Genomic DNA, 122,937 nt, shown 5'->3' with positions numbered 1-122,937 from the left:
ACAGCAGGCACTCCGTGCGCTCTTGCACACGCTCAGGCCATGGCCATCTCACGACACAAACTTCACTTGTTCCAATCCTTTTTTGTTTTTTGTTTTTTTTTTGTTTTTCGAGACAGGGTTTCTCTGTGGTTTTGGAGCCTGTCCTGGAACTAGCTCTTGTAGACCAGGCTGGTCTCGAACTCCCAGAGATCCGCCTGCCTCTGCCTCCCGAGTGCTGGGATTAAAGGCGTGCACCACCACTGCCTGGCTCATTTGTTCTGATTTTGAAAAGTCTCCATTTAAGAAAAAAAGAAAAAAAGTCCCGCCGGGCGGTGGTGGCGCACGCCTTTAATCCCAGCACTCAGGAGGCAGAGGCAGGCGGATCTCTGTGAGTTCGAGACCAGCCTGGTCTACAAAAGCTAGTTCCAGGACAGGCTCCAAAAAACCACAGAGAAACCCTGTCTCGAAAAACCAAAAAAAAAAAAAAAAAACCAAAGAAAAAAGGTCCCCAACATTTTAAAAGCCAAAATTGTTTAAAAATTCCAAACATCATCTGAGACTTGAGACAATCTAGCCGTGATGCTATAATTTAAAAAAAACGGTGTGAGCCGGGCGATGGTGGCGCACGTCTTTAATCCCAGCACTCGGGAGGCAGAGGCAGGCGGATCTCTGTGAGTTCGAGGCCAGCCTGGTATACAAGAGCTAGTTCCAGGACAGGCTCCAAAGCCACAGAGAAACCCTGTCTCGAAAAACCAAAATAAATAAATAAATAATAAAAAAATAAAAAAAACGGTGTGAATGCTCGCAAGATGACTGACGAGGGCATCAGCGTGGAGAGTTTACTGGGGAAGGGGAATGGAAAGTGGGAGAGAGAAGCCAGTTTGCCTGCCTCTTCAGAGGAGCTGTGGAAAAGAGGGGGAAAATGGGTGGAGCTTGTCTCTCTCTTTTTTTCCAAGACAGGGTTTCTCTGTGTCGATTTAGAGCCTGTTCTGGAACTCGCTCTGTAGACCAGGCTGACCTCAAACTCACAGAGATCCACCTGCCTCTGCCTCTCAAGTGCTGGGATTAAAGGCGTGCGCCACCACTGCCTGACTTGGAGCAGTCTCTTAAATCAGAGCATTGTACATGTGCACAGAGACGGAGTAGTCAGGACCCTGAGCAGGCCAGAATACTGCCTGGATACTGGCAAGTGCATGGGCACATCCTGCCAGGTCCCCAAGGACAGGCAGTGCAGATGCTTGAATGCTAACAGTCCTCCATTTTGTTTATTATAAAAAGCATGAGGAGGCCGGGCGGTGGTGGCGCACGCCTTTAATCCCAGCACTCGGGAGGCAGAGGCAGGCGGATCTCTGGGAGTTCGAGGCCAGCCTGGTCTACAAGAGCTAGTTCCGGGACGGGCACCAAAGCTACAGAGAAACCCTGTCTCGAAAAACAAAAAAAACAACAACAACAAAAAAAACATGAGGAGTTAGAAAGGGGTAGCAGGTGAGGCGGGATGAGGGTGCTGAGTTCTCGAGACTGCTTCCTGCTGACTTGGGGTGTTGCATGTTGGGGACCTGAGAAAGCTGGGGTGCTGACCACATCCTGAGGTGGCTGGTTGTTTCACTGCTGTCCAGGCTCTGTGGAACTGTCCGGTACCTCTTGGACCTGGTAAGATACTGGCAGAGCAGAGGAGAAAGTTAAGTTTAGGTGTTACAGGGTCCCACAGGCCTCCCTTGGGGAAGGGGACAAGGAGGCACAGTCAACGACGATGCAGACACTAGGAGCAGGTAACAGCAACAAGCCAGATTTATCAAGGAAGGGGTAAACCTTATATCCCCACCACCACCCCGCCAGGGGAAGGATCTGTTGTCCTGACATCTGCAGATGTGACTGGGCTGCTTTTCCTTGGCCCACGTCATCTCTCGCCACGGCTCAGTTGTCGTCAGGGCCCTCAGGCAGACAGAGGCTGGCTTTCAGGAAGTATTTCCTGCACATGCTCCTAATATCGGTCAGGACCAATCTAGGCTGGCTGGCCCTCAGGCCCATTAGAGCTTAGTCATCCCACATGTCCACCCCTTTTATTATTTTTACAGGACGCGCTCAGAGGGAGCTAGGATGCCTTGCCCCGGCTTTGTTGACCCCACCTCAGGAGCGCTCAGCATGAACGGTGCTGGACTGGCCTGCTGAACAGACTCTTCCGCATACTTGACTACCGTCCTTCAAAGAGCATCAGTTCTGGCAAGCAGGCAGGGTGGTGGGTCAGGCAGTAGCCATTGTATCTCAGTAAGCCATGCATGCCTTACCTTTCCAGGAGGGCTTCGTTCTGGATAAAGAGCTGTTGGTACCTGGATGGTCGCCTTGATAGCCGCTTTTTGTTGATGAGTATGCTGTAGGAGCCACTTTAACAAGAGAAGAGTTAGCAGTACTACCCTGCAGAGCAGAGCATATGTAAGGGTCCAGGAGGGATCAAAAGTCCTTTTAAATTGTTCCAAACCTTATTCAAACAATTAGATTCCAAGGACGTGGCTAGGACTCTAGTTATATTTAAACGATGAATTTGCTCCCAAAGTAATATGGAATAGCTAAGGAACTTATCCGACCGGGTACCTTAGTGTATTGCATCAGTTGAAGTCTTTCTAAGGAGGTATAGGAACCTTGTAGTGGTTGAGGCAAAACACCTGATATTTAGGGTCACACGCTAGCAGTGACATGTCCCTCACCAATGTCAGTTCCTCAGCGGAGAGGTCAGTTTGTTGTTGTAATATATATATAGCTGATAAAGGTGTTGACTGGCCATGTTTGTTAGTGATACCACTCCAGCCACAGCCCCTCCTACTCGCAGCACAATGGCCATGATGGTGTAGTGGCCATAATCCCTAAGTCTCTGTCCTACCTACCTCCTTTAATTGAGTTTGGGCCATAATGGTAATGACGTGGAAGTGGATAACATTGACGGCAGGGACCCAAATGACTGCTGGTTCTCTCATTAGAATGGCTGTGTGTAAATACATCAGCCAGCAGGCTGTCAGGAAGCACGTTTCATGGGAACAGCTGAGAGTATCTATGTGTCATAAGCATTAGTTACCAAAAAGAAGATGGGGGACTGGTGTGGAAGGTCCTTCTGTCTATGTGTTGCTTTTATTGGTTAATGAGTAAAGAAACTGCTTTGGCCTATAGCAGGGGAGAACAGAGGTAGACGGGGACACACACACACACACACACACACACACACACTAAACTGAATGCTGGGAGAAAGAAGGCGGAGTCAGAAGCCATGTAGCCCGCAGGAGACAGACACAGGAACTATACCCTGAAAGTCACAGCCTCGTGGTGAAACACAGATTAATGAAGATGGGTTAATTTAAGATATGAGTTAGCCAGAAATATGCTTAAGGTATTGGCCAAACAGTATTGTAAATAATATAGTTTTTGTGTGATTATTTCAGGAGTCTGGGCAGCCGGGAACAAACAAGCAGCCTCCTACAACAGGGGGCTGAACACAGGCCAGGGTGGCCTTCCAGTCAACTTTGTGGGCTTGTGACACATTTACTGTACATTGTTCTGCCTGTTGCTTAGTGTAACTTTTATAGAAGTCAGTTCCACTAAAGAGGCTACCTCCCTTTATGAGTGTCAAAGGGTACACTCATATCAAGACAGAGGGGCCACACAAATCCCAGTTGCCTGTAGTGGGTCACATCTACATTTTATGGGGTCTCTACTGACAAATGGGGTAATGTTGGATTTTTGTCTAGGGTCATTATTAGCTTCAGTGAGGCCAGGTCCCAGAGGGGCAGAAGGGGAAATGAGTGTGGACCTGGGGACTGCTGTTTTCTCCTTTTCTCTCTCCTTTTCCCGCTCTATATCCTTTTCCTTCCCTTCCTCCTTTTCTTTTCTCTCTTCAGCCTCCTCTTCATCATCGAATTTTGAGGAAATATTGGACATGGATGGAACGAAGGTGAAAGGTAAGTTGGTATTACATTGTGGCTGGCAGTGTTGATTGTGGGCCTTGATCACCTCTGCCAAGGAGGATTCCAAACTGATGATTATTGCCAATGAGATATTAATGAAGAATAATTGCGGGGTCACTCCCGAGGCTACCTCTTTTCCTAGCCAGAAATAAAACCCACATCCAGAGCTTAGTCTTCCACATATTTGCTGGGGAAATCCATGGTGCTAACACCACGGTCTCTGTCCAAAACCTTCTAGGTCTGTAGTTGTGGCCCGAAGTCCCCAGCTGGTTAAAAGCGATTTGAGGGCCCCCATATGAGCCTCTTGACAGTGAGAGGGGAAATTACCCATAGTAAATATGCAACAAATGACAGACAAGCGACAGGCAGAGTGGAAGGATATGTCAGACTGGAGTGTCTTGTGCTTTGTGGGGAGTTCTGGGTTTTTTTCGGCTATGGCCATATGTTGGTACCGGGACTTTGGCAGGGCCAAAGGTGAGTGTCTACACCAGGGGAATGGTAGCCCCGCCAGAGACCCAACTGCCAGTATTGAATGGAAGGCAAAGCAGCCAGTGAACTAGAAAGCAGATTTGCTGCAGGTGGGGGAGAGGGGTCTGTTGCAGGTGGAGCATGTGGGGAAGGTCCCTGCATGAAGTCAGTACCTTTGGCAGGCCCTGCCAAGGTATGCCACTAAACAAACATGCCACACACAACAGAGTTAGTGCAAGAGGAAATGAGATTCAAAGAAAGTAGTAAGAGGCAAGAGAGGAGGCAAAGAGAATGAGTTCTTCCTTTTGAAGGGCGCACATATCACATAGCTGATGGCAAAAAAGGACCTGGCGACACGTAACTGCCTTGGCAGCAGAGGCAGGCTGTTGCTGAGGAAGCTGACATTGGAACTCTTTAATGAAAGAAACAGAGTTAAAAAGAACAGAGAGAGGGCTTGGAGTGAAGCTAAAATAAAGGTTGAAAACAGGACACCACCTTCCAATTATTGGACCACTGGCAGGATGTTGCAAAGGTCCCGAAAATTATCATAAATTATGCCAGGAAGCAGCCATATGGATTGACATTCAAGGGGTGTTGAGGTCAGGTCTGACTGCAAAGGTGGACACAGTTCCTCCCATGAGGGAGTCAGAGAAATAAGATCCAAAGGTCTGCGATTCCTAGCGTCCCAGGAATTCAGAGAGGATCGAGTTAAGTAAGCATGGGCTGTCCTGTGCATTGTACCTTCGTGCAAAGAACAGGGGCAAAGGACTCCGAGCCCAAGAGAGCTGTGGTTGCCTGGTACCAGGACTTATGGGCAGGGCCCAAAGGTGAGAAATCACATTTGAGAGAGTAGGCCTCACTCATGGGAAGAGTGGGAAGTGACCAGAGGTGAGAATCAATGACGAGGGTCAACTGTGGTTGGGGGTTCCTCCATTTCCAAGGACACCAGAGGGGTGTCAGATGCCCAGCAGTCACTCCCACGGATCCAGGGGAGCATTTGGTAAAATCAAAATATAGATTACATATTTCCAAAACCCAACAACATGGAGGGAAGCTCTGCACTCCAAAGGGAAGAATGGAGGCATAGCGAGGAATTCTTTTTTTTTAATATTTATTTATTTATTATGTATACAATATTCTGTCTGTGCAGGCCAGAAGAGGGCACCAGACTTCATTACAGATGGTTGTGAGCCACCATGTGGTTGCTGGGAATTGAACTCAGGACCTTTGGAAGGGCAGGCAATGCTCTTAACCACTGAGCCATCTCTCCAGCCCCAAGCGAGGAATTCTTGAAGAAGACTGAAACCTGGCAGAACAAAGACTGGATGTTGAGGCTCAAGTCAGGCATCTGGAGCTCAGGATGGCCCCTCGGCCTTTGGGCCCTAGGTACCCTGCCCCCTCTGCTCTGCTGCCCGGAATACACAACTCCCGCTGAAGTTGGCAAAATTCTGTCTAGGCACATTGCTATAATCCAGTACTCCATGAATCCAATACTAGTCTGGTCTACATGGTGAATTGCAGGTCAGCCGGGGCTACTCTGTCTCAACAAACAAACAAACAAACAAACAGGCAAGCAAACGAGGACGTTGGACTGGATTCTTCTTTGACTTGCCCGTGTCTGCACTCTCAACTGTGCCTTTCCCTTTCTTGAATAATTTTCTATTTTCAATGAACTTCATTCTGCTCTGCCTCATACTGGCTTGTCATGAAATTATTTCCTGAGTCAAAACCAAAGATCTAGTTTTACCTAAGCTGAATTAGCTAACAGATCAATGGAACTTTTTAAACAACTACAGGGTGACAACACAGGGTTGTGGGAAAATATTGAGTTGACCCTATGAAATTGTGAATATTCAACTATTTCGGTCTACAAAAATTGGTAGCTTCACACAAGTAATTGAACGAAAACATAAAACCATGAAGTAAGACATGGCAGAAAGCAAACATGAAGCGAATGGAGGTAGAGAGTGGTCCCAGGAGCGACTCTCAGCGTCTTTTCTGGGCAGTCTTCACCTTACAGAGCGTTCAGCATCCTGAAGAGGTTGCTGCAATCCTAACCTAGTCCTAATCCCAATGTCATAAATAAGATGTTTAAAAGTTCCATCTTAAAATTTGATATGTGTGGAATCATACAATATGCTTCTTTGAAATTATTTTGATATTCTTTTGAATTTTCATACATACATGTAACATATCTTGGTCATATCCATCTCCCCTCTCCCCAGCCCACCCCTCCCAACTTTGTGTCTTTAAAAAAAATATTTACTTTATTAAAAGAGAGAAATAGGGAGAGGTATAGGTGCTTGTGGAAGCCAGATGCATAAGATCCCTAGAAATGGAGTTATAGAGGCAGTTGACAGAATGGGAAAAGATCTTTACCAACCCCAAATCAGACAGAGGACTGATCTCCAAAATACACAAAGAACTCAAGAAATTGATCATCAAAAGAACAAATAATCAAATAAAAAATGGGGGGCACTGGAGAGATGGCTCAGCGGTTAAGAGCACTGGCTGCTCTTCCAGAGGTCCTGGGTTCAGTTCCCAGCAACCACATGGTGGTGGCTCACAACCATCTGTAATGAGATCTGGAGCCCTCTTCTGGTGTGCAGGCATACATATATTCAGGCAGAACACCGTATACATGATAGATAAATAAATCTTTAAAAAAGAAAAGAAAGATACTCTTGGTCTTTCCTCACTGTCTTCATTTAAAAAAAAAAAAAAGAAAGAAAAAAATGGGTTACAGACCTAAACAGAGAACTATCAACAGACGAATCTAAAATGGCTGAAAGACACTTAAGGAAATGCTCAACATCCTTAGACATCAGAGAAATGCACATCAAAACAATTCTGAGATTCCATCTTACACCTGTAAGAATGGCCAAGATCAAAAATACCAATGATAACTTATGGTGGAGAGGATGTGGAGTAAAGGGAACACTTCTGCATTGCTGGTGGGAGTGCAAACTGGTACAGCCCCTTTGGATATCAGTATGGCAATTTCTCAGAAAATTAGAAAACAACCTTCTTCAAGACCCAATAATACCACTTTTGGGTATACAAAGGATGCTCAATCGTGCCACAAGGACATGTGCTCAACTATGTTCATAGCAGCTTTGTTTGTCATAGCCAGAACCTGAAAACAACCTAAATGCCCCTTGACCGAAGAATGGATAAGAAAAATGTGGTACATTTATACAATGGAGTACTACTCAGCAGAAAAAAAAAGTGACTTCTTAAAAATTGCAGGCAAATGGATGGATCTAGAAAACATCATATTGAGTAAGGTAACCCAGACCCAGAAAGACAAATATCATATGTACTTGTTGGGACCATTTGGAGTCCTGGCCTCCAGCTGCTCTTTCCTGCTAGAGATCTTTACTTTCCTTCCTTCATTCATTCATTCATTCATTTATTTATTTTTTATTTATTTAAGATTTCTGCCTCCTCCCCGTCACCGCCTCCCATTTCCCTCCCCCTCCCCCGATCAAGTCCCCCTCCCTTGTCAGTCCTAAGAGCAGTCAGGGTTCCCTGTCCTGTGGGAAGTCCAAGGACTACCCACCTCCATCCAGGTCTAGTAAGGTGAGCATCCAAACTGCCTAGGCTCCCACAAAGCCAGTACGTGCAGTAGGATCAAAAACCCATTGCCATTGTTCTTGAGTTCTCAGTAGTCCTCATTGTCCACTATGTTCGGCGAGTCCGGTTTTATCCCATGCTTTTTCAGACCCAGGCCAGCTGGCCTTGGTGAGCTCCTGATAGAACATCCCCATTGTCTCACTTTACTTTCCTTCTGATTTGAGTTACTGAAAGCTGGGTCAAAGTTGTTTACCAGCTCTGCTTCATGAGTGCACGTGTTGCCTTGGCCTTGAGGATCAGAGGATAAGGTTTTCACCTGTTGGCCAACCTGACTGGTATATAAGCCTCCGTGGTGCTATTGAATAAAGGGCTTCTTACCAGTGATTAGAGGTCTGTGTCTCTCTGTGTGTCTTTGTGTTTCAATCTCCAGCCCCTTGCCCGAAGCTCGCAAACTGTATGGTAGCGCACAGAGTGCGGACAGGCGTTGTGCACTGCATGTACTCATAAGTGGCTTTTAGACATAAAGCAAAGAAAACCAGCCTATAAATCACAATCCCAGAGAACCTAGACAACAATGAGGACCCTAAGAGAGACATACATGGATCTAATCCATATGGGAAGTAGAAAAAGACAAGATCTCCTGAGTAAATTGGGAGCATGGGGACCTTGGGAGAGGGTTGAAGGGGAGGGGACAGGCAGGGAGGGGAGCAGAGAAAAATGTAGAGCTCAGTAAAAACAATAAAAAAATTTAAAAAGAAAAAAGTGGAGTTCTAGGCAGTTGTAAACACAGGACCTTGTGCTGAGAACCGCACTAGACTCCTTGCCAAGAGCAGAATGTGCTCTCAGCTGCTGAGCCGTCTCCAGCCCTCAGTCAGCAGTGCTGCAGAGGTGTGTGAGGACTCCCAGGGTGACATGGGCAGCCCATCGGTGGCCATGTCCACAAAGAAATGCGGCTTTCCCTCCTTCACTTTTTTTCTTTTACAAAGAGATGGGAAGTTGCATTGTCAGGCTGATCCCAAACTCCTGAACTCAAGGGATCCTTCTTTCCTGTCTCCCACGTACCTGGGACCATGGGTGTGTGCTACGAGGCCCAGCACATTCAGCTTAAAATTTACTTACTGTGTGTACATGCATGAACACACAAGTAGATCAGTGGACAGCTCTCTCCTTCCACCACGCGGGCTTCGGAGATCAAACTCAGGTCATCAGGTGGGGGTGGGGGCGGGGGGGCAAGCAATTTCACCTACAGAGCCATCTTCCCAGCCCCACATCTAGCTTTTTCAGTTCAGCATTGTATCTGTCAAATCTATTCATGTTTTTGTCTTTTGTTCGTATATACCGATAGACTTCTTTTAGTCGCAATGTATTACAATATTCCATCATATGACTAACATAAATTGTTCAGTTGTTTGTCCAGGCATCCGTTAGTGGGCATCTAGGTTGATTTCTGATTCTGGCTGTTGTGAATATGGCTGCAATGGACGCTCTCTTACAAGTCTTTGGTGGACACACCACTTGTTTTCACTGAATAGGATCCAGTCTCTGCCTTTCCTCCAGCCTCAATATTATTGGCTTCTGTCCTCATGTTCAGGAGTCAGTACTGCAGGCGTCTGCGTCCTTGCCACGTTTACATCAGTGTCCAAATCACAGCACAGCCTGACCCTAGCCAGGCCTCGCCTTTTACCGGGTAAGCAAACATCCCAGAACCTCCTAGAGATCCACGTGTTCTCACGGAATAAACGTGAGTTACCTATGGCTGCCCTGCAATGCAAGAAGGCTGAGAAGACAGGACTGGCTTCAGGAGGCGTCTGTGACTTGATATAGGATGTTTCCTATTCGGGACAAAATCTGGGTTTGCTAATTGGGGGGGGGGGGCGGGAAGGGAAGAGAAAAAAGTAGGTGAGAAGGCATAAGAATAGATAAGACTGAGGAGTGTGGGCAGTGAAACTGTCCCGCACAATGCCGTTGTGACCACACCCACCAGGGCATGTCTGCAGGACTCATAGGTTCTATATACGCTGTGTCATGACCACACCTGCCATTACACGTCTGCAGGGCTCATAGGTTATATATAAGTTGTGTCATGACCACACCTGTCAGTACACGTCTGCAGGACTCAGATTATATATACACTGTGTCATGACCACACCTACCATTACATGTCTACAGAACTCATACGCTGTGGTTGAAAGTTTATTTCTCCATACAAATTCCTATGTTGAAACCTAACTACCTATGTGATAGTATTTTGAGGTAGGAACCTCAAGGGTAATCACATGAGAACTCTTCCTCATGCCCAGGATTAGTGCCCTTAAACAAAAGGCCTGGTGAGCTGCTGCGACCTTCAGCCATGTGGAGGTGAAGTGTAAAAGTGCCATCTGTGACCAGGAAATGGGCCCTTCTCAGGCGCCAAATCTTCCAATACCTTGGTCTTGGATTCCTCGGCCCTCTGAATTGTGAGGAGTCCTATTTTTGGTTTGCTTTCAAAGCTACCACGGCCATGATATTTAGCGGCCTGAAGAGACACACTGGAGAACCCAGAGAACCATATGCAAACTTTGGAGCTCTATACTTTCTGCTTTGCTTTTTTGTTGTTGAAACAGAGTCTCACGTAGACTAGGCCTCCAATTCACTTCCTCTTTGAGGCTGGCCTTGGATTCAAGATCCTCCCACCTACATTTCCCAAGCTAACTTCAGTCACCACTGCTGGCTGAGAACTCTGCTTTCCAGTCCATTTTGCTGTAGGCCTAAAGTTTCTCGGGGCTGGGGACGCGGTTCAGCAGCCACAACAGCCTGCTGTGCAAGCCTGAGACTAGAGTTCTGAGGCTCGTGCCCAGGAAAGAGCTCAGCATGAGTCAGCACGTGCCTGCGCCCAAGTGTGAGGGCAGAGACGGGAGGGTCGCTGGGGCTTGATGGCTGCCATTCTAGCTAATCGGTGAGCTACAGCAGCCCAAGACAAGACAATACTCATTTCACTTACAAAGCTGCCATTTGGGTTGGGTGTGGTGGCACAGCCTGAAATATCAACTAAAACTGTGAGCTCTAGGTTCATGGAGAGACACTGCCTCAAAGGAAGAAGGCTGAGAGTAATGAAAGGGCGTGCGCTCCACTGGCTTCCTGAGAGCACAGGCACCTGCACCTGCTCACACCACACACACGCTTTACTAGAATTCTCTGTCAGTAGAAGTTATTCAAACCAACAGAAAATAACAGTAGCCAAAGGTGGTGTTGCCTTCTTTAATTCCAGCACTCAGAAGGTAGAGGCAGGAGGATCTCTGTGAGTTTGAGGCCAGCCTGGTCTACAGAGTGAGTTCCAGGACAGCCGCAGCTACACAGAGAAACCCTGTCTCGAAAAACTAAAATGAAAGTGTATAGAGGGGTCAGGCCATAGTGGCACACGCCTTTAATCCCAGCACTTGGGAGGCAGAGGTAGAAAGGTCTCTGTGAGTTTGAGGCCAGCCTGGTCTACAAAGCAAGAGCCAGGACAGGCTCCAAAGATACACAGAGAAACCTTGTCTTGAAAAACAAAACCAAACAACAAAACAACAACAAAAAGTGTGTAGCAGGAAGCTGCAGAGATGGCTCAGTGCCTAGGGCCACCCAAGGACCTGGATTTGATGCCAGCACCCATGTGGCAGCTCTCAATCACCTGTGACTTCAGCCCCAGGATATCTATGCCTTCTTCTGGCCTCTGGGGCAAGTGGTTGGTGCTGGAAAAACCACATACATAGTTAAAATAAAAGGAATAAAAACACTAAGATGGGTAGCTAAGAGTGCTTGCTGTTCTTGCAGAGGGACTGACTGGTTCTTACCGTCTATATCTGGAAGCTCACAGCTGCCAGTAACTCCAGGTCAAGGGGATCTCACACCCTCTTTTGACCTCTGTGGGCACTGATGCACACACGGCCTGTATTCATACAGATCTAGACACAAAGATAAAAATAATCTGAGAAGAAATGGGTAATAATGGCAACTCAGCAGCCAACAAGCAAACATAGTCACTGGGCCAGGTGTGGTGGCGCACGCCTTTAATCTCAGTACTTGGGAGCCAGAAGCAGGCGGACCTCTGTGAGTCTGGGGCCACGCTGCTCTACATATTGAGTTCCAGAACAGCCAGGACTACATAAAAAAAATCCTGTCTTAAAAATTAAAAAAAAAAAAAAAGATTCACACCAGCTCTTACATTCAGGGATGTGAGGAAATGCATGCTGAACAGAGGTGAAAGAATTTGGCATACTCAGGTTAAAACTCATAAAGCCCCTGGGGCTGGAGGGGTCTCAGAGGCTAAGAGCACACACTGCTCTTGCGGTTCCATTCCCAGCACCTGTGCCAGGTGGTTCACACCTGTCTGAAACTCCAGCACTAGGAGGATCTGACACCTCCAACCTTCAAAGGCAACTATACACATGTGCACGTGTGCAAACACATGCACCACACACATGCACATACTTGGAAAGCAGAGGCAGGTATATCTCTGTGAATTCAAGGCCAGCCTGGTCTACATAGTGAGTTTCAGACTACATAAGGCTGGAAAGGCGTCTCCGAGGCTGAGGCTACACAAAGAAATGCTGCCTTGAAAAAACAAAAACAAACCAAAAAATTGTTTTAAATTAGAATTATTTTGTATATGTATGTTGGCATGGCATGTATGTGCCGGAGTACACCCACCGGAGCTGGTACTCCACCACTCAGGTCTGGAAACCGCACTCAGATCACTAGAGCTGATGGCAAACACCCCAACAGCTGAGCCATCTATCTGGTCCTGGGCTTTAATTTTTTTAATTTTTTATTTTTTGAGAAAAAGTTTCATTTATATTTGTCAGCCTTCCACTCCACATGCAGCAAAGAGTGGCCTCAACCTCCTGATCCTCTTGCCTCTACCTCTTGGGTGCTGGTATTAAAAGCATGTCCCAGCAATGTATTTTATGGGGTGCTGGCAGTCAAACCGAAGCATTTGCGTGTGCTAAACTGAGCCCAAGACAGTATTTGTTCTTCTTACAAAACTGCAATTTGAGTTGGGGTGGCTACAAATCTCAGCACTCGGGATGCAGAAGTAGGAGAAACAAGGTGTTTGAAGACAATATCAGTAATAGAGGGAATTTGAGGCTAGTAAGATACTTGGGACCACCTGTCCAAGAAAAGGTGGCCTTGGGGGCTGGAGAGATGACTCAGTGGTTAAGATCACTTACTGCCTTTCCAGGTGACCAGAGTTAATTCTCAACACCCACACGATGGCTCCCAACCATCTGTAATGCCGGTTTCAAGGGGTATGGCGCCCTCTTCTGCTCTCCACAGACACTGCACACATGTTAGCCATAGACTTTTGGACAACACTCACACAGACATACAATAAAAATAAATCGTAGTGTCTCCTCATGCCAAAATAAGTAAATGTAATTTTAAAAAGAATAACCAAACCAACCAAACAAAACAACAATAAAACAGACAAACAAAAACCAACCAACCCAAACCTGTCATTCCAGATCTCTCTGCATCACAGACTGGTGAAAGGCTGGGACTAGACTCATCTGAGTGCTCTCACTTCAGCCCAGTATTTGAGGCTCTCTATCATCTTGATATCTAGAAAGGCCTTCTTCCCTAAAATGCCTGGCAAACCATGGGATCAACTCAGATACCAGTCAGTCCGCCAGGACAAAATCATAGCTCTTTTCTCCTAGCTGATTTCAAAACCACTTTTAAAAAAACTTTATGTATACTTTATATATATGAGTGCTCTGTATATATATGTGCACACTAGGTTGTGAGCCACAATGTGGTTGCTGGGAATTGAACTCAGGACCTCTGGAAGAACAGTCAGTGCTCTTAACCTCTGAGCCATCTCTCCAGCCCCAAAATCATTTGTTTTGCAGGTTCATGGTCGCACAGTTCTTTAATCAGTACTCAGAAGGCAGATGGAGGTGGTTCTCTAAGTCCAGACCAGCCTGGTCTACAGAGTGAGTTCCAGGACAGCCAGAGCTGCACAGCCAAGACCATGTCTCAATAGAAAGGGTGGGAAGGACAGAACGAAAGGGAGGAAGAAGAAAAGGAGAAGGGGAAGGAGAGGGAGGGCAAACTAAATGGGAACAACAGATTCAGGAGGCTGTGGTTGGATGATTGTGAGTTCAAGGTCATCCTGGACAACATGACATTCCATTCAATAGACACAGATGATAGTTATAGCTATATAGATACAGATGATAGTTATAGATATATAGATACAGATGATAGTTATAGCTATATAGATACAGATGATAGTTATAGATATAGCTGTATAGACCGAATGATTCACCCTAGCTATTGACCTGAAGAGTAATTAAAGCTTGGACCAGGTCCTAATGTGAAAGTCAAACAAGAGAGAGCAACAGCGTTGATGGGACCCACTGTGGACTACTGGAGGCTCATGGCAGATGGGGAGGAGGACAGAAAGTTCCCAGGACAGAAAGCATGATACGACTGAGGAGCATTTATTATGCCCAAGCCGGCCTCTGCAGCACGGTGACGTCAAGCCAGCCTCTGCAGCCTGGTGACGTCAAGCAGGCAGTGGCACACCCAGGTGCAGAGATTTGGTGAGAAAAAGCCTTCACTGTTCTCAGGGAGGGAGGCAGGAGAGCCCAAGGGCACAGCCCTGGGCGATCGCAGCATCTATCTGTAACAACCGCTTGAGATGTGAAGGATCTTGAGGTGGTAGAAAGCCAGGAGAGACGGGCATCATTAAAGAGGAAGCCTTTATCCAGTACCAAGTTGTCAGCCATGGAAACATAGACGTATGAGCAACAGTAAACAGACTCAGCAGGTTGTATTTATAGATTTATATGTATGTACATATATATGTGCATATATATATGAACTTAAAGAAAAAGCAGCTATGAATTTGAGAGGGAGTGGGAAGAGGTTTGGGAATGATGGTCATATAGTACATATATATGAAATTAAAATGATAAATTTAATAAAACATAATAAAAGCTTTAGACATCAGAAAAAGCAGGTAGCCTTTGAAGCAGGGGCTGGGAGTCAATGCTGGTGGTCTCTGCTGAGCTGGCACAGGCACTGGTTGTCACCAGCAGTCTCTGGGAAGGGAGGGATGAGATGCAGCAAGCGTGAGAGGCAGTGGTGGGCTAATACCAAGCCATCCTCCAGGCTGTGCAGAGGAGGGGGCAGATCATTGGGCAGCTGAGGATGGTTGAGGGTAAGAAGGATTCTGGCACTGGTACCCTGTGGCTTGTTTTTCTCTCTGCAAACATGATAAGGTCATTGGTGGGGTCACCGTAAGGGTACACATTACTCATGGCCTCTGGGCAAGGCCGCAAATAAGGACCTTGGAGAAGGATGGATGGCGTATACTGAGACAGACCCTCCAGAGCCTTGTGGGGTCAGATCTGGTTTCTGTACTAGAGTGTGTTAGGCCAATGCTTCCTGCCTCCTTCTCTGGCTATAGCTGCGGATGTAGGAAGTCCTCTTTGCTAGTATCTGGGACTGGAAGCAGGTGAAGTTGATTTGGGACCAGGCACACCAGAATCCGCTTCCCTTTATGCTTCTAAAGTTGCTAGCTGTTCCCCTCACTCCCAATTCCCAGAGCTTCAAGTCCGCCCTGGGACCCTGGTGTCTGAGATTAAGACACACAACGCTGAAACATGACGTTCTCATCAGGACTGAAAGCGGGATTCATGTCTCCTGTGACCCCATCCCTATCCACAGCCACAGATCATGGGTCATCCAGGAAGGGAGCTGGTTGCTACAAATCATTGCTAGGATATTCTCCCAGAACAAAACACAGGAAAATTACCAAGAAAAGGATTCCACAGGGCCAGGGTGGAGGCGGTTCCCAGCACATCCAGGACATGTACACTTTGTCCCCAGTGCCGGCAGCAAAGAGCCCCGAGAGGCCCGCTGAAAGACTCCCATTGTGCTGGACAGCTGCCCAGCTGGTGAGCCTCCCTCCCACCCACACTCTCAGTGCGCCCTTAACTCCACATTGGGAGTTCGGCCTCTGTGGCTTTTTAAATAAATGTTTAAAATTTCTAATTTTGTATAGGGGGTGGGGAGGTTCATGAGCTGGTGACAGCACACATACACGCGTGCGCACGCACACACACACACACACACACACACACACACACAAAACCCGGGATGAAGGAGTAAAGGTCAGATGACAATCCCTAGGAAAAGGTTCTTTTCCTCTGCCATGTGTTTTCTGAGGATCGAATTTAGTTCATCAGGTCTGATGGCAAGTGCCTTTACCCCTGAACCACCTTGCTGGGCCTGAGCCTGGCCCTCCCTGTAAGGTTTAGTGAGACTAGCTTTATTTGGTTTCCAGTTCTAAGGCCCACTCTATGCCAGGGAGTGGGGGCAAAACATTCCAGTCTTAAACTGAGCACTAGAAAAAACATATCAGCCCCTGGACCCTAACCTTACTAGAGTTGGGCTTTAGCCCCTAGCTGGTAGGGGAGGGTCTTCAGGCAAAGTCAGGAGCAGAATGGATGCAGGCTCTCTCATAATCTGTTGCTTCCACAGAGGGACAACCTGAGCCCCAGCACAAGAATTTCAATCTGCTCTCTGGGTACTCTCCAACCAGGACCTCTCAGCGTAACGGAACCATCTTGAGTCCCAAGGTCTGTGGACACTCAGATCTGTCCCCACTCAGCTGTGCCCTGCCAAGGCTGCGGTTGCCTGGGGAACTGTCCTTCATTTGGGATTTGGGCGGAGATGTGGATTGGAGCTTGGGACTAGCTGTAGTTCTAAGGTCGGGCCAGGAGCCCGAGGCAGCCCAGGGATAGGCTGGCCCCTGCTGACCGAAGTGGCAAACTGCAGCACTGTTGCTGACTTCCCTAATGGGATCAAGGTCACAAAAACAGATACCAGCAGGAAAAATGATTCTTGCCACCGGCTTAACAGAAGGCACCTAGGCCAAAAATACATCTCTGGCCAAACTTTCTCATTTTTTATGTGACATGAAATGAGTATTGGTTTGTTTGTTTTTTGAGACAGGGTTTTACTGTAGCTTTGGAGCCTGTCCTGGAACTCCTTCCGTAGACCAGGTTGGCCTCGGATTCAGAGAGATCCACCTGCCTCTGCCTCCTGAGTGCTGGAATTGCATTTCTAAGGAGTCCCAGCCTCTCACCAAAATAAACTTTTCTTTTTCCTCCCCCAGGAGGCATCTGTAGCCAGAGTCATGTGACATGAGGGAGAAAAGGCGCTGTGTGCTTTGTTTAAAAAGAGGCAAGAGGAGACAGTCAAAGAGAAAGCACACGCTAGCTTCATGGCCCAAGGCAGTAGACACTAAAAGCAGCGTCCTTAAAGTGGAAGGCCACAGTTGCTGTCCTCAGGAGCCCAAAAATACAGGCAGTGAGCTCCATCAGCACCAGTAGAAAGGGCTACAATCCCCTGGTGCAGGCAGTACCTGTGCTGGAATCCCAAGGGCTGAAAGGGTTAAAGACACAACTGGTCATCAGGATTTGTCCCATCAACCAATGAATGGTGTCACACATACATGACATTTCAACCCAGATTTTGGCAATTCAGACCTGAATATTCATTATGTCCCTAATGGTCCTATTTTATCTTCATATTAAAAAATGCTATAACTATAAAACTAAGTAACTCATTAATGATTACTGAGAAGATGGTGAAATTTGATGGGATAAATTTTTAGCCTCTTGGTTCAACATCCTAACACAGAAATCTGTCTTCACATGACCTGTCCCCTTCAGGGCTGAGATTGATGATACACCGACATCACCACCAAACCACAATGATAAAACATTTATTTTTCATAAGATTTTTGTTTTTGGGAATTTCATATCATGAACTTCGATCACACCTCCCTGTCCTCCCAGGTCTGCCCCCTACCTTTGTGACCACCCAAAATTTAAAAAAAAGTTTTAAGACAGTTTTTTTTGTGTAGCCCTGGCTATTCTGGAACTAGCTCTATAGACCAGGCTGGCCTCAAACTACACCTGCCTCTGCCTCCCAAACATTGGGATTAGGGGCAATGCGCTACCATTTAACTTTTTTTTTTTTTTTTTTTCTTATTGGTTTTTTGAGACAAGAGTTTCTCTGTGTAACAGCCCTGGCTGTCCAGGAACTAGCTCTTGTAGACCAGGCTGGCCTCAAACTCACAAAGATCTACCTATCTCTGCCTCCCAAGTGCTGGGATTAAAGGTGTGTGCCACCACCACCTGCCTTACCGTTTACCCTTTAAAGCCTTGAAACATGACATTTTGGCTTGTAGAGGGTCAGCATCGGTTTCTCGGGACCTACATAGGTCATTCGAGTGATAGGTGCCCAATCACTCGGCCTTTTGGTCAGGCATCTCTGTCCAATGAAGATATCGTTAGCTTCCTTTGTTCTCTGGGAAAGACCCTGGAAATACAGTAGGCTGTCACCCTTACTAGTCTAGCTATAGTAATATAAAGAAGTGAGATCCTGACAGACAGGAAAGGATTTCTATTATCACTGCTCTCTTTCTGGCAAGGGTACAACGGGTCCCCTTGCTCTTGTCTACAGCAATATACCATGCTGTGATGGTTTACTGTGTCTATTTGACTGGGTTATGGGATAGTCGGTCAACTATTATTACGGGTGTTCTCATGAGTATTTTACATGAGATTGACATTTTACTTGGCTAACCTAATGTGGTTAGGCCCTTTCTGACCAGTTCACTTAGAAGGCCTGAGTAAAAAGGAGCTGGGCAAGGGAAGCAGCTCAGTGGTAGAGCATTTTCCCAACAGGACAAGCTCTGGCTTTGCATCAGGACACAACTTTCCTTCGGGCCTTTACAGGGCACCTGCCTTTCGTCCTGTCAGCCTCCCACTGAGACGTCAGCTTCTCACAGCTTGAGCCTGCTGACTTTTAGCAGGGAGCCATAGCGAGGCTGTCCTCATTCTCAGGCTTGACTTCAGACCAGAGCTAAGCCTCATACTCCCCTGGGACTCCGGATTGCTGACTCAGCCTGCAGGTCTGCAGATTTGCCTCAATAATCACATGACCAAGCCTTCAGAATACACTTCAGAATCCTTCTCTCCTTACCCACCCCCTTCCATAGCGACTGTTTCTGGGTAGAACCTAAGTACTGCAAATCCAGGTCTTCTCCCTAATCCATCCCAGCAATGTATCTGCGAGATAAATGCTGAGATGGCTTGGGACCCTTAAAAGAGAAGACAAATATATAACACAAGACTACATGATTTGTCAGCCTTTATTAATCAAGAGTGAAGCCGAGCCCTAGAGTTTCCTTTAAAAACAAAACAAAAAAACCCTCAACCTTGTTTATAGCAAACAATGATTAATTCTCAGTAACTTAATTTTATATTCAACACCATAGATCAAAAATTGTTTGCTTTCCAATCATATATATTATTTTGAGATTAAAACACAAGTGTAAACAGGTTGAAATAAGATTCACCCCAACAATTTAAAAAATAATTCCAATCGAAAGACATTTTAAACACCATGTATAGAACTCAGGACCAAAAGATGACCTTAGAATGTATTTACCTCTGAGGTAGCACAATAATGCTTAGTTGGATTTTTTTATTACAATGAATTAAAAACAAAACAACAACAAAACCCAAGGAATCTAACCTTTGCTCAAGGTGGGCTAAATGGTTTTCTGCAAATCCCCCATGAGGTGAGCGACAGTTTTCATTCTTTTTTTTAAGTATAAAGATAGCCCTGCAGTGTGTAATAGGAAACCTCTGGGAAGGCTGCTTCCCATAAAATAGACATTAGAATCACGGAGGAACGTCAGCAGTCAAGACAGGAGGAATAAGAGGTAATCGTAGTGAAAATCAAAACTCAGAACTTGGCGAGATTGGCTTACAAATGTGTATCAAAAACAAAAATTTCAGTATCAACTGACCAAGAAAGATAAAAGATGACATTCATGGGTCCTTTTCTTTCTCCGTGCAAAATGCTTTCATCTTTTAAAAACAAAGGCTGTGACATGCCACAAAACGCTGTGTGCCCAGGCACCAGGGTGCCAGCAGCACCTAACGGCTCCACCATCACGAGCAGAGAATCTGGACAACCTCTCCAGCTGGAGAACTCTTTTCTTTTTGCCACTTTGCTGCTGAATTTGCTCACTACACTGCTCAGTGCTGATTTCTGAGACTGTATCAGGGACACAGAATTCCTTATGAAAACGATGAAGTCAGAGAACAAGAACACAAAAGTCCGTCCTGCAAAGAATTTAATCAAGAGTAGAGTGAGTGGGCAGAGCTGGGGACAGAAAGAAGAAAATCCTGCAGTTGGACCTCAAGGCTCTGAGGACTATTCTCTATCAGCCTAAGTCAACAGCAAAGCCAGAGAAGAGGGGGGAGCTCTAATCCTCAGAAGTGGGCACTAACAGAGGGGACACCCCGCCCTATGGGGTTCAACTGTTGGCAGTAGGGGTTGCTGGCATGAGAACACTGCGACCTTGAGTCTCTGAGCGGCAGAGAACTGGAACACTGTCGGTCCTGGCACTGTGGTAGCAGCTACGTCTCTCGTGGCTCCCACTAGTTCCTTGACTAGAGGAATCTCTCCCAGGCCCCCAACACAGGGGTCACACTGCAGAGAGGGTTCCATCAGTAATTACAGCAGAACTTACACCTGATGGCGTCTAATCTGTAAGGGAGCAGGAGGGTGACAAGGGGGACTCTGAAGATTAGACAGGGATGTGAGGGCAGCCTGTAGGAATAACTTCGGCATGGGATTCACAGCCAGCCCTAACCCACGCTGGCATGGAGGCTGAGGTGGGGTTTCAGAGTCCTTCTAAGGTCTGGGGGCTGGGCTTTTGGGCTGCTCCTGGAGCCCAGTGCACCTCTTACCTTGGCAAGAATCAGGTATTATTCAGTCAAAGTACAAGGACTGATTTATTTAAGAAAGCAATACCGTAGAAAAGGACCTTAGGAAAATTTGGGATCACCACAAGAGTTTTCCAGTGCTAGCTGCCTGCTTTGGAGTAGCAGTTACAACCGAACAATTCCCAGAGCTGCAGCAGCTCTTAGGGCAGTCTGCAGAGCCTGCTTTACTCCATGGGACACAGAAAATGTGAGTAATTACCAAAATGGTGGTGACTCATCTATTCTGGACATTTCTTGGCTCCAGTGACCACGGCAGAAGCTGAGAGAGACAGAAAGGCCTTCACAGTAAGTCAATGTTTATAAATGGTACCCTTTCTTCCTGTGGTTGTTATGGTGTTGGAGAGCAAACCCAGGGCCTTGCACATGCTACATAAGTGTTCTGCCACTGAGCCATGCCCACCCCTGTCCCGAGACCAAGTTTTGAAAAGAGAGATTTAGGACAAATGTCTGAGTCAGTTAGTTGACAAACTCCATGTATAGGAATATGTCCAAGGTGAATCCCCTAAATAGAGAAATAATTTTCTTAAAAAAAAGTTAGCTTCTTTCTTAAGAGTTTAAAAGTTGATGATCACTAGCCAAGCTATGCAGCAATGCTGGAAGGAGCTGGAAAAGGTTCTCTGTGCAGCACAACCTGCTGTCAGTGCAGCAATGCCATCAAGACATGGCAAGGGTTGCTCAGGGAACACTCAGGTCAGGTAACCTGATGACACCTCCAGACCCTGTCCTTGTAGGAGCACCACGCTCTAAGCAGCTGAGCTAACCAACTCCCATTTGCCCCACAGAAATGGACAATTTGTTAATGCAAATTGCACAGAGGTTAGAAAAAGACAAAACAAAACTTACTAAAAATAAACAGCAAATCCCTAACCCAGCTAACCTTTCCTGGCTCTTTATGACTGGAAACAGTGCTGAGCCCGTTTCCTGCTAATGTGAATCTAAGCCATCAGTCTGCTCTGCGTGGACCTGCTGGGCCTTCAACAGGCCTTTTTCTGGGCATCACTATGGTCTTGGACACAGCTCTATAGTGTGCAGCTGCTGGCAGAGAGTACAGGGCCACTGGGGCACAAGGCTCCATTATAACTGCCACCATTTTCCACGGGGAAAGCAAAAGCAGCAATTGTGAACACACTGTGGACTTTCTCAGACAAATGAGGAGATAGAAGGCTGTACCAATCCCTCCCTTGAGAAGGACTATGGCGGTGTCTACAGTTATTCAACAGGTTTCTGCAGACCTTTCAGAAGCAAACATTAGCAGCAAGGAGGAAAGGAGGATGTTTACACTTTGGACTTTGTATCAGGCACTTAAATTGCTGGAGAGACATGCCATTCTGAACCAAAGATGTGAAAACTGGGTTGAAGGAATCGTTACATAAGTGGTCTAATGATGGGCTTTCAGAAGCAAAGTGGAGGTGTGGGTGGAGCCTCTGTCCATCTTTCAGTGCTGACTTTCAAGATTTCTAAATGCCTTTAACCACAGCAACGGCGGCAGCGGCGGTGACAGCAGCAGGAACGGTTCTGTCGCGTCTGTTTTTTCTGTGTGTTCTGTGGCTGACTGAAGGTTTTGGTGTCACACTGAGAAGGCTCTGACATTCACCGCATCTACTGCCCAGGATCCATCAGATCTAAATTGGAGCCAAACATCCTCACCAGCTGCTCCTCATAGTGTGAGATGTTCCTCTTCATGATGTCCATGCACGGTCCCAGAAGCCTCTCAAATGCTTGAACATCCATAACTGCATTGTTTAAAAAAAAAGAGGAGGAGTGGGAGAGAATGATTTGCTTGCATTACTACTTACTCATGTTACAGGAGAGTAAATGTTAGGGTACGGGGAATGTTTCTGTAGGAACACAGCAGCACCCGCCTGTCCTGTTCCTCCACAGACCTGTATGCCTGTCTTCCTCAGGACTGCTCATTGTTCAGAACTGATTGCTAGGGTGCTGGGGTAAAACTTACGGCACAGCATGTGCTGAGAATGCACAATGTTCTAAGTTCAATGTCCAACACCTCCCCCACCAAAAAAACCTTTGCTCTAAGAATTCATTTAAACCAACTACCCAGACCTAGATCTAAATGAGTCAGCAGAGTAAGTCAAGGCTTGCTAATAGGAAAAAACCTAAAAGACCCTGTATATTAGAAAAAGTTAGTAATGCACAAAGAATTTTCTTTTCATTTTAAAGTTTTTATTAGCACATGAATCACACATAATGGTTTTTATTATGGCACTTCATACATGCATATAATTTTGATCATAGTCACCCATCCCATCTCTTGCCCCACTCCCGCCCATTCCTCCTATTCCCACCCATCTTTCCTCTTGCTCTTCTAATTTCATGTCTTTTGTTGGGGGTAGGAAGAAGGCAAAGTTTAATTAGCATTACGTTGTGGGTGACTTATCAGTGGCTATCCTATAAGAAACTATTACCCGTCTAAGGTTGGGGAGGGGCTTGTGAGGTCTCAGAAAGAAATTTTCTTACCTAAGCATTTGACATCTCCAACCGCATAGGCAGAAGCAGCTCTGGGTTTATTGGTGACCAGTGCGAGCTCTCCAAAGTACTGCCCCTTATGGCAGTGGGCAATCTCAACTTCCTGGTTCCCACCATTCTTGTTCGATTTAGTCTACAACAGGTAAAGAATAGGATCCAGGCTGATTCTAGGATCACAGCTGTGTCCAGCCGCACACACTCAAATTCCTTTCTCAAAGTTCAACAAAATTACTGAGAAATTCTCTCTGTAGAAACTCTGAACTGTATCCTGTAAACTCAACAGACAAATCTCCGCAGTCTGACACAACTAAAGACTTGTCTTCCTTGGCACTCCACCTAAGCCCTAATACACTTTCGATAATGGTTAAACAGGAGCCGCTCAAGTCTAGCATTTTCTGTGGAGATGACAAATTCTTCTGGGAGATGTGACTGAAGCCCAGGTGATTCTTCCCAAGAATGAACTCTTCTATTAGGTGACGAGCCAGAGCACAAGACTGAGTTAGTTAGCGACTGTCTTGTATTGTTCATTACAGTGATATTTCTTTTCTTTTTTCTTTTTGGTATTGTACCTTTACATATTAATGTGTTTTTTTAATTTTATCTTTAAAAATACTGTCTTTTTTTTCATTTAACATACCAATCCTAGTTCCCATTCCTTCCCGTCCTCCCATCCCCTTCACCCTCCCCCACATCCCCATCCACTCCTCAAAGAGGGTAAAGCACATTCCTTTGAGGAAGGACCAAGGCCCTCCTCCCTACTTTATCTAGAAAAATATGGAACACTTCACGAATTTGCGAGCCATCCTCTTGCAGGGCCCATGCTAATACTCTCTGTATTGTTCCAGTTTTAGTGTATGTGCTGCCGAAGCAAGCACGTGGTGTTTCTTTTTTTAAAAAAATATTTCTTTTTCTTTCTTTCTTTTAGATTTATTAATTATATATACAGTGTTCTGCCTGCATGTATACAGGCCAGAAGAGGGCACCAGATTTCATTATGGATGGTTGTGAGCCACCATGTGGTTGCTGGGAATTGAACTCGGGACCTTTGGAAGAGCAGTCAGTACTCTTAACCACTGAGCCATCTCTCCAGCCCCATTTCTTTTAAAGCACTATTTGCACTTACGCCGGTTTTGCACCTCCATTCTTAAGAACTATGTTCTTTAAACGTATGTGCTATATTGCATTTACTTACTACCCTGGGTTTTTTATTTCTTACAATCCATCTGCTAAGTAAGTCAGTAACAACAAATTATGAGAATCAGTCTCATTCTCTAAGAACCACTAATGTTTTAGGGAGAAAGATAGTGCCCCTACTTTTGTTTTTGTGATAAGAGTCTCATTTCGTAGCTTCTGACTAGCCCAGAACTATTCTGTAGACCAGGCTGAGCCTGCCTCTGCCTCCTGAGTGCTAGGATTACATGTGTCTGCTAACATGACTGACTAATCCTTTTTTTTCTTAGTTTTTAAAATTTTTATTTATTTATTTATATTTTATATATAAGGGCTCTGCATGCACACCTGCAGGCCAGAAGAGTGCATCAGATCCTATTTACAGATGGTTGTGAGTCACCATGTGGGTGCTGGGAACTGAACTCAGGACCTCTAGAAGAGCAGCAGAGCCATCTCTCCAGCTCCCTTTGTTATTTTTTTAAAGATATCTTCCCCCCAGCACTCAAGAGACAGAGACACGTGAATCTCAATGAGTTCAAGGCCAGCCTGGTCTACAGAGCAATTTTACTATGTTAAAAGTTAAAGCCTTCCTTTTTGTTTAAATAGAAAAGGGGTAATGGTGTAGGAGGTCCTTCTGTTTGTGTGTTGCTTTCATTGGTTAATGAATAAAGAAACTGCCTTGGCCTAGTTGATAGGGCAAAACTTAGGTAGGCAGAGAAAACAACTGAATGCTGGGAGGAAGAAGGGCAGAATCAGAGAAGCCATGGATCCTCTGCCTGAGATGGACACCGGTTAGAATCTCCAGTAAGCCACTGCCACGTGGTGATACACAGATTAATGGAGCTGGGTTAAACTAATATGTAAGAGTTAGCCAATAAGAAGTTAGAGCTAATGGCCAAGCAGTGTATTAATTAATACAGTTTCTGTGTGGTTATTTCGGGTGAAGCTGGAGGCGGGGGGGAGACAAACAAGGGGCCCTCTCCTTACAGCAATTGGTGCCCAGAGTTTCAGGATAGCCAAGACTGTTACACAGAGAAACCCTATCCTGAAAAACCAAACAAAGATTTCCCCCCCCAGTTTTTGAAAGCATTTTATTTTCATGTGTGTGTATATGTATGCATGTGTGTGTTTATGCCATGTAGGTTCAGGTGTCCATGAGATCCAGTGAGGGTGCCAGATATCTTGGAGCTGGAGTTACAGAAGTTATGAGCCATCCCAATGTGGGTTCTGGGAGCTAAACTTGGGTTCTTGGGAAAAGCAGTATATGCTCTTTAACTGCTGGGCCACCTCTCTGGCCCCTTAACTGGTGTGTGTCGTGTTGTGTGTTTACTTCCTAATTTTCTGTGTGAACCTGCTGGCCTCTATGTGTGCTTGTGCAGGTGCCTATAGTCCAGATGGGAGTGTCAGATCCCCTGGAACTGTTGTTTCAGGTTACATTGAACTTAGGACCTTTGGAAGAGCAGGCAATGCTCTTAACCACTGAGCCATCTCTCCAGCCCAGTATTATTGTTTTTTAAAAGACTGTATCTTTAATTATGTGTACGTGGGCTTGTACAAACGAATGTAGGTGCCAAGAGAGTTCAGAAAGTGGTCAGATTCCCTGGAGTTGTTGTGAGCCATCCTATGTGGTGCTGGGAATCAAACTCAGATCCTGTGCAAAAGTAGCAAGCTTAACTGCAGAGCCCATCTCTCTAGGCCTATCTTCTTTATTATCTGCAAATGGAAATTAAAAACTGGCACTCTAAGTTTAGCCTTCTCACCCTCCACACCTGCCTTGACCTATCAGCTCTGTTGCTCCAGGTGAACCAATGCAATCTTTTACTTTTTTTTCTTTCAAGACAGGGTTTCTCTGTGTAACAGCCCTAGCAATCCTGGAACTAGCTCTTGTAGACCAGGCTGGCCTCAAACTCACAGAGATCCACCTGCCTCTGCCTCCTGAGTGCTGGGATTAAAGGTGTGCACCAGTACCACCCAGCTTTTCTTTCTTTTTGAGACAGAGTCTCTGTCATGTAGCCAAAGCTGGCTTCAAACTCTTTATGTAGTTGAGGAAGACCCTGAACCTCTGATTGTCCTGCTCCCACCTCATAAGCACTGGGATTAAAGGAATGCTCCACACCCAGCTTCTGTTTCTAACTTTTGAAGCATCCTTTGGTACTGTAGACATATTTGTGCCTCCTCAGTCCATTCTCCTGAACAGCACTTACTGCACCATCACACACAAAAGCTCCCTTACAACGCAGGTCTAAGGCAGAGCCCAAGACTTTGCATTTCTGATAAACTCTCTGACTCCCCTGGTACTACTCATCAAACACTATACTATGATGACAGACAGCGCCAGTGAACATTTGAGAAATGTACAAATATGTACAAATAGCAGTTTAAAAGCTGCAACTCAAAGAACCCAAACACTTCAAACTACTGGTTTTTTTTTTTTGTTTTTTATTTTTTGGTTTTTCGAGACAGGGTTTCTCTGTGGTTTTGGAGTCTGTCCTGGAACTAGCTCTTGTAGACCAGGCTGGTCTCGAACTCACAGAGATCCGCCTGCCTCTGCCTCCCGAGTGCTGGGATTAAAGGCGTGTGCCACCACCGCCCGGCCTCAAACTACTGTTTTATGTGAAACAACAGCTCTATTTAAAAACCTTACTGTGTTGCAGTATTATTATTGCATGTGTACATGTTCCATAGTGCACAAGTGAGGATCAGAGTTGGTACTCTCTTTCCAACAAAAAAGTGGATCAAACTCAGAATACTAAGTCATCTCAACATCCTGACAGCTCTAATTTTAAGATTTATTATATATATAGTGTTTTGTCTACATGCATGCCTGAACACCAGAAGAGGGCACCAGATCTCATTACAGATGGTTGTGAGCCACCATGTGGTTGCTGCGAAGTGAACTCAGGACCTCTGGAAGAGCAGTCAGTGTTCTTAACCTCTGAGCCATCTCTCCAGCTTCTGACACCTCTATTTTAAATTAAGAATCAAGCTACCATTTAGACAGTAATAAATGTAAGTGGTTTGTTTTTCATATGTTTTTAATTGGAAATTTTGTACATTGCACAATTTCAAGCTGGGCAGTAATAAGAGTTCTGCCTTCAGTTCTTTTTGCTGTCTTGACGTAGGATTTTACTTACAGTCTAGACTATTCTCGAATTTATGATCTTCCTATCTCCATATCTTCCCTAACAATAGTTTAAACCTTTACTTAATATATTTTTAATAGATTTCATACTAGATTTAGTGTATACATACATAAGTACTAAATATATATACTATATACATATATACACACTAAATATACATGTAACTTACTATTTCAACAATATTTTCAACTTTATATTCTTAAAAAAAATGAATGTTTGAGTATGATAGATTGAATGTTAAGAATTTTTCCTCCCAGGTTGGGGATGTAGCTCAGCTGCTGGAATGCTTGCCTACAATTCATGGAGTCTTTGGTTTTATCCTCAACATCAGATACAATTGAGCATGGTGGCACATGCCTACAATCATAGGCTTATGCCTATTTATGTCTATAATCATAACGGAGGTAGAGTCAAGTTTTCACAAGTTCAAAGTCACCCTCAGTTATATACATAGTCAAATTTGAAGCCAGCCAGCCTGGACTACATAAAATGATCTCAAAAAAAAAAAAAAAAAAAAAAAAAAAAAAAAAAAAAAAAAAAAAAAAAGAAGGAGAAGAAGGAGGAGGAGAAGGAGGAGGAGAAGAAGAAGAAGATGATTAAGATTTTCCCACATGGGCTGGAGAGATGGCTCAGTGGTTAAGAGCATTGCCCACTCTTCCAAAGGTCCTGAGTTCAATTCCCAGCAACCACATGGTGGCTCACAACCATCTGTAAAGAGGTCTGGCGCCCTCTTCTGGCCTTCAGGCATACACACAGACAGAATATTCTATAATAAATAAATTAAAAAAAAAATTTCCCACATATAGGTCATCAATTATCAACATCTTTCTATCCTCAAGTACCATAATAGGAATATGATGAAGACTTCCTCTAGCAACATCCTAAAAACAAGGATGCTTTCTTCACATCCCACCTCCTATATACCTGTTATATAATGTTCCTATACTCATTAGGGTTTTTCTATTTTTCTTATTTATTCCTGGTAGTCACCCCAGGTAGCACAATGATGGCTTTAGACTCTAAGGCCCAGGCCATATTGTATAAAATGAACACTTACTGTGGGGACACCTGGCATAGCACCACCCAAACTCACCTTGCTTTTAATCAAGATGCTCACTTCCCCGGACTCTATAATATAAAAGCTGTCAGCCTTCTCACCCTGAAAAAGAGGAACTTAGGTCAGAGTCATAAACAGCAGTGATGACTGTGAGCACTGTCTGACCTCAGGTTTTTATCTCCAACTCAACAAGCAGATCGATGGCTAATAAACTCATAGTAAATTAGAGGATCCTGATTAACCCAATTATGACTGACACATGTCCCACCTCTTAGTCTTTATATTTACCTCCAGGAATGTGACCAGGTTACCAACTACACATCATTGCTGTTCTGACTGGCTATGTTGCTGTGCTGAAACCCTTTTCAGGGACCAGTAAACAATACTGCAAATGTATCAAGTAACTCCTGGAGTGTGAGGTTGTGGTAGTCTGAATGTAACTGGCCCTCATAAGCTCATAGGGAGTGACACTATTGGGACTACTGACACTATTGGTGAAGGAGTGTGTCACTGTAGAGGCCAGCTTTGAGGTCTCTTTTGCTTAAGCTTTGCTCAGTGTTATAGACCACTTCTTGTTGCCTACAAGATGTAGGACTCTCAGCTACTTCACCAGCACCATGTCTGCCTGTATATCACCATGCTCCCTGCCTTGAAGATAATTGATTGAACCTCTGAATCATAAGCGAGCCACCCCAATTAAATGTTTTCCTTTATAAGAGTTGCCATGGTCATGCTGTCTCTTCACAACAATAGAGCATAGACTAAAACAGCGGTCTAGGAATAATCTTGATCAATACATACAATCCTCAAGAAGAGACTGAGGAGGAAGCTCAAGCATTGAGCATTACAAGTCAGGCACAAGGACCTGAGTTCAATCCTCAGAACCTATGTCGGAGGTAGGAGGAGCCAGAAGTGGTGGTGCACACACGAAAGCCAGTGCTGGTGAAGCAGACACAGGCAGATCCCTGGGGCTGGCTTGCCAGCCAGCCAGCCAGCCAGCCAGCCAGCCAGCCAGCCAGCCAGCCAGCCAGCCAGCCAGCAAGCCAGCCAGCCTATTCAGCAAGTTACAGGCCAGTCAGAGGCCTTGTTTTGTTTTGTTTTTGAGACAGCTTTCCCTGTGTAGCCCTGGATGTCCTGAAACTTGCTTTGTAGAGTCCAAGCTGGCCTCGAATTCAGAGATCTGCCTGCCTCTGCCTTCTGAGTGTTGGGATTAAAGACATGTGTCACCACATTCAGGGAGACCTTGGTGCTATTTGTTGTTGTTATTTTTTTCTTTAAAGTAGATTGTGCATTAGGAATGAGACTTGAAGTTGTCCATCCTCTTCCCCCATAAACACAGAGAATAGCATGGATCTATGTGGACAGCTTTGCCTTGATTCAGTAGGTGCTTTGACACCATCTTTGTAAGCTTTAGGCTTTCCCTTTGCTTGGCTTACTATTAACCTACCTGGCTAAATAAGCCAGGTAATTCAACAAATAATGTACTATGTTCTCACTCTGTGCAGACATTGTTCCAGGAGCATGGCTAAAACAAACAAACCAAGAAATATGATAACCAGCAAATTATACAGCTGTGTTGGAGGATGGCCGTGCTACAGGAAAAAAACATAGCAGGACCACAGGCTCTCAAATGCTGGTAGAGGGACCGGCTACTGCATACAACACAGCTTCAGCATGAATGGTGGAATCTGAGCGAAAGCTGGAAGAAGCAAGACTCGGGCAAGCAGATAAGGGAGAAGAGCTTCAGGCTTCTTTCACTTTCTCCTTCCTCACAATTAAGGTCTGGAACAAATCACAGATGACCCAGTAGCAATCATGTGCTACGTAGGTTGGTTGTTTGGAGACCAGTCTGGTTATACAGATCATTAGCTAGTCTCAAACTTTCAACTCTCCTTCCTCTTTCTCCCCGGTGCACTGCCACACACTCAGCTTGGTGTGGATTAGACAAGACTTCAAACCTCAACTGGGACCACACAGTTGAGGATGACTTGCCTGAGTTAATCTAGTCCCAGGCTGGGCATGATGGCTCATGCCTATAATCACAGCACTCAGACAGCTGAGGCAGAAGAATTGTTCTGAGTTTGAGGACAACTTAGGTTACAGAGAAAGGCCCTTGTCAAAAATTATGGTTTGGATGTAAATGTCTCCCGAAGGCTCACATGTTTGAACACTTGGCTCCCAACTGGTGACACTTTTTTGGGAAGTTACCCATCCTTTGGAATGTGGGGCTTACCCTCATCACTAGGAGTGGGCCTGTGAGAGCTACAGCCTAGCCCTTCTCCCCATTTGTTCCTTGATTACTGTCATTACTGTGAGGGACCAGCTACCACACACCGACTAGTTCCTTCCACTGTGATGAACTGAGATCTCCTGAAACCGCGAGCTAGAATCAACTTTCCTTCCCTCTCTTCAGAAAGTTGTTTCTGTCAGCAATCTGATCAGAGATAAGCAAGAGAACTGACAGAATTTTGTCAATTCTACGGGAATTTCAGATACTATATGACCAATAATATGAGATGAGAGAGATAAGCTCTTAGGGATGGGCCACCATACCCACTCTCACTGGCTAGCATTTTTTCTTGTTTTTTTTTTTTTTTTTTTTCTTTTTGAGGCAGGGTTTCCTCTGTGCAGCCCTGGCTGTCCTGGAACTCACTTTGTAGACCAGGCTGGCCTCGAATTCAGACACCCACCTGCCTCTGGCTCTGGGATTAAAGGTGTGCACTGCCGCCTGGCTCTGGCGAGTATTTTTATGCAGACAGCATGTCATATACTGTGGTGCAGATGTGCGATAATGTGGAGAAAAGTTTATGCTATGCTTCAAGCACAACAAATGCTTTTTTAATATATATAGTTCCTTGCCTTAATAAGTATGTAATATAAATGTAAGCAAAGTTTTACTTTACAAACAAAATAAACGAACATTTCATGTAGTTTGCATTTTGTATATTCAAAGCAAAAATTGAGTTTTAAATAAACTTGTAAAAACGAAGTTGCAGGCTAGGCGGTGGCGGCGCACGCCTTTAATCCTAGCACTCGGGAGGCAGAGGCAGGCGGATCTCTGTGAGTTTGAGGCCAGCCTGGTCTACAAGACAGGCTCCAAAGCCACAGAGAAACCCTGTCTCGAAAAAACAAAACAAAACAAAAACCCAAACAAACAAAAGAAAAAAAATGAAGTTGCACTTATTCTTCAGGCCCGGCTCAAATGAAACTTCTTTATGAAATGACATGGTTTAATTCCTTCCTTTTCTATACCCTCCCTTTTCTTTTTTTCTTTTTTCTTTTTTTTTTTTGACACAGGGTTTCTCTGTAGCTTTGGTGCCTGTCCTGGAACTAGCTCTTGTAGACCAGGCTGACCTCGAACTCCCAGAGATCCGCCTGCCTCTGCCTCCCGAGTGCTGGGATGAAAGGCGTGCGCCACCACCACCCGGCTCTCCCTTTTCTCATATGTATTATCACAGTGCTTATTATTTCGGTCTCATTTATCCTAACCTTAAATTATATAAGGGAACCTGGAAAGCAAAGCCATTCAGAGATGTAACCTAAAACAAACATCAGACTTTTGTCAGTGCTGTCTCCTCTAGTGGGGCTTTCTCCTCCTCTTTCATCTTCAGTCTGACCACTTCTCAAAGTTCTGGTGGGGCCAGTTCTATAGACCTGGAGTCACAGTGATCTGAAACCATCCTCCTCCACCCAGCTGTGTTCAAAGGCAAACAAAGTGCCCAACTCAACTCAACCAGATGCCTTCCCAGTGTTCTTGTCAGAGGCACTGGCAGGGAAGTTTGCATCTGGAAAAGGCCCTAAACTATTTATATGTAATTAAAATACAAACACGGGAGATAGAGAAAATTATCACATAATATAAAGACATTTTGGTAAAGTGGTGGTATACACCTTTAATCCCAGCACTTGGGAGGCAGAGGTAGGCAGGTGTCTGGGAGTTCAAGGTCAGCCTTGTCTACACAACAAGTTCCAGGACAGCCAGGGATGTTAGTTATACAGGGAAACCCTATCTCAAAAAACAAAAACAAAAACAAAAAAAGAGATTGCTATATAGCTGAGAGCGGCCCTGAACTCCTAACCCACCTGCCTCCACTTCCCAAGTGTTCGGATTCTAGGCATACACTACTACCCCCACTTTGCAGTCTTTAAATTATAATGGTTCAGTTCACTGTATATTATCTTGCATTATCCAAAAACAACTTATGAAAAAGATACAAAGGATATCAAGACATCTCATAGATCTGATTATCACTGAATGCTAAGGATTCTGGTGTCATATCATCAACAGGTTGCTTTTGTGCCAGCAGAGACAACAGAGAGCATAAGCCTCCAGTTTTCTCTGGATTCTAATAGAGATAATAAAGCTTACTTAGGGTCAATAGCAAATAACATCCAATAGAAGACAACCCCAAAATGAATGGAGATCTGAGCCTGGTGGCATGTGACTGCAATCAGTGACTCAGGAGGCTTCCGAGGTTAGGACAACGTGATAATACTCTGTCTCGAAACACAAACATAAAAAGGGCTGAGGGTGCAGTGGCAGAAGATTTGCTTAGCAGTGAATTTAGTCCTTCAAAGGAAAAGAGGCAGCAGGAGACAGACACAAAGAACTTTAGAGGGGGCTGGAGAGATGGCTCAGTGGTTAAGAGCATTGCCTGCTCTTCCAGAGGTCCTCAGTTCAATTCCCGGCAACCACATGGTGGCTCACAACCATCTGTAATGAATCTGGTGCCCTCTTCTGGCCTGCAGACATACACACAGACACAATATTGTATCCATAATAAATAAATAAATAAATATTTTTTTTTTTGAAAAAAAAAAGGAACTTTAGAGGTCTTTGTAGGAGGGGCGACACAGCTTCCAACAGTGGAGGACATTAAATTTTGGTTTGTTTTCTTCCTTTTTCTTTCTTTCCCTTTTTAACCTGGAACTTTGGAACTTTCTATATAGACCAGACTGGCCTCAAACTCACAGAGCTCTGCCTGTCTGTCTTTCCTGAGTGCTGGGATTAAAGGTATACCATCACCCCTATTGGAGTCAGAATAATATATTGTGGCCCAGGCTGGCCTGAACTTGTGAACCTCCTGCCCTGGCCTCTTAAGTGCTGGCATTGCAGGTGTGCACTACTATACTCTGTGATACACTGTTCCCTTTGGGAGTCCAGACCCCAACTCACCTGAGTGATTATTCGCTCTCCATCCTTATAGATCTTTTCTCCGATTACATCCACAATCTTCATTCGTTCTGACATCTACAAAACATATAGTTTAGGGAAAAACCCCGATTGAATGTCATTGCTACAGAACTAGGTTAAAACAGTATTACTTGAAAACCTAGGAACAGTTTTAACAGCTCTTCCTAAACCATATAAACAGACTCTTATTCAAACTTTACCTCTAGTGATTTAAAGAGTGGCACAGAGTCAATAAATGATTCAAACATCTTCCTCTTTTTTGCATTGTTTTTCACTATGATTCTTCTAAAAGTCACCCGGTCCTGCAAGGAAAAAAAAATAGGAAAATTCTAGTACATGCCCATGTAAGAAGATATCTATGGTTTAGATAACTGAACCACTGTGGCCACCAAAGCCCTATGAAGTCAGTGTACCAACAGAATTTAATGATGCTGGAAGAGAGAAACTCTAACCCGTGCTAGGACAGAAACCTCCTAAATGGTAGTTTGCCGTGTTCAATGAGTGCCATCTATGGGCCATAATAGAACATGAACAAAACTCCCACTAAATACCTGGTGCTCAGACACCTTCAGAAAAGGCAGAAGTAAGGGCAAACAATCAGGCTGTTCTTGCCCTCCAGGGGTTTGCAACTGTAATGAGGAAACAACACAAAATATACAGGGCCATGCTATAATCAATACTTAGGAGGTTGAGGCAGGAAAACCATAAACTCAAGACCACTCTAGAGTACATGGGCCAGCCTGGATGATAGTGAGACCCTATTTCAAACAAAAACAAAGCATAAAACATATAAGAATTTTTGCAATTGATATATGAACTGAAATGTACTAAGTCAAAGTACAGAAGGCAAAGCTACAGTCATTTCCAGGATCGATTCCTGGGCATGGCAGTACAAGTCTATGATCTCAGCCACTCAGAAAGGCAAGACAGAAGATTCAAAAGCACTAGGTCCATTTGATTAACTTAGTTCTGTCTCACAACAAAATGGTCTTGAAATGTGGCTCAGTGATAGCACACTTGTCTAGAATTCAGGATGTTCTCTGATCAGTCTCTAGTGCTGTCCAAAAAATATTTTAAGCCTTTTTTCCCCGAGACAGTGTGTATCCCTGACTATTCGGGAACTCATTCTGTAGATCGGGCTGTCCTCAAACTCAGAGATCTGCCTGCCTCGCCTCCTGAGTGCTGGGAATAAAGGTGTGCGCCACTACTGCCTGACTAAATTTTAAGTCTTTCCAAGCAGGAATTTCCAAGAATTTCTAGGTGGGAAAAGAGCAATTACAGCAGGAAAAAGCAATAGAAGATAATATTGTAGGTAAAAAATAAACTTGCTGGGGACATGAGGGAGGGATAAGAGTTAAATTAATGAAAAGTATTCAAGATAGAAACTGGGTAAGTGAAAAAATGATGAAGCTAGATGGTAGTGGCACACTCCCTTAGACCTCTGTGAGCTGAGACTCATTTACCTAACCAGAGAAGTCACTTGCACTCCCAGTAGGGGGTGATGGTGAGCTCCGTATCCTTCACTGCTCTAAACTACAGTATACTATTTTACAGCTCTCCTGCTGGCATTTAGTTAAGTTGGTCTCCATTTTCTTCACTATCTGCTTGCTTGACAGGAGTATTCAGTCTTACTGCTTTCATGGGTTGCATCATCTGCCACTCATTTCTGAATTCTAAGGTAAGGAATTTCTCATGTAAAAGGTTACTTTCACACTTTGGATTATTATGCCATTACACTAGAATTCAATTTCTATATATTTTCTGGTCTAATCTAGGCCAAGAATATTGTAGAAAGAGGGTAATTAAGACTGAGAAACTGCTGCCAGGTATGGTGGTACATGCCTTTAATCCCAGCACTTGAAAGTCAGAAGCAGACAGACCTCTATGAGTTTGAGATCAGCCAAGAGCACATGATGAAATCCTATCTCAAAGAAAAAAAAAAAAAAAGGGCTGAGAAAAATGATAACTATGAAGTTCCCTTCTATATGTTTGGATGTTGTTAAAAACATGTTATAATATATAATGTGACCAAATAATTACAAATATAAAAGAAAACAATATTTCTAGGTAATAAGAATACAGATTTTCTTCAGTGATTTGTCTTGAGGTTTCAGTACCACTAAAATTAATTTGTTTATTTGTAAGCCAGGCTGCTCTTGAACTCCATGTAACCATGAGAACACGCTACAATTGCCTATTATTTTGTTTGTTGGTTTGATTTTTAAAAAATAATTATTTCTTATTTTATGTGCATTGGTGTTTTGCCTGCATGTCTATTTATGTGAAGGTGTCAAAACTCTTGGAGTTGGAGTTACAGACAGTTGTGAGCTGTCATGTGGGTACTGGGAATTGAACGTGGGTGCTTAACCACTGAGCCCCTCTCCCCAGATGCACCATGCCTGGTATTATGCAGTGCTAGGGACTGAACCCAAGGCTTCCTTTATTCCACTAACTGGGCTACATCCCAGCCCAATCTGATCCTCGATCCTCGGTATGCTTTTATACTTCCCAGAGCTCTCATTTTAGGCTGTGCAAGGCCTGTTCTTGTGGTTATGAACAACATAAAAACCCCTAAGAAAATTTTCAGCCCTTGAAAGTAATTATTACCAACTATTTAGGATAATAAGGAAATGCAGGTCAGTAGTTAATCACCTGTTACAATCAAACTTGCAGTCATGTTAGGTATGTTTTCAAGATCAAACATTTTAAGTAGACAGGTGGTCTTCAAAAACCAGATATCTGCAGAATATGGCATTAAGATGTTTTATTACCATAGGTTCTTTTTTTATGATAATGAGACATCTGCTCCTGGCAGCACTAATTTACTTGAAGAAGATAATGGCACTGAAGAAACTCCACATGGTGTTTAGTTTCTTTGTGGCAAAACTAAGCCACTGGGCAAGAAAGTGCTCTTGCCTTGACTGCTGACACTGTGCTGTCCAAATTGGACAAGCAGGGCACAAAAGAGAGTGATTGTCAAAGCCTGCCAAGACAAGGTGAGTCAGTCCTTCAAAAAAATCCTGCTTCTTAGAAAAGTCTGTCAGATATGCTAGGTCTGAAGATCGAAGAAGAATGCCCCAACATTACAGAGGAACTCTGGGTGACTGTCTAGGCAGCCAGCTGTTTCTGTCATTTCTCACATTTTTTGAAAGTTTCTTGCTTGCACTTCCTGCTTACTCAGGTAATATTTTCCTTCTCAGGTCTCTGAGGGAGTTAAAGACTTTATAGTTATATTTTTCCTTGTTACCAGATTCAGAAAAGAAATTCATAAAAGAGGCTTAAAGTATACAAGGTTGAGAGATATAAAAGATAGTTTTGGTAACACAAGTTAGGACAGAAAGTGAATTAGGTGGCAGGCAGTAGTGGCACACGCCTTTAATCCCAGCACTTGGGAGGCAGAGGCAGGCAGATCTCTGTAAATTTGAGGCCAGCCTGGTCTACAGAGTGAATTCCAAGACAGCCAGAGCTACACAGAAAAACCCTACCTTGAAAAAAAAAAGTAAAAAAGTGAGTAAGTGAATTAGGTACAAGACTTTGGAAACACCAAGACAGGACAGATAATGGAGTATTTTCTCTGAGTTTGTCAAATGCAAATGGACTAGACATTGTTGATATACTTATTGCTTGTATATATTATATTATACTTATTGTATATAGTTTTTCTTACATTAGTTATCATTATTAATTTTAGACAAAAAGGAGGAAATGTGCTATTTTGTTTGTGCCTTAACAAATAAAGCTTGCCTGAAGATCAGAGTGTGGTTAACCATAGAGGCCAGGCAGTGGTGGCACACACCTCTAATTCCGGCACTCGGAAGACAGAGGCAGATGGATCTCTGTGAATTCAAGGCCACCCTGGCTATACCAGATTGAATCAGTGTAAAAGAGAAACAGAGCCAAGTGGTGGTGGCTCACATCTTTAATCTCAGCACTAGGGAGGTGAAGATGGGAAATTATATCGCTGGGCAAAGAGAGGAATGTTAGGTGTGAGGAGACAGGAGCTCAGGATTCAGTCTGAGGACTTGTAGAGACAGGATACCCCATTCGGTCCGAGGATTTCATAGAGGTAAGAATTAGTGACCGGCGGCAATGCTTCTCTGATCTTCCAGCTTTCACCCCCTAATCTGACACTGGGTTCTTATTATTAAGACCAATTAGATGTGTGCAACAGCGTTTCTTTGTGTAGCCCTGGCTGTCCTGTGATGTGGGCCTCTTCTCTGTATGCTGTGAAAACCATTGGTTAATAAAGAAACTGTCTTAGGCCTATGCAGGGCAGAATAGAGGTAGGTGGAGAAAACTAAACTGATGCTAGGAAGAGGAAGGCCACCAGAGGGGAAAGTAGTGAGTTGTCAGTGGGAACCTTGCCGGTAGGCCACGAGCATCATAGTAAAATATAAAATAATGGAGATGGGTTAATTCTAAATGTAAGAGCTAGCTAGTAATATGCTTAAACTATTGGTCAAACAGTATTGCAAATAATATAGTTTCTGTGTGATTATTTTGGGAGTCTGGGTAGCTGGGAAACGAACAAGCAACCTCCTACAACAGTCCTGGAACTCAGAGATCCACCTGCCTCCGCCTCCCAAATGCTGGGATTAAAGGTGTGTGCTACCACGCCTAGCTGTATCATTTCTTAAATCCAGTTGATAGCCTTTTTTAAATTGGCTTATTTGCTAACTTTTTGTTCTTTTTATTTTATTTTCTATAAATAAAAATACTAGGAATTAAATCTGGGTCCTTTTGAAGAGCAGCCAAGGCTCTTAATCAACAAGTCATTTCTTCAGCCCATTCTTGATCTTTAAAAATAATCAAAGGTTGTGTTTACTATTATTATTTTTGTTTTTTTTTGTTTTGTTTATGTTTTTTCAAGAAAGGGTTTCTCTGTGTTGCTTTGGAGCCTGTCCAGGAACTAGTTCTTGTAGTCCAGGCTGGCCTCAAACTCACAGAGATTCACCCACCACTGCCTCTCAAGTGCTGGGATTAAAGGTGTGCACTACCACCGCCTGGCTCTGATTTATAAAATTTGAGATTTGAGTACATCACTACAGATTTTTTTTCTTTTTTTGAGAGGGAGTCTCATTATGTCACCTAGTTTGAAACTGAAATCCTGGGCTTCAGTAATTCTCATGCTTTAGCTTCCTGAGTAGCTGGGACTAAGGAACATAACCCATCCATTCAACTACAGATCTTAGCAGAGGTTGTTGCTCTAGGCTTACATTATACATATGTAATTCACACCAGTGTATTGGCAATACTTTCCTAGTTTGATAGGTATTACTTTAGCTCTGGTAGAGCACTAAACACTATATTCTACCACTACAGCATCACAGCCACAAGATAAGGATTTAAAATTGTCTTTGGTTGCTTTCTAATGTGTCTAAAACTTATCTCTTTTGTAAACTCAAAGTTCTTGTGTGCTCCATGGAGTTGACTTGGATTCACGACAAACAGCATTTTGCCAGGTCCAAGTGGCACTGGATGGTTCCACAGAGCCTGGACAGTGAAGTGAAACAGCCAGATAGATACTCCAGTATGTGGCCAGTACTCCACCTTTCTCAGGTCCCCCAAAGATGATCGACGTCCCCCTCCCCCCAGGTCAGCAGGAAGCAGTCAGGAGAATACAGTGTCCTCATTCCTCCTCACCTGCTACCCCCTTCTAACTCCTCACCTTTTTATGATAAACAAAATGGAGAAATGTTAGTATTCAGGCACCTGCACTGCCTGCCTTTGGGGTTCTGACAGGATGCTGTAGAACTTTAAGACAATTCTGAAGCCATTTCTGACAAATTCTGAGCTCTGTCTCAGCAGTAATGCTCACCCCTTCCCCCCTGGGAACCAAGGACCTAACAGTTACTGAAATGTTAGGAACTTTCCATTTCCCAGAGTCTTTGTGATGTTGACTCAGTTCCTGAACAATTACCCACACATGTATGTTTTGACACAGTCCCTGGGAAACAGGGTCAAAGTGACCTCTTACCTCATCTGATCTGGCAACTGCTCTCCAGCCAATTACTAATAGTAGCCCTTTTGAATAAACCAATCATAATAGTCAAAGGACAAACCCCAGACACGCCCCTTTGCTTCTGTAGCCTTTTCCTTTAAAAGTAGCCTGTACCAGCTATTCGGGGTCTTTCTGGCCTCTAATGCTGAAAGACCCTGTCATGACAGAATTAATAAAATCCTCATGCTTTTACATCAGCTGTGGTGTGAGAGGTGATCTCTGGGGGTGACTCCTCCTCGGTGTTTGGACTCTGGGGTCCAACAGATGTGTCCTCAGCTGCAGCCACTAAGAGCACCTCCTGTGCATATTCGTTACATCCCCTTTTAAAAGGTGGGCCTTGCCCACCTCTTGTCTTTCTCTCTCCCCACTTCCCACTTTCTCTTCAGTCACTCTGCCCCCTTTGTTCCTTCTCTCTCCTCTTCCAAAAAACCTTCTGTGTGAGCCCTGTTGCATGGTGTGATTTCCCTTTGCAGTGGTTTTTAAATAAATTACAACCAGTATCAAAGTTTTACTTTGATCTGGCCTTTCTTCCTTTATAAAATATAATTGTCTCAAATACTTCTTGTACAACAACCACCTCTACAAACTTTTGCTTAAACTATCTTACACAATTTACAAATCTGAAGTAAGGCAGGTCACTATGTTTACTACACTTACTCTATGTTCTTTCGGGTTTAAGAATCTCTAAATTTCCTTTTATTGCTTCCTTTCTGAATCAGTTTTGGCCATTTCTTTTTTTTTTTTTTTTTTTTGGTTTTTCGAGACAGGGTTTCTCTGTAGTTTTGGAGCCTGTCCTGGAACTAGCTCTTGTAGACCAGGCTGGTCTCGAACTCACAGAGATTCGCCTGCCTCTGCCTCCCAAGTGCTGGGATTAAAGGCGTGCGCCACCACCGCCCGGCTGGCCATTTCTTTAGGGTCAGTCTCCATCTTATGAGAATATCTGAATTCTTGAAGGACCTTTTCAGGAAGTATACAATACTGGCTGACAGGATTTTTTTTTCTTCAGCACTTTAGGTTCTCCATTAACAATGCATCACTTTTCTGCATTAAAGATAGTTCTGTCTTTATTTTTTAGATCTTTATGGTGTGTATTGGGGAATCAATTTCTTTATGTTTTTGCTGTTTGGGATCATTCTTTTTGTTTGTTTTGAGACAGAGTCTCACTTTGAAGCCTTAATGGCCTGGAATTCACTAGCAAACTAAGCTGACCTTGAAGATCCCTGGGCCTCTGCTGGGATTAAAGGCATGCACTAACTGCCTGGCAGGATTGACTTATTTTTTAAAACTATATATATATATATGTTTTTATCAAATTTTAAAAATTTTGGTTAATTCTATGATAATTATATGACATAAATTAATTCTTATAAGGCAAGTAGAAACTATTACAGATACCCTTATTTTAAAAGTGAAATGTGAAATATGGAGGCCAGATACACACTTTTAATCCCAACACTCAGGAAGCAGAGGCAGGCAGACCTCTGAGTTTGAGACCAGTCTGCTCTAGAGAGTGAGTTCCAGGATAATCAGGGCTAAAGAGAGAAAAACTGTCTTGAAAAACAAAAACAAAACAAAAAAAAACCAACAAAAGTGAAATATGGAATTTGTATTAAGATATTTTTGAAGGAAGAGTTACAAATTATGGACATGTAACTTAATACAGAAAGAAATGAAATGAGGAAGACAGTAGATAATATGATACAAGAACCACAGTAGTGTTTTGCTTAATGCAAAAATCCATTTCCCTATGGTCATTAGCATTCGTGAAGAAGAAAGCACTGGACATAGGCACAGAGGAAATGAGAGAACACAAAGTGACTGCTATTGATACCACCATCCCTACACTACTGCTGCTCCTCCTCTTTTGTGTGCACAGGTACATTAGTGATAGAGACTCTCTTCTGTAGCCCTCTTGAACTACTTAAATACATAGAGTTATCTATGTCTAATTGCCTATAAAAACAAGGAAAAATGTAGCAAGAGCCCTGTCACTACTAGGTTACAGACCACTCACATTTCTGTAACTTAAAGGATTTGCTGTTAAGTCACTGAGGAAAATGGAAAGATACATGTACATGAGACCTTTTAGAGCATACTTTTCAGATAACTAGCTATGAAAGACAGGCAACACTACACCATGCATTTCTCTCACTCACCAATCCCCAAAGGGAGCCTTCTGAGGTGGCGACAATGGTAGCAGCTCTCGGGGTGTTGTACATCAGAGCTAGTTCTCCAAAACTGCCACGGTTGTCATACTGACCAACAGAACGTGTTTGATTATCTTTTGTTACTAAAATGTCATAGGTTCCCCTAGAAGAATGACAAAAAATAATTAATTACTTCTGATAAGTTTAAGAACTGACTGTTACATATAAAACATAGGGGAGCAGAGCTGGGACATAGCTTACTTGATAGAGATTTTGCCTAGCACGCAGGAGACCCTGAATTTGATCCTAGATCTAGATAAACCAGGCATAGCTGCATGTCTATAATTACAGCACTCAGGAGTTAGAAGCAGGATGATCAGAAATTTAAGATCATCCTCAGCTACACGGTTCAATACCCAATGCTGGAGGAGCAGTCAGTACTATTAACTGTTGAGCCATGTCTCCAGCCCCTGCATTAGACTTTGTATTTTATAACCGTGATAAATTAACTCAGTTCAGTAATGGTTTTGTAGCACTCCTGTGGATTTTTCCTGCAGAGAATTTCACTTCTTTTCCTCTATACGTACTTACTTTACTTTTGCCTATTACACTGGCCAGAGCTTTCAGCACAGAATTTTCTGGAAATGGAGAGCACAGGAATCCTTCCTTAATATCAGTCTTTCAGTCTAACCCAGGCTGGCCTTCAAGTGCTGACCTGTGGCCTTAGCTTCCTGATAAGCCACTATATCTTGTCTGATAAACAGTTTATTACAAAAAGATGTTTAATTTTTACCAAGTATTCTGTGGATAGTATTGACTGTAAAGTTTTTCTTTCATGGTTTGCTGGAAACAAGGATAGAACTGATTAAAATAATCACACAAATTTCTATCTACTATAACTCAAGAAAAGTACTCAGAATTGACTAACATTTAGAGAAATAGACATGCTCAATGGATCACAGAAGCAAACCAACTTTTCAGAATTTCTGTAAAACAACTAACATCACATTAACAAGTCACTCAGAGAACGTCTGAGGGTTGGGATGATGGCTCAGCTGGCAAAGGGCTTGAATACCGGGTAGTGGTAGAGCATGCCTTTAATCCCAGCACTCAGGAGGCAAAGGCAGATGGATCTCTGTGAGTTTGAAGCTATCCTGGTCTATAAATCGTGTTTTGGACAACCAGGACTACACAAAGAAATCATGTCTCAAAAACAAACAAACAAATATCAGTTGTGGAGGCCTGTACTTCTAATCCCAGCACCAGGTATGCAGGGACAGGAAGATCCCTGAGCTTGATGGCCGTCTGTCTTACATTAGTCCTGGAGCTCCAGGTCCATGAGAGCCTATTTCAAACAGAACAGCACCCGAACATGTCCTCTTACCTCCAAACACTGAGGCAGCCACAATGACATATGTGAAATCACAAACACACATGAACACATATGCACAAGTAAGTCCCTATGTAATCACTCCAAAACAGTAAAGATACTGAAAAGATGCGCAATCCTGATAACAGTCAAAGTCACAAAAACAATTATTCCGAGCCAGGCGGTGGTGGCGCATGCCTTTAATCCCAGCACTTGGGAGGCAGAGGCAGGCGGATCTCTGTGAGTTCGAGACCAGCCTGGTCTACAAGAGCTAGTTCCAGGACAGGTTCCAAAACCACAGAGAAACCCTGTCTCAAAAAACAAACAAAACAAACAAAACAAAACAAAACAAACAAAAAAAACCAACAATTATTCTGGGTCTGAAGAGATGGCTCAAAAAAAAAAAAAAAAAAAAAAACCGGCGGGGGGGTTGGAGAGCTGGATCAATGGTTAAAAACACAAACTGCTCTTCCAGAGGATCCAAGTTCAGATTCCAACAATCACGTCAGGCAGCTCACAACAATCTTTTTAACTCCAACTCTGATGTCCTCTTCTGGCCTCTGTTGGCACTGTACTCAAATGTACAACCCCCACTACCCCTACCTCCCTTGCCCCATCACACATAAATAAAAATAATAACCTTAATTTTTTACACATGCACACAAATTTATTTATTTAAGTATGCATACACATAAGTAAAAGTAAATCTTCATACTCTGCCTAGCTCTGGCTATCCTAGAACTCACTATGCAGACCAGGCTGACCTTGAACTCACAGAGATCTGCCTGCCTCTTCCTTCCTAGCGCTGGGATTAAAGGTGTGCACCCCCACTGCTCAGCTTAATAAAAAAAAATTTTAACATTAAGAATAACAGAAGATAATGGATGTATGATAATGTTTTATTACCTTGAACTCCTTCCTTTAGGACTGAGGAGGAGTCAGAAGGAACCCCTACTCTTCCTCAGGGGAATACTATCAACTCAAGAGACTAAGATGCAGTAAATCAGGGAAGTAAACCCAGCACAGCTTAGACTTGGTACAGAGTCAGAAAGCATGGAGGTAAGGGGAGTACATTCACTTTTCACAGCAAGCTGAAAACCAAAGAGTCACACTAAGACAATACACAGTCACAGATACTCTGCAGGGATCAATTCAACTGAACACGGGCAAATGACATGTTTACAAAACACATCATGTCATTCCTTATCTAATGAAAAAGAAGATTTTCAACTATAAGTGGCATCTCCCCAAATAGGGTTTTACTCAGGACTGCAGTACACAGAGGCAGCTATGATCCCTGAAAGGTTTTGGGAAGCTTGTTTACCTGACACTAGACATCTTTGGGCTCAGCATAATATAGGCTTTTGTATTGAATTAAGAATCCAAGGAAGTGGGGCCGAATAATCCCAAAGCTTCCCTACCGTTCTATGACATAAAAGTTGTCTCCATCATCTCCTTGGTCAATGACATGCTCGTCAGTTTTGACTATCCTTTCAAACATGGCATCGAGAACTTGAGAAAGCTGCTCCTAAGGTACAAAGAGAACAGATGGCTTTTACATTTACTGAGAAAACACGATGGCCAGCTGGGCATGCCCATGCCCTTACCCCCAGCCCCCGCCCCAAACAGAAACAAACATCCCACAAAGTTGTATTTATTCCAATTTGTATGCCTATATACATTTGATCACCACCACCATTTAAACAGGAACCTAAGAGCTCTCGGAAATGAGTGTTTTGCACTATTTGGCTTTGGACCCCCTTTAACAGATGGCACAAGTGCCAAGCCCCTTTTCTGTTTTTTTGACAGGGTCTTACTATATAACCCAGGTGGGCTTGGAATTTTTTTTTCAAGATGGTTTCTCTCTGTACCTTTGGCTGTCCTGGAACTTGCTCTGTAGACCAGGTTGGCCTTGAACTCTTCCTATTTCTGCCTCCTCAGTTCTGGGATTAAAGGCATGAGCCACCACACCAGCGATCTTGGAATTTTGATAATCCTGTCAGTTTCTTAAATCTGGTTTGTCAATTCTTTCGAGGTAGTATTGTCTTGACAAAGCTTTCTGACTCATCTGACAGAGAATCAATATCCAAAGTATACAAAGGATTAAACAAATAAAAAAAGCATCAGACAACTGGGCTGAAGGCGAAGCTCAGTCATAGATCGCTTGCCTAGCATGTGCAAGACCCTACCTAGGCTCAATTCCCATCATGTCAAAAAAGAAAAATTAAACAAACAAGCAAAACCTCTTAGAAGCCCAAAATCATGTTTTAAAAAATAGGCAAATGATTTGAAGAGACATTTAGTAAAAGAAGTAGGAGGCCAGGGAAGTGTAACACACCTTTAATCCCAGCACTTGCGAGGCAGAGGCAGGTAGGTCTCTGTAAACTCCAGGAGAGTCAACCAGAGTTAAGTAATAGAAAGACCCTGTCTCAAAAATAGGAAGGAAAAAAAAAAGTACACAGGACCAGGGATATGGCTCAGTTGATAGTGTTTGCCTAGCATTCAAGAAGCCCTGGGTTTGATTCCCAGTGCTGAAATAAAAAATAAAACCTTTAATTTCAGCACTGGAGAGATCGAAACAGAAGGATCAAAAGTTCAAGATGATTATCCTAGGCAGAATTCAAGGCCAAGCTAAGATATTTGTATGGGATCTCTTCTAAAAAGTAAAGAGATGAGGGAGCCTCAGTATTAACACCTGAGTCATCAGGGAAATGCAAACCAAAACTATAGTGAGATTTTTTGCAACTATAAATGGGCATTATAAAAACAATTAACAAATGCTGGTGGGGATGGAAAGGAAAGGAAGCCGTGGATACTGGTGGTGGGAATGTAAATTAGTAGAGCCGTTATGGAAAACAGTGGCTAGGCTCCTCGGAAGACTAAAAATACAAATGCATATGATCCAGCTATTGTGTAGTCATCAAAAGGAAATGAAGTCAGCAGACAAAAAAAATACATATTCATTCTTGTTATTAATCATAAGAGCCAAAATATGGAATCAGTCTATATGCCCACCAATATGTGAGAGGGAGAAGAAAATAGGGTAGCTATACAATGAGATAAGTGAAGAAAAACAAAATCATGTTGTTTGTAGGAAATGGATGGAAACAGCATCATGTTAAATGAAGGCAGACGGACAGAAGAACAGGTGGTCATGTTTTCTCTTACATGTGAAAACTGAACAACAGAAAAAATAACCTGACAGTGAAGGACCATGGAAAGGAAAGGCTGAATAGAAGGAAGAGGGATAGGAAGTTGGAAGAAACATTTACATATATGGAAATATCACAGTGAATGAAACCCATTAATTTTCATAATTAATATGGAATAATCATTATCATAAAAATAAAAGGTTTCCAACAAAAACTGATAATCTAAATCACGGTGTCAATCCCGAGTCTCACCCACAGTGTCACTACCTGGATGGCTCCAGTATACTGTCTATAAGACCATGGCTGTCACTTTTCCTAGAGATGTGGACATTAGTAAGATTACCAAATCTACGGAGCAGACAGCCTTGGAGGTTATCATCTGAGTAGGCCAGCATGGCACTAACCTCTAAAAAGGGTTTAATTTCTACCTCAATTTTTATGACTAAAGCAGGCAAATCTGAGGAGACCTTTTACCACATAATGTTACTTAAGAAGTAGCACCCAATGGGTAGGTAATATAGTCTCACTTATGTATAATACATGTAAATACATACTTACCAACACTGTATGTCATAACCAGAAAGCAAATGTATGAATAAATATAATAAAAAGGAAAACAACAGGGGCTGGAGAGATGACTCAGGTTAAGAGCACTGGTTGCTCTTCCAGAGGTTCTGAGTTCAATTACCAGCAACCACATGGTGACTCATGACCATCTACAATGAGACACAATGCCCTTTTCTGGCATGTAGGCATATTTGCCAGCAGAACACAGTAAACATAAAAAATAAATAAATCTAAAAAAAAGGAAAAAGGAAAAAAAAAAAAAGACACTACTAAATTCTGACCAAATACTGGTCTCAGCTTTCAATTGGAGTCCCCCTGTTAGACAGAAAGATTAATATTGGGGCAGGGAACACAAAAAAATATCAGTTTTACATTGAGGTTAAAAGCAGAGAGATCCACTGGGGGATGGTGCTGCCTTTAATCCCAGCACGCACGCAGGAGGCAGAGGCAGGCAGATCTCTGTGAGTTCAAGGCCAGCCTGGTCTACAGAGCTAGTTCCAGGGCTAGGATTGCTACACAGAGAAATCTGTCTTGAAAACAAAAAACCCAGGGAGACCAGAAGTTCAAGGTCATTCTTGGCAGTCTGGCCTACAGGACTTCAAGTGTCCAAAAAAGGGGGGAAGGCAGGGAATGACACACTGGAGAGATGCTCAGTAAGCTTGAATTTGATTCAAAATAAATAAATAAATAAATAAATAAATAAAAAAATACACAGCTCTGGGAGGTGGTCACACATGACTTTAATCCTTTAATCCCAGCACTTGGGAGGCAGAGACAGGTGGCTCTCTGTGAGTTTGAGGCCAGCCTGGCCTATAGAGAGAGTTCTAGGACAGCCAGGGCTATTATATAGAGAAACCTTGTCTCAGAAAACCAAAAAAGGAAAAAACAAAAAATACACAGCATGTAAAGAATGACACCAAAGGCTGACCTCTGGTCTCTCCATTCACGCACACGCACCTCCCCGACATACACCTACACATACAGAACAGCTTAGTTAGGTTCTAAGTTCAATTCTCAGGACCAGAAGTGTAAAAAAAAATAACCAGATAAGCAAGTAAATAAAACAAAGAAACAGTTATAGAGTGGAATAATTTTATTTTTTGGAAATTCCATGTAATTTCTGTCAGAGTGACTATGCTTTCTAAAATTAAATGCCAAAAGCCATCTTTGGCTCTGAAGTGTTGGGTACCGTACAAACTGACAGACTAAAATAGAATGCTGCTACTGTGTGCCATCCGTGCTCATGTAAAACGTGGACCAACATACCCTGGAATTTTCTAATTAAATGCTGCCAAGAAAAAATATTCATAAAAAGAAAAAATATGGGCAAATGTTCATGAAAACTCCAAACTAAGGGACATCTTAGGCCTGTTCTGAGCAGGTCCTCTTGTAACCTGCATCCTCCAGAAACTGTGATGAGGTGTCAGAAAAGGGGACATTCTACCCTAAAGGAAACAAAACTAGGGGGAACAAAATGACATAATCACAATCAAATCACAATATGAGTCTCGACTAGGAAACAGAAAAAAGAGCTGGGTATATAGTTTAGTTGTAGAGAGCTTGCCTAGCATGCTCCAGGCCATGAGTTCAATCCCCAGTATCACCGAAAATAGTATTAATCTTTAGGCTGGGAGTGGTGACATATGCCTGTAATCCCAGTCCTTGAGATCATTCTCAGTTACACAGGGAATCTGAGGCCAGCCTAGGCCAAATGAAATCAAAAACCACAAAGCAAATTAAAAATGTACAATTAAAATATTTTTTATTCTTAGAAAATACACCCCAAATATCCTGTGATGGAAAGTCATAAAGTCTTACGTATGGATAAACAGCTCAGAACAAAAATCTTCCTGTCTCCTCTCTCTGTATACAAACTTACATGTGAGGAGAGTATAAACGATGGAACATGTTAAATAGCCAGTGCAGTTCAAAGGCATATGGGGGCTGAGAAGTTGGCGCAGCAGGTGAGCGTGCTTAGGTGTGCAAACATGATGAGTTCAAATCCCTAGGACATACATAAAAAATCTGGATATGGCTGTCACCCCAGCAAAGGTGAGGGTGAAAGGTAAAGACAGGAGAATTTTCCAAGGCTTAGTGTCAGGCTCCTGAGAGATGGAAGGGAGTACGGCTGTGACAGCAGGACACCAAACATCCTCTCTGGTCTCACAAGGGCACACATACCTGGATATACATGTGCATATATTGTATGCATACATCACACACACAGTTTTAAAGGTATAGGTGTTCATGGTACTATTCTTTTGACTTTATTATAAAGTTGAAATTTAAAAAATTATATACAGGCTGGGCGGTGGTGGCGCACGCCTTTAATCCCAGCACTTGGGAGGCAGAGGCAGGTGGATCTCTGTGAGTTCGAGACCAGCCTGGTCTACAAGAGCTAGTTCCAGGACAGGCTCCAAAACCACAGAGAAACCCTATCTTGAAAAACCAAAAAAAAAAAAAAAAAAATTATATACATTTGTACTTGGGAATGTGTGTGCATACATGTGGAAACCAGGGGCTAACACTAAGTATATTCCCTCAGTTGTTTCTTACTTTACTTTTTGGGTCAGGGTCTCTTGCTGAGCCCAGAGCTTACTGATTGGCTAGACTAATAGGCCAGTGAACTCAGAGAATCTGCAGGTTTCCACTCCCACTGTGCTCCAGTTATAAATGTATGGAACCATGTTGGGTTTTTTTATCTGGGTGCTGGGGATCCAAATTCAAGTCCTCATATTTGTACAGCTACTAAATCATCTTCCTGGCAGTAAGTGTGTAAAAATAGGCATTTCACCAGACGCTCACCTTTAATCCTAGCACTGGGGAAGCAGAGGCAAGCAGACCTCTGTGAGTTCGAGGCCAGCAAGACTACATAGTGATTTGGATAGTAAGGGCTATGTAGAGAGACCCTGTCTCAAAAGATCTAAACAATGATACTAACATAATACATGCATTACATATTATATATAATACGTGCACCACTGGCTGGCAAGACTGTCTTAAAACAAAACCATAGCTTCATTATAGTGATCAACAGAATAAAAGTGATTTTTTTTTAATCAATAAATCTGAAGATACAAGACTAATTCAACTGTGGCTAACATGCTAAAAACTGCTTAAATACCAAATAGAGAAAAAGTTAAAATAACATAACAATTTTTTTTTTTCAAATCAATGTTACCTGGTCAAGGTTTTTGAAAAGAAGAATATCTTTGCAAGCTTCCTGAAGCCTGCATCTCTGCTCATCAGTTTTGGGATGAACCACCTGTCAATTGAAATAAAGCCAAGATAATTATTTTGCCTATTTGAAAATCATCCATTTAAAAATTAATGTATCTCTTTTTCCTAAAAAGTGTGGGGGGGGATAAGAAAAAAAGTAAAACATTGTGTGTGTGTTTAAGCAAGTCTAATTCCACAAAACCAGCAAGCAGTATGCTGCTTTGGGGAGGCAGTGTTCTGGAGCACTGCTGGAGCCACTGGCTGTCTGTGCAGCAGGCAATCATCAGCTGTCTATCTCATCTGGACAGCAGGGAATCTAAAGTCTTCCTTCAATACATATTGTACATCTACTCAATTCCAGGCACTCTCTACTCTGGAGACAACAGTGAACACATAGATAAAACTGTATGCCCTTACATTCTATAAACACACAAAATATGTTGGAGTCCAACAAGATTAAGGACCAAAAGTAGACAAGGGAGATAAAAGTATGAGAGTACGTTTACGTCTGGCTAGGTGAGGCCCTCCCGAGGAAGTGCCAACTACGCTAAGATCTCCAGCAGTACAACCTGAGAGGACAAGAGGTGAGATGACTGTGGAAAGAGCAGGGCATCTTCTGGTGGGAGAATGAATAGCAGACGTGACAGGTAACAAAGAGAGATGAGACTGATGCAGACAGGGAAAGATCAGAACAGGCCAGTTGAGGGAGGGATGTCCAAACTCAGAGAGCGTGGTACACATACTTCATAGAATAAATAGAACTTTCTCTAACAACTTGGGGGTGGGTTGAGGTTATCAATTCAGAAAGAGATTTAATACTTGAAGGATCACAAGGCTGTTAAATTAGGGTTAGGATTAGGATTACAGTTAGGACTAGAGGAAGCTGGGAAGCTTACACTATAGTTTGGACCAGGAGGTAACCATGAAGGTACCAAAATGTTGAGGGATATTTGATCACACTGTGAACTCCAAGTTTGCATTTGCTTTGATTAAATAAAATTAACCTTGGGTCAAGAGGCTCACTTAGCAACTAGGTGACAGAAAGTAATCATCAGAGGGCATCAGATAGGCATCTGGAAGAGATAAAAAGACACACAGGAAGTAGAAGGGAGGGCTTTTTGGGAGCCACCAACAAGGAGAAAAGGTTAGCGAGGTGTTACCCAACCTTTCTGAGTTAGCAGGTTTTTATGCTGGCCTTTGAATCTTAAGTTTTATTTATAGATAGAAAATACATATTTAGCTGGGTGATGGTGGCGCACGCCTTTAATCCCAGCACTCGGGAGGCAGAGGCAGGCGGATCTCTGTGAGTTCGAGACTAGCCTGGTCTACAGAGCTAGTTCCAGGACAGGCTCCAAAGCCACAGAGAAACCCTGTCTCGAAAAACCAAAAAAAAAAAAAAAAAAATACAGATTTAGTTAAAACTACCTTTAGTGGCAGTGACAAAGCCAAGGCTTGTAGGAAAAGAACTCCTGCCAGGCTTCAGCCAGAGAAGCAGGCTGGTAACTGTGGAATTGCAGTTGCTGGCTGTAATAGCAGCAGTAGGTTAGGCACAGTCACTGTGCCGAAGATGAAACAACATCAAGAAGAAGAGAAGTTTGGATAGATTTTGAAGAGAGTAGAACTAAATTTATTTAAAAAATTAGATGAAGTGATTAAAAAAAAGCAAAAAGAGTTAAGGATGATTCCAAATGAACAATGCTGTTATGATTTATGATGGAGGCAAAGGCAGGCAGCCAGCCTGGTATACAGAGTACCAGGAGAGCTAGAGCTACACAGAGAAACCCTGTCTCGAAAAAAACAAACAATAAACATAGTCAACTAGGATCCTATCCAACCAGAGTTACAATCTAGAGTATACTCTTTCAGGTGTTAAGTCTCTGCAGAGACATCAACAATTGCATTAATTATTTTTATTTTACAAAATTAATTATAAAATTAAGAAGCACCTCATTTAAACATATATGCTATGGAATTAATCCTATCCTCCAGACTCTCTTACTTTGCATGTAACACCATTTAGCCCTAGGTGATAACCCTTTATCAGAGTCATTTTAGGTTCTTTCCAGTTTTCGCTGTTACAACAATATATGATCTCCATTTGTGAATCCCTGGGGAAAATTCTGCCCAGTACCTGCAGAATCTGACTAATTCTAAGCTGACTATGTCTAAGGCTTCTGCAAAGTTAGTCATGTTCTCCTCACCAAACTCTCAACCAGGGCTAGTTTCAATCTAGTGTATAAAAAAATGGCATCCCGTAGACACTTTTAAATTTTATTCTCATTTATTCATTTATTCACCGTTCATTCACTTATTCGTTTATTTTGGTTTTACAAGGCATGGTTTCTCTGTGTAGCCCGGGCTGTCTTGGAACTTGTTCTGTAGACCAGGTTGTTCTCAACTCACAGAGATCTGCCTGCCTCTTGTCTCTAAAGTGCTGGGATTAAAAATGTGCACCTAGGGCTGGAAAGATGGTTCAGCCGTTAAAGGCTAGGCTCACAACCAAAAATGTGCACCTAGCTAAAATTTTTTTTTTTTTTTTTTTTTTTTTTTTTTTTGGTTTTTCGAGACAGGGTTTCTCTGTGGTTTTGGAGCCTGTCCTGGAACTAGCTCTTGTAGACCAGGCTGGACTTGAACTCACAGAGATTCGCCTGCCTCTGCCTCCCAAGTGCTGGGATTAAAGGCGTGCGCCACCAACGCCCGGCTAAAATTTATTTTTATCAGTCACAAAACATTAAGGTTCTCTTCAATATTTTTCATACAAAATTTGCTTTTGTTCTTTCTCTTCCTTCCTCTGTTCTGATCCTGCTTTTTTCCCTCTCCCCTGCTTGACCATTGCACCGTCAGTAACTTTTCCATTTTCACGGCACAGGCATCCTTTCGCCATCCTCCTTAACCTTTCTCTACACCACCTATTCCTCTCTTAAGGCTGCCTACTTAGCTTTACAGTCCACACTTACAGGCATGCAAACAGTAGAAGTTAGGGCTGCACAAGAGAGTATGTAACCTTTCACTGAGATTTTAATTCACACTTATTTTCACTATCAGTGATTAATCTGAGGTAAGTAGTAGAAGAGAATCAGCAGGAAATGCAATTCTACATGAATACTTTTAGTTCTTACCCTTGGATCACTATCTTCCTCTTCTTCATCAGGGTTATAGGTTTCTGCACAGACTAAAATTGGAGAGAGAGAAAAAAGTGTGATTTTAGGAAAAAGAAGTATGGGATGTCATGTGGATGCCAGAGGGTGCCTTTCTCATCCACTCTACACCTTATTTATATGTATGTATGTATATATGTATGTATTTGAGACAGGGTCTCACTATGTAGCTCTAGCTGACTATGTAGCCCTACCTATCCCTCCTGAGTACTGAAACTAAAGGCATGCACCACTACCCTAGGCCCTCACCCTATTTTTTGAGATGGTCTCTAATTGAATCTGGAGCTCAGACTCAGCTAGGCTAACTAGTCAGTGAGCTGTATGAACCCACCTGTCTTCAATCTTCCCCATACTGAGATTATAGATGTGTGCTGCCACACTTAAACCTTTTTTTTCTCTTGAGATAGAGTTTCACTGTGTAGCTTTGGAGCCTGTCCATAGTCATCTTAAACTGAAATGTCACTAACAGTTGCATAATGTAATTTAAAAATCCAGTGGCAGACTGAATTATGCCTCCCCACCAAATCTATGCATTGAAGCCATATCAATACTATTATATTAAAAATTATATTTAAAAAGTCTTTAAAGAGGTTATTAAGGTCATAAGAAAGTAGGACCTTATAAAAAGAAGAGAGTTTGGGAGAGGGATAGCCTGTTAATGCTGGTAATGCTTGTAATGCAAGTTTGAGTATCCTCAGCATCCACATAAAAGTCTTTAAAGTGTGGGGCCAAGTGGTGGTGGCACATGCCTTTGTTCCCAGCACCCGGGAGGCAGAGGCAGATGGATCTCTGTGAGTTCGGGGCCAGCCTGGTCTATAAAAGCTAGTTCCAGGACAACCAGGACTGTTACACAGAGAAACCCTGTCTCGAAGAGAGAGAGAGAGAGAGTGACCTATGACCACTGGGACTGGAAAGATGGCTCAGCAGTTAGGAGCACTGGCTGCTTTTCCAAAGGACCCAGGTTATGGCAGCTTACATCCAGTTCCAGGGGATCCAGCTCCCTCACACAGATATATATGCAGGTAAAATATCAATGTACATAAAAGTAATTTTTTTAAAAAAAGGAAGGAAGGAAGGAAGGAAGGAAGAAAGAAAGAAAGAAAGAAAGAAAGAAAGAGAGAGAGAGAGAGAGAGAGAGAGAGAGAGAGGGAGGGAGGGAGGGAGGGAGGGAGGGAGGGAGGGAGGGAGGGAGGGAGGGAGGGAAAGAGAGGAAGGAAAGGAAGGGAGGAAGGAAGGAAGCACTCAGAGCAGGTATGGCAGTGTATGGAGAAATGGCTCAGTGGTTAAGTGTACTGGCTGCTCTTCTAGAGAAACCAGGTTCAATTCCCACCACCTACATGGCACCTCACTCACAACTGTCTATAACTATAGTTCCAGGGGCCCAATACCCTCTTCTGGTCATCTCAGGAACCAGGCATGCATGTGGTTCACAGGCATTCATGTGGACAAAACACCCATAATATGAAATAAAGATAAATAAATAATTGGGGGACTAGTTTTCAAGACAGGATTTCTCTGTAGATCTGGCTGTCCTGGAACTCACTCTGTAGACCAGGCTGGTCTTAGACTCACAGAGATCCACCTGCCTCTGCCTCTCAATTGTCGGGATTAAAGGTATATGCTAGCACCACCCAGCATTAAATATTATAAAAATAAGAATAATTTGAGACTTTGATCTCTCGAGTCACACACATCTCCTCCACCACAATCTTGCTTTGCAGGGGACTTTCTCTCGCTACATGTCTTGATTTGTGTGGTTCTTCACCTTATATAAAAGTATTATTATATCTACTGGAAAAAATAATATAACTTGGACCACAATACATAACAAAAAATGTTATTAAACTAGTCCCATAAAGAAAACAAAACAAAAAAAAAAACTCAGAAAGCGGGGATTTAGCTCATTTGGTCGGGTACAAAGTTCTATGCTCAACACTAAATAAATGGCAGCACATGCCTATAATCCAAGCACTACACACGTGTGTGAGAATCAGAAAGACGCTCAAGGTCATCCTTGGACACACTGAATAGTCAGGAGCAACCTGGGGCACGTAAGACCCTGACTCAAAAAGGGAAGGGTGGGGCAACACAAATTTCTGTTATAGATAGAAAAAAAAGAGAGAGAAAAAAATTTCTGTTATTTTCTGTATTATGAAAGCATTAATTTTTGTTAACTACAAGAACATAAAAATGAGCTAGAGTTCTGGTACAACTAGAGTGCTTGTTCTTGAGATAGTGGTACAAAGGAGGCATATCAGGGATACCTCTTCCCTGTAGCCTTATCTGTGCATTGCCTCTAAAAAGAGAAAAGACCGAGACAATGTTCAGTCTCTCAACAGAGAACACCACTTTCCACACTATAACTAAAGATTATAATTCAAATGACTTAAGAACTCATGAGAAAATTTAATGACAACATAATCTAGGATACCAGAAATAGCAACATGAAGATTACTCTTAGAAATAATTTGTAAATATAGAAAAATATTAAGACACAGATGCAAAAAGACCAATTATAATAATATATGTAAATATTTACTTAAAGGAATCACAGGTAGTTCTACTTTAAGTATAATAAATCTATATAATACTGATAGTTTATAGTTTCAGTTTGGAGATGAATTTATGTTCACTTAGGTATTCCTCTGTTAAAACAGAGTTTTAGCAGTATGTCATAAAAGAGAGCACATACCTGACACTCTTCTAGTAAATCTGCTAGGTGTCGGAACTGTAAAAATAAAAGTTAACATTTAGACAGCATCATTGTGTCACATGCTTCTCTTACCATTGCTTCACACAAAGACCGCTGATGACAGAACTGACCCCCACACTCACCAGTGGGTCAGTCCACGCTCTTCCATATTTAACTACAAATTATTGTTACTCAACCTGATCATAAAAAAAATATATATATATATAGAAGATACTTCCCTGCTGGCAGCGGTGCGTAACTTTAAATCCATCACTCAGGAGGCAGAAGCAGGCAGATCTGAGTTCGAGGCCAGCCTGGTCTTGGGAGCTGGTGAGTGGAAAATACTTCCATAAAAATAAAAGCTCCTAGGGGCTGGAGAGATGGCTTAGCGTAAGAGCACTCACTGCCTGCTCTTCAGAGGTCCTGAGTTAAATTTCCAGCAACCACATGGTGGCTCACAACCATCTGTAATGAGATCTGGTCCCCTCTTCTGGCCTGCAGAGATACGTGCAGACAGAATTGTATACATAATAAATCTTTTAAAAAAAGAGAGAAGCCGGGCGGTGGTGGCACACGCCTTTAATCCCAGCACTTGGAGAGCTGGAGAGATAGCTCAGTGGTTAAGAGCATTGGCTGCCCTTCCAAAGGTCAGAAGTTCGATTCCTGGCAACCACATAATGGCAAAATCATAGCCGGGTGATGGTGGCGCACGCCTTTAATCCCAGCACTTGGGAGGCAGAGGCAGGCGGATCTCTGTGAGTTCGAGACCAGCCTGGTCTACAGAGCTAGTTCCAGGACAGGCTCCAAAGCCACAGAGAAACCCTGTCTCGAAAAACCAAAAAAAAAAAAAAAAAAAAAAAGAGAGAGGAAAAAAAGAAAGAGAGAGAAAGAGAGAGAGAGAGAGAGAGAGAGAGAGAGAAAGAAAGAAAGAAAGAAAGAAAGAAAGAAAGAAAGAAAGAAAGAAAGAAAGAAAGAAAAGTTCCTTAGAACTTCAAGGCACCAGAGGACCTGAGTTTGGTTCCCAAGACCTAGGTTGGGCACCTCACAATATTGTCTTCTTCTGGCTTCCATGGGCACATGTGTATATATATATGTAATATATGTAGCTAAAGATAACCTGGAACTTATTCTTACACATACTCATACATAGACATACACATAATTTAAATTTTATTTTGAGATTTTATTTATGCTTATATGTGTTTTGCCTAAATGTATATCCATGCAACATGTGGGTACTTGGTTCCCAGAAGAGAACCCTAGATTCCCTGGAACTGCAGTTACAGTGTGAACCACAATGTTGGTGTGTAGACAAAAGTTTCTTTCCCGCCCAGTCCTGTAGCCATTCAATCCCAAATAAACACACAGAGGTTTATATTCTTATTAACTGTCTTGACTATTGTTCAGGCTTATTATTAACTAGTTCCTATGACTTAAAGTCACCCATAATTCCTGTGTATGTTTAGTCACATGGCTTGGTACCTTTTCTCAGTAAGGCATTCTCATCTTGCTTCCTCTCTGTCTGGCTGGTAACTGATGCTCTGCCTTTCATCTTCCCAGAATTCTCCTAGTCTGGCTGCACTGCCTATACTTCCTGCCCGGTCAATCAGCATTTTATTAATTCAATGAGTGACAAATCTTTACAGTGTACAAGAGCATTGCCCCACACCATGGGTGTTGGGAATTGAGCTTAAGTTCTTTGGAAGAGCAGTCAGTGCTCTTAACCACTGAGGTATCTCTCTAGCCCCAATTTAAAATAAAATAAATCTCAGTGAGTAAAGGTGCTTGCCCCCAAGCCTGATAATCCATTCCATAAGCCATATGGTGGAAAGAGAACTCTTGGAAATTGTCCTGTGACCTCCATACACATGCTATGATATGTTTGCCCCTGGCCAATAATAAATGTAACTATAAAAAATATAAGCCAGGCGGTGGTGGTGTACACCTTTAAGTCCGTCACTCAGGAAGCAGAGATGGGAGGATCTCTGTGAGTAAAAGGCCAGCCTAATCTACAGAGCAAGAAACCCTGCCTCGAAAAAACAAATATATATGTGTACACACACACACACGGTACTGGAGAGATGATTCAATGAAGGGTATTGGTTGTTCTTCCTGCTCATCCAGTATATTTTTAACTCTAGTTCCAGAAGATCTGACACCCTCTTCTGTCCTCTATAGGCATCAGGTACACATGTGGTACACACATATACAGGCAAAATACTGATACATATAAAATTATTAAAATATATCCTGTATGGTAGTACATGCATGTAAACCCAGTGCTTGAGAAATTGAGACAGGAGTATTACAAGTTTGAAGCCAGACTGGGTTATATACCAAGACTCTATCTCTAAAAATAAAATCAAACCAAAAAGGCACAGACTTATAACTATGGGGTAGGAACACTTGTCCTACATCTGTGAAGCCCTGGGCTCAATCTTTTTTTTTTTTTTTTTTTTGTTTTGTTTTTTTTTTTTTGTTTGCAGACAGCAGGTACTATTTTATTGGGTCTCAAAGCTTTAAATACAGAACAGGCTGGTGAGAGGGCAGATGCGGACACACTGGAGTTTGAGAATGGATGTATCAGAAGTCACATAATCAACACTTGGACGGAGTCTGGGAAGAAGGGTGGTCTGGGGTAGAGGTGGGTGCCAGCTGGGAGCTGCCTCAGGTGCCATGATTATCCACTTCACTAAGACAAAGTCATTCATGGTTCTTTCCTGATTTGAAGACAATTAAAAAACCCCCACAAACCCTCAAATAAAAATACAAAATCATCCAGTAAAGACTGTGGATGGCAGTGCCACTGTGATGGTCTGCTCCAGCAAGCCTCAGGCTCCCCACCCCAGCTGCAATGCTACCCGCCACATAGGAGGGTTCTGTACACTGAAGCAAAGCTAGACCCAATCTATGCTCCCTCAGCTAGGTCTGGAGTTGAAAACGGCCTCCTGGCAGAGAGAAAGGGTCTGGCATCCGTGGTGCTGGGGCCAGGCAGTTCTCCTTAGCGGCTGTAGCCAAACTCATCGGCGTCGTCAGCTCGGAAGTCTCCATAGCGCCACAGGTTTAGCCTGGCCTGGGCTCAATCTTTAGCATAAGGGGGCAAATGGGGTAAAGAATGGAAAAGTACATTACAAAGCAAACAAAAACCTTCTCCACTTTCTAAAAGGAGAAAATTGAGTTTGAAGATACAGTTTACCTGGCAGGGTACTTGCACAGCATCTGTGAAATACTAGGTTTGATCACCAAGACTTCCTAAACACCCATGTAGCTCATGCTTAATAATTCTAGTACTCAGGAGGAAGAGAAGTTCTTGGTTACTCTGACACTGAGACACTAAGACACTGAGTTCCAGGACAGTTTGAGGTATATTGATATCCTGTCTAAAAATAAGCCAAAATGAGGGGAGGAAAAAGAAACTTGAAAAAACAAACAAAACCTGAAAGATAGATCAGAGAATCTAACAAAGTTACTTGAAGGATTGTGGCACACTGTCCCATCTTGACCATCTAGCCCTGCAGCTTTGGCTGCTGAACTCAATTTCTGGAAGCACATGTTACCTCTTCAAGTAGATAACATCCTCTCTCTGTTCTTAGCACTGACAGGCTCTCTAAAGCTGTGCGATCATCCTTTTGTACACTGTAAAGATTTGTCATTTGAACTGGTTTAATAAAACACTGATTCGCCAGTAGCCAGGCAGGAAGTATAGGCAAGACAACCAAAGCAGAGATGATGGGAAGAAGGGCGGAGAAAGAAAGGTGGAGTCAGGAGATGCCAGTAAAATGCAGAGAGAACAAGATAGGCACACCATACTGAGAAAAGGTACTGCCACGTGGCAGAACATAAATAAGGAATATGGGTTAACTTAAATTGTAAGAGCTAGTTAATAAGCCTAAGGTATTGGTTGAGCATTTATAAGCAACATTAAGCCTCTGTGCGGCAATTTGGGAAGCAGCTGCTGGGTATTTGGGACCAAGTGGCTCTGAGACAGGAATCTTCTGCCAACACACCATTATGATTATCTGCAAAGCTACAAGTTAGAACACGGGACCTGATGAACATGAATACTACAATCTCATCTTCTTTCCCAAGAAATATTAAATACTGTATCTATTATGGATCTTCCTGGTCGTCTCTGGTACATCGCTGAGCATGAGAATGAGAAGGTTGTGGGCTATGTCCTGGCAAAATGAAGAAGGACCTGATGCTGTTTCTTCATGGACACATTACCCAACTGATCATGAAGCATTCAGAGGTACCCAGAAGCTGATGGACCAGACCTTATGAGCCACATTTAAAAACTTTAGTGCTAGCACGGCAGAGCTGACCCTATTGACAAGGTTACAGGTGAACCACCCCAATAACACGAGCATGGGAGATCTGGCAGCACCCTTCAACTGGCATATGGTGGTGTGGGTGGAAGAGATGCCCACTACCTTCGCACTTCCCCAACCCCCACCCCACACAATGCCTATGACAGATGTGCTAGCTGGTCCTGCCCCTCACCAGCTGCAGCCCTCAGGAGAGTGGCCCCTGCACCTTGCCGAGGCAACACACTAGAGCTGGCCCTGATGGTCCAGGTGTGGGAGTTCCAACCCTGACGGCATGAAAGCAGGAGAACTGGCCCTGCCCGTTGCTCATTGCTGCAAGGGGTAAAATAGCTGGGGCAATGCTGGAGAGCTCACACTGGTGGTGAGGATGGAGTGAGCTGGCAGGTTGACCAACCCTGTAACTACCCAGGTCCAGAACCAGGTTATGAGTAACCAGGTTACTCCATCTGTGATCTGCAGGAGCACATGAAGGGGATGGTCCTGTAGATGGAAAACTTCAGGATCTCCACAACACAGGGCAACAACAGGATATCCAAGGAGAGCCCAGCATCAAGAGTGTAGCAGAAACCAGAGGCCTTGACCAGACCAATGACTCTTTGTGGTGAACACTTACAAGAAAAGGTTTACTAGACTCACTGTCAGACTACAGCTTCCATGATGATATTTTTCCTTTTTTCTTTTCTTTTCTTTTTTCTCTTAAATTTTATTTTGTGGGTCTGGAGAGATGGCTCAGTAGTTAAGGGCATCTTCCAAAGTTTCAATTCCCAGCACCCACATGGCAGTTCACAACTATCTATAACTCCAGTTCCAGGGGACCCGACACCCACGGCAATTAACCAATGCACATAAAAATAAATTTTTTAAAAAATATATTTTTGTGGATGGGTGGGTTGCAAGGACAGGGGTGGATACAAAGAGACAGGGAAATGAATAGGATCGGGATGCATGATGTAAAAGGCACAAAGAATAAGCACAAAAGTTTTAAAAAATTTAAAAATTTACTGCTAGGCCAGGTGTGGTGGCATGTACCTTTAGTTCCAACACTGGTCACATCCATAGTTAAGACTGCTGAGAGAGAAAACAAGCATGTGTGTGTCAGCTCACTTTTTTCTTCTTTTTTATTCATCTAAGATCCAAACACAGGAAATAGTGCATCCCACTTTTAGGCTGGGTCTTCTCTTCCTACATCAATCAGAGTGCTCAGATTAGTCCCTTGCAGCCTAACATGATCTAGACAATCCTTCACTTAGACTCTTCCCAGGTGATCCTACGTTGTCCAGTTAACAATCAGAACAAACCATCAAAGTCTAACACCCTTTGCTTTCTGGTGGCAGATGCGGTGACACCAGCTAGTGCTGAGGAGGGTTAGATGTGGTGCTGGGCTCCAGGAAGAGTCAGGAAGCCCAGAACAGGGCACTTCTTAGTCAGAAGAGGCCTGTGCCTGTCTGCAGGGAATTTGCCAATTCATGAACCCTGATGTCCAAGATGATCAAAAGACTTGGATTCATGACCTGCTTGAGTGTTGAAGGTCCTCCTGTCTCAGTTACATCTTGGCCTGTCTGTTCTGCAGTATCCACTCTGGGTTCATCTCATTGACCTGAATGGTTGCTCATTCTAAGCTCTCAAGAACCACATTCCCCATGACCTACTGTGATCATGAAGGAACACCTGGAGACAAGAACCTGCTGTGCAAAAGCCATGGCACTTAAGGCCACAACAAAGTTTTCCTTGGACTCTTCCTGCCATACTGCCACAAAAAAAAAAAAAAAAAAATTTAAATGTATACAGTGTTCTGTCTGCATGTGTGCCTGCATGCCAGAAAAGTGCACCAGATCTCATGATAGAGGGTAATGAGTCATCACCATGTGGTTGCTAGGAATTGAACTCAGGACCTCTGGAAGAGCAGCCATTGCTCTTAAACACTGAGTCAAATGTCCAGCCTGCCACGGAATTTTTTTGCAGTAGTTCTATGTTGGGTTGTGAATGAACTGAAAGGTTCTTTCCTATAATGCCAAATAGGAAGAAAGGAAAATTCTTGAAGGTCCTGGCTTTCAGGCTGACATTACTCATCTACAGTTTCATATGTGAGACACAGTCAAGACCATCAAGTCAGACCTTATGGTCCCTTCTTCCTCTTTTCTGGTGAAAAATTTTCCATTTCTTTTTGCTTCCCCTGCAAACTCTCATTGTATCCTTCTTCCCTACCCAATAGGACAAGTATTTTTCTCCTTTTCAGTGGGAGGAGATGATAAGTCAGTGCCTTTCCTCCATGAGCAAGACAACACAGAACTACTGCAAAAAATTCCAAGTTGGCCTTGAACTCACAGAGATCCACCAGCCTCTGCCTGTAGAGTGCTGGGATTAAAGGTGTGCACCACTACTGCCCAACTATACCAGCTGTTAGTGTTTGTATATTCACTGAATGTGAATTACCAAAGTACATAATATTTTCATGTTTAAATTTTTATGAAAACTAGCTATACATGAATTTAAGTGTAGTCATCTAATGTTAACTGTCTGGATAACTCTGTGCTCTGTAATCAAAACCAGCCCCATCAACTAATTAAAAATCTACCCCAGCACAGAACCTGGAGATGGCTCATAATCAAGAGTTCCTGCTTTTCTTCCCAGCACCTGGCAGCTCAACTATCAGGAACTCAAGTTCCAGATCATCTGACACCTCTTTTAGCTTCCAGAGGCACTGCATACACGTGGTGCCGGCAAATACAAATACTCATGCACATAAAAAAAAAATTCTCTTAAGGGCTGGAGAGAAGGTTTAGTGGTTAAGAGCACCGGCTGCTCTTCCAGAGAGGGTTCAATTCCCAGCACCCACATGGCAACTCACAACGTCTGTAACTACAGTTCTAGGGAACCTGAAACTTTCACACAGAAATATATACAAGAAAAACACCAATGCACATAAAGTAAAAATATTTTATAAAAAATCTACCTGAGCACATTCAAATGCTGCATGCATGTATCCTTGTTTGAGACAGAGTTTCTCTGTAGAACAACAGCCCAAGTTATGCTGGAACTTACTTTGTAGATCAGGCTGGCCTCAAACTCATGGAGATGTAACTGCCTCTGCTTCCCAAGTGCTGGGATTAAAGGGATGTACCACTACCACCAGCTAACTCTGAAACTGCTTTACTTCATCCCTTCAAGCATGTTTATCTCTTTATTTTAAATATTTGAGCTTTTTAACATTCACATCTAAGGCAGTAGACAGCTCAAGAGACAGCCTCAGCTCACTTGAGTGGTGTCTCGGCAGCATTAGACACACTAACTGTCTCTAGTAGTTTGATAGGCTTGGCACACTAGGAAAATATAAATGACTTTGGTAGTGTTATTTTATAAAACCATTGGCTGCTTTTCTTGTTACTAGGAGACAACAAAATTATAGCAACCTAATTTCAGTTATGCCTTTTTAGATAATAAAAGTAGATCACTAACAGAAAAAAAAATTCTATTTCAAATGCAAGCTTATTAATGATCCTAGGAAAAATAAATTTGAATGTGATTTTCCCTGTCTTCACTCATTTACTCCATATACCCGGATTTCCCCCATATTTGCAGGCTCATTCTCTTCGGATGGTCCTCTGGTGCTGGCTGTCCTGGCTGTCAGAGGCCCTCTTCTCACTTGATCACTCTCCTGCCCCGGAAGACTCAATAATGCTCATCAGTGCAAACACCAACTCACACTTAGAGCTGGATTTGTCCTGGGAGATCCAAACAAGAATATCCAACTGCTTGTTTGTTTCCTGTCTGCCCAGACCCAAATAATCACACAGAAGCTATATTAATCACAACTCTGTTTGGCCAATGGTTCATGCATATTTAAAGCTAGCTCTTACACCATAAATTAGCCCATTTCTATTAATCTGTGTATCACCACGAGGCTATGGCCTACCAGTTAAGTTTCTAGTGTCATCCTCCCTCGGCAGCTATATGACATCTCTTTGACTCTGCTTAATGCCTACCCTCTATATATCCCTGTTTAGATTTCCTGCTTCGCTTAACTCTGCTAAGCCATTGGTCAAAACAGTTTTATTCATTGTTCAATAAAAGCAACACATATACAAAGGATATCCCACATCACATCTCAGAGATGTCAAACCTACATACATATCTACCATCAAACGCAGGGGCTCCTCCATCCTTCCCAAGCTCATTTTTCACATTCTCTATCGAAAGAACACTGCTGTCAATCCAAAGCACAAGCTGGAAATTCAAATGTCCTCTTTGATTTTCTCATATTCAGTATCCAATCTGTCCCTGAGACCTGGCTATGTAAGCCTTCTATATCTGCCCTAAAGTCGTCTCCAGTACTCTCTCTTCCAACTCAGGCAAACATCAACCCTACGTTATAGCAACATCCTATAGCAACATCCAAAGTGATACATTATCTGCATCTGCTTCTGACCCTCCCTAATCTTTCCCAGGCAGCTATAAAAGTAATCTTTTCTAACCAGAGTCTGCAGCACTTCATCTTGTAATTTAAAATTCTTTAGTAACCTTTCCACAGTTCTAAGGATGAAGACAAAACTACCATGCTTTCCTTCCTCTCTGCATTTGGCTACTGTACTGGCCCTTCTCCCATTTTATCTTGATTCAGTGGCTTCTAGAATGGTTTTCTCACCATTTGTGGAGTTCCATAGTCATTGTCCCATTGCTGTGAAGAGACACCAAGTTGACCAAGTCAACTTATAGTTTTGGTTGTGAGCCTAGCCTTAGTGACTGAGCCATCTCTCCAGTCCTACCTACCAAGTCAACTCTTATAAAGGAAAGCATTTCATTGAGGGGCTTGCTTAATTTCAGAGGTTGGGTCCATTATCATCATGGCAGGAAGAATGGCATGGCACTGGAGCAGTAGCTGAGAGCTACATCCTGACCTGTAGGCTACAGGAAAGAGAACTGGGCCTGGCATGGTTTATGAAACCTCAAAGCCTACCTCCAGTGATACTTCCTTCAAAAAGCCCACAACTCCAACAAGACCAGACCTTCTAATCCATCTCAGTGGCACTCCCTGATGACTAAGCATTCAAATATATGAGCCTATGTAGGCCATTCTTATTCAAACCACCACAAGGAATGAATACCATTAAAGCCTTTGAAACTAAGAGTTTTCACTTTCAGACTCATCAAAAGGAAGCTTTAACTGACTTTGCAGATGAGGTCATAGCCCTGTCACAGACTCTGAGAAAACAAAGTATCTTCCCTTCAGAGCAGTGAGTGATGCCACAGCAAATGCTAAACTAATGTTATTCATTTGTTGGTTGCTCATGGTCTCCCTTTCCTGAGCCTAGTTGCCCCAAGGCATGAAATTAGGTCTATCTTTGCTTGCCCATGTAGTCTCAAAGCCTGGCACACTATGTGTGTGTGTGTGTGTGTGCTTATGTATGTGTTCATGATTATATCTGAAAGGATGGAAAACAAAAGCAAATTCTACAGTGAATGTATGAAGGTTGGAGGATAACTCTGTGGAATTGGTTCTCTCCTTACACCTTTATCTAGGTTCTAAGGATCCAACTGAGGTCACTACTTGATGACAAGCACAATTACTCTGAACCACTGCTACTACACACCTTTTGTACATATTTGTTAAGTAAACTCACTTAAATTCATACTACCACAAATATGCATCAGAATATTCATCTTTGGGGTAGAATATAACTCACTATTTTTAACCAAAAGTTAGCTAACACCATGAATACAGAGGGCTAGCTTTAAAAAGAAGCTGATTTTACTGGTCGTGGTGACTCATATTTTAATCTCAGGACTCTAGAGACGATTTCTGTGAGTTCGAGGACAACTTGATCTACAAAGTGATTCCAAGACTGTCAGAATTACACAGAGAAACCTTGTCTCAAAAAGTTAAAAACTGGCTGGGCGGTGGTGGCACATGCCTTTAATCCCAGCACTCGGGAGGAAGAGGCAGCTGGATCTACAAGAGCTAGTTCCAGGACAGGCTCCAAAGCTACAGAGAAACCCTGTCTTGAAAAACCAAAAAACTTAAAAAAAAAAAAAAAAGTAAAAAACTGGCCGAGCAGTGGTGGCACAGGTAGGCAGATCTCTCTGAGTTCAAGGCCAGCCAAGTCTACAGAGCTAGTTCCAGGACAAAGAAACCCTGTCTCAAAAAGCAAAATAAAAAAAAAAAAAACAACAAAAAAGCAAAAAAAAAAAAACAAAAACAAAACAAAAAAAAAAAAAACCCACCACAACAACAAAAACCAAAACCATAAAATGCTTAAAATGTTTGTTCTACTTATGTGACAGAGGTAACTAAAAACAACCAAGAAAACAGTTTGACCACTAGTTAAAGAATCCCGAGTCAAGGATATGCCAACAACAAAAAACAAACAAAAAACCAACCTCCAAACAAAACTTATCAGCTGGTTTCAAGCATTATTTTCCCTAGTAACCAATCTGCAGCTGCCACTCTATTATCTGAGGATATTGTTTATAGCATTTCTGTTTGTAATGTGCTGTTAATATAGAAATCCTCTTTTCTATTCTCAAAAAAAAAATGTTTTTTAGGTCTGGAATATGCATGAATATTTTAAACTCAGAACATGTAAACACAGCTGTCTTCTACAAAGAGCAAAAATGAGTCTAATCTTATGCTAGCCATACTGGTCAAACTGGACAAAACTAAAGAGACACAGACCAGAAAACTGGTGCTTGGTGGTGGTGTAGTATCATGATAGTCCCATGCACTCAAGATGCTAAGAGGATTAGAAGTTTAAACCCTATTTGGGCTACCAGCAGAAATCAAGGCCAGGTTGGGCAACTTTGCAAAACACTATCTCAATATAAAAAAAAAGAGTCTTAAAAAAAAAAAAAAAACAGAAAAGAGAGCCTGCTGGGCAGTGGTGATGCACGCCTTTAATCCCAGCACTTGGGAGACAGAGGCAGGTGGATCTCCATGAGTCGAGGCCAACCTGGTCTACAGAGTGAGTTTCAGTACAGCCAGGGCTGTTATACAAAGAAACCCTGTCTCGAAAAACAAAACAAAAAAGGAAAGGCAGCATCTGATAGCACAGTGGGCAGTTGCCACCATGTCTAACAACCTGAGTTTGATTCCAATAGGAAAGAACTGACTCCCATGGGTTATCCTTTAACCTCCTTGTAAGGCCTGGAATGTCTCCCCATACTAAATAAACAAATGTAATCCAAAAAAATTAAAAAATTTTCAGAGCTATTATCTCATTCTGTATAACCAGCTCAAATACTGTGAAATATTTGTTTTGTGTGTTGAGTGAATGCTCCATGCATGTTGGTGCATGTGGATGTCAAAAGAGGATGCCAGATCTGGAGGTGGAGATACAGGTGCCACTGATGTGGGTGCAGAAAACAGACCTGAGTCCTTTGGAAGAGCAGTAAAAGCTCTTAACCACTGAGCCATCTCTCCAGCCCTGCTCAAATGCTTTTCGTTAGTCATTTTTTTTTAATAATTTGTTTATTGTGTGTATAAATGTGTGGAGGTCAGAAGACAACTTGCAGGACTGAGTTCTCTCTGTTCACCATGTGGATTCCTGGGACTGTATTTGGGTCTTCAGACTTAGCAAGTTTTACCTACCGAGCCACCTCTCTAGTTCTTAGGTCTCTAGTTATAATTTTTTAAGTCTTACTGTGTGCAAATATTACGCCAACACCGCCTTTTTGTTTTGGGTTTTTTGTTTTGTTGGTTGGTTTTGGTTTTTCTTTTTTTAGTTTTTTTTTTCGAGACAGGGTTTCTCTGTGGTTTTGGAGCCTGTCCTGGAACTAGCTCTTGTAGACCAGGCTGGACTCGAACTCACAGAGATCTGCCTGCCTCTGCCTCCCAAGTGCTGGGATTAAAGGTGTGCGCCACCACCGCCCTGCTGGTTTTGGTTTTTCAAGACAGAGTTTCTCTGTGTAGCTTTGGAGCCTGTCCTGGAACTCACTCTGTAGACCAGGCTGACCTTGAACTCAGAGATCCACCTGTCTCTGCCTTCCAAGTGCTGGGATTAAAGGCCTGTGCCTGGCTTATTTTGTTTTTTTTGAGACAGTCTCTATGTAGCCCTGGCTGTCTTAGAACACACTATACAGGCCAGGCTGCTTCATACTCATGACATCTGCCTGCCTCTGCTTTTCTACTACTGGAATTAAAGGTGCATGCAGCACCACAGCTGGCTTACCAACCATGTTAAAGATTCCCCACTACTCTTGTCTCACCCCAGATAACGTCCCATACCATCACCTAACTAGGTAGTGGTCAAGCCAGGATTTACTTCACAACTGAGGAAAAGAAAGGCTATGATTAAATTAAATGCTCATCTACACATGTATGTGTTTGTTCTTGTTTTTGAGACAGGGTTTCTCTTTGTACCCCTGGTTGTCCTGGAGCTTTCTATATAGACGAGCCAGACCTAAAATGCACAGAAATCCTCCTACCTCTGCCTCGAGTGCTGTGACTAAAGGCATGAGTCACCATGCCTCTTCATTTTATATTTTTAATGAAAAATAAATTCTACCATTCTATTATTTTAATTATGGAGCCAAAGCAAATGAAAATGCCCACACTTCTTCTGCTTGCTCTCACAGAAAGGAAGCGACTGCTCTCTAGTGTTCCAGCCCAAGCAGAGTAAGAATCTGCTCAACTAAAGCAGCTTGTTCAGCAACAAGTTTGTCCACCTCCTGTGGCACCACTGCCCTCTTACCCTTCAAACCAGACTACTGGGGCTGTGCTTGAGAAGTGACCTCTCTCAGTCTTTCAGGCCCTGTGAGCAGTCATTCCCACTTCTTAGCTACAGGACAGTGCACATGACCCATGCTGGGAAGATTACACACTGCCACAGGAAGGTAACACTGCATAATGGGAACCAAGGCAAGCGAGTCACAGGTCTCTCCTGGAATATATCAAGTAGGGGATAGAAAAGCTCACTTTCCAGCTTGGATCAAAAACTACAACAAAAGCCAGCCAGGTGGTAGGGGTTGTGCATCCCTCCTTTAATCCCAGCACTTGGGAGGTAGAAGCAGGCAGATCTCTGTGAGTTTGAGGCACACCTAGTCTACAAGAGCTAGTTCCAGGACAGCCAGAACTGTTACATAGAGAAATCCTGTCTCAAAAGGAAAACAAAAGAAAACAAAAAACCTACAAAAAGCACTGAGGAGCAAGTGGAAATCGCATTCAAGGGAGTGGAAGGTCACACATATTTTTTTTAAATATTTATTTATTATGTATACAATATTCTGTCTGTGTGTATACCTGAAGGCCAGAAGAGGGCGCCAGACCTCTTTACAGATGGTTGTGAGCCACCATGTGGTTGCTGGGAATTGAACTCAGGACCTTTGGGAGAGCAGGCAATGCTCTTAACCACTGAGCCATCTCTCCAGCCCCAAGGTCACACATATTTATGTCAGAAAGAAAACACAGTTATAGCATCACCAAGGTAGTATAATACCCAGAGGAAAGACGAGTAACATGCTAATTCAGCAGTCCTAATAAGACATGAAGAAACAGAGAACATATTAGTATTTGAAGTTCCCCTTTTCAGAGACTGTCCTAAAAGGGAAAGCCTTTGTCATCAAATCCCTTCTGTCAAAAAAAAAAAAAAAAAATCCAGCTGGGCGGTGGTGGCGCACACCTTTAATCCCAGTACTTGGGAGGCAGAGGCAGGCGGATCTCTTTGAGTTCGAGGTCAGCCTGGTCTACAAGAGCTAGTTCCAGGACAGGCTTCAAAGCTACAGAGAAACCCTGTCTTGAAAAAAAAATCCAAAGGAGTTTGGTTCAATGGTTCTCTACTTGCCTAAAATGCACAAGGCCCTTGGTTCAATCTCCAGCATTGAAAAATAAATTTTTAAAATAAAATCTCTTGTGCAGAAATGACCACCGTGAATACTTTATTTATACAGTAAGTATTTGCCAACTACCTAGAAAGGAGTAAAACAAAAGTGGATTTGAACTTGAGTTCAAATCCCAGAACCATCTCAATTACTTACAGACCGAGGGGAGTGGAGAAAGCCCTGAATGTGTACTGTCAACATGGGCAAGGCCATGTCATGAACCGATACCTCAGACCCATGGGAAACTTGTAAATCCCTCACCATTCATGCCAGGCTTGGAACTGGCAAAGCCTTTCTCTGGACCAAGTGTGAATGTTGACAGTCTGTGCAAATAAAAGTGTTTATGAACAACTGATCAGTGTGTAAAAAACCAAGCAACTGCAGCTTCCTTCTCCTGGATGTGGGTAGCCTGAGACTGCTCGGCTGCAGACCAGCCAAGCCCCCCCCCCGCCCCCACTGAGGCTCCAGGCTATTGTGGCTCTACCAGTGCACAGCATTTCTGTGTCCCTGTGCCTGATTTTCTTCATTCCCTCATCACCTCTAGTCAGATCAAGGTGCCAAGCTGTGTGGGTTACAGAAGCAGACCTTGAACAAGTTATTTAACCTCTGAGTCTCAATTTCCTCATCTATAAAAACAGGATAATAATAGCAACTACCTTATAGGGCTGTTATTTGGCAAAAAAAGAACCTTTGAACTGGTTGATATTTAAAAAAGGCAGTTCCCAGGCAAGTAAACGGGAAATAGGAGAGAGAGGGCAGCTTCCAGGCATAAGGGATGGGCATAAACAAAGGCAAAGAGACATGAAAAGATAAGCTTCCCTTGTGACTTTTGTCCTAGTCAGACTCACATTCCCACTGTTGGCGGAACGTCAGCTGGAATTCTAGCCCTGAGAGCTGGCCCTGTAATTCAACAAGTCCAGAATAGAACTAATCAACTTTACAACTCCTGATTCTTCTGGTTCCCTACATCTGGGACAGTGCTACCAAACTTTCCTACCACCATTTTAATTCCTCCTCATAGCCTCATAGGGGTCAGGGTGGAGACAGAACACTTTTAAGGACCTAAGTATAGAACTTGACTGTGTCAGGGCAGAAGCAAGGTGGAATATGGGCTAGGGGTTAAGTCAGAAGTAAAAACTCCAAAAAACAAAACAACTACAACAACAACAAAAAAGGAAAATTCCAAAACTCCACCTCTATGAACAAAACTCAGCAGGCTCCAAAGAAGCATTTTCTACTGCAGGGTGAAACCCAGTTTTGAGTCAGGCTTCCCACTGCGGGAGAAACTACAAGAATATCTCTTGTTATCTATTCCCACTCCCTTCTGGTTATTGTTATTTGCTGATCCCAACCCTGTTTCATTTGGTTTGATTTTTATTCTCATTTTATGTGTATAGATGCTTTGTCTGCATATATGTCTATGTATCACATTTGTGCCTGGAATTTCAGAACTTAAAAAGTAGAGGCAGGAAGATCAGTAAGTAGTTTAAAAGTAGTTTAAGGACAACCTGGGCTACCTGAGACATGTTGCAGGATATTTGATCACACTGTGTGAAAGGCGCCTTCTGGTTGGTTTAATAAAGAAGTGAATAGCCAATAACTAGTCAGGAGAGAATGGGCGGGACTTCCAGAGAGAAGAACTAAAGATGAATCTAGGCATTGGAGAAAGATTTGGAGCAAGTTAGACATACAGAATGGAAGAGAGCTAAAAAGTCACATGACAGAACATAAATTAACAGAAACAAGCTAATTTAAGTTATAAGAGCTAGTTGAGAACAGTCCTAAACTAAAGGCCAAGTTTTCATAATTAATAATAAGCCTCCATGTCATTATTTTCAGGCTGGCAGTTCAAAGTAAGTCCGAGAAATCTTACTAGAGACACTAAAAAAAGAAAAAAAAAAGAATTAAAATAGAGCTGGGACTTGTAATACAGGCCTATAGTCACAGCACTCAGGAGGCAAGACAAGCAAATCACAAGTTCAAAGCCAGCCTGTCCCCATAGTAAGTTCCAGGCTAGGTCTGCCACAGAACGTCTCCAAAAACAAAACAAAATACATATCTGGGAGTGTAGTTAGTGGTAAGGGACATGTTTAGTGTATGTCAAATTTGGGATTCAATTCCCAACAAAAAAAGCAAAACTAAAAACCAAAAGACTAAATTTTGGCTGTGGCAGAGCCAGGATATAAAGCCAGATTTATGTTTTTCTTTTATATAAGTCAATATCCATTCAATGAATTTAATTAGTACAAATCATTCAGCAGGGAATAAAATTTATATGGGCCATTAAGTATTTATTTTATGAGCCAGATTTGGTAGTTTATAATCACAACACTTACGAGGGCTAAGGGTAGTCTGTTACAAAATAAAGCTATCTTTTTTTGTTTGTTTGTCAAGACAGGGTTTCTCTGTGTGACAGTCCTGGCTGTCCTGGAACTTGCTTTGTAGAGCAGGCTGACCTCAAACACACTGAGATCTGCTTACCTCTGCTTCCCAAATCCTGGGATTAAAGGCATGTGCCTCTATTGCTCTGTATAAAACTATCGTCAAAAGAAAATCTAAGGCTGGCAGTGTGGTACACACCTTTAATACCAGCACTTGGGAGCCAGATCTCTGTGAGTTTGAGGCCAGCCTGGTCTACAGAGAGAGTTCCAGAACAGTCAATGATACAAAAGAAAAACACTGTCTCAAGAAACTAAAATAAATAAAAATAAGTTTGCACAGAGCAGAAGAGATAGCTCAACAGTCAAAAGCACTTGTTGCTCTTATAGAGGCTTCATGTTCAATTCCCAGCACCCCCATGGAGGTTAACAGACATTTGTAACTTCAATTTTAGGGGATCATGACCTCCACAGGCTTGCATGCATGAAAATACATAGTACATGTACATACATGTAGCCAAAACACTCATATACATAAAATGAAAATTGTTGTGATGTGGGAGGGTCTTCTATCTATCTGTTGCTTTCATTGGTTAATTAATAAAGAAAACTGCTTGGCCTGATAGGTCAGAACATAGGTGGGTGGAGTAGACAGAACAGAATGCTGGGAAGAAGGGAAGTAAGGCAGTCGCCATGATTCTCTGACCTGAGACGAACGTAGGCTAGAATCCTTCCCAGTAAGCCACCACCTTGTGGTGCTACACAGATTATTAGAAATGGGTCAAGCAAGTTATGAGAATTAGCCAATAAGAGGCTAGAGCTAATGGGCCAGGCAGTGTTTAAATGAATACAATTTGTGTGTTGTTATTTTGGGTATAAAGCTAGCCATGCCAGAGTCAGGCAGGATGAAAAGCAGGCCTGCCCGCAGCTCCTTCTACATTGTTGTTATTATTATTATTATTATTATTATTATTATTATTATTATCACTTTGGTTTTTCAAGATGGGGTTTCTGGAACAAGCTCTATAGATCAGCCTGGCCTTGAACTCAGAGATCTGTTTGTCTCTGCCTTGAGTGTTGGGATAAAGATATGCACCACCATCATCAGAAATAAAAATAAATCTTACGGAAACACTAAAATTCTAGAGTAAAGAGGCTGGTGGGTCTCTGAGTTTGAGGCCAGCCTGATCTATATAAGAGAGCCCCAGACCAACCAGGGCTACACAGTCAGATCCCATCTAAAGAATTAAAATAAATGAAAATAAAATTTCACATATTTTTTTTAATTATGGCATGAGTCACATCATACACTAATAGTTCAAAGGAAATGACACATCAAGCTAATTAGTAAATCTGAATCATTCGATTATATACAGGTTGCCAGGCAAATGTGTACTCATATCTCAGCACTCTTTTAGAATGGCACAAATATGTAGAATTACTTCATTTTAAAAAAATACATCATAGTTTTCTTTAAAAGCCTCTCAGAACTTTTATCACAAACTGCCCTTCTCCAGCTCCGTGGGAGGACGCTAACGGCACTGTATCACAGCTGCTCTTCACGTGAGGCTGTTCAGAGAGATTCTAGCAATAGAAAACTCAAAGAGCTCCTATGTCATCTTTTTTTGCTTTTTAAGGGGAAAAATATATTGTTAAAACTACAAGTTACATGTCAGTAGTTCTTAACTTTCTCTGCCCAAAACATTCACAATCACCTGGAAACCTGTAAACTACACTGGTATGAGTTTATCCTTTTTCCAATTTTCCCTTTAACCATGCTTGGATATGAAGACGAATCCTTTGTTGTTTTGGATTTTTGAGGCAGGATCTCTCTATGTAGCTCTGGCTGTCCAGAATTCCCTATGTAGACCAGGCTGACTTCAAACCCATAGAGATCCACCTGCTGAGATAAAAACCATGCACCATGTCTGTTTTGGGTTTGTTTTGGATTTTGGTTTTTCTCTGTGTAGCTCTGGCTGTTTTAAAACCAGCTCTTTACACCAGGCTGGCCTCAAACTCATAGAGATCCACCTTCTCTTCATTCCAGAGTGCCGGGATTAAAGGTGTGTGCCACTACCACCCCCAGACTTTTTTTTTTCAAGCTCAATAACTGAGAACTACTGTTATCCACTAGAAAGGGAAGAGATGAAAGTCATAAGGCAGAGGAGCCAGGCTTCTGTGAATATATCTTGTTCAGTAGATTTGACTTCAGAACCATTGAAATATTTTATACAATTTTAACATTAAATATAAAAACAATCCTTGGCCTTTTGTTATAGAGTATCTATAATCCCAGCACTTGAGAGGAAGAGGCTGGAGGAGCTTGAAGTCAGACTTTAGACCAGTCAGGGCTACATAATTTTAAAACTCTATCTCCAAGAAAACAGAAAAAAAGCCGGCCCTAGTGAAATCACTCAGTAAAGTATTGCACTAAAGCCAGATGGTGGTGGAGCACGCCTTTAATCCCAACATTTGGGAGGCAGAGGTAGAAGGATCTCTGAGTTCGAGGTCGGCCTGGTACACAGAACTAGCTCCAGGACAGCTAGGGCTGTTACACAGAGAAACCCTGTCTCAAAAAAACAAACAAAAAAAGTATTGCCAGCGCTCAAGCCTATGGGCTTTTTGTTTTTTTCCTGATATTTTCTCTATATAGCCTTGGCTATCCTGGAACTCACTCCGTAGACCAGGATGGCTTCAAATTCGCAGAGATCCGCCTGCCTCCCAAGAGCTGGGATGAAAGGAGTGAGCCACTGCTGCCAGGTTTAAACTGTGTTTTAATCCCACTGTTAAAATTATGACTCTGAAGCCAGGCGGTGGTGGTGCACGCCTTTAATCCCAGCACTTGGGAGGCAGAGGCAGGCGGATCTCTGTGAGTTCGAGACCAGCCTAGTCTACAAGAGCTAGTTCCAGGACAGGCTCCAAAACCACAGAGAAACCCTGTCTCAAAAAACCAAAAAAAAAAAACAAAAAAAAAATTATGACTCTGAGATTGCTATCGTATGACATAAAAACACTGCCCTCTCCCCTGCCCTCCTAATCAAGTCTTTTGCCGATTCTTTCCTACTCAAACACACTTGGAGAAGTGAGGATGGCAATAATTGGGGCTTTGTGACATGAAAAAATAAAAAATGAGCACTTCTGAATGCTGAGGCTTTTTGGGCACTGCGTAGGAGGGGGGAGGGAGGAAGGGAGAGAGGGAGGGAAGGAGGAATGCAGGGCTTGGAACCCATAGTTTCAGGTAGGCAAGCTAACCCCTCATCTATGAAACACTGTACTCTTTGTAAACGGGCCACAAGAGACCCTGTCTCATAAAAAAACAAAAACAAAAAGAAACAACCCAAAGGCCTGGGTCCAAGATGGTGGTTGCAGTATTTGCACCCCAGGTTTCTGGGCTGTTATGCCCGTTCTGCCCACGGTGGAGAGGTCCATGTGAATGGCGCCCACAGCCTGCCTGTTCAGAGTCCTCACCTACATCACGATGTGTAGAGAGCCGTGTGGAGTCACACCTGATGGCTATGTGTAGAGAGCTGCGTGGAGCTGCACCTGATGGTGCTGGCTCCCGCCCTCCGCGATCCCGAAAGCGAGTGCTCTCTGTGATAATCAACTCCTAATATCAACTAGGCCTGACTGATCACGCAATGATTGTCAGCTGCTTGCATATGCGTGGACCTATGGGCAGTGCCCACCTGGCAATCCGGGGTTGGTTGCCCATGCCTACTTAATGGCTGGGAGGTTTTGCCCGAGGAGAGAGGGAGAGAGGGAAAGAGGGAGAGAGAGATTTTACAATTGTTAACAAGGTCCTGAATAAACTGCTTAGCAAGAAGAGCTCCGGTGTTGCGTGTCCTTCTTGCTGGTCAAGAAGACTGCGACAACGGTGCCAAGTGGGGTGGGAGTGGATGTGCTCAACGTTTTCCTAAAGTTGCACCACAATGAAGGGTCTAAAAGAACCGAGTTCATCACCAGCACCCATCTCTACACCAGGACCAAGCCCTTTCCCTGGGGAAATGGTAACCATTCCCTCTTCACAACCCTCAGGTAAATCCGTTTCTGACCGGATATGAGGACAAACAAGGGAGCCTGGGCCATCACCTAGGCAACAGCGCCACAGCACTGGCTTGGACGTTACTCTGCAAGTGAACCAGGAAAGTGTATGGGGCCCCATTGCCCTACATGTAACAGCTATGGCAAAAGAGGCACAGATTTTCCCTTCCTTTTACAATGATAAATGATAAGTGAACATAATATATAAGAATTTTTCGTTGAACAAAAATACTTACTGGAATATAAAAAGAGCTAACAGAAAACTCCACTAATGTCAAAGAGAGAGATTTTCAGAGAACTGATATTTTGCCCCATATCATCTCTATTCAATGTCAACCAGACACACGCATTGCCCATGTAATTTTAAAAAGTGGAGCGCCAGTAAGATGGTTCAGCAGGTATTAAAAAAAAAATTAAGGGGCTGGAGGGATGGCTCAGTGATTGAGGACACTGCCTGCTATTCCAGAGGTCTTGAGTTCAATTCCCAGCAATCACATGGTGGCTCACAATCATCTGTAGTAAGATCTGGAGACCTCTTCTGGCCTGCAGAACACTGTCTACATAATAAATAAATTCTTAAAAATAAAAGAAAAAATTTAAAACCCTGAACAGAGCTACACATGGTGGCATGCACTTTCAACCCCAGCTCTAAGGAGGGAGAAGCAGGTGAATCTCTTGTGAGTTTGAAGCCAGCCTGGTCTACATAGAAAGTTCCAAGATGGCCAGAGCTATTGGTAATAACTGGGGCATTGTATTGCTAAATTAATAGATTTTATCTCAAAAAAGAAAATGCATACACACATACTAAAAAATAAAAAACTAAAACTAAATGGCTGTGAAGTAGCACATGCCTAGTATAACCCCAGTGCCTGGGAGGCAGAAACAGGAAGATCAATGCCAACCTAGGATACATGAGATTCAGGTTTCAAACAAAACAAACAACGATCCTCCCCAATGAATGTGTGAATGAATGAATGAATTCATGTTACTTTGACTAGAATGGATCAAAGGCTATGAACACCACTCTGGTATCCTTTTAGCTTATATCTGGTCTCCAGTTTAAGAAGAATTATTACAGGAATTGGAGAGATGGGTCAGTAGTTAAGAGCACGTGTTGCTCTTGCAGAACACAGATTTGATTCTCAACAGCCACATGGCAGCTCACAACTCTAACTTCAGTTCCAGGGGTTCTGATGCGCTGTTGGCCTCCTTGAGTACTGCAGGAATGTTGTACATAGACACAAACAGGTTAACCACTCATACACATATGCTATTACAGAACATACACACAAACTAGGGGATGGGAATATAATTTGGTGATATGGCATTGGCTAGCATGTTTGAGGCCCTGAGTTCAATACCCAGCACTAAAAACAACCACAGTATCCCTCAATACAATCCAAGGCTACCTAACCAGTGTTAGCATCAACCTCAAAGGTATCATGATGGTGAATCTTCATTGTCAACTTGACTGGATTTAAATGACCGAGAAAACAACTCCGGGCATGTCTTTTCCAGAGGGGTTTAAAAAGGAGAGGGGACTTACTCTACATAGAGGCAGAGAATAAACAGACTAGGGTTCCAAGTGAATAAGGAAAGGAAAAGGAGAGAACCAAATGAACACTAGCACTCTTCTATCCCTGCTTCCTGACTGTGCACTCAATGTGACCCTGCCTTCATCATGATGGACTGCACCCTCAGACTGTGAGCTGACATAGACCCTTCCTCCCTTAAGTAGTTTTCTGTCTACAGACTGGCCCACAACAAGACTGTCCTTACTTCAGATGACTACTGTGGCACCCTGGTGGTCGCCAGGCCACTGAAAATTTGGTTCAGCTAGATATAAACTCGGGGGTTTCCAGGATCTCTCAAGGACTGACTGATAGTCACAAAAACACAAAGAATAATGCTAACTTTATAATTAGGATACTTTATTTTCTTTCTTTCTTTTTTTTTTTAAGATTTATTTATTTATTGCATATACAGTATCCTCAGTGCTTTGCCTGCAGGCCCGAAGAGGGCACCAGATCTCATTACAGATGGTTGTGAGCCACCATGTGGTTGCTGGGAATTGAACTCAGGACCTTTGGAAGAGCAGGTGGTGCTCTTAACCACTGAGCCATCTCTCCAGCCCTTTATTTTCTTTTAGTAAAGAATTCAGGTCAATAGCCGGGCAGTGGTAGCACACACCTTTAATCCCAGCAGAGGCAGGTGGATCTCTGTGAGTTCGAGGCCAGCCTGGTCTACAAGAGCTAGTTCCAGGACAGGCTTCAAAGCTACAGAGAAACCCTGTCTTGAAAAACCAGGAAAAAAAAATCCAGGTCAAGACTAGCCAAATGAAGAGACAAACACTAGAAGTGGGAAGGTCTCAAACACAAGTTCTATACCTTTTCTGCCCAGAATCAGGGCACATACCCTCCCAGCACAACAGTGTGTTCATATTGGGTTGTCAATAACGAACTCCAACTCCTTTGTTCTTCCCAGCATTAGACTACCTAACATAGGCTTGTTAGCACACATTTGCTATTCCAGTATGTAAGCTGAAACAGGGAGTTCATGAGTTTGAGCCAATCTGAGTTACATACTGAGCTCATTCCAGGGCAGCCTGAACTAGATACAGGTGCTCAAAAAAGGGGGGGGAGGGAGCAAGGTGTTGGTAGTGCACATCTCTAATCCCAGCACTCGGGGAGACAAAGGCAGGAAGATCTCTGTGAGTTCAAGGCTAGCCTGGTCGACAGAGCGAGTTCCAGGACAGGTTCCAAAAATTTACAGAGAAACTCTGTCTTGAAAAACAAAAACGAAAAAAAAAAAAAAAAAGAAAAGAAAAAGAAAAAGAAGAGAAGTGATGTAACGGTGGTGGTAAATGGTGGTAAGGTTAAAATATCAACTCTCATATAGCTGATTTTTCTGGGGACAAGTCCTTGACCTGAGTAATCGTTATAACATAAACACAGATAAGATCCAAGAGCTCAAGAACACCTAGCACATCTGTAACCATGAAATGAAGAAAATCCTGAATTTCAAGTGATGGAAGAATTCTCTTTGAAAGAAAACTTTGTGTGTGTGTGTGTGGTGCGCACGCGCGCATACCTCATGAAAGAAAGACAGAGGTCAAAGCATAACAAGGGAATGAGAATACAGCTCAGTTGGCAGAGTGCTGGCCTAGTCTTTGATGCCCAGCCCTGCATAACCCAGGAATAGTGAAACACACCCATATCTTTGTGGGTGGAGACAGGAGGGTCAGGAGCTCAAGGTCTTCCTCACCCTATCTTAGTAACTTTGAGGACTAGATGAGATTTTTTTCTCAAAAAAACCAAGGCTAGACAGAAAGCTCTGTAGATAAAATACTTGCTGTAGTTGCTGTGTAGCATGAGAACCTATATGGAAAAGCCAGGTCTGGTGGTAGGCACTTGTGGCTATGACACTGAAAAGGCAGGACAGATGGCTCTCTGGAGCTTGCTGGTCTCACAGACTACCCTACCCTATGTGAGCTCTAGGGCGGTGGTGGCGCACGCCTTTAATCCCAGCACTTGGGAGGCAGAGGCAGGCGGATCTCTGTGAGTTCAAGACCAGCCTGGTATACAAGAGCTAGTTCCAGGACAGGCTCCAAAACCACAGAGAAACCCTGTCTCGAAAAACCAAAATAAATAAATAAAAACCTATGTGAGCTCTAGGCTAGTAAGAAGTCTTGTCTCAAAAATATGAATAAATAAAAATGAAAAAGAAAGAAAAAACCCACAGTGGACAGCTCCTAAGAAATGACAAGAGGTTGACCTCTCTCTTACACACACACACACACACACACACACATCAAAGAAAATCATTTAAGAAAACTAAAGGGGCTGGGCAGTGGTGGCACACACCTTTAGTCCCAGCACTCAGGAGGCAGAGACAGGCAGATTTCTGTAAATTCAAGACCAGCCTGGTCTACAGAATGACTTCCAGGACAGCCAAAGCTACACAGAGAAACCATGTCTTAGAAAAAAAGAAAGAAGGAAGGAAGGAACGAAGGAAGGAAAGACAAGGGAGGAAGGGAGGGAAAAAAAGAGAGAACTGGATATTGGAGGTTCAGCTAAGGCGGCTGAAGCAGGAAGATGCATTAAGCTCCAGAGCTTTCTTTCAGTCAGCCTGGACAACATAAGGAGATCCCAGAGATCTTTACAAAGACAGCCAAGGCCGAGCTGGAAAGACGCTCAGCAGTTGAGAGCATGCTCTGCTCTTGTAGAGGAGTTCAGTTCCTAGCACCCACCCACATCAGGGGACTCAAGCAAGTACAACTCCAGCTTCAGGGATATCCAATGCCTCTGGCCTCTGTGGGCATCTGCACTCATGTGCATGTCATCACACACAGATACACACAGGAATATAATTAAAAACAATAAAAATAAATCCTTTTTTTTAAAAAAAAGACTAGTAATGTTCATTCATTTTAGTAAATTCCATCCCTCCTTTTTCTCTTTTGGGACAGGGTCTTATTATGCAGCCTCAGATGGCCCTAGACTTGCTATGTAGACCTAACTGTCCTCAAATTTATGAAACCTTTGTTTCTGCCTCCCACAGGCCGCAATTACAAGCGTGCATTACCATATCCGGCCTACAAGCCAATTTTAAAATCTCGTGTGCACTGAAGTTAACCAAACTCGGAATCAACTGGAGATCTAAACACAAGAACCTTGGAACATTGCCAAGCAGGTAATATCTGTTTTGTAAGCAGAGACACTAAGCATTAAACACTTGGTTTGGAAACAGCAAGACAAATCACGTATTTATTAATGGTCATGGAGTCAACAAACCTGAAGCCTCAATCATCTGCCCCCCAAAAAATCCACTAGACTAACAAAAAAGTGGAAAACCAGGTGCAGTGGAACACACCTATTAGCAAAACACTCAGGAAGTAGGGGCTGGAGGGTCCCAACTTCAAGGTCATCTTCAAGGCCAGCCAGGGCTCACGGGAGACCCTCTCTCAAAAATAAAACAAAATGAGGGAGGAGAAAGCCTGGCAGTAGTGGCACAAGACTTTAATCCCAGTAGAGGAAGGCAGATCTCTGAGTTCAAGACCAGCCTAGTCTACAAGAGCTAGTTCCAGGACAGGCTCCAAAGCTACAGAGAAACCCTGTCTTGAAAAACAAAAATAAAAACAAAACAACAACAACAACAAAAAAAAAAAAACCCAAGGATATCCTATTGCTTGAGTTTTTTTGTTTTTTTTTTTTTTTTTTTTTTTTTTTAAAGAGTCTACCTATGTAGCCAGGTTGACAGTGAACTCACAATCCTGTCTTGAGTGCTGGGATTACAAGTGTTCATCATCATTGTTGGCTTCTTTGCATTTTTTTTTTTTTTTGTGGTTTTTCGAGACAGGGTTTCTCTGTGACTTTGGAGCCTGTCCTGGAACTAGCTCTGTAGACCAGGCTAATCTAGAACTCACAGAGATCTGCCTGCCTCTGCCTCTGCCTCCCGAGTGCTGGGATTAAAGGCGTGAGCCACCATCGCCCGGCCTTCTCTGCACTTCTGACCAAACCTGAGGACCCAAGCTCAACCCACTAGGTTCATGTGGTGGGAAGAAAGAATTGACTTCAAAAAGTTGTCCCCTGACCTCCACAGGCCAGCCATAGCATACACATGCACACATACATGAACACATATATACATAAATTAAAGGTAAATGAACGAGGGAGCTGGAGAGATGGCTTAGTAGTTAAGAGCACTGGCTGCTCTTCCAGAGGACTCATGTTCAATTCCTAGCACCCACATGTCAGCTTCCAGTTCTAGGGGATTTCACCCTCACAGACAGACATGCAGGCAAAACACCAATGAACATAGAATAAAAATAAATCACTAAAAAAAAAAACAACAACAAGTAAACGGAATAAGAGCTATCAAAATGTTCATTCAGTGGGGAACTCACTTGCTGCCAAGGCTGACCACCTGAGGGAAGCAAGAACCTGCTTCTACAGGCCTCCCTGGCCTCCGCAGTCTCAGGAGCTGCAGACATTGCAGTGCTACAGCCTCTGTGCCTGGACTTACAACATTTTGGGTTTAAGCCCTACCATTAAAGGGGAGATAGCCCCACTGACTAGGAGAAAGTGTATAAAATTATACATCTGATAGAGGACTGTAACCACTGTATTCAAACAATTCCTATTACCCCCAAATTTAATCTTTTTTTAAATTTAATATGTTGTTGTTCTTTTTGAGACAGTCTCTACATAGTCCAGGCTGTCCTGGAACTCACTCTGTAAACCAGGCTTGCCTCAAACTCACCAAGATCCACCTGCCTCTGCTTGTGCTAGTATTATAAGGCATGTGTCACCATGCCTGGCTTTTAACCCCAAAATTAAATATCTCAGTGAGTTCATGGACAGCCTGGTCTACATAGCATGCTCCAGGTCAGCCAAGACTACACAGTGAGACCTATCTCAGCAGGAAAAAAAAAAGAAAAAGAAAAAAAATAGTTTGGGGTTATTTCCCCCTTGAAGTCTTGTCTTTTCCATTCAAAGGAGTTCTTTTTCATTTTTTCTTAGTAAATCTATTTCCAGGGCAGGTGGTTGTGGCAAATGCCTTTAATCCCAACACTCAGGAGGCAGAGGCAGGTGCATCTCTGAGTTCAAGGTCAGCCTGGTCTACAAAGTAAGATCTAGAACAGCCTCCAAAGCTACACAGAGAAATCATGTCTCAAAAAAACCAAAATTGATTAATTAAATTTATCCCTATGACTTGCTTAAAGAAAAAAAAAAGGAGGCCGGGCGGTGGTGGCGCACGCCTTTAATCCCAGCACTTGTGAGGCAGAGGCAGGCGGATGTCTGTGAGTTCGAGACCAACCTGGTCTACAAGAGCTAGTGGGCCTAGAGTGGTGGAACAAGTCTTCAATCTCAGCACTGGATAGGCTGAGGCAGGAGGACAAAAGTTCAGGTCTGAGCTCAGTTGCCAAACCCTATCTGGAAAGAAAAAAAAGGGAGAAAGGGCTTGATATTTCTGGTTATACACTCAAAAGACATGAAACTATCCAGCCACAGGTAAACCTGCCCAGAGTTTAGAGCAGCCACATTCAATCTACTTACAAAGCAGAAACACCTAAGTGACCCACCCATCATACAATGTGGCACAGTATGTGGACAATCAAGAAGGGAGGTTCACCTATTGTGGAATATTATTTTAAGGTGTGTTACTTTTGTTTATATTCTGCAACATTTGTTTAACAATGTAAAGATGTGCTACTTTTGTTGCATTTGTTTAACTCATGAAGCTGTTGATTCTCTGCGACAGCTCCTGCAGCAATGACCATTTCCCTACCCATTGTTACTTGAACATTTAAGCTAGACCACTCAAAACTAGTTATAAATTTTCTTTTTTCTTTCTTTCTTTTTTCCCCCTGGGACGGGGTTTCTCTAGATAGCCCTGGCTGTCCTAGAACTCCGAGTTCGGCCTACCTCTCTGCCTGCTGGGATTAAAGGTGTGTGCCACCACCACCCAGTTAGTTTGTATTTTCTAATATGATTTAACAATTAAACTCAATGGGAGGTCCTTGGACTTCCCAAAGGGCAGAGAACCCTGACTGCTCTTCGGGCTGATGAGGGAGGGGGACTTGATTGGGAGAGGGGGAGGGAAATGGGAGGCGGTGGCAGGGAGGAGGCAGAAATCTTTAATAAATAAAAAATTAAGCTCAAAACAGTCTCTCAACATGTTTGTTTTGTTCAAAAGGAGGCAAGTGGTTGGGAACTGTCTTGGTAGTCAAGGGTGCTTGCTCTTCTTGCAGAGGACCTGAGTGCATTTGTTCATCCACATCAGACAGCTCACACCTGCCTGTAACTCCAGCTCCAGGGGATCTGTTGTACTCTGACCTCTGAGAGCACCCACATACAGCAGCTATACACATGTGGCACACATATTAATACATAATCAAAATAAACCGGCAGGTGCTGACCATTGTGATGCACTTTTTTTTTCTTTTTGGTTTTTTTTGTTTTGTTTGGTGACAGGTTTTCTCTGTAGCTTTGGACCCTGTCCTGGAACTAGCTCTTGTAGACCAGGCTGGCCTCGAATTCACAGAGATCACCTGCCTCTGTCTCCCGAGTGCTGACAGTAAAGGCGTGCGCCACCACCGCCTGGCTGAGATGCACATTTTTAATCCCAGCACTACTCAGGAGGCACACGCAGGCAGATTTCATGAGGTAAAGGCCAACTTGGTATACATAATTAGTTGCAGTCATCCAAGGCTACATAGTGAGCCCTTGTATATATATAAAAAAATTAAAATAAAAAAATTAAAAAGCAAGCTAACTCTATTAAGTTAGTAAAGCGTTAGTGGAAGCAACCAAGAAAATGAAATTGCCCTTGACATCCTTACTTAAACTAAATGAACAGAATGCTACTTGTATACTTTCCTGCAGCCAACATAAAGTATTGATCATGTTCACCCATTTAATTCTATTGTTTTAACCCATAGTGAAATTTTAAAATCTAAATCTCTACATTTTAAGCGATTATATTTTAAGAAAAATAAATACATAACAAACCGATCAGAGATGGAATGACCTAACTGAAATTTCCTTTAAAAACTTAAGCAAAGGGAAAGAGGAAAAGGGGAAAAACATTGATAACTGTTGAATTGTATCAGCATTGGGGGAGGAGGTTCAACTGTTGAATGTGAGTGACAGCATTCAAGGCATTCAAGGGGTGGTTCAGTTCATCTTTTTTACTTGAAAGGTTTTCATTGAGGCAAAGGCAGGAAGTTCTTTACAAGTTCAAGGGCAGCTTGAGCTACCTAATGAGTTCCTGTTTAATCCAGGCTAATGACCTAGTCTCAAAAAAATAGTTTTCAGCCGTAACTCTTCCAGGACCGAAATCTGCAAATCAAGTTACCATCCTCTTATTCAGGACGAGCTGCCGAGTGCGGATGCAGTAGCCTTTGGATAGGAAGCAGGCTATGGGATCTAAAGGAAAGGCAAAGCAGCTTCTGGCGGGATCGACTTAAGCTCCGCGCCACCACGCGGACCAAAGAACGCGCACGCTTCATTCAAGGCTGAATCTGACAAATCACTCTCTGTGAACGCTCCGGCTCGGAGAACCGCGGAGCTCAATTTGGAATCGGCACACGCGGGGAAACCCAAGCAGCTCGGCTGGAGAGCTCTCGGGTCTCGGCCCAGGGCAAGGCCGGGCGTCGGGCCCTCAGCCCCGCTGGTCGGCCCGCGGGACCCTCCCTAGCCCCTTCGCTCCGTGCCCGCCTCGCACCTCGGCCGTGCCCCGCCCGCCTACCTTCCAGGTTCAGATCGTCCGAGTCGGTGTCACTCTCCCCGTCCTCTTCGACGAAGGCGACCGCGCTGGACTCCTGCGCGTGAAAGGTCGTCGGGGTGGCGATGAGCGTGTCTGAATCCTGGGCGCGGGCCTCGCGCAGGCGTGTGAAGTACTCCACTGCGAAGTCGACGAGGTCGGGCGGTTGCTGCCGCAGTACCTCCACGGTGTAGCCCTGCAGCAGCTCCGTGAGCCCCGGCGGGATCTGGATGTGGCTCATGCCGGCGACGTCCGAGGGGACCGGCGGGTCGGGGCCGCCGGCGGCCGCAACCTGCGCACTCCCTCACGCCGGCCTGTCACTCGGCGCCCGCGGTCTCCCGCGCGGCCCGCCTCGGCCTTCCTCGCGCCGCGCCTTGTTTCGGCCGGGTCTGTGTTTGTTGTGCGGGCCGCGCGACCCTTCTGCTACCAAGCCAGCCTGGCGCCGCTGGTGCTGTCACCCGGCCGCAGCCGCCGCCGCCGCCGCCGCGGGGACCGACGGGCTGGCGAGCTGGACGGGCGCGGCAGGCGCCCGGGTTGTGACGCACGCGGCCGCGGGCGTGCGCGTCCCCGCCGAGAGCTGGCACACAGTGCGCGTGCGCCGCTGGGCCGCCCGCTCTTGGAGCAGTCCATGGTCAAGGTGTGGGAGGCCCCGGAGATGAGAAAAGAGTGACCCAGCCGCGAGGCAGGCGGGTTGGTGCGTCTCGCCTGGTCACAAAGACGTTTCTCTTATGCTTTCAGAACAGGCTGAGAGCCTCTTAACCGAGGGCCAGGGACACTGATGTGACACAGGACCCCTCACCTTGATTCCTGCTCTAGTGGAGGACCAGAGGGTTCACTCTACTAAGGACATTATGACATTAATGCTAACCCCCAAAACAGGGATTCTCCCAGAGGAGAGTCGTCTAATAACACAGTACAGCAAGAACAAAGACCTGGGCAAGTCAGGACCACCTTGACTGACAGGTGGAACAAAACAACCGATTACAAGGCCCTGAGGAGTCTAGTGTAAGGTCCTGAGCTGTCAAAAGGGGAAGTTTTGTAGGAAGTGAAAGTTTCAGAGATAGTCATTTGGAAGCCTCGGGCAGAGAAATAACCCTGAAGGGCTCGCTGAGAGTGAGAAAAGGCCTGCAGGCAGGACAGACCTTTGGCCTTGTTCCTCTTCTTGGACATTTCCACCCCATTCTTCAGTCTAGACTTCACCTCTTTCCTCCTCACAAGACAGGGCCCTGGGTCACATTATTTGATGAAACTGAGCAGATATAGGCACTGTTACCTTTTGCCTCTGGGAAGAGGGCAGAGGTCAATTGGAGAGACCAGGCTATTACCCAACTTGCTTCCTCCTGTCACCAAACTTGAACAAAAAAAGATATCCTTCCTGGGAAATCTGGCCACGAATTCAGTGCTGGCCAAAGACCCGGTAAGCATAAAGCCCTCCTCCTCCCTGCCAGAACCAGCCGACAACTGAATAGCTGTCGATGTGGGAACCTGATGGGCATTTGAGATGGTTAAGCTCCACCTGGTAATTACCCAGTATTAATTAAGATCTTCTCTAGCACCGCCCATCCAGACTTGGCACAAACCCAAGACCTCAGTGCTGCTGTGAACTGAGCTGTCTACTTCACTGAAGTACGCTGTGGAGAGGCCAGTCCAGGCCCTTGGCTAGGGAACCTGTGATTACAAACATCTGTGCATCCCTGAATACGGCCCCTAACCCGGCGAAGTCTTTGATGTTAAATGGCAGGGAAGCAGTGTCCAGTGTGTTGCCTGGGTGCTTATTGAATACTTGTGAAGAATGAATGAATGAATAAATAAATGAAAAATTTCAGCAACAACAACAGAAGCAGAAACTGCTGTCCTGACTTCACAGTCTCATAACAGGTATCCTTTCCTTCAAAGCCATGCTTCTAACCGCAGAGCACGAAGGCCCCATTAAAGACAGGCAGTCTGGAGTCAAGCATGGTGCCAGGTAAATGCTTGTAGTCCCAGTACTTGGAAGATGAAGGTAGCAGGATCAGAGTTCGGTGCCAGCCTCTGTTACATGGTGAGTTCAAGCTAGGCTGGGCTACATGAGACCATCTCAAAAAAGAAAAAAGAAAAAGGAAACAAACTAAACAAGCAAAAAGACAAGCAGGCCTTTTCTGCTCTTGGACAGACTGACTCTAACAAGTTTTCCAAGATTCCAACCTTGCCATTAATACCAGAAACCACGGGTGTGCCTCCCATTGCACCATAATACCTAGAGAATTGTCTCCAAGCAACCTGACAGCCAACCTTTGGGAAAGGCAAATTCACAAGTCCAAGTCCTAGTTTTCTCACAGGATCAAGTCTTACGTATTTCAAATAGAGCACAGGCAGGTGAGGAGTTAGGACTCTGACCCCAATTACAAACCAGAAAGCTTGTTGACAGAGCTGGGTGTGGCCAGGGTCTCCTGGTGCACTGAAACCCTCCTGGCCTCTGGCCTTCCTGACTTGGTCACAGATGCAGCACTGCTCAACCATCCGTCCGTCCAGCAAACAGCATTCAGAGGACACCCTAACCTGGTGTAGTGCACATAACCTACAGTCCCCACTACTCAGGAAAATCACTTTTGTGCACAGAGTTTGAGGACAGCCTAGGCAACACAGAGGGATCTTTATCTTAGAAACAAAGACAAAGGACACAGACTGGGGCCGGAGAGATGGCTCAATGGTTAAAACCCCTTGTTGCTCTTGTGGGTCGGGTTCCCAGTTCTAACACAGTGACTCACAACTATTTATAACTCCAGTTCAAGGGGATCCAGGGGCACAGAGCTCTGCAGACACACATGGTGCACACAATGCATGGAGGCAAAACACTCATACACATAAATCTGAAAACAGTTGTCTGTCTTAAAGGGGTAGGATGCATATCAGTGAGAGGTTGTACTTCCTACCAGGTCTGCGTTCAATACCCAGAGCCCAGTGAAACCCAAAGGGCTAAAGTGAACAGAAGTTAGAAACCTAGCTGGACAGTGGTGGCGCACACCTTTAGTCCCAGCACTCGGGAGGCACAGGCAGGTTTAAGACCAATCTGATCGACAGAGCAAGTTCCAGGACAAGCTCCAAAGCTACAGAGAAACCCTGTCTTGAAAAAAACAAGTTAGAAACCTGCAGCTACTCCTCATCTGTCTCCGTATACCAGACTCACAGTGAAATTCGACAGCTTGAGCCCCACCTGACTACCTCCCTCCCCACTCTGCCCCCCAGAGGGCGTGGTCTATCACTTCCCTACCCTTCAACAGTAAGGACAGTAGTGAGGGCTGTCAGGAATGCCCATCTAACTAACTAAAAAGACCTTGTAATGAAAAAGGACATCCGGGACCTGAGCCCTGCATCTTCAACCTTTGTCCACTGTTACCATGGCAACCACACCCACCACAGCCAGTACTGACAAACAGCTGCTAAGAGCGAGCGACAATAGTGGGTGGGAAGAGCCTGCAGAAGAGCAATCAGTGGATGAGCCCTCATCTTACACTGCTATCTTCCTCACAACCCTCGAGTAATGAACCTCTTGCCCAGACCAAACCATCAGCCACAGAGACAGACAGGAATACAATGATGCTAATTCTCAGGTGGGACACATGCTGTTTAGCCCCACAACAGGGAAGGGTCTCAGTGAAAGCAAACTTAGGCAGGGTACCAACTGCTGTTTCTAGTAAAATAGTGAATTTCTTATACTCTTAATAGGTTTATTACTTAAAATCATTTCCCTCTCAGAGAACTCAGCCCCAGTGGAGACACAAACCACTCACTTGACCAAGAGGCCATTTGATGACATTAAAGTGTTGATTCTCCTGCCTCCTCCACTGGAGAGTTAGGATTACAGGCATGTCACCATGCTCAGCTTATTCAGGGTTGAGGATTGAACCAAGGGCCTTGGGCATACTTACAACACTCTTAAGTGCACTCTATCCCTAGCTCAGCTTCTTTAAGCCCCCTGGTCCCTACCTGTCCACTGGAACCCACTTGATCTCTGAGCACATCTGTATGCAGTCCCTCACTGACCCAGTCGGGTCCCTACCTGTCCACAGGAACCGGCTGGTTCTCTGAGCACATCTATATGCAGTCCCTCACTGACTCAGTGGGGTCCCTACCTGTCCACTGGACCCCACTGGTTCTCTGAGCACATCTGTATGCAGTCCCTCACTGACCCAGTCGGGTCCCTACCTGTCCACAGGAACCGGCTGGTTCTCTGAGCACATCTATATGCAGTCCCTCACTGACTCAGTGGGGTCCCTACCTGTCCACTGGACCCCACTGGTTCTCTGAGCACATTTGTATGCAGTCCCTCACTGACTCAGTGGGGTCCCTACCTGTCCACTGGACCCCACTGGTTCTCTGAGCACATCTGTATGCAGTCCCTCACTGACTCAGTGGGGTCCCTACCTGTCCACTGGACCCCACTGGTTCTCTGAGCCTGTCCTCCTGCTCACGTACTATCAATTTTGTCTATTTCATCTTAGAAGCAAGCATTAGCATTCATGAGCCTCTGATTAGCAGAAGACATAGGGGAACTTCCCTTTGCCCTCACCCATCTGTCCTTTAGTCTACATAATGCCTTCAGGAAGAGGCCACAGTCTTTGATCTAGGAGGTTTGATCTATCTTAACAAACATCCACGCTCCAGGGAGCAGTTAATTCCCAGGCCACCTGTTTCTGTACCTGTGAGCCAACCCATTCTTTGCTGGGACACTGTGTCCCAAGGAAGTGTCAGTGTCTGCAGTAACCAGGGGTCTGCTTTCGAGACACCTTAGGACAAGGAAAAACACTGGGAAGCACAATAAACAAGCGCTGAGGAGAGCCTTGAGACTCCCCACAGCAGAGAAAGCAGAAAAGGTGCCCTCAGGGAGCAGCAGGCCCTGAGGCCTTTCCAGGGACTATCAGAACTCTACTTGACACTCTCTGCTTGACTCACAGGCCAGGTACTTGGCCTTGATCCAGAAACACAGACAGGCCTCCTGCAGCCTGGGTCAAGTTAGCCCCAGGACTCCTGATAAGATCACAGAAGTTTCTTCAGGCCACCAAGACATGAGGTCCCTACTCTACTACCAACTTGCTAATGGTCTTTGTAGATCTTTTTATCCTGGCTGGGCTTTCTACATCTGAAAGTGAAGGTAAAAAATAATCTAAGTAAATATTGAGTTCAGTGAAGACTTGGGAAAAGGGAGTGGAGAGAGGTGAGTTCAGTGAAGACAGACTTGGGAGAAAGGAGTGGGGAGAGGCATAGTTCACTGGCAGAACATGTAATCTAATCACTAGCATTGCTTTCTTTTTTTTTTTTTAAATATTTATTTATTATGTATACAATATTCTTGCTGTGTGTATGCCTGCAGGCCAGAAGAGGGCACCAGACCCCATTACAGATGGTTGTGAGCCACCATGTGGTTGCTGGGAATTGAACTCAAGACCTTTGGAAGAGCAGGCAATGCTCTTAACCTCTGAGCCATCTCTCCAGCCCGCTTTGTTTCTTTTTTAAACAGGGAATTGAAGCTAGGGCCTCACATATCTCTTAAGCACTACTGGCCTTTTATGTTTTTATTTCGAGACAGCCTCACGAGTTGCCCAGGATGGCCTTGAATTCACTTTGTGTCACAGCTGGCCTTGAACACATGACCCTTCTGTTTCAGCCTTCTGAATAGCTGAAATGGTAAGTCCTGTACTACCCTACAATTGATAAAAGAGGAAAAGAAGGAAGGAAAGGAGGAAATGAGAGAATATGAAGAAGACAAAAAGGCAGGAGAGAACTTTGTACAGTGGTTCATGCCCGTAATCCCAGCACTTGGGAGGCAAAAGCATGAGGATCACTCACTCATTCAAGAGCCAGTTGGGCTACACAGCAAGTTTGAGATCAGCCTGGGTTACATAATGGGATGGAGTCAAAGAAAGAAACAAGCCTATGTGTTTGGGGGTTAGGGGGGCTTGGATTGGCTTCTAGCCTCTAAAGGCCATAGTGAACAAAATGCAGGGAGACGCATCCTTCATATCAAAACTAGTATCGCTATGCTTTTGAATGGCCGCTGCTGCAGCAAGCTGCCCGGTCCCTCGCCCTTAGCCTAGTTATAACATCAGGAATAGTGCCACGGGGCTTCCAAATGGCCGCTGCTGCAGCAAGCTGCCCGGTCCCTTGCCCTTAGCCTAGTTATAACTTTTTAAAATCTTCTGATCCAGGCCATTATCCCTGGTCAATCACTGTCTGGCTTCCACTTAACTGTGACAGAGAAATCATTGGGGAGGTCCCAAAATCCCCACCCCCACTCTATTCCCCACACTCCTGTCAAGAAGAGATATATATGGAACAGGTGGCATTTCAAAGACATCATAAAAGCCAGCCCGGGCTGGGAGGGTGTCACTTGCCATCTGCTCTGCTCCTGTCACAAACATGCCTCCAGGGCTTCCCTGTCGGACTTCACAGCCTCTGAAGGTGCAAAGGGATAAAATAATCTCCCCCATCATGAATATCAAGAAGCAAAACACTCCATTTTCAAATGGGAAGTATCTCCAAAGGAAAATGATCCTACACCCTACCCCATGAGAATGGCTGGCATTTTGGCTGAAATGCACATTACCCGAGCAGGCGCTTTCAGTCTAGGGACGAGACTTCCAGATAGGCTCACTTCCTGGGGAGTATTAAGAAGTGCTCCTAGGTGACTTGAAGAGAAGCCTGCACCCATGTCCTTTTCTGAAGTGTTCTCCTCTCTCAAATCTGCACTTAAAACCTAAAGTCTGTGCTCTCCATCGCTGTAATACATTGGTGGTAACTTTGCTTTCTTTTGTTTTTTGTTTGTTTGATTTGAAACAGGGTTTCTCTGTGTTGTCCTGGACATAACATTTTATGTCCTGGCCAGCCTGGTCTACAGAGTGAGTTCCAGGACAAGGTCCAAAGCTACACAGAGAAACTTTGTCTCAGAAAAGAACAAAAAAAACAAGAAACCAAAAACCGGGTGAGGGTGGGGCTGAAGAGATGGCTTATCAGTTAGGAGCACCTGCTGCTTTTCCAGGAGAACCAGAGTTTGATTCCCAGCACCCACATCAGGCAGCTGTGACTCCAGCTCCAGGGAATCTGCTGCCTCTGCCTCCTCAAGCACCCACACTCATGTTCACATACCCACATGCAAACACATAATTAAAAATCTTTCAAAATGTGAAATACTTTATTTTTGGTTGAGTATATAGCAAAGTTGGTAAAGAGCTTGCCTAACATGCATAGCGCCCTGGGTTTGGTCGCCAGCACCCCATAGACTGATTATGGTGACCACTCTTGTAATCTCAGTACTTGTGAAGGAAGGGAGAAGGATCAGAAGTTGAAGGTCATCCTACTCAGCTACAGAGTATCCAAAGCCAAGCTGGAATAAGTAAGACCCTGCCTCAAACAAACAAATAAGTTACCCTCTGAGCCATCTTGCTGGCCCCCTACTTGGCCATAATTTTCACATGATCATTCAGAAATATTCTCCTCCAAATACAGCTTCCTTCCTTGAACTCTCTGTTCTCCAGCTACCTGCAAGTTTACTTACATACCCTAACTCCCAAGTGAGGTGTGTCTGTCATTCTCATGCTCAGAGTGACAGTTCTAAAGCCAAAGTCCCAAGGATCTCTTCAGGGCTTTGACAAGGCAGGAAGTGACAGTGGAACTAACTGTTCCGGCCAGGCAGGACAGTGCCAGAAAACCCAAACTCCCTTTAGTAAGCTCTCTCATCCACTAAGACAAGGACCAAGAAGCTTAGGGCTCCCTGCTCTTCCATCCACTAAAATAAGGAACAAGAAGCTTAGGGCTCCCTGTTCCAACTCCCTCTGGCTACATCAGATACACAGCAAATGCCAGACCCACAGCCACCTCCAAACTCAGAAGTGTTTTTATCTTTTTTGAACAACTGACTTATCCTTTATAAACATGGAGAGCCATGTAGCTCAGGACGAAAGGAAAATAAATTTGAAATGATGGATTACAAGATTGTTTCGGGGTGGCCTGCCTGCCAGACTGACACCAAGGACTTTATTATGATCAATCCAATGAAGCCTCCCCGCCAAACCCATCCTCCCTGCAATATCAAGAGAACCAGAGAAGTCCAAGCCAGTAAAACCTCCTTCTTGCCTGCTAGAGGTCCGGCCCATGGCTCCCAGGAACAGACACTGATTCCGGACAGCCTCCGAAGGCATTCCCAACCCTGCTGAACTGTCCCTGAACCACAAGATAAAATATCACATGATGCAAAAATTAGAAACAATATTTATTGTTTCCTGTTAAAATTGGGTGCTCTCATGGGGAAAGAATGTGCAAAAAGAGCCTTCCTATATTATGGCATTCATTTACCCAGGAGGCTGGGGCTGTCTTCACTGAGTAGGAGGGAAAATTCTCCACCTTCTCCTGGGAATTTAGACAATTCTTGTTTATTTTTTTTTATTATATTCTTGTGTAAAAATATCAAACAATAGTTAATAGGTGGTCTGTTCTTAGGTATATCTACCTAGTCCATTTGGTAGACAGATGTGGGCTTCACGCCTACATCGCTCTGTGCAGCTCAGGAGTAGATGGCACCACAGAAATCTGCTTGGTTTTCCTGGCTAGCGACAGAAGATCCCAGCTCCTGATTTAGCTGGTTGAAAACAGGCAAGGGGCCTCCAGAGAGTCAGCCATCAACTCTTCAGCGAGGAGTACTCTGAGTGCAGTAGAGCCGTCAGTCAACCAGGAGGTGGCAATTTGGTCAAAGGTAGTAAGTCTATAAACTATTTATTCCATCTCCAATTCTCTGGAAATCTTCTAAATTCAAGTTTCAAAATGGCACACCAAGTTATACAAGGTAGAGGATGTTGTTAAGGCAACAATTTCACCATCATAGCCATGCCTGGAGCTCTGATTCCACCATTTCCCTCCCTCACCCTTCAGGACTACCTAGTCCTGCCCACTGCTTCTTAGCAACAGCAGTCCAGCATCCAGAAGTCTTGAACAGTCCTCAGCCTCACAAGTTGGGGGCAATCCAGTTAAGGATCTTCATGGCAACTTCAAAGCCAAGGAAACAGGCCTAAGAGGAGGTTGGGTGGGAAAGAAAAAACAGCAAGAGGGAGTGACTGTAGATTCTACCCTCAGCGCCATGTTTGGTTAGCCCTGCCAATGCCGGAGCCCCTACCCTATCTAACCCCATTCCTACTCATACTAAGAGAAGAAACTAAGCTGAGTGTGGTAAAGAAACCTGTGCACCCAATGCTCCAGAGGCTAAGTTAGAGAGACTGCAACTTTGAAACCAACTTGGACTACACAGTAGCACCCAGCTAAAAGAAGAAAGAAAAGGTTGGGAGAGTAGAGAGGAGAGAGGGAAAAGGAAGCATAGTCACTTACTCCCAAGAGGAGTAAAATGTGCATGGCTGGGTCTGGAGAGATGGCTCAGTAGTTAAGAGCATTGACTGCTCTTCTAAAGGACCTGGATTCAATTCCCAGCACCTACATGGCAGCTCACAACTGTCTCTAATTGTAAGAGCTGACACTCTCACACAGACATACATGCAGGCAAAACACCAATGCACAAAAAATAAAAATAGGCCAGGCAGTGGTGGTGTACACCTTTAATCCCAGCACTTGGGGGACAGAAGAGGCCAGCCTGGTCTACAGAATGAGTTCCAGGACAGCCAGGACTGTTTCACAGAGAATTTCTGTTTTAAAAAAAATCAAAATAAATAAATAAAAATAAATTTTAAACGATGTGCATGGCCAAGGTTAGGCGCGGCAATACACCCTTACAATCCCAGCACTTTTCCTGAGAGTTTGAGGCAGCCTGGGCTACATATAGAGACCTTGTTTTTAGAAATGGGGAATAGAAGAGAAGGATGGGAAGAGAAGGAAGAGAATAGAGAAAACACATATCCTGCAACCACCGCTTTTGATAACCAGATCAAGAAATTCAAATCTCTGACTTTAAGGAGTCCACTGTGTCAATGCTGGCAGCTACAAGAAAGCCGGTGGATGGGGAAGCCCTGGCAACCCCAAGAGCAAGCAAAAGCCAGTTCCTTGCACTGAGTCCAGAAGGAAAAATCCTAGCCCTTGTCAGATACTCACTGCATTGGCTGGGAAGGCTCGGATCATTACTGCATTGAACCCTTTGTACAAGGATGAGACTCCTTCGTCCCGGATCAGCTCTCTCAGCACATCTCTGAAACCATTAGGATATTTTCCAGGAGGTGCTGTAGGGCAGAACCCAATTTTTTTAAATTCCAGGAAGCTTTGTGACTTGACCACAGCAACACACATGAGGACAATCTAATAGTCAAATGCTGGGTCAGAGCTAGCACCAGGGTAAGGACACATTGACAGTCATCTAGAAGTAGCTCACAACACAGCTGACACTGGGGCAAAGACACAAATGTCTGGATTACTGGTGCCAAGGGAATTAAAAATGGAATTAAACAGCTCAGGTCATATGGGGGAGGGAGAGCAGACTCTTGTTTTGTGTTTAGATTGACATGGAAGAAACCCTAGGGTTTCTAGCATAGAAATGTGGAGAAGGTTTGTCAGATGTTGGATTCTGCCATGAACAGAGACCTGAGCACTCACCAGGTAAGAAGGGGTACCTCTGCTTATAATCCCAGCTCTTGGGAAGTGTGCCGGAGGAGCAAGAATTCAAGATCAGCCTTGGTTACATAGTAAGTTAGAGGCCACCTTGAGCTACATGAGACCCTTTCTTTAAAAACAAAAACAAAACCCCTGCACCCCAGGGCAGTCAGTGCTACAGCCCACCCCGTCCAGATCCATACCACTCACCGGTCTGGAACCGAGACTTGAGCACGTCTGGAGGGATTGCCACAGCCCAGTTGAAGATCCCCGCAAAGCCTCCAGCCACCAGGATCCGAGGCACACTGAGGTCACTAACGCTGCAGAACCCCACAACCCCAGTCAGACAAAACCGTAGCATGGTGTTCAGACCAGCCCCTGCACCGCACTTGGGAAAGAGGTTACTGAAAGGGCTTCAGCTGGGGGGAGGAGGCTCAAGGGCCACAACCTGGCAGCTGCTACTCTGTTGGAGGGGTTCCACGCATTATTTAAAATGCCCTTTACCAAGCAAGGCACAGAATAGATAAGTCAGCTGCACCCCAGCAGCTACTAAAGGACAACTACAGGGAACCAAGAACAAGTGTCACGTCTGCGTCAGACCCACCTATGGAGGGGACAACCTACCCAGAAGTAGGAAAATGGCTTCTACATTCTAATGTTCTTTTCACCTCTTTCCCTCTGGAGTGAAGAGATTTTTAAGCCATTCATATGTCATGAAGTACATCCCACTGGCTGGAACATCTGTTAATGACAAGAAGGAGGTGAATTAAAAACACATTAGAATCTCCACAGACTGGCATTAGAGTATTCAGAGATTCCTGAGTTCTATTTAAAAACAATTTTTTTTTTTTTTTTAAAGATTGGGTTTATCTGTGTAATCATAGCTTCCTGGAACTCGATCTGTAGACCAGGATGGCCTCAAACACTCAGAGATCCCAGGCCGCTGCCTCCTAAGTGCTGGGATTAAAGGTGTTTACCACCATGACCTGGCTAATTTGTTTATTTTTTGGGGTTATAATTACATCATTTTCCTTTCTCTTTCCTCCTTCCAACCCCACCATGCACCACCCCCTTGCTCTCTTTCAAAATCATAACTTTTTTTTCATATATATGTGTATATATATATATACATGTACACACACATATGTACATATACACACACTAAATACATTTATACTACATATATTCATATTAAATATATGCTATAGATACTACATATATACACACATATGTAGTATAAATACATAAATCCAATCTGTTTGGTCTGTATAATTTTACTTATATGCATTCATCTTCAGGACTGTGTGCTCTTCTCTGGGAAGAGCCCAAGAAATTCTTAAGCAGCTATGTCCTTTTTTTGCTTTTTTTTTTTTGTTTTTTTTTTTTTTGGTTTTTCGAGACAGGGTTTCTCTGTAGCTTTGGAGCCTGTCCTGGAACTCCCTTTGTAGACCAGGCTGGCCTCGAACTCACAGAGATCCGCCTGCCTCTGCCTCCCAAGTGCTGGGATTAAAGGCGTGCGCCACCACTGCCTGGCTTTTTGTTTGTTTTTGAAACAGAGTTTCTCTATGTAGCCCTGGCTGTCCTGGAACTCTCTGTAGACCAGGCTGGCCTTGAATTTAGCAATCTGCCTGCCTCTGCCTCCCAAGTGCGTGACTGAAAGTGTGCTCCACCACTGCCGGGCTCATCCTTTTTATTTTTAAATTTTTAGCTTTATTTTTTATTTTATGGGCTAGAGAGATGGCTCAGCCATTAAAGACTAGACTCACAACCAAAAATATTCTTTATTTTACATGTATGAGAATTTTGCGTGCTTGTCTGTGCACCATATGTGTGCGATGCCCATAAAGGCCAGAAGAAGACATCACGCTCTCTAGAAGTGGAGTGACAGACTGTGGTGAGCTGTGATGTGGGTGCTGGGAACTGAATCTGAGTACTCTAGAAACGTTGACAGTGCTTTTAACCACTCAGCAATCTCTCCAAGCCCTACATCTTTTGTTTGTTTTAGTTTTTTAGAGACTCGGTTTCTCTGTGTAACCCTGGCTACCCTGGAACTCACTTGTAGACCAGACTGGCCTGGAACTCTGAGATCCACTCGTCTCCCACCGTGGTGGGATACTGCTCCAGCATGCTAGTTACATCCTATCTTTAACAATCACCCTGCAGCTGTCAGATGCTGCTGAGAGCCATGCACTAGCATGAGAGTAAACAAGCGATGTAATTCCTCTTCCAAGTCCCTGTAGGTGGTCACCACGATGCACCAACTCTAAGCAGTTACAATCCCAGTTAACTGAACTTCCTTCAAGCTACCATCTCAGGATAAGACTGTCTTACCTCTGGAATCCTGCCTGTCAAAACCAAGAAGAGGTCTGGGAATGTGGCTCAATGGTAGAGCACTGCCCAGCATGCACAAACCCTGAAGAGATGCTCACTATTCCTAAGTCTTTCCTTCCTCCCCTCTCATTCCTTCAGCCATGATTTCTAACTAGTAGCCACTGCCTTCCCACATCATGACTCCATCCCGGAAGACATTCAGGAAGGATAAATCTCTCCATCCTTCTCTGTGTCCACACTGGATGAGACTGCCTATAAGCAGGACACATGCTACTGGCATGTAAGGGCATGTGTCAGCACTGGTCTACAGTCCAGTCAGCTTCTTGTGACAGACTCTCATCAGCTGACCTTCCCAGGTGACCTAGAGTGCAGTGCTTCAGTTTACCTCGCATGAGAGTGAGCACAGTCCCTTTGTAGAAGCCACGGATGCCAAACTCCTGATAGAGCTTCTTTGCACAGTCCAAGGTACCAGTGTATTTGGTTTCCCCTGAAGAGGCCTGAATCTGGGAGGGACAGAAGGTCATCAAGTCAAAACAGCACCATTGAATTGATAGACCCAGCAGGGTCGGGGCTCCCTGCTAGCCAGCCTGGCTTAACGGTTTAGCCTCAGGCTAATGAGAGACCCTGTCTCCAAAGACAAGGTGGGTGGACCCTTAGGGCCAACACCAGGGCTGAGCCCAGGCCTCCACATGCTCAAGTACCCACTCAAAGAAAGACAATAATGCCAACAAGATCCAGGTGCTAGAGCTGCCTGACGAAGGTTTTTTTTTTGTTTTTTGTTTTTTGGTTTTTTTTTTTTGGTTTTTTTGAGACAGGGTTTCTCTGTGGCTTTGGAGCCTGTCCTGGAACTAGCTCTGTAGACCAGGCTGGTCTCGAACTCACAGAGATCCACCTGCCTCTGCCTCCCGAGTGCTGGGATTAAAGGCGTGCGCCACCACCGCCCGGCCTGACGAAGGTTTTTAAAGCAGTCATAATAACAATCCTTTAATGAAAAATCATGAATATGCTTGAAACATGAAAGTAGCCACAGCAAGCCGGGCGGTGGTGACGCACGCCTTTAATCCCAGCACTCGGGAGGCAGAGGCAGGCGGATCTCTGTGAGTTCGAGACCAGCCTGGTCTACAAGAGCTAGCTCCAGGACAGGCTCCAAAATCACAGAGAAACCCTGTCTCAAAAAACCAAAATAAAATAAAATAAAATAAAATAAAATAAAATAAGTAGCCACAGCAAAGAAATGGATAGTTTGAGTAGAGAAATTAGAATATACAAAGAGGAACCAAACAAAATTTCAAATTGAAAAACAAAACCGAAACAAAGGAATCAGTGGCTACCTAGCTCCACAGCAGCAGAGGGGAAGGGTCATTGTCTCGGGAAAAGTAAGAAAATGGCCGGAGACTGGCTCGGCGGGTAAGGTACAAGCTTGTGATGTAGGCCTGATTCCCCAGAACCCACATGAAGTGAGAACCACCTCAACCAAGTTGTCTCTGCCGGCCGCGTATACACTGTGTCATATGTACTCCATCCCAATAATAATGAATTAATTTTTTAAATTATTGATTGATTATGTATATAATATTCTGTCTGTGTGTATGCCTGCAGGCCAGAAGAGGGCACCAGACCACATTATAGATGGTTGTGAGCCACCATGTGGTTGCTGGGAATTGAACTCAGGACCTTTGGAAGATGTGGCAATGCTCTTAACCACTGAGCCATCTCTCCAGTCCCAATGAATTAATTTTTAAATTTTCTTTAGAAACAACTATTCTTTTCTTTTTAAACCAAGCATGATGGTGCATGCCTGAAATTCCAGTCGTGGAGAGGAAGGGGCAGGAGGACCATGAGTTCAAAGCTACTATCCTCTACAAGGTAAACACGAGGATAGCTTGGACTACAGTAGACTCTGTTTCAAAACAAACAAACAAAAATTAATAAAACCTGAAAGATAATATAGTAAGTGAATAAAACGTCACAAGAGGCACCTGTTCAGCCCTGCCAGCCCTGGTCAACAGCACTTTAGAAACTGGAAGGCAGCACGTGGCGTTTTGAGAGGACTGAACCTTGGACACTGAACATGCTCAGCAGATCTCTACTACTGAGCCATATCGTCTCTCATTGGAGAGAGAAGGGAGGCGGCTCCTGCCTGAGATGCTGTATGTCTCCACGCCCAAAAACCCAGTAAATGCTATTCTATAATATTGTTTCTGTAGATTTTTTGTTTCGAGACAGGGTCTCTAAGTAGCTCTGGCTGTCCTGTAACTCTATATAGACCAGGCTAGCGTCAAACTCACAGAGATCCACCTATCTCTTCTTCCCAGTGCCGGGATTAAAGGCGTGTGCACCATGCATGGCTCATTCTATAATTTTTTAATATGAAGAACATCTGAATTTCAGATCTCATGCACTTTGGAAGTACAGGCAGTATGATGAGATGTTTAAGGCCACCCTCAGCTATACAGCCAATTTGAGGATGTCTATGTTTTTTCTAGTTCAGGCTTATTATAAATAAAGACATTATACACATTTGTATACAGAGATTTAAGTGTTTATTTTTCTGAGCTAAATGACCAAGACTATACAGTTGCTAGGTTGTACAGTAGTTAAATCCTTAGTTGTTGTTTGTTTTGTTTTGTTTTTTTCATTTTGGTTTTTGGTACTTTGATACAGGGTATCCTTATATAGCCCAGGCTAGCCCATAGCTCTCTATATTGGCCAGGATAACAATGAACTGTGGCAAGCCTCCTGCCTTAAACTCCTGAGCACTGGGATTCTAGTTCTGTGCCACAACACATGGACTTGAGCTCCCCTGCCTCATCTTCAGCATGTGCCTACTAGACGGCACCACAACAGCTAGCTTCTTGTTCTTGATTCTTCCATGTTTTTGAAAACATTGTTTTGCTCAACTGGCCTAAAGATTTCACAGCAGGGACAAGGACATAAATATAAATCCAGGCATGGCACAGCATGCCCATGACCCCAGCAGTATAGGGAGACCAAGACAGGAGAATCATGAGTTCGCAGCCAGCCTGTGCCACATAGCAAGACGGTGACTCAAAACAACAAACCCACAAAAACACTAACACACATGCTAACTATGTGTCTGGGTCCTCCTTGCAAACCACACCCTTACCTGCAACAAGCATTTGATCCGTTCTCCAGGGGTCATGATTCCTGTGGTGAACACACCAGACAGCATCCCAGCTGCAAACAGCTGCGGGTAGCTGCATCGAGAACAAAACCAGAAGCAACCATCTGTAGTTACCCACCAAGGACTGAGGCAATCCAAGCAGAGAAAATGGTTTCAGGAAAAGTAAATACATGGGCTGGGGAGGAGCATGGCCACAAGTAAATCAGATTTTATACAAAGTTCAGATTCTGCATAAATTCTGATGTCAAATTTACCAGAGCAAGGGTACCAATGTCAAGAAGAGAAAACCCTTGAAGCCCACACACAATAGGCACACACTCAGAATCCCTTCTTCCCTGAGAAAAGCTTTATAGTGAGATATGGTTTCCACTCATGAGCCTGTTGTGTTCAGTAACTATGGACAAATTACCAGGGCTCTGTGAGCCTTGATTTCCTAACTGTAAGTGACTGGGTTGCTGTGAGGCAAGGAGAGCCTCTAACCTGAGATCTAACCTCATTGAACTCCCATTTCCCTCCTATATCATATATCCCAGGTCACCAAGGGCCTAGAATACTAAGTCACGACTCAAGCAGAAAAGCTTCGAGGTCAAGGAGAGTGGCTGTGGCCACCCCACAAGCTGAGGGGGAGCCAGGGGTTCCAATTTCATTTCTACTACTGTGGTCAAACACCCTGACCAAAGCAACCTATGGAGGATGGGGTTTCTCTTAGGATCCCAGGTTACAACCCATCATTTGGGGGCAGTAAGGCAGGAAGTCAAGCGGCTAGCTTTATCACATTTACAGTCCAGAGCAGAGGGAACAAATGCACTCATGCTGCCCGCTTTTAGCTGCTCTAGTTTCTTGGCTTATATAGTTCAGAGCCCTGCCTGGGGAATGGTGCCGCTCACAATGCACTCAATCTTCCTACATTAGTTAACAATAAAGACATGCCCACATACCAACCTGATAAAGATAATTATTACAACTGGAACTCTCTTCACAAGTGACTGAGTTGTGGCAAAATCACATTTAAAACTAACCTTCAGCCAGGCAGTGGTGGCGCATGCCTTTAATTTAATCCCAGCACTCGAGAAGGAGAGGCAGGTGGATCTCTGTGAGTCTGAGGCCAGCCTGGTCTACAGAGATAGTTCCAGGATGGCCAGGGATACCCAGAAAAACCCCTGTCACAAAAAAAAAAGTTTCACTCAAAATTCCCCTGAATTCTGAGAAGCTTGTACATTAATTGCTTTTTATTGTTGAGGTATAATAGATGTATAAAAAAAGAGACTCCATTGTCTTTTTTTGTCTCTGAGACAGGGTTTCTCTATGTAGCTCTGGCTATCCTGAAACTCACTCTGTAGACCAGGCTAGCCTTGAACTCATAGAAATTCACCTACCTCTGCCTCCTGAGTTCTGGGAGTAAAGATGTTGCCACCACCCCCCAGTTCAATTGTCTTTTTTTAAAAAAAAATATTTATTTATTTATTTATTTATTATGTATACAATATTCTGTTGTGTGTATGCCTGCAGGCCAGAAGAGTGCACCAGACCTCCTTACAGATGGTTGTGAGCCACCATGTGGTTGCTGGGAATTTAACTCAGGACCTTTGGGAGAGCAGGCAATGCTCTTAACCACTGAGCCATCTCTCCAGCCCCTTCAATTGTCTTTTTATACCCAAACTAACTCTAAACATTTACTAAAAGGTGTTACAGGGCTGGAGAGAAGGCTCAGTAGTTAAGAACATTGGCTGATCTTTCGGAGGACCGAAGTTGGACTCCCAGTACCCACAAGGCAGCTCATAACAGTCTGAAACGCCAATATCGGAACTGCCACCTTCTTCTGCCCTTCTCAAGCACTGCATCCATGTGGTACACAGACATACATGCAGGCAAAACACCCATACACATAAAATAACAAAATAAATTTTTTGTTTTGTTTTTGTTTTTTGACATAAGGTTTCTCTGTAGCTGTAGGCCCATATTTCTATATGGCACAGCAGCCAGGCTCTCAAGCCATAGTTCGCACCTGAGGTAGCCTTCCAGACAGCCTGTCGCTACCCTAACAAGAGGTCAGGATGTTGCTCTGCTCCCCCTTTTTAGTTTGGAGGACGCCTAGGATAGAGATGCTAATTCAGCCTATATGACTGAGCTAGCATACAGAGCAGGAAGACATGACAGCAGGCATAGGTAGATGTGGACGTGACCAGAGACATTTGTCTGGTTACCTAGGAAACAGAATGTTAATGATTCCCCCCTCAGTTTATGTTTTGGTATATAAGGCTGCTTGGAGAATAAACAGAGAAATTTTCAGGATGTGAACTCAGAATTTCATGAGGGATCACTGTGAATCTCCCTCCTGATAAAGCCATGTGAGTTGTGTCTTTATTCCCGCGCCTCCACACTGGTCCAGAAAAATAATTTATGGTCCGGGCTGCCACGGGATCACAACATAATGGTGCCCAACATGGGGCTGATCTACAAACCCCCAAAAAATGCCAGAGAAATGACCAGACATATGGAGAAAAATATAAGAAACCCATGAGAAAAAATTTCACCACAGGTGAATTCGTAAGTATGAACACTCAAAAATAAAAAATAAAATTAAAGAAGTGTAGAGAAGCAGGATAAAATTTAAATCGGGAGTAAACATTTGTAAGTGATAAGTTGTATGAACATAGGAAAAGGAAAGAGTATTCAGTTATATATGTTGATAGCAAAAGAAAGTTAGAGTGGGGCTGGAGAGATGGCTCAGAGGTTAAGAGCACTGACTGCTCTTCCGGAGGTCCTGAGTTCAATTCCCAGCAACCACATGGTGGCTCACAACCATCTGTAATGAGATCTGGTGCCCTCTTCTGGCCTTCAGGCATACATGAAGGCTGAACACTGTGTACATAATAAATAAATCTTTAAAAAAAAAAAAAAAAAAAGAAAGTTAGAGTGGAGCAGAAACAAAGGCAGAGATTAAAGTCTGTAAGTGTAAAAGTCACAAAAATGCAACTTTTATCGCTTGATAAATGGGTAGGAAAAGTGAAGGAAACTAGCTCTTGTAGACCAGGTTGTCCTTGAACTTACAGAGATCCACCTGCCTCTGCCTCCCAAATGCTGAGATTATAGGTGTGCGCCACCACTGCCCATCCAAAATAAAATTTTTTAAATTTAAGAATATACAACAAGGACTGGAAAAATATCTCAGTTGGGACAATGTCTGCATGTACAAAGCCCTGGGTTCAATCCTCTGCACTGTACTGCACAGTGTAAAACCAGGAATAGTGGTAAACAGCTGTAATTTGAGGGAACAGGTAGAGGCAAGAGGATCAGAAGTTCAAGGTCATCCTTGGCTAAATAGAGAGTCCTAAGGCAGCTCTAGGGATTTACTATGTATAAGTGATGGGGAACTTCAGCCAATCACCTGCTGTTTAGGGTGTGTCCCCCTGGGGCCACAGAAAACAGATAAAATACTCAGGTACCCTTGCTTCTCTCTCTTTTGTGCCCTGTGCTCCTGGTATTCGCAGGATCTTTGGTCGTGTAAGTTTTCCCTTTTCCCCCAATTATTAAAAACTAAATCTATTATATTAAACTGGTCTGGTTAATTCTAAATACCCATCGACCACGCCCCTTCATATAAGAATTGATGATGGCCAGGTGGTGGTGGCACATGCCTTTAATCCCAGCATTCGGGAGGTGGGGGGGGGGTCTGTGAGTTCAAAGCCAGCCTAGTTTACAGAGCGAGTTTGAGGACAGGCTCTAAAGCTACATGGAGAAACCCTGTCTCAAAAACAAAAGAAAAATTAATGATAGCTTAGCAAATAGGCAAGGAAAGTCTCTTTTCTTTCTTGGCCCTTTCATTTCATAGAACAAAGGAAACTCGGGTATTTCCTTCACTCCGAATGCCTACAAGTCAGTCCTGGAGCCAGAGGACAGTCTAACTGTCAAGACATTTCCTCAATACATATCACACCACCAAGAAGAACAGCACTGAGTGCTGCCTGAGAATACTTACTTTAGCGTATCCTCTGGAGATTTCTGCTGTAGTTTCTTCCCCAAACCAAACCCAAAGAAGCACACAGCAAACATAGGGGTGACTCCAATGATGGGTGCAGCCATGCCCCGATATAGCCCTGTGATGCCCTGCAAGGAATCGTAGCAACAGAATCTGCTTTCAGGTACTTCCACTCTATGTCAGTGCTGGGAATCAAATCAAGGGCCTAGCAAGGGCTCACCTCTGAGCTGTACCCGCAAACCACTACCGTGTCTGAAATAGGAAAGCCATGTCTCCTCTCACCTGCGACTTTCATCTTCACCTTTTGAAGCACAGAGAGATTTACCCCCCAATTTGTGTGTTTATGTATGCATGTTCAGGTGTACATGTGTGTGCCTGTGCACGAGGGCATGCACGGGTCAGAAGTCACCCTTAGGTATCAGTCCCAGGCAGCACTCTTTTCCTTCCTTTCTTTTTTATTCATTTATTTCATTTTATTTATTTATTTTTGAGACAGGGTCTCTTTAGATAGGCCTGGCTGTCCTAGAGCTTGCTTTGTAACCCAGGCTGGTCTTGAACTCACAAGAGAACTACCTGCCTCTGCCTCTTGCCTCCTAAACGCTGGGACTAAAGATGTAGCAGATTACAGTTTGAGTTTAGACCATTCTGGGAAATGTATTGAAATCTTATCTCAGCTTCCCCCTGCCCCACCCCCCCGAGACAGGGTCACATTCTGTACCCCTAGCTGGTCTAGAACTCTTTATGTAGATCAAGGCAGCTCTGAGTTCAAAGAGATTATGCTCCTACTTCCCATAACGCTGGTATTAAAGTCCTGTGCTAACATACCTGGCCAATAAAAAATATTTTTAAAGGACTTGGTGTGATGTGGAGTAAGCTTCGAAAGATGGTTCGTCAATTAAGGGTTTTTTCTAACCTCTGTTGCACCAGACAAATGTGGTAGGCATGCATGCATGCAGGCAAAACACTCATACAAATAGGATAAGAAAAAAAAGAAGGATAAAACATAGTCATAATCCCAAAAATAATAAATTTCAGGGTGGAAATGTAGCTCAGAGTATTTAGCATGCATAAGACTTGGATTTAATCCCTGGCAACTCAAAACAAAGTAAAAATGAAATGAATTAAGTCACAAAAATGTGATAAAAATTATATGGATATGCAGAGCAAAAAAGCAAGAATAGACCAGGTGGTGGTGGCGCACGCCTTTAATCCCAGCACTCAGGAGGTAGAGGCAGATGGACCTCTGTGAGTTTGAGGTCAGCCTGGTCTACAAGAGCTAGTTCCAGGACAGGCTTCAAAGTTACAGAGAAACCCTGTCTCGAAAAACCTGAAAAATAAAAAACAAAAAGAAAAAAAAAGAAAAAAAAAAGCAAGAATAGGAATCTACCAGAACAAGGAGGCTAACGCAGGCGAACATGTTAGATGCATAAACATATAAATGTGTCAGCAAATGTACTATGCAGATAGGCAGAAGCAGTGCGAAAAACCGAAGGAGCTGAGAGCTTCTGGAGCATGAGGAAGGAACATGGATAACTTGGCTGGCTGCTTTGCCTTTCAGGGAAGAACTAAGTGCACGTATAACTTTAATGAAAAATAAAATATTTTTAAAACAAATACTAAAAATAAGAGTTAAGATTGATCCAGACAGGGCAGACTGTATGTTTTTCTAGAACAAAAGGGGCACATTAAGGGGCACCTATTAAGACTCTGCCTGATCCCACAAAAGCCTGGCACTGCTACAGGCTGCAGGTGCATGCACCATGGGCAAAGTACAGAGGCAATAACAGGGGCAGCACAGAGATCTAGCACAAGAGCAGGGCGTGACAAAGTCCCGTCAAAGCCTCTCCCGCAGCTCTGCACTGGAATGAGAAGGATGCCCAGTTCCTCAGGGCCCCACAAGCCTCCTGACAACCCACCTAATCTCCCTTTCTCTCCAGTGGTCTGCCAGTTTCATGGAGTACAACTCATGTCTGGCGGCTCCAGAAGACAGAGCTAAGTCTGCTACACTGAAAAACAGGGAGAACAAATATGGACTAATGAAGCCTACTAAAGTCTGCAGGAGTTAGGTCTTTATTGTTTTCTTTCTGGTTTTTGTTTTCTTGCTTTATTTCCCAAGCTGAATTCCAACTCAATTCTGGTGATCCTCCTGCCTCAGCCTCCCAGAAAATCAGAATATATATATATATATATATATATATATATATATATATATATATATATATATATATATATATATATGAGACTTAGGAGTCAGATTTACATAGGCCCATCCCACACACACACCCAGGATACAGCCAAAAACAAAAAATTGCTGACCAAGAAGTATGTAGACTTGGCTCTCTTCCTTAAGGGCAGAGACCTCTGGGTAGAACTGAGGTTTAGTGCCTCCGGGAGACACTGCTCAGCCTCTACTCTGATTATCAGACAGATAAGGAAGAAGGCCCTAAAGAAGAAACACAGACCCAGCTGGGGTTGGGTGAGAGAGCTCAAGGCTGGCTTAGCACCTTTCTCCCACGCTGAGTCCTGCAGGAATCTCAGACGCGGCTACACCAAGGATGGGCCGTCCCTTCCCGGCACCTTTAGACTTTGAGGTGTGACACTCTTCAGTTCCTATGTTGGCAGATAAACATGTGCAAGTTGTATTTTAGTGTAACTGTAATCTTAGCACTTGGGAGAGTGAGGCAGAAGGATGAATGGGAGTTCAAGTGTGGCATGGGATGCAGTAGGAGACACCATCTCAAAACATCAAAAAAAGAAGGGACCAGAGAGATGGTTCAGTGTTTTAGAGCGCTTGCTGCTCTTGCCACACTCCAGTTCCCACAAGACCCCATTCCACTTTCTGACCTCCGCAGGCACCAGACATACATGTGAACACCCATATTCATAAATAATATTTTAAAAATTGCATTCTATTGCCAGGTGCTGGTGGTGCACCCCTTTAATCCCAGCACTCAGGAGGCAGAGGAAAGCGGTTCTCTGTGAGTTTGAGGCCAGCCTGGTCTACAAAGTGAGTTCCAGGACAGTCAGAACTACACAGAGAAACCCTATCTCAAAAAACCAAAGGGAAAAAAATCACATTCTATTAAAATTTTTGTTTTGTTTTGTTTTGTTTTTCGAGACAGGGTTTCTCTGTGGTTTTGGAGCCTGTCTTGGAACTAGCTCTTGTAGACGAGGCTGGTCCCGAACTCACAGAGATCCGCCTACCTCTGCCTCCCAAGTGCTGGGATTAAAGGCGTGCGCCACCACCGCCTGGCTCTATTAAAAATTTATACAATCAAATAACCCTAACACAACTAAATGCTCTTCTCTCAGAGTGTGGAATTTTTGTTGGTCTCTCTTTTTTTTTTTACCTCACATACTTCTTTTTCAATTTTTTGTTGTTATTGTTTTCAGATATTTATGAGTGTTTTGCCTGAATACATGTATGTGCACATGTGTGTGCCTGGCGACCTCAGAAGTCAGAAAAGGGAATTGGGTTCCCTGGAACTGGAGTTATGGTTGTCAGCCTCCATATGGGTGCTGGGTACCAAACCTGGGTCCTCTGCAAGAACAATAAGTATTCTCAATTGCTGAACCATTTCGCTAGTCCTTTATTGGTTTTGGTACAGGAGCTCTCCACGTAGCCCAGGCTAACCCTGCACGTAGATCTTCTTATCCTAGCTTTCCCAGTGCTGGATTATAGGTATGTGCCACCACATGGCAGGATGTGAATTTTTCCTCAATTCAAACTTCAATTATGCCTTGCTAATGATCCATTCTCTACTTACATCTCCCAGAAGGGTGAAACATTTTATTGGCTTCATTCATTTATATAAACAGTAGCTGGAATTATCAGGCTCCATAGCCAATGAGGCAGATATGTCAGTGAGCTAGAGCTGTGGCCAGCAGAAGCCCACAGCTGTCCTCTTCCCCCAGGGAGTAGTGTTGACCCCTATAAACAGTCCTTTGAGGAAGGGACACCCACACCCAGCACCTGAAGCACACCTCTCTAATAAGCGTCTTCCGGAAACAGTCGATGGTTCCGGAGTACATAGGTGGCTGTCCAGGCAAACTTGGTGGTTGTGTCTGCAGTCGGACCTGAAACCAGAAACCAGAATAGTTACCTTCCAGAATCACCAGCAACGATCCCACTTTCCTCTTTTCCTCTCCCTATCTCTTCCTCCTCCTTTACAGAGCTGGAGATTGGACCTAGAACTCTGTATAAGCGACTTTCCCACAGAGCTATATCCTCAACCCTTCGACTTCATTTAAACAGGAAGTGCTCACCTTTGTGGACATCTTCAGCATTTTCTTAACCTGATAGGTAGATTCAGACTTCACTATTAGTACTCGTTCTATTTATTTACTTATTTATGTTGGGTTTTTGAGAGACCAGGTTTCTCATTCCTTAAGTGTGTGTGTGTGTGTGTTTTGCTTTCTGTATGAGTGTTTTCCCTGACCATATTAAGTATACCACATGCATGCAGTGCACATAGAGTCTGCCAGAACATCAAGAACTAGTTACAGATAGTTGTGAAATGCTATGTGGATGCTGGGAATGGAAACAGGGTCCTATGCAAGAACAGTAAGTGCTCTTAAGCTGAACCAGTTCTCCAGCATCTCATTCTTTTGCAAGTACTTTTTATATTTATTCTTTGACAATTTCAGACATGTATAAAATGTATCTTATGCATATAATCCATCATCCTCCTACTTCCTCCACAGGCCCCCATAACAATTGCATTATTTTTATTGTCAAATATTTCATTGGATACAAGATTTTATATATATACATTCATCAGCACCATACTTGGTTTTATATCGTACTGGGAACTGAACCCAGGGCTTCAGGTATGCTAAGCAAACACTCTACCAGTGACTATGCCAAATCCCCAAACCATTAGGGATCTTCTTAACTATTTCACAAAAAACAAGACCGAGCCAAGCTGGGCATGTGAGTGCTTAGGAGGTGAAGGCAGGAGAACCAGGAGTTCAAGGTCATCTTTGGGTATATAATGAGTCTAAGGACAGACTGGGCTACAAGACTATCTCAAAAAGAAAAAGAATGAGACAGGTCACCCACCCAAAATGCTCCCCCAAATATGACTTACAAGGATTGTGAGCATTACTGAGTCTTTAGCTCCCTTGGGCTTAGGGTAAAGATTTATACTGTAGCCGGGTGGTGGTGGCGCACGCCTTTAATCCCAGCACTTGGGAGGCAGAGGCAGGCGGACCTCTGTGAGTTCGAGGCCAGCCTGGTTTACAAAGGGAGTTCCAGGACAGGCTCCAAAGCTACAGAGAAACCCTGTCTCGAAAAACCGAAAAAAAAAAAAAAAAGATTTATACTGTAATAGAAATAGAAACAGGCAGTACTACTACTTAGTCTTTTTCCAGGATGATTTTCCTGCTAACTGTTCTCCGAATGCCTCTCAAGGCTGTCCTCACACCAACCTCTCCAAAGCCTCATTTTCATGATGTTCTTCCTCCACTTCCTTATAAACTTTTACTGTTGCATGTGTTAGGACCTTACAAACTGGGATTAAAGGCCTGCGCCACCACTGCCCAGCCCTGCTTAGGTTTTACATGGTGTTGGGTATCAAAACTAAAGGTTTCAAGCTGGGCGTGGTGGTAGCACATGCCTTTAATCCCAGCACTTGAGAGGCAGAGGTAGGCAGATCTTTGTGAGTTCGAGACCAGCCTGGGCTACAGAGCAAGTACCAGGACAGGTTCCAAAGACACAGAGAAACCGTGTCTCGAAAATAATAAACAAGTTTTGCCGGGCGGTGGTGGTGCACGCCTTTAATCCCAGCACTCGGGAGGCAGAGGCAGGCGAATCTCTGTGAGTTCGAGGCTAGCCTGGTCTACAAGAGCTAGTTCCGGGACAGGCTCCAAAGCTACAGAGAAACCCTGTCTCGAAAAACCAAAAAAAAAAAAAAAAAAGTGAAAATAATAAACAAACAAACCCTAAAGGTTTCATGCATGGTAGGCAAGTACTCTATCAACTGAGCTACATCTCCACCACCACAGTGATTTTTTTTGAAACATTCCCTCTATTTATCTCACTGTGACATCAGACATCCCAACCAGTGAGGACCTAAAGACGTCCTCAGATGACACCATACCCTAAACCCATTGCCAAGCTCATACTTGCCTTCACTCCTGCCCCAAACTACGCGTGGGAACTTAACCCCAAAATGCAGTAACAATGTTTGGAGGTGAGACCTAATGGAAGGTTTTCATGAATGGATTAAAGACAGCTGAAAACAGATTTGAGTCTTGAATTTGATCTCTTGCCCTTCCATCTTCCACCATGGGGTGATGCAGCACAAACAGCCTTGCACAGATGTAGACCTATGCATCTTGGCACTCCTGGCCTCCAGAACTGTAAGAAATTGGGAGTCAGAGACAGGTGGATCTCTGTGAGTTCTAGGCCAGCCTGGTCTACAAGAGCTAGTTCCAGGACAGCCTCCAAAGCTACAGAGAAACCCTGTCTTAAAAAAAAAAAAAAAATCAAACAAACAAATAAATAAATCTTTGTCCTTTATAAACTGCTAGTCACCAGTGTTCTAAGACCTAAATCACCTGCCTCCCCATGCCAGATTACACAGCAATTCCTTCCTTTCGTTTTTGGGGTTTTTTTTTTTTTTTTTTTTTTTCTCTGTGTAACAGCCCTGGCTGTCCTGGAGCTTGCTTTGTAGACCAGAATGGCCTCCTGGAACTCACAGAGATCTGTCTGCCTCTGCATCCCAAGTGCTCAGATGAAAAATCATCTACAGCCGGGCAGTGGTGGCGCACACCTTTAATCCCAGCACCTGGGAGGCAGAGGCAGGCGGATCTCTGTGAGTTCGAGACCAGCCTGGTCTACAAGAGCTAGTTCCAGGACAGGCTCCAAAACCACAGAGAAACCCTGTCTCAAAAACCAAAAAAACCCAGCACTTGGGAGGCAGAGGCAGGCGGATCTCTGTGAGTTTGAGACCAGCCTGGTCTACAAGAGCTAGTTCCAGGACAGGCTCCAAAACCACAGAGAAACCCTGTCTCGAAAAACCAAAAAAAAAACCAAAAAAAATATAATAAAATAAATAAATAAATATCATCTAGTTTTTCAATGCCTATTCTATAAAAATTTTCCAAGCCCCAGTTCTGAAGTGTGCCAATTCTCAGTTATTAGGACAAGCAGACTCAGTTGCTTTGAAACTCTCAAAGATCCTTCAAGTATTTGGGCGATAGAAGAATCAGAAGTTCAAGGTCATCTTCTGCTACACAATAGTTTGAGGCCAGCATAGACTAGTGAGACCTTGCCTCAAAAAGAGAACAAAACAAAAACCCAATCACAAAATCAGGGTTTAGTTGGTGACCACCTAGCTCTCTGAGGTCAAAAGGACAGCAGGCAGCAATCTGTGGTTTTGGTTTACACTAAAAGGAAAAGTCTTCTGATGTCAACATGCCAGTGAGCATTTTCAGTCATTTATAATTCAGAACAAAGGTCACGGGGCCCTTGCTGGGGAACATCAAGAACAAGAGGATACAAGATAGGAGCAACATTTATATAAGGAGACAGTAATGATATCGTTTTTTTTTTTTTTTAAAGTCTCCAGATGTGCAGAACAAGCTTTCTTCCTCTGTACAAAAGGATTAGGAATAAAGGCCATACAAATAGAGGTCCTTGGATGAACCCCTGCCTCGGAAGCACTGACAAGCAGAGTCCTCGCTGCCTACCAAGACCTGATTTCGCACTGCAGAATACTACAGAATGCCCTAGAATGAGCTCTGTCTTTGGTTAGCTTCACTCTTGAACAGAAGCCATCAGATAGCCTGCTGTCTAAGCCTGCCAACAGGATACTATTTTCTTTCTGAGGAAACTGGACCTGATGCCCTAACAAGCCACCAACATAGGTTACTATCTTACGAAACTTCTGTCTTCTCAGGGTTCCACGCCCCAGCAACACAAGACTCATATCTTCTCCCCACAGGTCCATACTGGCTGTGACTTATCATTTTCCTTCAGGTTTTACAATAGTGATAATGAGGAGGAGGTTTCAGGAGCTAAGTCACAGGATATCTATCCCCTTTGGTCTTCAGCCAGATCTTCCTGAGTGCAGCAAGGGGAAAAATGGAGGGGTGAGGAGACAAAGGCCCAGAAACAAGTTCTAGTGAGTTGTGCCCATGATTTCCTCGCCTGAGACTGGCTGGTCACCGGGTCCACCACTGCTTCCTATAGGGGTCACTATGCAATAGGTTAATGACGCTTACCCTGCAGTGAGTGAGTGACTGAAAACGACCAGTTGCCTCTTCGAGCACAAAAGAAGGCTATGAGATTCACTGGTTTCACGGGACTGTGTCAAAGGACATCTTTGCCACCTTTGTCCTTTGTTTTGGGGGGAGGCTGGATTTACAGGGATCCTGTTTCAATCTTTATAACAAAATATTAGGGTTTACTGGAAATAGAGTTTGGGAAGAAGTTTTTTTGTTTTTGTTTTTCTTTTTCTTTTTCCTCTCCAAAGAAATAGTGTAGAGTCAGAAAAGACTGTCAAACGAAGACCTTGCAATAGGAGCTGTCTGGCCGGGCGGTGGTGGCGCACGTCTTTAATCCCAGCACTTGGGAGGCAGAGACAGGCGGATCTCTGTGAGTTCGAGACCAGCCTGGTCTACAAGAGCTAGCTCCAGGACAAGCTCCAAAAAAAAAAAAAAAAAAAACAATAGGAGCTGTCTGGCTCTTGGGGCGCGAGGGGCAGCCTCTGCCTTCTCTTTAAAATGATTCTCGAGAATTATTTTTCTTTTTGAGGTGCTAGGGGAGTTGAATGCAAAGTCTTTCCGCCCTTTTAGGTAGACAGCGCTCTACTTACAGACTACATACCAACCCTCCGTAAACTTCACAGGGAAGCATCTACCCGCCCCACTCCTGTCCTGAGGCAGCATCTCAGGGGGACCCCACTTTCCGCGTCGCCTCGGGCCTTCCCCCGCCCACAAGCCCCCAATCCAGACACCGCGCACCTTGACCGTGTCCAGTGGGTGCCCCACAAACACCAGGCACACGCCGCCAAAGCCGCCGGCCAGGAGGTTCTTAAGCGGACTGATGGGCTTCGGCTCTTCTGCCATGGTCAGTCTTCTCTGTCTGCCTGGCAGGTCGGGGCGGTCTAGGTCTTGCTCGGCTGCCCAGGCTACAAGACAGGTTCCGCCGACCTTTCGCCTACATTAGGGTGGGCGGGGTCTTGGGCAGGTCAGAAGGAGGGCCCAGTCGGCCTAGTCTGGCTTCCGCCCGGAGTCTACTTCCGGCCGCAGCTCCTGCTTAGTGGGCGTGGCTTTCTCTAATGATGTAAGGGAGGGGCTTGGAATTGTCTGCCTTGGACTTACTCCTCCAGGAAGCCTTCCTCTGGTCCTCTGTGATCCTATGTCTCTGTGCTCTCCACAGAGGTCGCATACACCCTTTTACGTGCCAGCTACTCTTTTTTAGGTGCGGAACAACAGCAGAAGCACAGCTCGTAGGTCCCTGTCTTTAAGAGTCTGATAAACCTGGGACTGGAGAAATGGCTCTGTGCTTGAGCACTAATGACTCTTCCAGAAGATCCAGGTTCAATTCCCAGCACCCATATGGCAGCTCACAACTGTCTGTAACTCCTGTTGTTCCAGAGCAGCTACTCTCACATAGACATATATGCAGGCAAAACAACAACACACATAAAATAAAATCAAATAAAAAAAAGTTTGCTAAAACATGACAAAGATAAGAGGAAAATGCATTGTACATCTTATAGTAAAAAATTGTTCTGTAGGACAACAAATCTGGGAAAGAAAGTGTGCGGGTCAAATAATTTATAATTCCAATTAGTTAAACAAGAGAAGATCTCATTGGAAAAGTAAAGGATTGGGATCTGAGGTAAGGAAATAAGTCCTGTCCACAAATACTGGGCAAAAGATGAAGGACCTTACTGGCAGAAGTTAAAGAAAATGCAAAAACTCTGAGATGGCCTGTACTGTCCAGTCTGAGAGACCACAGAGAGAGAGAGAAAATGAGAGAGAGAGGATGAGCTGATGATGATGGAGAAGAAATGAAGACTTATCAGAAGGAACTTTGTGTGTTACATCGATCTCTTCTGGGAAGGGTTTTAAGCAGATGAAATTTTAAAACAAAATCAAACAATCCCTGTTAACTGCTGGTGAAAATGGCAAGGAGAAAACCAAGAGGCTTGAGGAGACTAAATGTTACAGGTAGAGATGTTGGCCTGGACCAGGGCCTAAGCAGAGACAGCAATGAGGAGTGGTCAGACTGTGACTATGTTCTAAAGGAAAGCCCAAAGGACCAGGTAATGAGTGAACGGATGCGCCCTGCGTAGGAGTGGTTTGGGGAATCAGCTGCTCTTTCAGAGAATCCAGGTTCTGCTCCCACCATCCTAGGGGCAACATACAACTGTCTAAAACTACAGTTCCAGGAGATCCGGTGCCCTCTCTCAGCCTCTGTGGGCACCAGGTACACAGACATACATGGAGGCAAATACTCAAACACATAAAATAAAAAAATGAATAAATATATCTTTTTTAAAAAAAAAAAGGTTTGTGGGAGAGGGTTACGGAGTGATGCTATTTTTTTTTTCCTGAGCAACTCGGGGTTGAGGAAGAGGCAGGGCAGAAGCAGATTATAATATGGTAAAGGACATTTTAGACATAATTAGTTTAAGACGTCTATTAATAGGTCTATCCCTTGATCCAGGATTCTGAAGAGAGACTTGGGCTAGTGGCTAAATTTGGCATTAATCAGCGAGGTCAGATGAAAATGCTCAGAGATGGAGCCCGTTCCCTTCTAGGGTTCAGAGAGCAGACAGGTGAGGAAGGACCTAGAAAACAACCAGAGAAGCAACCAAGAAGTAGGACACCAAAGACTCTGCAATCACTAAGGGGAAGGGCCTCAAATGGGGTCAATGGGAACAAATACATGAGGTAGGGAGGGGAGGATAAGGAAGGGCACTAGCTGAGCACTGGCTGGTCCCCAAAGACCTGATGGAGGAAGGTCATTGGCTAATAAAGAAACTGCCTTGGCCCATCTGATAGGGCAGAATTTAGATAGGTGGAGTAAACAGAACAGAATGCTGGGAAGAAGAGGAAGTGAGCTCAGACTCGACAGTTCTGCTCTCTGGAGCAGACGCCATGCTCCCCTCTCCCCGGCAGATGCGATAAAGCTCCGACCCAGGATGGACGTAGGCTAGAATCTTCCCGGTAAGCGCTCCTTGGGGTGCTACACACATGAATAGAAATGGGCCAAGCAGTGTTTAAAAGAATACAGTTTGTGTGTCATTATTTTGGGGCATAAGCTAGCCAGGCAACCATGAGCCGGGCTGTGGGAAGAGGCCCGCAGCCCCTACTACAGATGGCGCCCAGACATGGGGCACTGAATCTACAGAAAGCTTGAGAAAGCTTGGGAAAGAATAGAGTAAAGCATGTTTTCTTGGTAGCAACAATTTCTCGGGTCTGCTCTGCTTGCTAGAGGCAAGCAAGTGCTCTCATCTAAGAGAGGCTTCCTGACTCAGCTTCAGCTGTGAAACCTTGCAGCTCATTTAAGAGGTCCTGCCACGAAACACTTAAAACGGTGTTGGTGAAAAGCTGAAGGCATGCTTTTCGGTTTTCAGCCGTAGCAGGAAAAAAGTTGTGCTGTTTTAAAATGCCGGCTTTGTGGGCCATCCTGCCAGGGCAAACTCTGACTCTTTGAGGCAGGAGATCAGCTACAGAGAGAGCATTTGAGTGTTGTAGCTTATTTGCTGGCAAGGACCTTGAAACGCCACAGAGTTGTTGTGATAAATATGGCTACAGCCGGTACCTCAGCCATGAGGCTGGAAAGCTAAGGAATGGCTGGATCCAGCCGTCAAAGCCACGGCTTTCATCCTACTGATATTGCTTGGTAAATTAAAGACTCATGTGGTCAGAAAAAGAGAGATATACAGTAAAAGAAAGATTCAAAGTCAAAGAAAATGTTTAAATGATTTACAGTGTGTTTAAAAATATATGCAGGCTGAAAGTTAAAGTTCTTAAAAGTAAAATAAGGAAGAAAGAGAGTAGTTGGGTGTGGTAGTACACACCTTTAATCCCCAACACTTGGAAGGCAGAGGGAGATTGACCTCTGAGACTTCAAGGTGTGGTAGCACACGCCTTTAATCCCACTGCCTGGGAGGCAGAGACAGACAGATCTCTGTGAGTTCAAGGACAGCCTGGTCTAAAGAGTTATTCCGGGACGAAGATATACAGAAAATATAAAATAAAAGTAAAAGTAAACAAAATAGAGTTAAAATAAAGCTGCACAAAGATGGAAAATACACAGAGAATCTTGATACTGTATGCTATTATGATCTCTTTGAATTGTTTTAATGCTGAGGAAGGAGTAACAGATGCTAAAAGATATTTGTTTATAAATGCTGCTGAACTAATCCAAGATAGATATTTTCAAAATACCTTGACTTCAGAATTTGGATCTAAGGATATGATACTTTGGAAAAGAGTTTCTTCTTTTGTTTTCACAGAAGATGAGACACTGTGGATTGCTTCTTTGATCACGATATGGTATGATAGACCACGTCCTCCTGAAGGGTTGCTGTGAACACCTTCAAAAAATTACTTTGCTCAACTGCCGACTGAGAGGAACCTAGCACACAGGTTATACCATGAAAGACTTGATTAACAGCGCCCCCATTCAGCAGGAAGCAGTTTGGAGAGAAATAACTGCGCCCATATTCCCAAATATTGTTTATAAATGTTCTTTTACATTTCAAGAGGGAGATGATATAGATGTGAATAATTTGCATTGATATGAATCTTGGTTTACTGATATTAATTTAAGGTCAATTTTATTATATGTATTTCTGATATTGATTAAGGTATTGTGATTGTGTAGTTCACTTAAAAATGTAATGTCTATAGGTTGTTAATGGATAATTATCAATAATAGTCAAGTTTGTAGTCATGTTAGTTAGATTTTCTAGATGTACATAGATATATTTTAGATAGACATTCTTCATATCTTTTAAAGATTATAAAATATGGCATTTTAAGTGTTTTAATAACTTAAGGTTTTTCATGACAATGAGACATGTCTGCTCCTGGCAGCACCAATCTACTTCAAGAAGAAGATGGGCATTGAAGAGGATCCTTATGGAGTTTGATAGCCATTTGGGCAAGAAACTGCTCTTGCCTGGACTATTTTATAAACTGGACACAAAGAACCCGCAGAGAGAGGACTGCTGAACTTGCCTAAAGGTGAGATGATCTTTTGGGGTTCCTGATTCATGAAAGAGACATGAATTCATGTGAGACATTCTGCAGGACACAGCAGATAGTGACTGAACTGCCTTTGAAATTTCCTGCTTCATGGAAATGTGTGCTGGAAACTATGGGCCTTTAGGCCGAAGATGGATGCCCCAACGGTACAGAGAAACTTTGGGTGACTGTCAAGGTAGCGAGATGTCTGTCATTTCTAGAGTTTAGAAGTTGCTTATTTCTTGTTTGCTTAGGTAATATTATATCCTTCTGGAGTCTTTGATAGAGTTAAAGAATAGATAGATAGTTATAGTTTTCTTTAGTTATGATAAAGATAAAATAGATGTAAATATTGTAACTGTAATTCTTACTTGATAACTGTTTTGCTATATGTAATTTTGCTATGTTAGAGCCTTTCCTTTTTGTTTAAACAGAAAAAGGGGAAATGATGGAGGAAGGTCATTGGCTAATAAAGAAACTGCCTTGGCCCATCTGATAGGGCAGAATTTAGATAGGTGGAGTAAACAGAACAGAATGCTGGGAAGAAGAGGAAGTGAGCTCAGACTCGACAGCTCTGCTCTCTGGAGCAGACGCCATGCTCCCCTCTCCCCGGCAGATGCGATAAAGCTCCGACCCAGGATGGACGTAGGCTAGAATCTTCCCGGTAAGCGCTCCTTGGGGTGCTACACACATGAATAGAAATGGGCCAAGCAGTGTTTAAAAGAATACAGTTTGTGTGTCATTATTTTGGGGCATAAGCTAGCCAGGCAACCATGAGCCGGGCTGTGGGAAGAGGCCCGCAGCTCCCTACTACAAAGACCTACGGTAGAATGGAGGGCAAGGAAGTTGGAGCGGTACAGGAGCAACCTCTTCTCTTAGGAGGTAATGAGGCCCCGTGGAAGAATTTCAGACACAACGGTGATGTGATCGGATTTCTTTTGAAAAGTCTATCTTAATTGAGTCAATTTGTGTGGAGAGAGACTGGGGCAGCAAAACCGAGTGGGATAATTATAGCCGCATAGGACAGGGCCAGCGAAGGCAAGGGTCATGTGTTAAAAAATAAATAAAAAGGAACCTGAGGCAATAGGGGAAAATCTGCAGCAGTTGTTGGTTCCATTGTGTTTTGATGCTCAGCGGACACGGCTGGTTAAGAGATGGCGGTCACAAAGACTTCAGGATAAAGAAGGTGTGTGTGTCCATGTATACGCACACACATATGTATATATATAGACTTCCTAAGAACGTCCACTGGCAAGAGTGACACGGGCATGACTATGTGGGCCTCTAATTCTATAGCTCTGGAGGGTGGATAGTTAGAGGCCAGAGTGAGCACCAGAGTGAGCACCTGTCAAATGGAAAGTGGGCGAGGAGGCTGGAGGTGTGGCCCAGTGGTTAGGAGAACGTGCTGCATGACCATGAGGACCTGATTCCTGCAAGGACAGAATAAGTTGGGCATGGTTGTGTGATTGCCTGTAACCCCAGGACTGTTGTGGGGGCAGAGACAAGAGTCACTGGAACTTGTTGGCTGCCAGCCTCGCCCAAAAATTCATGTTCCAAGTTCAAGGAGAGACTCTGGTCAACGGAATGAGGTGTTGAGGGACACTGATACCTCCTTTGGTTTCCATACCTATACACAGGCTCATACAGTCCCATCACCCCTACTGATCACACACATACACACGAGACAGAGAGAGCACTAAAAAAATGTTAGCCATGGTGGGGTATGTCTACCTGCAATGCTAGCACATGAGACGTAGAAGCAGAGGGTAAGGTCGTCCCTGCCTACATAGGGGTTCTTATTTGTTTTTTTTTATGGTTTATTTAACTTTTATTTTATGTATATTGGCATGAAGTGTCAGATCCCCTGGAACTGGATCTTCAGACAGTTGTGAGCTGCCATGTGGGTGCTGGGAATTGAACCCAGGTCCTCTGGAAGAACCGCCAGTGTTCTTAACCACTGAGCCATCTCTCCAGACCCTTCTTATTTGTTTTTGAAACAGGTCTTTTGGTCTTTAGCCCTTGCTGGCCTAGAACAGGCTGGACTTAAACTTATGTTTATCCTTCTGCCTCTGCCTTCCAAATGCTGGGACTACAGATGTGTCCCATGATTCCCAGCAATGTATTAAGTTTTTGGAGACCAGTCCAAGGTACCTGAAATCCTCTCTAAAATAATAAGTGAATAAATAATAAAGCGAAAACAAAAAGGGGAGGAAGAGAGAAGAAAAAGGAGGATGTGCTTGCTAGACTTATGTCAACTTGTGAGATCACGAAAATAAAATATCTGAGAGGAACCTCAGTTAAGAAAAGGCCTCCAGGGGTTGGAGAGATGGCTCAGCGGTTAAGAGCACTGGCGGTTCTTCCAGAGGACCTGGGTTCACTTCCCAGCACCCACATGGCAGCTTACAACTGCCGGTAACTCTACCTCCAGGGGATCTGACGCTCTCGCAAAATACCAATGCATAGAAAGTGAAAATAAATAAATCTTAAAAAAAAAAAAAAAAAAAAAAGGCCTCCATAAGATCAGCTGTAGGCCAACCTGTGGAGCATTTTCTTAATTATTGATTGATGGGGGAAGGCCCAGCACATTGTGGGATCCTGGGTTCTATAAGAAAGTAGGCTAGCCAGGCGGTGGTGGCGCACACCTTTAATCCCAGCACTCGGGAGGCAGAGGCAGGCAGATCTCTGTGAGTTCGAGGCCAGCCTGGTCTACAAGAGCTAGTTCCAGGACAGGAACCAAAAAGCTATGGAGAAACCCTGTCTTGAAAAATCCAAAAAAAAAAAAAAAAAAAAGAAAGTAGGCTGAGCAAGCCATGATGAGCAAGTCAGTAAGAACCTTGAAGGCCTCTGCATTGGCTCCTGCCTCCAGGTTCCTGCCTATTTGAATTCCTATCCTGACTTCATTCAATGATGTAGACATGTAAGTCAAATAAACCCTTTTCTCCTCTGCTTGTTGTCAGTCATAGTGTTTCATCACAGCAATAGAAACTCTAAGACAGAAAATAATAATTTATTATTAATATTGTTATCATGATCATGAAGGAAATAAAGAGTAAGAAAGGACGGTACTTCTGAATCCAAGAGCCAAGAGGCCAAATGGTGGTTAAAGGGAAGACATTTAAAGTCTTGTTAGATGTAATATTAGTTATTGGTGACATTTAAAAGCTCTCCAGGAGTACTACCAGTGGTAGATTAAAAAACAAACAGCTGAGCCGGGCAATGGTGGCACACGCCTTTAATCCCAGCACTCGGGAGGCAGAGGCAGGCGGATCTCTGTGAGTTCGAGACCAGCCTGGTCTACAAGAGCTAGTTCCAGGACAGGCTCCAAAGCCACAGAGAAACCCTGTCTCGAAAAACCAAAAAAAAAAAAAAAAACCAAAAAAAAAAAAACAAAAAACCAAACAGCTGGGCTGGAGAGATGGCTCAGCCGATAGGATCACTAGCTGCTTCTCCAGAGGACCCAGGCTCAATTCCCAGCACCGACATGGCAGTTCACAACTGTCTGTAATTCCAGTTCCAGGGAATCCAACATCCTTACACAGACATACATGCAGGCTAAACACCAACGCACAAAAGATAAAGATAAAGACAAATATTAAAACAAACAAACAAAAAACCCAAGTAGCCAGGCTGGATAGATGGCTCAGCAATTAAGAGTATTGGCTGGTTCTTCTGAAAGACCCGGGTTTGATTCTGACCAGTACCCACAAGTTGGTTCACA

General features: G+C 43.8%; 2 protein-coding genes and 1 non-coding gene across 3 annotated transcripts; all 3 read right to left on the bottom strand.

Annotated features, from left to right (window-relative positions):
- Positions 1-19,149: 19,149 nt before the first annotated feature.
- Prkar2a (protein kinase cAMP-dependent type II regulatory subunit alpha) lies at positions 19,150-86,530 on the bottom strand. The gene is made up of 11 exons (XM_057767866.1): positions 85,978-86,530; positions 56,169-56,204; positions 53,438-53,490; positions 50,281-50,364; positions 44,802-44,908; positions 42,021-42,174; positions 34,064-34,165; positions 33,846-33,920; positions 28,706-28,771; positions 23,291-23,432; positions 19,150-22,548 (listed from the first exon to the last, which is right to left on the bottom strand). Exons 1-11 carry the CDS (start codon positions 86,231-86,233, stop codon positions 22,415-22,417), a joined length of 1,209 nt encoding a protein of 402 aa, XP_057623849.1. The 5' UTR covers positions 86,234-86,530; the 3' UTR covers positions 19,150-22,414.
- LOC130874056 (U6 spliceosomal RNA) lies at positions 24,068-24,174 on the bottom strand. The gene has a single exon (XR_009057099.1). It is a non-coding gene; the product is annotated as a U6 spliceosomal RNA (small nuclear RNA).
- A 7,382-nt stretch (positions 86,531-93,912) lies between the features above and the next one.
- On the bottom strand, positions 93,913-115,231 carry Slc25a20 (solute carrier family 25 member 20). The gene is made up of 9 exons (XM_057767573.1): positions 114,975-115,231; positions 109,989-110,081; positions 106,005-106,132; positions 102,008-102,098; positions 99,266-99,383; positions 97,218-97,290; positions 96,760-96,869; positions 96,058-96,182; positions 93,913-95,029 (listed from the first exon to the last, which is right to left on the bottom strand). Exons 1-9 carry the CDS (start codon positions 115,077-115,079, stop codon positions 94,967-94,969), a joined length of 906 nt encoding a protein of 301 aa, XP_057623556.1. The 5' UTR covers positions 115,080-115,231; the 3' UTR covers positions 93,913-94,966.
- Between the last annotated feature and the right edge of the window lie 7,706 nt (positions 115,232-122,937).

Source organism: Chionomys nivalis, chromosome 4 (genome assembly GCF_950005125.1).
Source record: "Chionomys nivalis chromosome 4, mChiNiv1.1, whole genome shotgun sequence".
Classification (NCBI taxonomy): Eukaryota; Metazoa; Chordata; class Mammalia; order Rodentia; family Cricetidae; genus Chionomys; species Chionomys nivalis.
This window is presented reverse-complemented; position numbering and strand designations above follow the sequence as displayed.

Coding starts and splice junctions, on each gene's coding strand:
- Slc25a20 (XM_057767573.1), bottom strand. CDS start 115,079: ATGGCAGAAGAGCCGAAGCCCATCAGTCCGCTTAAGAACCTCCTGGCC. Junction 99,384..102,007: donor GGATCAAATGCTTGTTGCAG/GTAAGGGTGTGG, acceptor TGTCCCTCCCAG/ATTCAGGCCTCTTCAGGGGA. Junction 95,030..96,057: donor GAGCCTTCCCAGCCAATGCA/GTGAGTATCTGA, acceptor ACCTCCTCTTAG/GCCTGTTTCCTTGGCTTTGA.
- Prkar2a (XM_057767866.1), bottom strand. CDS start 86,233: ATGAGCCACATCCAGATCCCGCCGGGGCTCACGGAGCTGCTGCAGGGC. Junction 50,365..53,437: donor AGGAAGATAGTGATCCAAGG/GTAAGAACTAAA, acceptor TTCAATTGACAG/GTGGTTCATCCCAAAACTGA. Junction 23,433..28,705: donor GCATCTTGATTAAAAGCAAG/GTGAGTTTGGGT, acceptor TACCTGTTGTAG/ACTAAATCGAACAAGAATGG.